Source organism: Lepisosteus oculatus, chromosome 12 (assembly GCF_040954835.1).
Source record: "Lepisosteus oculatus isolate fLepOcu1 chromosome 12, fLepOcu1.hap2, whole genome shotgun sequence".
NCBI lineage: Eukaryota > Metazoa > Chordata > Actinopteri > Semionotiformes > Lepisosteidae > Lepisosteus > Lepisosteus oculatus.
This window is the reverse complement of record NC_090707.1, coordinates 27,820,779-27,964,957: the sequence shown is the minus strand read 5'-3', so window position 1 is coordinate 27,964,957 and position 144,179 is coordinate 27,820,779. Positions and strand designations below refer to the sequence as shown.

General features: G+C 39.1%; 1 non-coding gene across 1 annotated transcript; it reads left to right on the top strand.

Moving 5' to 3' along the window:
- Positions 1 to 77,970: 77,970 nt before the first annotated feature.
- LOC102697131 (uncharacterized) lies at positions 77,971 to 127,108 on the top strand. The gene is made up of 3 exons (XR_011191301.1): positions 77,971 to 78,157; positions 120,458 to 120,529; positions 127,098 to 127,108. It is a non-coding gene; the product is annotated as an uncharacterized protein (transcript).
- Positions 127,109 to 144,179: the final 17,071 nt, after the last annotated feature.

The following is a 144,179-nucleotide window of genomic DNA, read 5'->3' as shown; positions in this document are numbered from 1 at the left end:
TCTTGGAATTTAATCAAAGAAGAGCCAGGAGAGGTGTTCTCATTCACTCAGTAAAGTCTTTATTCATATTGCCGTTGTAGTGTGCTCTCTGAAGGCACCAGTTCTTTTGGGCATTCTGTTTGGACATTTACTGGGACAATTATTAATTGTAACAGTAAATCACAAAATTGATTCTTTTGATGGCTTTAGAATCCAACCATGCGATATAACCCAAACAACGCACACACAGGTATTAATACACGAAGATACATTTATTAATACATAGAATTTGCATGTAAAACTAACAGATCTTATCGAGAGGGTTATCAGAATATAAAAGATATATATTCAGTCAGTTAAAAAGAGTTACATATATCAAAAGGACGTACGTTCAGTAAATCATTCATTTAGACCGTTTCGTAAATGCACTTGGTTATAACTTCTACATTGGATACTCAAAACAAGTACATAACTCTTAGGAATTAAATTGATATCAACTGGTTGGGATAACAATTGAATTATCGAGATGTAATGCAGTGAAGTTATACTCATCCAATCTCTGGGGATTCAGATCTCCTGCGGGCTCTCTGGCTCCGTGCCAGGCTGTGCTGTGCGGCTTGCGACGGTGCGCTGCTGATGCGCACTGACTGGCTAGTTAGTGTTGGCTTTAACTAGCACAGTTTGTGTACAGGAGAAAAGATGACTGTGGGTCCCAGCAGGTCAGGAAGAAGACCGGTTTGTTCCTGATGAAGCGCTTGCTCTTAATAGTGATTCAGCTGTCCACAGTTCCGACCTGTTCACGAGGCTTGCTGCTGATGCTAACCTCTGGTTACTCTTTGGCAACCTCCGCTCTCGACTCTTAGAACAGAGGAAAGTTCTGGCACTCGGACACACTGGCCGTTCCGTGGTTGTCCGGGCTGAGTCTCTGGATGGTCAGGAGGCGTGCTGCGAGAATGTCCTGCCCTTGGGAGCCTTTTGCTCCTGGGCTGTCCTGCCCTGGAATTCTCCTTTAGAATTCTCCCTTTAGAATTGTCCAAAATAGTCTACCAGGCCCTCTGTGTTGCCTGTTTTTACCTGGAGGAACTTCAGCTCATTGATTGGCTGAAAGTTCCATGTGCATCAGAGTCCCACGTGGGTTACTCTGCCCTACCAGTCCCTGATTGGTTGATCAAGGTGAGATATGAGTCAATTACTCCTGACACTTAGGAATGCAGTCCAGATGTCCATTTGGCACTCCCTAGACAGATAGGCGCCAATGGATGACCACTGATCATGATAGCCAGGCTTAGCTAAGTGCATCCCCATTTGGGAGCTGTCCCTTATCAAAAGAAAACATCTTTTAATCAGCCTGCATAAATAGCTTCTCTGTGGCTGCATCACAGAGATGAACAGAGAGATGGGGCCTCATTTAGGAAAGCACAGCAACACTTACAGATGTAGCCATTCAAAATGAGCGGTAAAAACCTGTGGTACAGTAACCTACCCACAGGGCACCAGAGGGCACCGCGGTAAGTGATTGGCTTGCCAAAATGACCGACAGGGGCACTCTAATCATTTAATGTCTTTACTGTGCACATTTTAATCTGCTTAGTTTTGAATATTTATATGGAATTTTACCACCAAAGGGAAATCTTAGTAGCTGAGCATAAAAAGAAGAGGAGCATAACGCATCTGAAGGTCATAAACGATGTTAATTTAGGAACATAAACATTACTGTATGTATGTAAACTGTACTGTGTATGGCTGGTCTTGGTAGTTTAAAGAAAAAATACACACCAGTCTTCCATTTCTCCCTAAACATTTTAAGCATGAAAGTTTTATGAAACGGTACCCAAATATGCGATTGCTGTATAGAATGAATTTTAATTTAAAAAAATTATTTAACACGAAAATTAAGCTGTTTACATCTTCCGCCTGAGAACAGTCACCCGTTGCTACCCAATGCAGAAACACAGCCACTAACTAGCAAAGAGAGGACATTAGCTAGCCAATATGATAAAGAAATAAATGATTATTTTGTTTATTTCTTTTGCACATTTATTTGAACATTTCCATCGATTGTACAAGCACTTGGAAACTGTCCAATCTCTAGTTCATCAGGCATTTACCGGTCTGGCGCCGGTCTGTGTCTTCTAGGATATAATGCCAACGAACTCTTGTTTTTATGTCCACTATAACTATGCTGGGCAAACGTTCCGAGGTCAAATTCTTCCAGCACGGGGGTACCTTTAAAGCGGAGACGACGGCACCGAAAGTTTTTGGCGGGCCTTCTCTTTAAAGCCCTGGCCAAATATGAAGACAGTACATACAGTTATAATTCAAACGGAATTAAAAACTACACATCCCAGTTACCATGGTGGTGCTTGTGATCATTGCGTTTAACCAATGAAACAGGGCGAAAAATCAGTTACATGACTTTGGGGCAGAGTTTCGAAAGCTTAACCTATCAGCAACAAAGCGAAATTTACACGATAGGCTACCTCAAACTGTCAGTTACATGACTGTGTATGTCGCTTAAGCCACTCCTATTTGGCATTTTAATTATGGAGGCGAGAAGACGCCCCCCCCCCCCTCTTGGGTGTCTGATTTGCCGCCATCTTTAACTGTTCGGTGTCTGAATCGGAGTAGCTACGCGTACGAAATAAAGTTAATCCCAACTACAAAACATATATTTTTGTGGTAAGAGGGCGCAAAACATCAGTATTTACTGCTATTAATTACTGTACGATTTATAGTTGAAATCTGAGCCTAGATATAAAGTTAGATATAAAGTTAAAATCTCGACAAAGCAATGTAGGAAATACAGAGAAAATAAATCCTTTCTGATATCTAAAATCAGTTTCGATCAAGGTCTCTAAAACGAACAAGAAAAAGAGGATTTTCGGAGGGCAATTACGCTGTGTTTATATAGAATTACTGATTTATGAGCAATCTAATTTCTTGTTCGTTTAAACAGTGAAATGTCAGCTTCAAAAGATCGCACCAGAAACAGCACTCTCTCTGCCTGTCATAGACGTTCAGGAAAGGCTGAATGAAGTCTTGTCAAGTACAATAATTCAGTGATCAGTAATAACAGTTGTAGGACAGTATATAAGGAGGATAAGGATTTTGAAGTTGACTCGAAATCTGATAGGTAACCAGTGCAAGGATTTGAAAACAGGTGTAATGCATCCCTGATAGGATTCTTGCTGTCATATTCTGAACATATTGAAGATTGCTCAGAGTGGATTTAATTTCCCCAGTGAACAGGATGTGCATTTATTAATTCTAGAAAAAAAAGCCTTTCTTGATTTCTCTACTTCTTAGTTTCTCTAGTTCCCTTTAAAATAAACTACTATTCCACAATGCAGAGTATTACATGGCCAGTATTTACACATGATATTTGTGATTAAAAGAAATTAACTCTTGATGTGCAAGAGAGGTGGAAAGGCTGTTTCCTTAAGCCAGCACTATAAAATATTTTATTCTCAGTGAGATGCTGCCATTTCATAGTGGGTTTCTAACACTGTGTATAGTTCCATCCACACAGTGCCTTTACTTCCATCCATTTCTAATCTCTTTACCCAAAACAGAGGATTTGGAGCCTATCCCAGTAAGCAACGGACACAAGGCAGAATACACCCTGGACATAGCGCCAGTCCATCACAGGACAGACAGACACAAACACACACACCAGGGCCAGTTTTCCCATAAACCAATTAACTTACCAGTATGTTTTGGAGTGCGAGAGGGAGTCATATCACACATATGGAGAAAGCCCATGTAACCCAAGGAGAGAACATGTAAACCCCACACACACAGGATGGCAGGAACTGAACCTAGGACCCCAGTGCTGCAAGATAGCAATGCTAACCACTTTGCCACCATTATAAATGGATGGATATCTTAGTTAACTTTCTAGTTCACAGGTTTGCATGCATAATTTGATTTTGAAAGCCACTGAGACATCAGGTACTACTGTTGTATTTATGAAAAAGAAACTAAACAAAAAACATACTAACAATTGTGCCATCTTACTCCTTAGTTAATACATTTTATTATTCATAAACAGTTAACATTGTTAGCAAAATATTTTGAATTATATTTAACCCTATGTTTTCTTTAGTTTTGTATTTAACTTATTATATGATAGTCAGACTTAATGTATATTTGAACAATGAAAATATATTTTTACAAGATGCTGGGGAAAGTGCAACAGCTTATTACAGTGCTAAATTTAATATTATTGATTGCTAATAGTTTATGCTAACACCTAACTTTCTTAATTAGATGTATTTAAAACAGTGAACTAAGTGTAACATACTATTCAGAAATTCAATCAAAAATAGTTTTGTGGTGTTTGTATGGATGAAACGTTTCTAAAATGTATAACGTAACAAAATTAAAGACGATTAAAATCTGTAATCTTTCCATTTGTAATGTCATTAGACAGAACAACACGCTTCTGGTTTGACTAAGGATGGTATCAAAAAGTAGTCTAAGTGGTGAGAAAGCTGTGCTTTATGATAATTAAGGGACTTAAAAGTAAAAAGAGATGCTTCATATTGCTTGATTAATTTTCAAAACTAAGTTATAAATGCAGACGCGATTGCTGCCATAAGCGCTCCAAGCAGCAGAATGTTCGTTCTGTACTGCTGAGCTTTGTGCCTCCTCCCTCTCTGTAAAATCCTGGGTTCGGTAAAATGTTTCAGGCATTGATGTGAAGGACAACAGAGCTTTCACTGGCCGATTATCATTATTATCATTCTAATCATTATTATTAATAATGATATTAATTTAAGGGTCTAAATATCTAAACATATGTATCTGTATAGCAGGTAGTATCACTGTATTCAACTTTCTTTGTAAACACGGAAAAACAGATTCACAACGCAAAGCTGTATCGCTGTGTAAAAAAACCCAGTTTGTAATGAGCTGCTGAGCTAGGAATAGGAATGTTCCTGCTGGCAGAGGGGGTGGAAATTGCCTGCGGTCATTTAATTAGTATTGCAATTCGCACTGATTTCCTTGCGAAGATATGGATTTCAGAATATTCGTGCCTGGTAAAAAATGGCATTAAGCACTTACAATTAATATGGTTAATAATAGTAAACTGTGAAGCGGCGAGGCTTATTAATAAGAAAGAATTAATTGTTCTGAGCCTTCCCAAATGAGGCCACATCTCTCTGTTCATCTCTGTGGTGCAGCCACAGAGAAACTATTCATGCAGGCTGATTTAAGGTTTCCTTTGATAAGGTTTCCTAGGACAGCTCCCAAAGGGGGATGCACTTAGCTAAGCCTGGCTATCATGATCAATGGTCATCCATTGGCGCCTATCTGTCTAGGGAGTGCCAGATGGACATCTGGACTGCATTCCTAAGTGTCAGGAGTAAGTGACTCATATCTCACCTTGATCAACCAATCAGGGACTGGTAGGGCCGAGTAACCCACGTGGGACTCTGATGCCAATGGAACTTTCAGCCAATCAATGAGCTGAAGTTCCTCCAGGTAAAAACAGGCAACACAGAGAGCCTGAGAGATTCAGTAGGATTCAGTGGAGAATTCTGTGGACTTTTCTAAAGGGAATTCAAAGGAGAATTCCAGGGCAGGACGGCCCAGGAGCAGAAGGCTCCCAAGGGCAGGACATTCTCACAGCGCGCCTCCTGACCATCCTGAGACTCAGCCCGGACAACCACGGAATGGCCAGTGTGTCCGAGGGCCAGAACTTTCCTTTGTTCTAAGAGTCGAGAGCGGAGGTTGCCAGAGAGTAACCAGAGGATCCACCCGAGGTTAGCATCAGCAGCAAGCCTCGTGAACAGGTCGGAACTGTGGACAGCTGAATCACTATTCAGAACTAGCTCTTCACCAGGAACCAACCGGTCCTCTTCCTGACCTGCTGGGACCCACAGTCATCTTTTCTCCTGTGCACAAACTGTGCTAGTTAAAGCCAACACGAACTTTCCGGTCAGTGAGCATCAGCAGCGCACCGTTTCTTTGTGCCCGCAGGAGATCTTAATCCCCAAAGATTGGATGAGAATTCAACTTCAATGCATTACTGCTCGAGAATTCAATTGTTATCCCAACCAGTTGATATCAATTTAATTCCTAAGAGTTATGTACTTGTTTTGAGTATCTAATGTAGAAGTTATAATCAAGTTCATTTATGAAACGGTCTAAATGAATGATATACTGAACGTATGTCTTCTTGATATATGTAACACTTTGTAACTGATTGAATATATACCTTTTGTATTCTGATAACCCTCTCGATAAGATCTGTTAGGTTTATATGCATATTCTATGTATTAATAAATGTATCCTCGTGTATTAGTACCTGTGTGTGAGCGTTGTTTGAGTTATGTCGCATGGTTGGATTCTAAAGCCATCAAAAGAATAAGTTTGTGATTTACTGCTACAATTAATAATTGTCTCAGTAAATGCCCAAACCCTACAGAACTGGTGCCTTCAGAGAGCACACTACATTACATTTTGGCGTCCCTGGGCCGGCTATGGCAACGCTACAACTGTAACATGCTGTAACAAGATCGGCTAAACTGCGAAGAAAATGCTTTCAGAGAAAATGTTTCAGCTGTGAAGAACATAGATCTCCAATGCAATTTCAACCAAACCTGTTCCCACACACCCTGCCCCCACTACCATTAGAATATACACAAAGCACTGAAATCTTTCGAGCTAATGATCAGGTGACCCGAGAGAGCAAGAGAAACACCAAGGGGTGCGGAACCAGGGAACTATTTACATGGAAAACGGGCGATCTCCCCAGACTGTCCGCCCGTTTCACTGTTACCTGGATACCTCTTTATTTAGAACTCACTAACACTGATTTTTAGTTTAGAAGGATTCAAGTAGGGTTTTAGATGAAAGGCAGCGACCTTAATCAAGCCCAAATCATAACTGAACCCATTCAGAGCCTACATTACATTTTAGCATTTCATTCTGAGCAGAAGACCCTCACACCTGAAGAAGGGTTGCTTTTTTCTCTCTTCTCTTTTAAGCGTGTGTACAATGTGTAATACAATTAAAATGTGTAATTGCAATGCTGTAATACATTTTGAATAGTATGGGGGGGGGTGTCTTTCGCTGGAAATCTCGCCTGCTTCTACTTTACGAGTACAACCCCCTCTCTGCCGGAGTGCTGGCTGTGATGAATTAAACCGGTTTCACAGGTATTTTCAAAGTAGGAAGTAAAGTGTTAACTGGTAGCTGGTTCAAAACGCGATTCAAATCAATATAAATGTTTATTTTGTAACGCATAGGTGACTATTCATTGTTATTAAAAAGACTTAAATTCAATCATGTTGTGATATTTAGAAATATACATTTGTTTGGTGCGAGTGAGGTTTTATTTAATCTCTGACCAAGGGAAACGTTTCATTTTTTCAAAGAAATGTTTGTTAAAAAATAAAGTCATAGTTCCATGGGATTCAATCACAGACCATGTGATATGGGAGTCAGGAAACTAACACACAGCGCCACCGGATTTGATAACGCTATAAAAACGCTATAAAATAATGTGACTAGGCACAGAACAAGTTTACAGCACAGTACAATAATAAATGCTGACCATGACTTTAGAAGCATAAATTGCTTTTCACTCAATTTAAACACAAGCTGTCTTTAGCCCTCTAAGCTGGTTCATACAGAAATGTAGAGATCCAGGCTCAGAACACACAGCTTCATTAGCGAATACATATGCAGGACAACTAGAGAAGACGTTTTACAGAGGATGGATTTTTAGAAACATCCCATCAGTGACATCACTGAAGTCAACTCCTAGGTACTGTAACTGTCGTGTGGATAGTTTCACAAGAATCAGACAAAGGTTTAAGCATCGCTTGTTCTAGATAAAACTTCAAAAAAAAAAAACAACAACCCATAATGTACTTCTTTGCGGTTCTGTTTGCCCAAATCATATATTCACAACATGAAATCTAGAAAATAATATTACGTAACCAAAATCCGCAATATGGAAACAGAACCTGTGTAATTGTTGATAAATGATGTACTCGTACAATTTTTACAAGACGAACTACAACATTTAAAAAATGACTTGTATGTACTTGATATCTCTAATCAATCCACGGCGACATTGTTAAAAGCAGAGTCCCAGCACAATACGAAACTAAAACACATACCGTTTATTATTAGTTGCTCAAAAGTAATTTGACCATATGAAATGCATAACATAAACCTAGAAACATATACGTGAGCAGTATTTACGCACTGTAGTATCAGTGTTAAGACATATCTCTCAAATACTGTAAATCAAGTTAAAAATATCTCAAGACCGATTCTGGTCATAATGAAACCATGTTTCGTGTATGTTTTCTTTAAAGTACCGAGACCAGCCGTATACTTTATGTTTATGTTCCAAAATTAATATCGTTTATGGCCTTCACACGCGTTGCAGTATGCTCCTATTCTTTTTATGCTCAGCTACTAAGATTTCCCTTCAGTGGTAAAATTAGATATGAATATTCAATACTTAAACGGGCACAGTTAAGACATTAAATATACATATACACACTGTATACAGTACAGTTTTCATACGGTAATATGTTTATGTTCCTAAATCAATCTCTTTTATGAGCATGTAAAAGGCATGGTGAATCGATTCTCAAAAATTAATACTATTAGTAATATCTTCGTTAAAGACTTTGATGGCCACAGCTCAAACATGAGAGGTTGAGCTTTATTAGCTCCACCTTGCGGAAATTCCGTATACTATTAATTTGCTTGTCGTATTATAGGAGAATTTACGGTAACTCGCGGTATTTACCGGTAGCTTGCGGTAGACTCCATACAGCGTACCGGAAAATAATGCGATATCACCCGCGCATTTTGAATGGTTGCATCTGTAATTATGTCTTATTAACAAGCATTGCCGCTTCACAGAATGGGAAAAAGCAATCACTGATCTGTGCGGAGAAGTAAAGGCTGATTCAAAAGCAAGCAAGGAGAGCCCCTTGTTTTATATATTTTTTTTAAGCTGATGCAACACTTCAAGGACAGGCAAAGCAGTAATTTTCCATTCCTTATAGGTTTTTGCTTTAAGCAAAGAAGAGCAGTTATTCAAATAGTTTCTCATACTCCCTTTTTCAAGCAGCAGTGATAAACATTATTAAAACGTCCCATGCCCTTGACGAGTTGGGTGCTATCACACTTTGTTCTAAGTATCACACTGCTTCTGCAGTACAGCTCTGTCCGTAAACAACATTTGTAGGGTAAAACACTTTTTCTCGGTAACTTTCCAATACACACAGCTACCCACCTGAAGTCTTTACAGTATATGTATTGCAAGGCGCTCTGTTTTATTAACAGACATCTGACTCAAACAAGTGTTGTAGACGTAGGTAATGTCATCCCCATTAAACAATATGGTTATCGCACAAATCCTGCTAATCCTGCTCTGGCGGAATTTCTCTGTAAACTGAAGAGTTATTGAGGAGACACGTTGTGTATCGCCTCTTTCTACACTTGTAAAAAAGAACACTCCAATGTTAATATGACACAGAAGATATTATTAATAATGTAGTGCTTTCGGGCTCATGTAGGTATGCACCCTACAGTGCTGGGGGATCGAACCTGGGCCTCCAGCGTCACTCAACATGGAACCAGCCAGTTGAGCTAAAGGGAGATCTCCCCTTAGCCCAGTGGCTCAGGTCCCTGCTATTCAAAGGGAAGGGCAGTGATGTCACTGCGGTGGCAAGCCAGCTCGCATAAGCTGTAATGTCTGACCGTATGTGTTACAGTAACCTTTTAAATCTCAAGCTGTTAATTCTATTTCACACGTGCTTGTCAAGATGACGGTTTCAAAATGTAAAAAAAAACATCAAACCTTTGATTGGATGAGAACGTCATGATTGTTTCACAAGGTTCTGAAACGTGACAATTTGTCACAGTTACCATCAGGCGAAAAAAAGGTTTATTTTTAATTTGTTTGTGGCTGAATAGTTAACATTTCTCAATCACTTTGTCAGTCTGTCCGTGGAGGGAAGGGGCACTCGTACACTGGGCAAACGTTCAAGGTCAAATTCTTCCACAAGGGGGGTACCTTTAAAAGGGAGACGACAGCACCGAAAAATGTTATTTGCACCACATAAAACACATTTTTCCAAGAAAGTTTAGCCTTTGTCACTAATGAAACCATTAAATAAAGACATAAATATAGATATTAATATAATAAAAAAGATATAAATATAATCCCTACATTACAAACTCCAAGCATTTCATTTTGTCTATTGCTACAATATCAACAGCAATGTTATTAGGGACGTGTCAAAACGGTTGATCGAGTTAACAGTCTGGGAGTAGCAAGTTTTGACTTTTCCTAACAGTCTAGGGCGAAAGGAACCTGTCTTTCATTAGAAGGTTCACCTATTCTACTCTTACATCAGAATATGGGTGGAAGGAAATGTGTCCACAGTCTTTTTTTTTCACTGACAGACAAAGTTGTGTTGTGTTAACAAAAACTATGCTTAACAGCTGCTTATAAGAGCAAGGTGACTTTCTGCTATCTAAACCATTTTTTACAGCTTTCAAAGTCACACAATGTTTGAGTTAGGTAGGAACACGTCATTGTATCTTTTTATTTCATTTTTAAAAACAAATAAGGTAACCAGCAATGAAATGTCCTGTTTTTAATTAACACACATTTTTCCATACTGTAGTTTGAGTCTTTGTGTAATCTGTAAGTTCTTTTTACTTCTAATTAAACATTTGAAACACTTAAATTTTGCAAACGCAACACGCATTCCATGTTTTTTTACAGGTGTTAAGCAGATTTGTAGGTTGCTGACAAAATAGTGCACCCTCCACCACTGCCCAGTGATATAACTTTAACATTAACAAGATATAGTACCTGGTGCAGTTTTTTTTTTAACTTTTTTTTAATTAATCAAATCCCGGGTGTGAGTTCATAAAGCCAGCATTGCGTACTATCCCTACGTCTACGAAACACCAGTTCATCTACCGTAAAGCTTTCAGTGCTTTCTGCATATTCTAATTGCAGTGCGGGCAGGGTGTGTGGGGAAAGGTTAAGGCTGCAATTGAATTGGGGATCTGTATTCTTCACACCTGAAACATTGTTTTACCTAACAGCGTTTTCTTCCCTGTTTAGCTGATCTTTTGCTGCATATGCATGCTTAGACAGCTCCCTATGTGAAATCTCATATTTGACTGAGAAAGCTTAAGAGAACTTTACATTTTTATTTTCAACAGTTTGTAAATATGACGTTTACAATGGAATTTTTATTAATTTCTCACTTAAGTGTATGGAGGAGTGTCAGCTGTCAATGAGAGCACCCCCCCCCCCCCCTTAGGCTGGGCAAATTATTTTCTTTAATTTTTTAAAGGAAATCAAAAATAAGATACAATGATGTGTTCCTGCATAACTAAGACATTACATTTCAGCCGTGGAGCCTCTGTGTGTGTGTGTGTGTGTGTGTGTCCTGTGATGGACTGGCATTATGTCCAGGGTGCATTCTGCCTTGCATTCGTTGCTTGCTGGGATAGGATCCAAATCCTCTGTACTGGATAAATAGATTAGAAAATGGATGGAAGTAAAGGCACTATGTGGATGGAACTATACATAGTGTTAGAAACCTACTATGAGATGGCAGCATCTCACTGAGGCTAAATTATTTTATAGTGCTGGCACCTCTCTTTCACATCAGTATCCATACCTACAGATGCAGCCATTCAAAATGCACGGTACAAACCCATGACGCGGGCAACTACGCGAGCACGACCCCGCCGTACCGCAGAATAGGATTGGCTGGCCAAAATGACCGACAGGGGCACTCGTGGTGCATTGGTCGGTAGTGAAAAGACTTAATCATTTAATCTCTTTACTGTGCACATTTAAATCCACTTGTATTGAATATTTATATGGTAGTTTACCACTAAAGGGGATTTTTAGTAGCTGAGCATAAAAAGAAGAGGAGCATAACGCATCTGAAGGTCATAAACTATATTAATTTAGGAACATAAACATATTATGTAAACTGTATATTGCTGGTATTGGTATTTTAAAGAAAAATACACACTAGTATTCCATTTCTCCCTAAACACTTTAAGCATCAAAGTCTTACATGTGGTTATTTCGGAAATGTTTTTACTGTTATTGTTATGTGACTGTGTCAGTGGCGTGATGGTTAAAGTGACTGACTTATAAGCGAGAGATTGGGTGTTCAAATCCAGCTATCGCCATGAGTTTTCTTTTAACAAACGTTTCTTTAAATTAGCAATATTATGGACACTCTATTGACTTTATATTTCTAAATATCACAACATGTTCGAATCTAAGTAATTTATTAAGAACAACGAATAGTTTCGAGCTGCTACGGATATAATTATTATCAATATGTGAAAAAAGTTAATCCTGTTTTTTTATGGTCTGTAGCTCAAATCCTGCTTGACTAAAAATGAGACACAAGAAGAGTATCATTGGACAATGTTGTGAGGCTAAAGAAATCAATAACAATATTAATTCAAAGATCTAAATATATTTAACGCATACGCCTTACATTAGAGGGTGTGTGTCCTCTCCTGCATGGTGACGTCACCGTCTTTCCCTCTGATAGCTACAGTAGAAGGAACCTGTACCGTGTGGATCCCTTTAGATCTCCCTTCAGATTTAAAAGGTTATTAATAATATCTTCAGTGTCGCATTAACTTTTAATGTTCTTCCAAGTGTAAAAAGAGGCGATACGCAATGTGTCTCCTTCATACATTTTCAGTTTACAGACTGTACAAGATCATTTTTTATGAATAATGTCTTCCATATCGCATTAAAATTGGAACGCTTTTCACAGGTGTAAATCCACCTATTCTCTAATTGCTTTATCCAGGACAGGTAATAGTTTCACAACTCACCTACCCCCTGCCTGACTTTCTTTATAACCCTTCTGTGCCTGAATTGCAGTGGGTAAGATATTATTCCATGAAAGATCTGATGACGAGAAAGCAAAATCACCCATTTTTCGTGCACAAAAAGTGGTTATTAACTATCGACACCTGTTTTTATCACTTTTAAAGTCATGCAGTTTCTAAGTTAAGCAGGAACACATCATTACATCTCATTTTTTATTTTTTTTAATTAAAAGATTTGATTGCCCAGCCAAACTGGGGCGTTTATAATATTGTGGCATTATTATATAGGACGGACACAGTGACTCAGGCACTTGTTGAATGAAAAACAGTGCTTTATTTTTCAGTACAGCTGAGTACAGAGAGACACACACACACTTTTTCATATATAAGATATATTATATATTTTTCATATATAAGATATAATGATGTGTTCCTGCTTTGACATTGCACGACTTTAAAAGTTATAAAAACTGGTTTCGATAGTTACTAACCACTTTTTATGCGTGAAACACAGGTGATTTTTCTTTCTCCTGATCAGCTTAGTAAACTGTGTACGCTATGAGATTTTTACTTCTTAATTAAATGTTTAAAATACACGTTTTGAATAGAAAAAATCATATGCTGTTGTCTTCCTAGTACGTAGAACAGATCAGCAGGTCTTTTTTCCCCAAACAGAGGCTCCCCACAATTCACACTCAACCACATCACAGATCTGCCACACACATACGCCTCAGGACAGTGACGTCACTGCCTTTCATTTGAATCCTTTCATATGGAAACATTTTGACACTGCGGTTAACAATCCTAAGAAGATCACAAAACAAGCTTGTTAGCCTGGTTTTTGCCTCAAAAAATCATGCCCGAGAAAGTGAAATACTGTAGCATTAACTAGCAAAGGTGTTTCGCAGACTTAGGCATAGTACGTAATTCAGGCTTTATGAACTCTAATAATTAATAACCCTAATTAATTGAATCCCAGGTGTGATCATCTGCCCTAAAGATTTCAGTGCTTTGTGTATATTCTAATCGCAGTGGGGGCAGGGTGTGTGGGGACAGGTTTGGTTGAAATTGCACTGGAGATCTGTGTTCTTCACACCTGAAACATTTTCTCTGAAAGCGTTTTCTTCCTAGTTTAGCTGATCTTTTGCTGCCTACGCATGCTTACACAGCTCCCTAGGTAAATTATCATACTTGACTGAGAAAGCTTTAGAGAAGTTAACATTTTTATTATCAACAAATTGTAAATACAACGTTTACATTGGCGTTATTAATATTTCACTTGAGTGTATGAAGGAGTGACAGCTGTCAATGAGAGCAGACCCCCCCCCCCCCCCCCTTAGACTTGAAAAAACGATTTTTTTTAATTTTTAAAAAAGAAATAAAAAAATTAGATATAATGATATAAACATTTACTGCTACTTTGGTGGGTAGCCGCATCAGCCTGCAATGTTTCAGCTGTGAATCCTTCTTCAGCTGTGAGGATCTTCAGCTCAAAGTGAAACACTTGGAGTTTGTAATGTAGGGCGCACTGAATGAGTTAAACTTTAATGCAGGAAAAATGTATTTCCAAGAAGCTACAGATGCAGCCATTCAAAATGGGTGAGGTATTTCGTGGCATACCGCGACACGCCCACCGGGGTATTACGCAGTTCACGTGTGTCACGTGACTAACTATCCGGCTTCGCCTTGTAAAACCCCCAGGGGGAACTTAAACTCTCATGTACAGCATTTGAGCCTTTAATTTTGAACTGTGTATTATAGCATGTTAATCATCAGTCATTAAAATGCTGGTATATTTTATGAAAGCAAGATTGCTCAGTTGGACAAAAGTACACAACCTACCTTTATCAGAAATATTTATGCATCAAAGCCTTTACTGAAGATATTACTAATAGTATTAATAATGGATGACTTTGGACAAGCTGTATACTCAAAGTATAATTTCTTTAGCACATTTGTACAAGCACTTGGAATCTGTCCAAGCCATACTTTGTCAGGCATTTTGTTTTACTTCAACTGGCATAAAAACTTCCTTGCTTTTAACAGGGCGTTTCATAATTTCTAACTACGAAAATGATTTAAAATGTGACACCTATCATTCAACTAGAGCTTAAAATATCACAAGGATCCTCAAGAGCACAGCAAAGAGTGTATTAAAAGACACTTGTATTTATCAACGCTTTCTTTTCTGTATACCAGATTTTATGGAACCACATCAGAGGGGTGTTCCAGGAATCGGCACTTTAAAGAAAAAAATACACACCAGTATTCCATTTCTCCCTTAACATTGTAAGCTTCGAAGTCTTTAACTAACGTGATACCGGAGTCAACAAGCATACTTTTAGAATTTGATTAAAAGGGAATATAATATGGAATCGCGTATCTCAAGAAATTAATAACGATATAATTATATTCATGTTGCAAAAGAACTGCAACGGACATAAAAACTCCCTTGCTTTTAACAGAGTGTTCCATAATTTCTAACTATGAAAATGCCAGGTGAAAGGATTTGTAAACATATTTTGTTAAAGCAAGTCAGTTTTTTCCGGAACACATAAAATACATTTTTCCAAGAAAGTTTAGCCTTTGTCACTAATGAAACCACTAAATAAAGACATAAATATAGAAATCTATAGCTGCCAGCGGACCTCACCATGCCAGGCCATCACTGCATCACACAGCTGCCAGCACACCTCACCGTGCCAGGCCACCACAGCGTCACACCACACAGCTGCCAGCGCACCTCACCGTGCGAGGCCACCACTGCGTCACAACACACAGCTGCCAGTGCACCTCTACATACCCGACCACCAATGCATCACACAGCTGCCAGGGCACCTCACCGTGTCAGGCCACCACTGCGTCACACATATTTCAGCGCCATATATTTCATGGATATTATGGAATATAATGGATGGATATCTTAGTTATCTTTCTAGTTCACAGGTTTGCATGCATAATTTAATTTTGAAAGCCACTGAGACATCATGTACTACTGTTGTATTTATGAAAAAGAAACAAAACAAAAAACATACTAACAACTGTGCCATCCTACTCCTTAGTTAATACATTTTATTATTCATAAACAGTTAACATTGTTAGCAAAATATTTTGAATTATATTTAACCCTATTTTTTCTTTAGTTTTGTATTAACTTATTATATGATAGTCAGACTTAATGTATATTTCAACAATGAAAATATATTTTTACAAGATTTTACATTAAGCACTTAAAATTAATATGGTTAATAATAGTAAACTGTAACATGCTGTAACAAGATCGGTTAAACTGTGAAGAAGATGCTTTCAGAGAAAATGTTTCAGGTGTGAAGAACATAGATCTCCAATGCAATTTCAACCAAACCTGTTCCCACACACCCTGCCCCCACTACCATTAGAATATACACAAACATTTTAACGTTTCATTCTGAGCAGAAGACCCTCACACCTGAAGAGTGCTGGCTGTGACGAATTAAACCGGTTTTACAGGTTTCAATCACAGACCATGTGACATGGGACTCAGTAAACTAACACACAGCGCCACTGGATTTGATAATACCTAACCAAAATCCGCAATATGGAAACAGAACCTGTGTAATTATTGATAGATGATGTACTCGTAACATTTTTTCAAGACGAACTACAACATTTAAAAAATGACTTGTATGTACTTGATATCTCTAATCAATCCACGGGTCCCAGCACAAAACGAAACTAAAACGCATACCGTTTCGCGCTTCTTATTAGTTGCTCAAAAGTAATTTGACCGTATGAAATGCATGATATAAACCTAGAAACATATACGTGAGCAGTACTTAAGCACTGTAGTATCGGTGTTAAGACATACCTCTCAAATACTGTAAATCAAGTAAAAAATATCTCAAGACCGATTCTGGTCGTAACGAAACCATGTTTCGTGTATGTTTTCTTTTTCATCTTGAAATAACTCATTTCTAAATACCTTTTTCACTGTTAACATCTTGCAGCAACTTTGCGACAAAATATACACTCTGACAGTTCATCCTGCTACCAACATTAAATAAAACAAATCTGAAGATTTCTATATTTATGTCTTTATTTAGTGGTTTCATTAGTGACAAAGGCTAAACTTTCTTGGAAAAATGTATTTCATGTGTTGCGGAAAAAACTGACTTGCTTTAACAAAATATGTTTACAAATCCTTTCACCTGGCATTTTCATAGTTAGAAATTATGGAACGCTCTGTTAAAAGCAAGGGAGTTTTTATGTCCGTTGCAGTTCTTTTGCAACATGAATATAATTATATCGTTATTAATTTCTTGAGATACGCGATTCCATATTATATTCCCTTTTAATCAAATTCTAAAAGTATGCTTGTTGACTCCGGTATCACGTTACTTAAAGACTTCGAAGCTTGCAATGTTTAGGGAGAAATGGAATACTGGTGTGTATTTTTTTCTTTAAAGTACCGAGACCAGCCATATACTGTATGTTTATGTTAAGATTTCCCTTCAGTGGTAAAATTAGATATGAATATTCGATACTTAAACGGGCACAGTTAAGACATTAAATATACATATACATATTGTATACAGTACAGTTTGCATACGGTAATATGTTTATGTTACACGATTAAAAAATAAATAAATACAACTGAAAGGTCCAGCACCAGCTGGATTCAAACACCCAACCTGCCAGTTAGTAGTCACGCACCTAGACCAGTAGGCCACAAGACAGCTCGCATGAACAGGCAGGCGAAACAGCCCTACACAGCCCTGCCGCAGTACACGGATATAATCATACCGTTATTAATTTCTTGAGATACGCGATTCCATATTATATTCCCTTTTAATCAAATTCTAAAAGTATGCTTGTTGACTCCGGTATCACGTTATTTAAAGACTTCGAAGCTTACAATGTTTAGGGAGAAATGGAATACTGGTGTGTATTTTTTAAAGTACCAAGACCAGCTATATACTGTATGTTTACGTTCCAAAATTAATATCGTTTATGGCCTTCACACGCGTTACAGTATGCTCCTATTCTTTTTATGCTCAGCTACTATGATTTCCCTTCAGCGGTAAAATTCAATATCTACAACGGGCACAGTAAAGACGTTTACAGTAAGTCTTTCTACGACAGACCAACGGACCATGAGTGCCCCTGTCGGTCAACCAATCACGCACCGCGGTACCCCGTGTCATCTTACCTGCGGTACGTGTCTGTACCGCTCACTTTGAATGGCTGCATCTGTATACTAATTCTTATGGAAGCCAGTTTCCGCTTGGGAGTAAAAAAATAACGCGCTATGGTATTATCAGTGCAGTGCAGTTAAAAATATATCTCTGATGCTGTTCCTAAATGAATATCGTTTATGACCATCAGACACTTTAAGCTCCTTTTCTTTTTTCTAGTGGATTGAACAGGGAGAGGCATTTCATGATGTACTTTTCACTGATGAAACAACAGTGGCTCTGGAACAGTTTTCAACCAAGTCGTTTTATAAAAAGGGGAGATATGTGAACAAGCAAAGCCTTAAACAAACGTATGCCATACGGCATACGCGTTACTGAAGCTTAAAGTTTAGCCTTTGTCACTAATGTAACCACTAAATAAAGACATAAATACAGAAAACCCTATGTTACAAACTGTATATGGCTGGTATTGGTAATTTAAAGATATTTAAATTTGGCATATTTAAATATCAATATTTAAAAATATTGGTATTTAAATAACCCAGTGAACAGGATGTGCATTCATTAATTCTATTGAAAAAAGCCTTTCTTGATTTCTCTAGTTCCTAGTTTCTCTATGTTCCCTTTAAAATAAACTTTTATTCCACAATACCGTGTATTTCATGGCCGGTAGAGAAACAAAAAAGTGGAAAAGCTACGGTCTGTCTAGCAGAATCTGGTGTCCAGTGTTCTTTAAACTCTTCTTTAAAATTAAATTTTTATATTATTTTTAATAGTTGTATCAGGCAGATTACACTTTCCCCCCGCTCTCAGTAACAGACTGATCTATTTTTTAAATCACTGCGTTTGTTTACCGATTTCATCTTCACACCTCTTCCCACTGATCTCTTAGGATACTCTTCTCACCTGCCCTGCCCTTTGTTCTCCTGTGATTTGCTGTTTATTCCTGCTACCATCCACTCCTGCCCTCACACCTAAAGAAGACTCTTTTACATTTCTTTACGCGGTTCATAGTGCAATTAACCTTTACTTGTTTCTTTGCAGCCAATGCTCACTGACAGCTCTACTACTCGAATATTATTTTGCTTATTATTCACAATTGTATTCTATAAAAATGAAAGTGAACAACATAATTGACATACTCAATGAATAAAAACAATATAGAAATCAATAAAATAATAGATAATTACTGATCAGATTATACAAGATCAGTCATTTGAGAACTGATCAACTTTGTATTACAAGCTAAGATACTAAACACATATATAGTGATGTGTTTGTAGTATGTAATGATCATTCTCTGCATTTGTATAGAACTTTTTATTACAGAGGTATGACGTTTACATTGACTTTACTGTAAGCAAAACAACAAAAAAAGGATTTTTGTAGGGGGGGATATTCTGTCAACAATTGATTATAAGACGATCTGTCAAAATGCAATGAAATAAATTATGCTGGACAGAGAGGTGTACATTATTATGCAGAAGACAAAGATAATGATTTACGTTGCATTTGTCAGATTCTGAATCAATAAAGACATTTAATTAAACACGCGTTTGTGATTTAAATCAAAATGGAAGTAATGGGGACTCTCTCTTATTATCAACACTCATTCAGTTGTGGTTCTTTTGGTTTCATGGAGGGCTTCTCAGATAGTTGGGCATTCAGGTACATTGCCAGGTGAAAGGATTAGTAAATATATTTTGTTAAAGCAAGTCAGTTTTTTGCGACACATAAAAGACATATTGTGGCATTATTATATAGGACAGACACAGTGACTCAGACACTCGTTTAATGAAAAAGGGCATTTTATTTTTCGGTACAGCTGGTACAGCACCCAAACAAATGCAAACGCATTTTTAATTAAATGTTTTTATTCATTCATATTCTGACTCACATAACTCATTCCCAAATGCCCTGGCTGTATATCACCATAGGAAGCATAACAGCATAGCCTCCAATTACCTAGACTGTAAGCACAGGAATAAAGCTTTGTTTGATTTCTGAAACCCATTCTTTATGTCCTGTTTTCATTCAGGTAAGGATAAACTATATACACAATACTGCTGACAGCAGGAAAATTCCTATACTTTACTCAGAGTGTCTTGAAAACAGCACCCATGGTGTTCAAACCGATTTTTTTCTAATTGTGAATCTGTTTTTCTAAGAAAACATGTGTCCATGGGGGAAGGTGGAGTGTCTTTCATGGAAGACTCACCCTATTCTACTTTGAAAATATCTGTGAAACCAGTTTGTTTACAAACAATGTAGATACAGAGACTCAAACTCAGAGGCATCAGTTATCAGTGTATTCCTTAACTTTCTCCCTATTATCTTTTTCCTACCTACATCTCTAGTCTTGCATCCTGCGATAACTCAGCAAACACTTAAATTCTCAAAAAAATTTGAGATGCTACTTTTAATTAGGTGCTATATAAAATAAAGTTTTGTATTATTGTTATAGAGAAACATGATCAGATTTTCCCTGGTTCAGAAAAAAAGATCTAAAGTATACTAGTTTGTCACTTCTCACACCCTCTTTGCTAAATAGCTGCGTATACTAATCTGATCAAGTTAATAACCTATTTTCTGTACTTTCTCTATCCTGCTAAATTTATATTTATTCTGAAAATGAATGAGTCATTTCTAAATACCTGTTTTCACTGTTAACATCTTTCAGGAACTCTGTGACAAAATATATACTTACAGTAGCTCAGCCTGACAGTTCATCCTGCCAACATTGAATAAAGAATCCTTTGGAATTCTATATTTATGTTTTTATTTAGTTGTTTCATTAATGACAAAGGCTTTCTTGAAAACAAATATATTTTATGTGTTGCAAAATACTGACTTACTTTTATAATAACATCACTTCATTAACCCTCTACAATTTCTTGCATCAGGAATTATCTTTTCGCATACCCCAGCTTGCTCTCCATAAGACACACAGACAAGGAGAGAGCCTGGGGTCAGAGCACAGGGTCTACCATTGTACAGCACCCCCAGAGCAGTTGGAGTTAAGGGCCTTGCTCAGGGGCCCAAACAAATGCAGTCAAATTTCTCTGCCAGCTGCAGGATTTGAACCAGCAACCTTCTAGCCACAGGTGCAGATCCTTAGCCACAGAGCCACTGCTCCACCCCGAATATGTTTCTACTCGAATACCCAACTATCTTAGAAGCATTCCATGAAACCATGTTTGCTATTAATTCATATAAGGTTCTCTTTTGTGAAAATGTGCTCATTTTCTGACTCTATCCCATAAAACCTTCATGCTCTCCCTGCCAGAAATGCGCCTGGTTATTCAAGCCCCTCACTCTCTGCCAAATCTATTTCATGTTTGCATATTCTTTTGTAACACACATTTCTGTGATTTTTTTTTGTACATCTAAGATTTTGCAAGTGTTCCTGCGTCCCTCTTCTGCACTATGTCTAGTCATGGCTTTTTTTTCTATTTGCTTATTTCAAAGTAACACCTTCTCCATTTCTAAAACTTTTTGCTTATGTGTATATTTGTATTTTTACATTTCTTAACTCCTCTAGCACTTTAACATCCTAAATTTTCATTTGCCTTAATTTGTAGACTGAATTTTAGTTTTAGCCTTAAAAAGCATAAGTTTTCTCTATCTTTTGTTTCTTGTCCTACAACTGTTATTACTGATAACCAAATTAATTCACTTGACATGACCTCTTCATTCACTCTTTTCTGAATGTCTATGACAAGCAGAGAGAGTGCTGTCTCTGGAGCGATCTTTTGCAGCTGAATTGTCACTGTTAAAACAAATAAGAAATTAGATTGCTCATAAATCTGATCACTTATTCTACATAAATACAATGTAATTGCTCTCCGAAAATGCTTTTTGTCCTGTTTGTTTAGAGTTATATCACTGGGCAGTGGTGGACTGTGTGCTATATTGTCAGCTACCTGTGAATCTACTTAACACCTGTAGAAAACTATTTTATTTCTGTATGGAATCACTAATTGCAATATTAGTGTTTCAAATGTTTAATTAAGAAGAAAAAAGAACTTACAGCTTACACAAAGACTCAAACTACAGTATGGAAAAATGTGTGTTAAGAAAAAACAGGACATTTGATTGCTGGTTACTTTATATTTATTTTAAGAAATGAAATAAATAACAAAATACAATGACGTGTTCCTGCCTAACCCAAACATTGTGTGACTTTAAAAGCTGTAAAAAATGGTTTAGATAGCAGAAAGTCTCCTTGCTCCTACAAGTGGCTGTTAAGCATAGTTTTTGTTAACACAACACAACCTTGTCTGTCAGTGAAAAAAATGAATGCGGGCACTTTTCCTTCCACCCTGTATTCTCATGTTTTAGTAGAATAGCCGAACCTTCCAATGAAAGACAGGTTCTTTTCGCCCAAGACTGTTAGGAAATAGTCAAAACTCGACCCACCCAGACTGTTAACTCAATCAACCGTTTTGACGTTCCTTTTAACTACATTGCTGTTAATATTGTAGCAACAGACAAAATGAAATGCTTGGAGTTTGTAATTTAGGGATTTCTATATTTATGTCTTTATTTAGTGGTTTCACTAGTGACAAAGGCTAAACTTTCTTGGAAAAATGTATTTTATGAGGTGCAAATAATTTTTTTTGGTGCTGTTGTCTCTGCTTTAAAGGTACCCCCCCTCGTGGAAGAATTTGACCTTGAACGTTTTCCCAGCATACAAGTGCCCGTTCCCCCCACAGACAGACTTACAAAGCAATTGAGAACTGTTAACTATCCAACCACAAATAAATAAAAAAAATAAAGTTGTCTCTCACTTGATGGTAACTGTGACAAATTGTGACGTTTCACATCCTTGCGAAACAACCTTGATGTTCTCATCCAATCAAATGTTTGATGTTTTTTAATTTTATTTTGGCAAGCAGGTGTGAAGGAGAGTTAACAGCTTGAGATTTAAAAGGTTATTGTAACGCAACGGCCGACATTACAGGTTGTGCAAGCTGGTTTGCCAGCGTGGTGACGTCACTGCCCTTCCCTGTAAATAGTAGGGACCTGAGCCGCTGGGCTGAGAGGAGATCTCCCTTTAGATTAACTGGCTGGTTCCCTGTAGAGTGACGCTGGAGGCTCAGGTTGGATCCCCCGGCACTATAGAGAGCATACCCACGTTAGCCTGAAAGCACTACATTATTAATAATATCTTCCATTTCGCATTAACATTGGAATGTTCTTTTTTACAAGTGTAAAAAGAGGCGATACACAATGTGGCTCCTCTATAACTCTTCAGTTTACAGAGAAATTCTGCCCGAGCAGGATTAGCAGGATTTGCGCGATAAGCACATCGTTAAATGGGGATGACATTACCCACATCTATATCACTGTACAACACTTGTTTGAGTCAGAGTGTCTGTAAATAAAACAGAGCATGTTGTAATACATATACTGTTACGACTTCAGGTGGGTAGCTGTGTCAGCAGGAAAAGGAATAAGTAATAGGGTAATAGCTCACACCTGAAGAAGGCTTCACAGCTGAAACTGTCACGAATCTCCATCACGCAGGCAAGCGGTCCCGCATTCCCACGAGCTCTCCCCGTACCAAACGTGCACGTGTCAATCAGTCCTCTACTTAAACCCTCATCTGTCCCCCGGTCAGTGCTCACAATTGAGATTCTCTCCCTGAGCTTACCTACTATCTACGCCTTCACCTTACTACTGATTCTCCCCTGGACCTAGACCCTGCTTTTTCCGACTGCCACTGGATTTTGTACCTTCGCCTCTAGAACGCTCTCTTGGATCCTGACCCCTGCCTGTCTCTTCGATTACGCCTCCACCTTCCAAATCCACTCTGACGCCTCTTCTACGCCTTTCCGGACTCCGAACCCAGCCTGCTTCTTCGATTACGCCTTCGCCTACCGATACTGTGTCTACGCCTCTACTACACCTTCCCGGACTCGGACCCCTGCCTGTTTACTCCGACTATGCCTACGTCTAGCACCAACCCTACCTAGGGCACCACATTGGATCCCTATCCTCGGCAGTCAGCCCCTGCGTGACAGAAACGTTGTGTTTTTTTTCTTCTCTTTTCAGCATGGAATAAACCTATTACTTGTTCCCTTACTGTAACTACTGCATGATTTCTTTATCTGTTTCAGCTAAATGAGGTGAATTAAATCAGTCAGAATCTCGCAGTGCCAATTGTAAAAATAACCCTTCTTCCTTCATTTGTTTAACTTAAAGAATTTCGCGAAGAAATCCTTAATCGCAATATTGTCACTTTATTTATCTAGATACACAAATTCACACTAGAGCCAACAAAAAGCTACTGTATAATAGTGGATTATTTTTTATGTATTCACTTTATAAGAAATAAACTGAAAGTAATTCTCTGATTGCGTTTTGAACCATTGGGTGCAGTGCTTTTGTCCATTACCACTACAAGGACAATCTGTCATGGACATCCAAAGGGACTAACCGTGGAGAGGCAGGATAGTGGAAAAAGACCCATATAGCAGAGGAACGTGAAAAAGGCCCGGGCTCATTCGTGCAAAGAGTTCAGGAGTGCCGTATAGAAACCTATGCCCTCAGGCAGCGGACGTGGGGCGACCTGGTGCTAGGCGAGACTCAGAACATCAGAACGTCAATGCTGAGCGAGGTCAGAGTGCAAGACCCGGAGAGGGACCGGAAGGACAGCAGGCAGGAAACTAAGGACAGGACAGAGAAGGAGCACAATCAAAGTATTTTAAAAAGAAACGGATGTCAAAATGTTTCCGAAATGTCTACCTGTGATATTTAAGCTGCTTAGTTTCACATTTACATATTCATATAACTATCAAGTGATATTAAATCACTACAGCATTTATCTTTTTACAATAACAGCAAGTGGTGTTCTTACTACATATTCTTAGAAAAGGATAAAAAATTATAACTTTTTATGAAGTACACATTATAAACTTAATAATGTCAGAACAAGCACATTAAAACCAGAACCTGCTAAATTACCAAGTTGATGCGTAAAATATTTATGAATTATTAAATTATTTATGATGAAGGTGGAATGTTGTGTACTTTTGTCCAACTGAGCAATTTGCTTTTATAAAATATACTGACTTTTTAATGTTTAATGATTAACATGCTGTAATGCACAGCTTAAATTCTTAAAAGTCTAAAACATAAACAACTTAAATTCTTAATTGGAAAAAGATTGTCCCACTGCAGTGACCAGGATTCAAAACCGGATTTTTAGCAACAGCTCAAATGCTGTAAATGAGACGTTAAGCTTTATAAGCTCTACCTGGTGGTTTTACAAGGTGCTTCCAGATACTATTATCATAAATAATAATACTATTATCATAATTTAATCAGCATATATTGATCTGTGCTATTATGTGATTGTACGATTTTGCATAAAGCAAGGATTTACAGGAACGCATTGTGTTATAGCAGAAATGCCTGTATACTGTGCAGTACCTTTGAGACTATTTGTTTTATCATGAGTTTTCACTGATAGTACATAGCAGCTTCATCAGGTATATTAAAATCCAATATCCGAACTCATACATCAGAAAGACTACCGAAACCAAACTTATCCTGCAGCTAGGATCATTCATTCCCCCTTCTCTTAACGACAGACTACTCTTCTTTTAAATTTTCTCCATTCATTGGTAGTTTCATTTCACACCTTTCTACACCTATTCTGACTTCACACCTCTTGATTGGCTTCTCTTCCTGTCCCCTGCTCCTGCATCTCACTCCTCCTCCCTCCCAGCCTTTGTTCTCCTGCTACATTACCTTTGCCTACTGCCTTGTCTATCACACCTGAAGAAGGCTCCACAGCCAAAATGTTGTGTTTTCTTTCGTCCTTTTTTTTCAGCATGGAATAAACCTATTACTTGTTCCTTAAAATTTAGATCCGGATAGCCGTTCCTCCCAATCACACCCCTCCAAATATCTCTGTCATTCCCGACAAGAGCATTGAAGTCCTCCAGTAAAACTACAGAGTCAGAAGGCGGTACCCTTTCAAGCACCTCACCCACTCTCTCCAAGAAGGCTGAATTCTCTAAATAGAGAATTATTTGGTGCATATGCAGAAACAACAGCCAGAGTTTTCCTCTCTGAGACTCACAGCCACATTGAGGCAACACTCCATTGGAGAAAAGTCCAACCAGGGGCTTGTGTGAGTATAAACACCCTCTCAATCAGAGGAACTCCAGAATAGGAGAGAGACTACCCCCGATCGATAAGTTTGGTTCTAGAGCCCCTGCTATGTGTAGAGGTGAGACCAACTATATCCAGTTGGTACTTTTCCACCCCTTGCACCAGCTCAGGCTACTTCCCCACCAGAGAGGTAACATTACTGTAACGCCTCTGAAACCAGAGGGCGCTCCTTCTCTGTCCTGTCCCTAGTTTCCACTCTGCTGTCCTTCCTGTCCCTCTCTTTCCCTTGGGCTATATATTTCCGGGTCTTGCACTCTGTCCTCGCTCAGCATTGACGTTCGGATGTCCTGAGACCCGCCTAGCACCAGGGCGCCCCACGTCCGCTGCCTGAGGGCATAGGTTTCTATACGGCATTCCTGAACTCTTTGCACTAATGAGCCCGGGCCTTTTTCCCGTCTCGCCGCTACACATATGGGTCTTTTTCCGCTCTCCGGCTCCCCACGGTTAGTCCCTTTGGACGTCCGTGACAGAATGCTGAGCCGCCTACTGACCCTGCGAGTGGCGCTTTTTTTTGTCTTGCCGCAGTTTTTTTTCTCTTTTTCTCTGGGCTGTTTTTTTTTTCAGTTCCTCTATTCTAATCACTGGATATCACTCCGATCTTCCGTGCCTGTGAGCGGGTCCTGCACCTGGCTTTCCTCGGGTAGATCACTCCGATATCAGTGATTGAATGTTGAGCTGGCTTGCCTATTCTTATTACTGGATATCACTCCGAGCTTCTGTGTCTGGAGCGGGTTCTCTTGCCTGGCTCTTCCTGGTCTGGCTCTCTCTGATATCAGTGATAGAATGGTAAGCTTTCTGCCGATCCTCCATGCCTTTCGCTGGATATCACTCTGGGCATCTGTGTCTGTGAACGGGTTTCGGTCTGGCTTTCCTCAGGTTGTCCACTACGATATCAGCGTTAGTATGTGAACGTGCCCATTTGCCGTTCCTCCATTCTTTTCGCTGGATATCACTCCGGGCATCTGTGTCTGTGAGCGGACTTTGGTCTGGCTTTCCTCAGGTTGTCCACTCCGATATCAGCGTTAGAATGTGAACGTGCCCATTGCCCATTCTGCGGTATTTTTCCCTGGGGTTTTTGTGTTTTTTAAAACTTTTGTTTTGATTTTTTTTTCTTCCTGGGTTCCCCTCCTTTTTGGTCCCCCCTGCTCTCTGTGTCTTGGAACTTTTGTTCCTACCTGTTTTTGGTTCCTATGTTTTTTGTGGTTTGTCCTCCTGGCCTTTACCAGGTTTTTGTCTGTTGTGTTTGTGCTTGTGTACTTTTTTTGTTTTTAGTCTCCGGAGCTCTACTCCACCCCCCCTTCCTCCACCCAATAAAGGTTTATACCCCGGAGGAAAGGGTAGCTCTCAGCCGTGGATTCCTGGAGGTTTCCTTTCAGTTAAATGAGGTTTTTCCTCCACCCAGTGCTGTGCAGCTTATTTATTTGTATGGGCGTCGGGAGCCGCCCATGAAGGGGGGGTACTGTCATGCCCTCTGCAGCCAGAGGGTGCTCCTTCTCTGTCCTGTCCCTAGTTTCCGCTCTGCTGTCCTTCCTGTCCCTCTCTTTCCCTTGGGCTATATATTTCCGGGTCTTGCACTCTGTCCTCGCTCAGCATTGACGTTCGGATGTCCTGAGACCCGCCTAGCACCAGGGCGCCCCACGTCTGCTCCCTGAGGGCATAGGTTTCTATACGGCATTCCTGAACTCTTTGCACTATTGAGCCCGTCTCGCCGCTATGCATATGGGTCTTTTACTGCTCTCCGGCTCCCCACGGTTAGTCCCTTTGGACATCCGTGACAATTACACTTTCCCAACGCCAATCTCCGTTGCCAGGGTCTAGTCTGTCCAGGTCCCTTCCACTTATGGCTGCCACTAAACTGCCATCGCACCTGAAGGGACAAGTGAGACAATGGTATTATGTCTGTATTTTAGCAAACAATCTAGTCTTGTGTGGTCTAACGTTGGCTTTATGCCCAGAACATAAAGCGGAACTTGTTTCTGTCAATACGCCTTGAGAAATGATCTAAGATATAAGATGCTTATTCTGCATATTTATTCTAAACTTTTCGCTCAGACATGTATACAGGAAAATTATGCTTATTAGTACTGTAAGAAAACCGTCTCAGGGACGCCAAATATGTAATCATTCATAGCCATTCAGGGACGCCAAATATGTAACATTGCCATAGCCAAAATGTAATGTAGTGGCTCTCTGAAGGCACCAGTTTTGTAGGGTTTGGGCATTTACTGGAACAGTTATTAATTGTAGCAGTAAATCACAAAGTTGATTCTTTTGATGGCTTTAGAATCCAACCATGCGACATAACTCAAACAACGCACACACACGGGTACTAATACACGAGGATACATTTATTAATACATAGAATATGCATATAAACCTAACATATCTTATCGAAAGGGTTATCAGAATACAAAAGATATATATTCAGTCAGTTACAAAGTGTTACACATATCAAGAGGACATACGTTCAGCATATCATTCATTTAGACCGTTTCATAAATGAACTTGGTTATAACTCCTACATTAGATACTCGAAACAAGTACATAACTCTTAGGAATTAAATTGATATCAACTGGTTGGGATAACAATTGAATTCTCGAGCTGTAATGCATTGAAGTTGAATACTCATCCAATTTCTGGGGATTCAGATCTCCTGCGGACTCAAAGAAACAGTTGCAGGCTGTTCCTGTCCAATCCGCGCTCTCTGGCTGCGTGCCAGGCTGTGCTGTGCGGCTTGCGACGGTGCACTGCAGATGCTCACTGACCGGCTAGTTAGTGTTGGCTTTAACTAGCAAAGTTTGTGCACAGGAGAAAAGATGACTGTGGGTCCCAGCAAGTCAGGAAGAGGACCGGTTCGTTCCTGATGAAGAGCTAGTTCTGAATAGTGATTCAGCTGTCCACAGTTCCAACCTGTTCACGAGGCCTGCTGCTGGTTACTCTCTGGCAACCTCCACTCTAGACTCTTAGAACAAAGGAAAGTTCTGGCACTCGGACACACTGGCCGTTCCGTGGTTGTCCGGGCTGAGTCTCAGGATGGTTAGGAGGCGCGCTGCGAGAATGTCCTGCCCTTGGGAGCCTTCTGCTCCTGGGCCGTCCTGCCCTGGAATTCTCCTTTGAATTCCCTTTAGAATTGTCCACAGAATTCTCCTGAATCTTACCTTCGGAATCTTACAGAATCTCTGTGTTGCCTGTTTTTACCTGGAGGAACTTCCGCTCGTTCATTGGCTGAAAGTTCCATGGGCATCAGAGTCCCACGTGGGTTACTCGGCCCTACCAGTCCCTGATTGGTTGATCAAGGTGATATATGAGTCACTTACTCCTGACACTTGGGAATGCAGTCCAGATGTCCATCTGGCACTCCCTAGACAGATAGGCGCCAATGGATGACCATTGATCATGATAGCCAGGCTTAGCTAAGTGCATCCCCCTTTGGGAGCTGTCCTTATCAAAGGAACCTTAAATCAGCCTGCATGAATAGTTTCTCTGTGGCTGCACCACAGAGATGAACAGAGAAATGAGGCCTAATTTGGGAAAGCTCAGAAACACTTAATTCTGCCTTATTAATAAGCCTCGCCGCCACAGTACATTTGAGCAGTTTGTCATGTATCACTAGGTAAGATCAGTTTTATGGGCAGTGCCCTAAACAGTTTGCTTCACAAATCTTTGCATGAACTTTATGCATATCCATATGTAGCGGCAAGGCTTATTAAAAATACAGGAAATAAAGTGTGCTGCTCCCTTGCCAGTCCCTCTCTCCTTCATCTCAGTGGTGCTGGATACAGAGAGGCCATTCCATTTGGTTCACAATTATGATAGATAGATAATACTTTATTAATCCCATAGGGAAATTGATGTGTTAGAGCAGTCCAGCCCAAGACAAGCAAAACAGACATCAGAATAGTTATAAAACAAAAGACAAACAAAATAAATAAAAATAAATACATAGGTATGTGCAAAATGTGCTGATCATAGTCACTGTAAAAACAACAATAAAATATGTGCAAAATGTGCATTGGTTTATACAGACTGATTGTCCAAAAAGTACAATGGAGTAAACATGCTGTCCATAGAGGAGCAAATGAAGGGCTAACAGTCCTAGCCTAGGGCAGCGTTATACACCCTGACAGCCGCCGGGAGGAAAGACCTGTGGAAACGTTCCCTTGAACATCGTAGCTGGAGCAGTCTATTGCTAAATGTGCTCCGCTGCCCAGTAACAGTCCCATGTTAAGCCTCAATTAAGGTGTTTTTCTAGCTGATAGAGTTTCCTGATAAGGAAGAGCTCCCAAGGCTGAGATTCACCAGCCACCCTAATAAATGGTAATCTCTGGCACCTTACTGTCTGAGAGAGTCCTTGGGAGAGTCTCATCCGAGGTTGTTTACATCCCTAATGTCAGAGAGCATTGTTACTCATCCTTCACCTCGATCAGCCAATCAGGAACTGGTAGGGCAGGGTAACCCCACGTGGGTCTCAAATGCTCGCGAAACATTCAACCAATGAACGACCGTCGTTCCTCCAGACAAAACAGACAGCACAGGGCCCAGAAGGGGCTCCTCCAGGACATTCTCAGACTCAGCTCGGACAATCACGTAATGGCCAGTGTGTCCGAGTGCCAGGACTTTACTTTGTTCTAAGAGTCAAGAATGGAAGTTGCCGCGCGTAACAAAAGGATCCGCCCGAGGTTAGCCCAGCAGCAAGCCTCGTGACCCCACCGCGAACGCTCACCTGATCAATGAGTAAACTATGACAATGAGTGGACAGATGAATCTCAGGATTCAGGACTAGCACTACATCAGGAATGAACCGGTCTTCTTCCCGTCGACAGAGTGTGACTTGCCTGGACCCGCAGTCACTTTCCATGTGCACTATCTCTGCTAGTTAAAATAGGACGGACTAGCCGGTCTTTAGAGAGCCCACTGCTAGCGCGCTGCAGCAGAAATCTCTCCCTCCTTATCCCCCACCTCCAGCTGAACCAGCACTGCCTGGCACCAGAGGACGCCGATCGGACTTTACAACAGCCTTCTGCTGTCCCCTTGTGTCAGCGGGAGATCTGAATCCATACAGATTGGATGAGAATTCAACATTCTGCATTATAGCTCAAGAATTCAATTGTTACCTCAACCCCAGTTGATATCAGTTTAATTCCTATGAGTGATGTACTTTCCTTTGAGTATCTAGTGTAGAAGTTGTAATCTAAGTTCATTTACGAAACAGTCTAAATGAATGGTATACTGAATGTATGTCCCTCTTGGTTTGCAACTCTTCATGATTGAATATATACATTTTGTATTCTTATAACCCTCACTCTTTTGATCTGTTATGTTTATATGCACATTTTATGTATTAATAAATGTATTGTCGTGTATTAGTATCCATGTGTGCATTGCTGAGTTATCCTGCAAGGTTTTCTAATAGCCATCAAAGAGGCATTTTGTGACTTACTGCTACAATTAATAATTGATTGAATATATACATTTTGTATTCTTCTAACCCTCATTCTTAAGATCTGTTATGTTTATATGCACATTTTATGTATTAATAAATGTATTGTCGTGTATTAGTATCCGTGTGTGCATTGCTGAGTTATCCTGCAAGGTCGGTTTTCTAATGGCCATCAAAGAAGCATTTTGTGACTTACTGCTACAATTAATTATTTTCCCAGTAAATGCACAAAACCCCTACACATATATAGACATACTTCTGTATTACTAACTATTAAGTGGAGTATCACTTTAGCTTGTTTTTTTCACTTTATAAAAGACCATCTTAAGTTACTAATTTTCGAGTCTAGTCGAAGCTGTTCTCCTATATGCATATGAATTAAGAGACTTCTACTACAGAGACACTTGGACTTTGTCATTTGTATGACACAACACACCCAAACTTCATCCTTTGTTTTGCAGGTGGTGAGCCCACAAGACAGCCCCACATTGCCTTTTAGGGCTGAGCATGCCCGGGTTATGGGGGCTGCCTGGCCACCAGGAGCTCGCTGGCAAATGCTACCCCTAGGCCTGGTTCCAGGGGCAGGTTCCAGTAACCTGGGTACATTCAATTTTAGCTTGTACTGTCATGAGGGACCGTTCTTTGTCTGACCTCTCAACTCAGCCCTGTTCGCCAAGGGAGACCCTACACAAGACTCCAGACAACACAGCTCTGTGCATCCCTGAGGTACACAAGCCCCACCACCCTGTTTCAAACTCACGCTGAGCGATACATTTTTTCTTTAGTTTTTTTTAATTCTAAACTTAAAACTTAAATTCCCCTTAGGTCTGTTGTCCCGACAAACTACTCTGTTGGACAAATTTGGCTTGCCCCCATTTCACATTAGCATTACGTATCATGACCGATGGCAGCATGGTGCTTCTGCTTGTAAACGAGAAGTAGCAGAATGGAGGTATGATTGGATTTGTTGAAAGGAGGTCAGGGGAGGGCTTTCTAACCATGAAACATGCCCCACCACCTTTGCTCTTAATCGAATCCGTTGTTCTGTCCTGATGGTGAATAGAAAATCCTCCCAGGAGGACAGCAGAGTCTGGAATAGATGGGTCAAGCCAGGTTACAGTAAGCACCAGCAGTTCTTGATGTCCCATTGGAAAGAAAGCCTTGCTTTCAGTTCATTTCAGTTACCTCTTTCTTTTATACTTTTGTCTATGTCCTTTTGCTTCTCTTTCCAGTTATAGTGCACTATAGGAAAATGGTTCTCATTTGGATAATACCCAGTGGGCAAAAGATGTAGAATATACGTCTATTAAACACATACCTTAGATGTATAAAAGTGGTCCGTGATTAGAAATTCTAATATACGTATATCATTATATGTCAATTATACATCTATGATCATATGTTCATTATACATAAATGGTTGGAGTTCTATTATATGGATAACTTTAGAGGACTGTTGTACATATATGGTTGGAGTTCTATTATACGGATAACTTTAGAGGACTATTATGCAGATGCAGCCATTCAAAATGCGCGGGCGGTACCGCATTATTTTGCGGTGCTCTTTACGCAGTCTACCCCGAGTTACCGGTAAATACCGCTAGTTACCATAAATTCTCCTATAATACCGCAAGCAAAATAATAGGATCCGGAATTTCCGCAAGGTGGAGCTAATAAAGCTCAACCTCTCATGTTTGAGCTGTCACCATCAAAGTCTTTAACGAAGATATTACTAATAGTATAAATAATGAATGACCTTGGACAAGCTGTAAACTCAAAGTATTGCCCTGGTCCACATTCTTTTTTTCATTGACCGTCTTTGTAAAAGTAACACCACAGCATTTCGCAATCACTCATTTGTTTCCAATCATGCAAAGTACAGTAATTTTTGAGAATCGATTCACCATGCCTTTTACATGCTCATAAAAGAGATTGATTTAGGAACATAAACATATTACCGTATGCAAACTGTACTGTATACAGTATGCATATGTATATTTAATGTCTTAACTGTGCCTGTTTAAGTATTGAATATTTATATGGAATTTTACCACTGAAGGGAAATCTTAGTACCTGACCATATAAAGAATAGGAGCATACTGTAACGCGTGTGAAGGCCATAAACTATATTAATTTTGGAACTTAAACATACAGTATATGGCTGGTCTTGGTACTTTAAAGAAAACATACACACCAGTATTCCATTTCTCCCTAAACATTTTAAGCATCGAAGTCTTTAACTAATGTGATCAACAAGCATACTTTTAGAATTTAATTAAAAGGGAATATAATATGGAATCGCATATCTAAAGAAATTAATAACAATATAATTATATTCATGGGAACAAGTAATAGGTTTATTCCATGCTGAAAAAAAGAAGAAAGAGAACACAACGTTTCGGCCGTGGAGCCTTCTTCAGGTGTGGCTCCACGGCCGAAACGTTGTGTTCTCTTTCTTCTTTTTTTCAGAATGGAATAAACCTATTACTTGTTCCTTTGCAGCCTAGGCATGCTGACGCAGCTGCCCACCTGAACTAATTATATTCATGTTGCAAAAAAACTGCAACGGACATAAAAACTCCCTTGCTTTTAACAGAGCGTTCCATAATTTCTAACTACCAAAATTACTTAAACTGTGACACTTATCATTCAACAAGAGCTCGAAATATCACAAGAATCCTCTAGAGCACAGCAAAGACTGTATTAAAAGAATCACGTATCTAAAGAAATTAATAAGATATAATTATATTTGTGTACTGCGACAGGGCTGTGTAGGGCTGTTTCACCTCTCTCTTCATGTGACTCTATTCAAAAGCCATTTGCAAAGAGGGGATGAGAAGAGTGACAAACTGGTATACTTCAGATCTTTTTTTCTTAACCGGGGAAAATCTGATCATGTTTCTCAGTAATAAATAACAGCAATAAAAAACATTGCCACACCCGGACTGTTAAACCAATGCATTAGCATGTCAAAGCCCATTGAGGAGCCGGGCGCAATAATTGTTTTGTCCCTTGATTTACTGATCTGCATTAATTACAGAAATCGAGTTCCTGCTCTTTGCAGACGACCTGGTCCTGCTGTCGCCCACAGAACAGAGGCTGCAGCAGAACCTGGCACTGCTGGAGCAGCACTGTCAGACCTGAGTGCTGACAGTTAATCTGGACAAGACCAGAGTTATGGTTTTCCAGAAAAAAAGACAGACCTCCCTTAGTCTTCCTGAAATTGTTGGATTATGAGTGAATAAAAGCAACTTATTAAAAACATGTTTGTGTTTGTTTGGGAGCTATATTATGTATTTTTCATATGTAAGATATAATGATGTGTTCCCGCTTACACATCACACGACTTTAAAAGCTAGAAAAACAGGTTTCGATTCACATTATCTGGCGAGCCTTGTTTTGTCAAAGGACAGCACAAAAAAACAGACAATACACAGGGGGGGAGGGAGGGCAAGCGAGAGAGAGTTTTTTAAACTCTGTCAAAAAAAACCAAATCACCCGGGGCAGAGACTCTGGGGGGATAATTGTGTGGTAAACCAAAACTTTTTTCTCTTTAACCTCTCTCTCATACAAATAAAAGAAAACACACAAAGATCTCAGTCAATCCAAACAAGTTCAGCGCTGATCCAGTTTAAAAAAACTGCAACGGACATAAAAACTCCCTTGCTTTTAACAGAGCGTTTCATAATTTCCAACTATGAAATTTATTTAAACTGCGACACTTATCATTCAACCAGAGCTCAAAATATCACAAGGATCCTCTAGAGCACAGCAAAGACTGTATTAAAAGTATACTCATGACAAACGAGTATACTTTAGATCTTTTTTTCTGAACCAGGGAAAATCTGATCATGTTTCTCTATAACAATAATAAAAAACATTATTTTACATATCACCTTTATGTGATATCACCTTAAGGACAGCACATACAAGGGTTAATTGCACAATGGACCGCACAAAGAAATTTAATATAGTCTTCTTTAGGTGTGAGGGCAGGAGTGGATTGCAGAAGGCATACTCAGCAAATTAGGAAAACAAAGAACAGGACAGGTGAGACGTTTATCCAGAGAGCTAGTGATCAGAAAAAGGAACAGCTGTTACGCCCAGGTTTTACGCTCTCTCTCTGCTGAATGAATAAAAGCATTTTATTAAAAACGCGTTTGCGTTTGTCTGGGTATTTACTTTGTAATCTGTGGTTTACATCTACTGTATGGCTTTGAGATGCCACTTTTAAAGGTGATATGTAAACTAAAGTTTTTTATTATTGTTATAGAGAAACATGATCAGATTTTCCCTGGTTCAGAAAAAAGACAATTAAAATCTGTAATCTTTCCATTGTATGTCATCGGAAAATACAAGAAGTTTCTGCTTTGTGTAAGGATGGTATCAAAAAGTGGTGAGAAAGCTGTGCTCCTCAAAGCGCTTTACAGGATAAAAACAATAACAGCAATAGTGTTAAGCTATTTTATAGAAATACAAAATGAGATATAACGATGTGTTCCGGCTAAGACATTAACGAGTACAACCCCCCTCTCTGCGGGAGTGCTGGCTGTGACAAATTAAACTGGTTTCATAGGTATTTTCAAAGCAGAAGGGGGCGAGATTTCCAGTGAAAGACACCTCCCCCCTCCAAAGCCAAGGAAGTACAGTACTTACTAGTTAAGAAAGCTAGGCTCCTCAATGAAATCGCTTTAACATGCTAATGCGTTGGTGTAACAGTCCGGGCGTGGCAAGCTTCTAATGTCAACTCGACTCGATTGGAAGACAATGAACATATTCTAGCCCTAAATGAATTAATAGCAAACATGGTTTACATAAAAGACATTTTTCCAAGAAAGTTTATAATAATATGATCTATAGTTGAAATCTGAGCCTAAATAAAAAGAAAAGGCATTTTCAGAGAGCAATCACGCTGTGTTTATGAAGAAAAAGTGATTAGGTTTATGAGCAATCTAATTACTTATTCGTTTAAAACGCTATATAAAATAAAGTTTATTATTAATTTGCTGGACAGAGCGGTGAACATTATTATTGATAAGAGAAAGATAACGATCCTGATCAGTTTAGAAATCTGTGTACGCTGTAAGGTTTTTACTTCTTAAACTTTTAAAATACACGTTTCGAATAGAAAGAATCATCTTCCTGGTACAGTATGTATAGCATACATACCAGCACGTCTATAGCTGTCCTATGTGCTATACATACAGTATGTATAGCAAACCAGCATGTCTTTTTTCTCCAATCAGAGGGGATAGACGCTCGGATAAAAGCAAAGGAGATTGTCTGTTATAGTGGACATAAAAACAAGAGTTCACTGGCATTATATCCTAGAAAGCACAGACCAGACCAGGAGAATGCCCGCAGCGTAAAAGAAAATGCCTGATGAATTAGGAATTGGACAGTTTCCAAGTGCTTGTACAATCAATGGAAATGTTCAAATAATTGTGCAAAAGAAATAAACAAAATAATAATTTATTTCTTTATCATATTGGCTAGCTAATGTCCTCTCTTTGCTAGTTAGTGGCTTTGTTTCTGCGCTGGGTAGCAACGAGTGACTGTTCTCAGATGGAAGATGTAAACAGCTTAATTTTCATGTTAAATAATTTTTTTTAATTAAAATTAATTCTATACAGCAATCGCATATTTGGGTACTGTTTCATAAACCTTTCATGCTTAAAATGTTTAGGGAGAAATGGAAGACTGATAATTGAATGGAATGGAATGAATGATAAGTGTCGCAGTTTAAATAATTTTCGTAATTAGAAATTATGAAACACTCTGTTAAAAGCAAGGGAGTTTTTATGTCCGTAGCAGTAAAAGAAAATGCCTGACAAAGTAGGGCTTGGACAGATTCCAAGTGCATTTTTGCAATTTACGTTGCATTGTCCATTGTGCTGCTGTAATACAGTTTAGACTTATTTTAAACTGTATTACAGCAGCACAATGGACAATGCAACGTAAATTGCAAAAATGCACTTTGCAAATGCAAATGCAGCTTTATTTATGGGTTGCAATTTAGAAAAAGTCAAAAACCGCACTCAAAATGCAATTTAGAGCTTTCTGGCAAGAGGAGACACCCAAATTAATAATGTAACATGCCACTGTTTGTGCATGAACAAAGTTATACTGCTATTTTCCTTAGATATGTGATTAAAAAAATACATTTTTTGAATCCCCGGCGGAACACATTCCATAAGAATCAGCGCTTTTATATATTGCCTTTAAAGGTGGCTTCTCAAAACGCTTTACAGGATAAAAACAACAATAACAGCAACAACAACAATATTGTATTTCATTGCACTTTGAAAACCAAGTAATACCTTAACTATATCTGCAAACGTTTTATGATATGTCGCTGTTGTGAATGTCTGTGGAGTGTATCTTATTTGCCTGTCTGTTCTGGCTCTCTTGCTCGCCCTCCCCCCCACTCTCCCTCAATTCAATTCAATTCAAGGTTCTTTATTAGCATGACAGATGGGTACAATCAGTGTTGGGTATTTACTTTGCTTTGAGATGCCACTTTTAAAGGTGATATATAAAATCAAAGCTTTAACTTGCTTTAACTCCGCAAGTCTGAGTTCTTGTGTCTGTCCTATCTGAACCCGAAAGTATTACAATATGTATCTTTATAGCAGGTGGTGTACAACTTTTTAGCATAGAATACACTTTTATAAAATGTATTTAAAAAATAAAAAAACAAATACAAATCTTTCCACGTTTGATCCCAAGATCCCAAGAAAAATAAATCTAAACGGGGTGAAAGTTATGCTGAAAGGTTATTAAGATACTTAGAAGACAAAGATATCAATTTATGTTGCATTTGTCTGATTGTGAATCAAAAAACACATATATTTAAACACGCATTTATGATTTAAATCAAAACGCGATTCAAATCAATATAAATGTTTATATTGTAACGCATAGGTGACTATTCATTGTTATTAAAATGACTTAAATTCGATCATGTTGTGATATTTAGAAATATAAATTTGTTTGGTGCTATATAATCTCTGACCAAGGTAAACGTGTAATTTTTTCAAAGAAATGTTTGTTAAAAAAAGAAGTCATGGCTCCAGTGGGATTCAATCTCAGACCATGTGATATGGAAGTCAGGAAACTAACCCACAGCACCACCGGCTAGGTCGCATGCAGAGTGCTGAAAAAGCACTACAGAAACATTATCAACAGACAATGTACAGCGTGTACTATTCTTGTGTTGCGGTACATGAATATAATTATATCGTTATTAATTTCTTTAGATACGCGATTCTATATTATATTCCCTTTTAATCAATTTCTAAAAGTATGCTTGTTGACTCTGGTATCTCGTTAGTTAAAGACTTCTTTTTATGACTTTTTTGCTGGTTCAAAACGCGATTCAAATCAATATAAATGTTTATTTTGTAACGCATAGGTGACTATTCATTGTTATTAAAAAGACTTAAATTCAATCATGTTGTGATATTTAGAAATATAAATTTGTTTGGTGCGAGTGAGGTTTTATTTAATCTCTGACCAAGGGAAACCTTTCATTTTTTCAAAGAAATGTTTATTAAAAAATAAAGTCATAGTTCCATGGGATTCAATCACAGACCATGTGACATGGGAGTCAGGAAACTAACACACAGCGCCACCGGATTTGATAACGCTATAAAAATGCTATAAAATAATGTGACTAGGCACAGAACAAGTTTACAGCACAGTACAATAATAAATGCTGACCATGACTTTAGAAGCATAAATTGCTTTACACTCAATTTAAACACAAGCTGTCTTTAGCCCTCTAAGCTGGTTCATACAGAAATGTAGAGATCCAGGCTCAGAACACACAGCTTCATTAGCGAATACATATGCAGGACAACTAGAGAAGACGTTTTACAGAGGATGGATTTTTAGAAACATCCCATCAGTGACATCACTGAAGTCAACTCCTAGGTACTGTAACTGTCGTGTGGATAGTTTCACAAGAATCAGACAAAGGTTTAAGCATCGCTTGTTCTAGATAAAACTGCAAAAAAAAAACAACAACCCATAATGTACTTCTTTGCGGTTCTGTTTGCCCAAATCATATATTCACAACATGAAATCTAGAAAATAATATTATGTAACCAAAATCCGCAATATGGAAACAGAACCTGTGTAATTGTTGATAAATGATGTACTCGTAAAATTTTTACAAGACGAACTACAACATCTAAAAAATGACTTGTATGTACTTGATATCTCTAATCAATCCACGGCGACATTGTTAAAAGCAGAGTCCCAGCACAAAACGAAACTAAAACGCATACCGTTTATTATTAGTTGCTCAAAAGTAATTTGACCGTATGAAATGCATAATATAAACCTAGAAACATATATGTGAGCAGTATTTACGCACTGTAGTATCAGTGTTAAGACATACCTCTCAAATACTGTAAATCAAGCTAAAAATATCTCAAGACCGATTCTGGTCATAATGAAACCATGTTTCGTGTATGTTTTCTTTAAAGTACCGAGACCAGCCGTATACTGTATGTTTATGTTCCAAAATTAATATCGTTCATGGCCTTCACACGCGTTGCAGTATGCTCCTATTCTTTTTATGCACAGCTACTAAGATTTCCCTTCAGTGGTAAAATTCCATATAAATATTCAATACTACAATGGGCACAGTAAAGACGTTTACTGTAAATTTTTCTACGACAGACCAACAGACCACGAGTGCTGACCATGCGGTACTGCACATCATCGTGTGTCATCGTGCGTCACAATGCGCGACGCCGTTGCCAATTACCTCCGGTACGTTTCTGTACCGCGCACTTTGAATGGCTGCATCTGTACATATATGGTTAAAGGTCTATTATACATCAAAGATAGGTTTTATAGGTGTAGAAACTAGTAAATCAAGCCTGATTTGGTTTAGAAATTTATTCTGAAAATATCTAGTTCAAATTATACATTACATACAATATTGTAATCAACATATGGCTAATTAGTAATAAAAAACACAACTAGTAAACTTCAGCTACAAATTTAAGTAACATGGCAATATATATATATAGTAATGACAAACACAAACTAATTCTGGTCACTCGGACTGTTTGATGTGCAGGAGAGCTATTAGTCCAGGAATGGCACATGTCGTTATTGGGTGTAACATTACGATCCTGTTTGCTCAGGTGGACCGATTCCTTGCAGTAGCTTATCCTTATACATAAAATCGTTATATAACTGGGGCTAGTTATAGCAGCCTGTTCTTTCTGATGGTTTTACAATAATTTTTTCTTAACGATTAGAACCTTATCGTATCGTCTTTTGTCACTCCAGGCAATATTTGTGAGAGTGCTGATGAATGTGAAACTAAACTTCATCGCAAATACCAGATTGCTCGTCATTATCTTCTTTCAAGAAGCACTTATTAATGGCATAGTTGCGAGATTTCATTTAGGTATCTGCAACTTAATTCTCCGTTTCAACAGAAATATCACCGCCCCCCTCAGAATTTCAAACGTCCCCCTAAAGATTTTTCCCCCGGCACCGACCCTGATGGGGGACGGGTGACCAGGAAATAGTATAAACTTTTCTTAAGAAAATAAAAGTAGAAAATCAAGACCCCCTCCGCAAAACCCCTGTATGCAAAGCTGAGTAAATAAATTACTGCGAAAATAATTTACTTCATACACAATGCAAATTGCGGCACACATGATATTGTAGTATTACAGGTTCTTCTCAGGACAAAAGACTGGTGGAGACGTGATAAACAAACCAAGCGATAGCTTTATTCTTTTATCAACCACACAACCAAACACATGATATACACACACGCGAGGAGACTGACGGAACATGTACAAATCTGTAGAGTGGTAATTACTTAACAACAAGCTATACATTTATAAGGCTACACAGGACACTAGAACTACTATGACATTATTTACACATGTAGGGTCAGCTGCTGGTCACCGTGCTGACCGTCAGACTCTCCCCGGCTACAACTCCCAGCCTGCACAGCGGTACTACGAGTGCCTAGGGGCACTTCTTCCTCACCACCGGGCGGGGGCGTTACACTGCCCCCACCTGAGGCATCTGGCGTCCCGCCGACGTCGAACACCCCTCTTAGGCTGTACTCGTACTTGGCTTAAGGCTGTGGAAAGGCCACTGTGGTGGCTGGCGGCCCGCGGACGCACTATTGTCAGCTGGCTCCGGCCCCAGCTGCTCCTCTGGGGCCTTCCCGCAAGTTTTCTCCTCCCAGACCTGGTAGGGGGCCAGGCGGTCTCGGTGCAGGACCACCACTCTCCCCCATGTTCGCAACCGGACCCGGTAGCAGACCTCGCCCACTACCCCGAGGACCTCAGCGGGCCCCTCCCACGACGGCACCAGCTTAGGGCTGAGGCCTTTGTGGCGGCGTGGGCTGTACACCCAAACCAAGTCCCCGGGCTGGAAGGCAGGCCCCTGGATGCGCAGGTCGTAGTGCCGCTTCTTCCGGACTCCCGCCTGAGTCAGGTGGGTCCGTGCAAAGCTGTGCACCCGCCGCATCCGCTGCCGCAGGTCCCACTTGTAGTCCGGTCCAGCCGGCGGTGCCGACTCGTCTCCGGCAAGTTCGCATTTCCTGGCCCAGCATGAACAAGGCTGGGGTGCACCCGTGGATTCCTGGACCACGGTCTGATACGCCGTGGGAGGAAGGGGGAGGAAGCGTTCCCAATCCCATTGGTGCCTGGACACCAGGGTGGCCAGCTGGATGGCGAGCGTCCGGTTAAACCGCTCCACCAACCCATCGCTCTGGGGATGCAGCGGGGTGGTCCATGTCTTAGTGATCCCCAGGTGCTGGTACACTCTGGCGAAGACCTGGGACTCGAAGTTACGCCCCTGGTCAGTGTGTTACTCCTCCCGCACCCCCAGCCTGGTAAATATCCCCTCCAGTAGTGCCACCATGGGGGCACTCTGGTCCGGGAGGGCGTAGGCCTCTGGCCACTTCATAAAATAGTCCATGGCCACCGGGACATAGCGGTTCCTGGCTTCCGTGCGCTGAAACGGCCCAAAACGTCCACCCCCAACCGCTCCATAGGAGCCACTACCTGGTGTTGTTGGAGGGGGGCCCGAGAGTGCTCAGTGGGACCCTTCTGCGCCACACACCGCACACGTTTCGCAATACCGCTCCTCGTCCCGGTGGCAAAGACCCCATTAAAAATGGCCTCAGAGAAGCAGCATGATTTTTTTACAGCCTAATTGCCCCACGCCCAGCTGGCCATGCACCGCTCGGAGCACAGGCCCGCGGAGCGACTGTGGCACCACCAGCTGCCACCGTGTCTCGCCACTGAAAGGGTGCCCACCACCCCCGGCGCAGCACCCCGTCCTTTACCTCCAAGGCCTCCCACAGGGCGCAGAGGGCCTTGACAGACTTTAGGTGCAGGGCGAGCTCCTCTCGCGTAGGTCGTGTTCCTGCAGCCTTCCAGCGGAGCACCTGCTCCACGTCAGGATTACCTGCCTGTCGCTGCTGCCATCACCACCAGCAGCTCGTGACAGGTCAAGCAGTAGTTCCGTTCAGCCCTATTCAAAGCCTGACTATAGTAGGCAACTACACGCTCCCCATCTGGCCCCTTCTGCGCCAACCCCGCGCCCACCACCGAATCACTCGCGTCGGTATCTAGGACATACGGTAACTGCGGATCGGGGTAGGCCAGCACGGGGGCTCCCACCAGAGCCTCACGTAACCGGCCGAAAGCTTTCTCACAGCACGAGTCCCAGTTGAAACAGCGGCCCTTGTCGGTGAGGCGGTGCAGCGGGGCAGCGATGCTGGCAAAGTTCCAGACGAACCTCGGTAGTACGAGGCCAACCCCAGAAAGCTGCGCAGCTCCACGACGGTGCTGGGAGTCGGCCAGCCCCTTCTGCGGAGACCTTACCTGGGTCTGTAGCCACCCCTCCCGGTCCAACAACATGTCCCAGGAAGGTCATCTCCCGCCGCAGGAGCTCACACTTGCAGGGATTAAGCTTCAGGCCAGCACCGCCTGGAGGTTAGTCAAGGCCTGGTCGAAACCCAGGGCATGAACCAGCAGATCGTCCAGATACAACACACACTGGTTCCGCGGGACTGATACCAGCACCCTCTCCATCAGCCTCTCGAACATCGCCAGGGCATTGCACAGGCCAAAAGGCATGACAGTAAACTGCCAGAGACCCTGGCCGATGAAAAAGGCCAGACGAGCATCGGGAGCGAGCGGTACCTGCCAGTAGCCGCAGCGGAGGTTCAGGGAGCTGAACCAGGTTGACCTGGTGATGTAGTCCAAGGCATCGTCTATCCTCGGCAGGGGGTAGGAATCTTTCCGGGTGACCTCGTTCAGCTTATGGTAGTTGATGCAGAATCTCCACGAGACGTCTTTTTTTCAGACCAGTACAGCTGGCGCCGACCACGGGCTCGCAGAGGGCTCAATCACCCCCGCTGCAGCCATCTCCCGGATCTTTTCCTCGGCGGCGGTCTGCTTGGCGTGTGCCAGGCGTCCCGGTGGGATATGGGTGGGCTGAGCAACTGAGAGGCGAGCGGATGGGAGGTGACTGCCACCTCCGCTGCCACTCCCTCTTTTTCCCCCGGCTCCGGCAAGCCCACGTCCCTCAACCTTCGCCGGGCCTGCCCTCCACCAGGTGAAGTCGCTCCCCCTGCCGGCCCAAGTCCAAACTGGCCCCCACTCGCTGCAGTAGGTCTAGCCCCAGGATGCAGTCCTCCTGGATGGGTGCGGGGTAGCAGGGGTGGCGCAACGTCACTGTACCTAGACGGAAGGCAAGCACCTGTTTCCCCCGGACTGCAACGAGCTGTCCTGTCACAGCGTAGCCGCAGGCCAGAGGCCTCCCATCCTTGGGGGGTGGTGCCCTCGGTGTCGTGGAGGACCCCCGGCGGAGTAGGGTTACAGATGAACTGGTGTCGAGCAGGGCCAGGCAGGGTTGGTCCTCTATTCGGCAGTGGATATACAGGCCCCGGCTACAGCCGACTCGCCCCACGGTGGCATAAGGGGCGCCGGTCTTCACTGTGCTCTCCAGAGCGGGGATTGAGGTGTTCATGGGTGGCCGTCCCTACGCTGAGCCACCCCGTTCTGTTTCCTGACGCCGATCAAGGAGTGTGAGTTTCTGGTGCCCAGCAGTACCGGGCTCGGTGTCCCAGGGTGCAGCCAGCTGTACGTGGAGCCACTGCTCCTTGAGAACCATCTCCCGCTGCGCCTCCCGGGGAAAAGCATCCCGCATCAGGTCCGGCGCCTCCTCCACACCGCAGCACAGCTGGAGAGCTGCTGCCAGCGCCGCGTATTCGCCTCGATCTTCCTCCAGGTCGTCCAGGAGCACCTGGCCGCCAGGTGGCCGGCCATCTCTGCCCGTCTCCAACCATTCGTCCGGGCCACAAGCTGGAACTGCGCCTTATAAGTTTCCCAAGGCGCTTCCCCGTCGTAGTGACCAGGTCGCACCCGCGCCGGCGGGTATGGGAATAGCTGGCCGGCTCCGGCAGGGAGGGTATCTTCTCTCTGGGACATCCGCTGGGCTGAGCTGGAGTAGCAGGCAGTCGCCCCAATTCTACCTCCACTAAGTAGCCCTGGTAAGGGCTCTGGGCACCTGTCGCACCCAGGAGTTGCTCAGGCTCTGTATGCAAACTGCCGGAGCTTGACAGAATCAGCTTATGTCTGCCACAATTTGTCCATCCATCCCACTCTGACACCAATGTAACACAATGGGGTTCAGGTGGGCGCCTTTGCCTGCTGCCTACACAGGTCGGCCCTGCACTGTCGGTGACGTGAACCCGGGCCTCCGGCATCACTCAACAGGGACCCAGCCTGGTGAGCTAAAGAGAGATCTCCCTCCAGCCTAGTGGCTGTGGTCCTGCTATTACAGGGAACGGCGGTGATATCACCACTCTGGTGGTACACTTTCCCCCACTTAACTCGCTGTCTTCGGCGAAGGGCTATCCCCTTCTGACACCAATGTATCGTTTACAGGTTCTCCTCAGGACAAAAGACTAGTGGAGACGCGATAAACAAACCAAGCGATAGCTTTATGCTTTTATCAACCACACAAAACCAAACACAGGCTGAGTGCCGCACACATGAGGAGACTGACGGAACACGTACACATCTTAAGGGTGGTAATTACTTAACAACAAGCTATACATTTATAAGGCTACACAGGACACTAGAAGTACTATGACATTATTTACACATGAAGGGTCAGCTACTGTGTTAGATGTGTTTTTGACTTTATATATATATATGCGTTTATTAATGTTGTCAGAATTCCTGTTGCAATTCAACGTTGATTATACATCTCGGCAATATACAGTACGTATTTCCGTTCTTTCGCTGTGATAAATACGTATATTGGACGAATCAATGTGCACTGGGTAATAGTAGGTTCTTTCTGAAATGAATTACGAAACAAAGAGCCCAAAGTACTGTCCCATGTTTGAATATGTATTGCCAGTAAATAATGCAGCAGCACTACATAAAATATTTTCAGCAGGTATATTATTAAGCAGTGGCTAAGATTCTCAATATGAGGTTTAATGCTTCTTTAAGCATATACCTCTAATCCTCACAGAAATTATTACAAAATAAACAACTACAGATGCAGCCATTCAAAATGCGCGGGCGATACCGCATTATTTTCCGGTACGCTGTACGCAGTCTACCGCAAGCTACCGGTAAATACCGCGAGTTACCGGTAAATACCGCTAGTTACCGTAAATTCTCCTATAATACGACAAGCAAAATAATAGTATCCGGAATTTCCGCAAGGTGGAGCTAATAAAGCTCAACCTCTCATGTTTGAGCTGTGGCCATCAGTCTTTAACGAAGATATTACTAATAGTATTAATAATGAATGACCTTGGACAAGCTGTAAGTGTAAACTCAAAGTATTTCCCTGGTCAACATTCTTTTTTTCATTGACCGTCTTTGTAAAAGTAAAACCACAGCATTTCGCAATCACGCATTTGTTTCCAATCATGCAAAGTCCAGTGATTCACCATGCCTTTCACATGCTCATAAAAGAGATTGATTTAGGAACATAAACATATTACCGTATGAAAACTGTACTGTATACAGTGTGTATATGTATATTTAATGTCTTAACTGTGCCCGTTTAAGTATTGAATATTCATATCTAATTTTACCACTGAAGGGAAATCTTAGTAGCTGAGCATAAAAAGAATAGGAGCATACTGCAACGCGTGTGAAGGCCATAAACAATATTAATTTTGGAACATAAACATACAGTATATAGCTGGTCTTGGTACTTTAAAGAAAAAAATACACACCAGTATTCCATTTCTCCCTAAACATTTTAAGCTTCGAAGTCTTTAACTAACGTGATACCGGAGTCAGAGAGCATACTTTTAGAATTTGATTAATAGGGAATATAATATGGAATCGCGTATCTAAAGAATTTAATAACGGTATGATTATATTTGTGTACTGCGACAGGGCTGTGTAGGGCTGTCTTGTAGCCTACTGGTCTACGTGCCTGACTAACAACTGGCAGGTTGTGTGTTCGAAGCCAGCTGGTGCTGGACTTTTCTTTTAACAAAGATTTCTTCGAAAAAATAGAATAGCGATATTATGGACAATCAATTGACTTTTATATTTCAAAATATCGCAACATGATCGATTCTAAGTCATTTTTGACAACGGTCCCTGCTTCTGCTTCCTGCTTCTATTGTGTGCAACAGAGTAAATTTTTAGAGAGAAATGAAGGCTGGACAGTATGCGTTACAATATAAACATTTATATTGATTTAAATCGTGTTCTGATTTAAATCGCAAAGGCGTGTTTAATTATGTGTTTTTTAATCATAATCAGGCTAATGCAACATAAATTGATACAGTATCTTTGTCTTCTAAGTATCTTAATAAACTTTCAGCATAGCTTTCTACCCGTCAAGATTTATATTTCTTGGGATTTTAGGATCAAACGTGGAAGGATTAGATTATAATCGTTTTTATTTGTCAAATATGTGATTGTATTTCTGAATGTTATGTGACACCTACAGTAGTTCACTGCTTTAAATACATCGAATTAAGAAAGTTATGTGTAGAACTTTAGATCTTTTTTCTGAACCAGGGAAAATCTGATCATGTTTTTCTATAACAATAATAAAAAACTTTATTTTACATATCGCCTTTAAAAGTGGCAAAATTAAATACCAGACAATCGCAAACGCGTTTTCAATAAAATTATTTTATTCATTCAGCAGTTTGTGAGAGGGACATCCAGCAGAGAGAGACACACACACCGGTTTTCATTGACAAAATTGTTTTGTTTTTTCAATTCCTTTTGTCTAACAGGAATGTTTTTGTTTGTGGACAGACTGTTAGACTACAGGAAAAGACCGCCTCCTCCTACGAAGCATTAATCGCGTATCTAAGGAAAATTGCAGTTTACCTTTGTTCATGCACATCATTATATAAATGCAATTTAGAGCTTAATAAGATACACTCCACAGGCAAAATTAAAGACAAAATTAAAGACGATTAAAATCTGTAATCTTTCCACTTGTACTGTGAGTCATCGGACAGTTTCTGCTTTGTGTAAGGATGGTGAGAAAGCTGTGCTCAATGTATTTAAAGGACTTAAAAGTAAAAGGAGATGCTTCATATTGCTTGACTAATTTTAAAAACCAAGTTATAAATGCAGACACTCCCTCGGTGCCGCGCCGGGTGTAAATATCAAAGTATACATTCCCAACAAGAATTGTACCCATCTGTCATGCAAATAAAACACCTTGAATTGAATTGAATTGAGGGAGAGAGGGGGGTAGTGGGACAGAGATACTGTAGACAGACTCAAGGCAAATAAGATACTTATGGGTACGCAGGCATTCAAGACAGCAACATACGAAACGTTTACACGTACTGTATAGTTAAGTTATTACGGGGGCTCAGGCAGGCGCCCTTGCCGCATCTGGTCGGCCCCATCCCGACTGGAGGCTCGAACCAGGGACTTCCGCGTCCCTCTGCAGCGACCTAGCCCCGTGAGCCCAGTAGCTGTAGTCCTGCTATCACAGGGAAGGGCGGTGACGTCACCCGCTCTGGTACGCCGGCTCTTACACACAGTGCTTGTCGGCCGTAAGCGTTACAATACAATATTGTTGTTGCTGCTGTTCTGGTTGTTTTTATCCCGTAAAGCGTTTTGAGAAGCCACCTTTAAAGGCGATATATACTGTAAAACTGCTGATTCTTATGGAATGTGTTCCGCAGGAGATTCAAATTTTTATTTATTTATTTTTTAATCGCGTATCTTAGGAAATCGCAGTATAACTTTGTTCATGAACAGTGGCATGTTACATTATCATTAGTTTTTTTAACAAGGCTCGCCAGGTGATGTGAATCGAAACCTGTCTTGCTAGCTTTTAAAGTCGTGCATGTGTAAACTGTACTAGAGGGCATGCAAGTTACTCTGCCCCTTTCAGCTGCAGGGAGTCCCTCTGCTGCAACACACAGCAGACAGAACGGGAGACTATTGCCTTTCATATCTGACACCAGTGAAGTAAAAGGGGTGTCTAAAGGGGTGATTTCAGACCACATTTTAGTTACTTTATTTTGTTTACTTTTAACATTTCTGTAATTTACAGTAGATGTCACAATAGAAGCCCGAAGCCTATTATACTCAGTCTAGCCTTGGATCCTCTGAGTCCCATGACTCAGTCTTGTCTGCTTTCCTAGAATAAAACCAGTTAAGTCTTGTGTACTATGCAATTTATATTTTCCGATTCCATGCATTCCCTTAATGTTTAGAGTTTACTATATTCTCCAGACTCAAACACATAAGTACTAATAGCTCTGTCCCTTTAGGAGACTCTTTGCAGTACTGTGTCCCACTACCCCCATGAATTCTTTAGGTTGGGTCTAATATTTTCCAGTAATATACAGAATGGCATACAAAATGCTGTAAGGCAGGTAACAGAAAAGAGAAAAATATAAATATTTCCATTTTACAGACGTTCACACATTTATAACATTTCGGCTCAATAAAAAGCTAACCCAATAATTAAATGTGATAAAGTATAGTTTGGGTGTTTATACATTCGTGTTAATGGTATTCTTGATTTATTTCAATAAGTGTTCATGTTTCATTTGCTAACTTAGAGCATATTGTGCAATGAAGATTAAAATAGCTGCATGACAAGTGACTTCCTTCTCTCAGTGGAAATTAAAAGGTATGCTGATAAATTATAAGACAGTAAGAAAGGTTCCAATCAGGAGGAGACAATTCTTTCCATATTTTTTTGTTTGATTGCTGGTAGCAAACTGATCTGAGGATCTACTCCAGCTCTTTCTTTTTTTATCATACAGTAAATTTTATTTTCTTGCTTTCTGAAACACAATATAACAAAATAACCTCACAAACTCAAAGAAAAAATCCTTGCTCCACTCCATCGGAATCAGCGCTTTTATACAGTATATCGCCTTTAAACACATATATTTAAACACGCCTTTACGATTTAAATCAAAACGCGATTCAAATCAATATAAATGTATATTTTGTAACGCATAGGTGACTATTCATTGTTATTAAAAAGACTTAAATTCGATCATGTCGTGATATTTAGAAATATAAATTTGTTTGGTGCGAGTGAGGTTTTATTTAATCTCTGACCAAGGGAAATGTTTCATTTTTTCAAAGAAATGTTTGTTAAAAAATAAAGTCATAGTTCCATGGGATTCAATCACAGACCATGTGACATGGGAGTCAGGAAACTAACACACAGCGCCACCGGATTTAATAATGCAATAAAAACGCTATAAAATAATGTGACTGGGCACAGAAAAAGTTTACAGCACAGTACAATAATAAATGCTGACCATGACTTTAGAAGCATAAATTACCTTACACACAATTTAAACACAAGCTGTCTTTCTGTATGAACCTCTAAGCTGGTTCATACAGAAAATGTAGAAATGCATTAGCCTGATTATGATTAAAAAACACATAATTAAACACGATTTAAATCAATATAAATGTTTATATTGTAACGCATACTGTCCAGCCTCCATTTCTCTATAAAAATTTACACTGTTGCACACACATACACAATAGAAGCAGGAACCGCTGTCAGAAAGGAAGAAGGTGACTATTCATTGTCACTCACCTGCGACTCATTAGTTAAACTGTGGGTAGTTTCCTTTTATGGGCCACCTGGTGTAATCTGTTGATCATCTTATCAGGGTCTAGGCATATATCGAGAGATTTAAAGATGTTATTTTAGAAATACAGGCTATTATGAATAATTATTTTTTAACTATTTTTAGATTTATTTGAATCTTCATCCTTTGTAAATAACATTACTTTGTGTAAAATATTTAGTATAAGTATTGTCTTGAGTTTTCCTGACAAGAATTTGCTGGAATGATTATGTAAATCACTCGATGTGGACATGTCACATGAGGTGTCTAGAATTTTCTAGAAATTATTCTAGATAAAACGGTGGGAAACGACTGAGTGAGAAGACAGAGAGAGATTCAGCACTCTTTAAGATCACCTCACTTACAGTTAAGATTTATATTTGGATTTACCATTCGTTGAGGGACTTTGGATATTGAACTTTGCCACTTTATTTCTTTGTTTTGGTGGACACATAAATTGAAAGGAAAATCCAAGGAAAAACATAATCTACAGAACAGTGATGGAAGTGCAACTTTGTGGATAAGGACTTTTAGATAAGTGAACTTTTGTTTTGTTTTTACATTGATTTTACAATAGTAATTAAAATCAAACAATGATGTTGTATATTCTGGTTATACAGTATGTGCTTTATTGTTGATCTCCTCATCTTCCCTGCTCAAGGCATATATAAGTCTACTACCCAATTCCACCATTGATATACCTGATCAAAACAGTATGACAAAATGCCTAGCTGAAACAACCATCATCACTAGTGTTTTTAAATTTCTGCCTCATGATCCTAAATTTCAGGAAACTTGTAGTGAGCTCCATTGAAGTATTATTTCACAGTCAATCTTGTTTCTGACTGCCCGAAGATGTTGACACTTTCAGAAACTCTCTGCTGGATCATTCCTCATTTACAAGATCCCATACTGTACATTCTTCATTTCTCAGATTCATTTTCTCATCCTTCATTTCTCTCATTTTCTAGACCTCTTTCATGCTTCACTCACATTTTTCAGATGTCCAAATCCTCTTCAAGTACAGAGAAAACTTTCCCTCTTTCAGGTCTCTAGGGATTGTCCTTGACCTTTACATTTTTGTGCCTCCTTCAGACAAGTCAGGCCTGGCCACATTAACAACATTTTCACCACTTCCTTCCACTTAAACAACACTATGTACATCATTCCTTGAGCTGAATTGTTTCTTAACATCTCAACCTTGTACCCTCTGTAACATTATGTAAATCACCATGTTATCCTGAATCCATGGTTTGAATTTATTGGAGAACTTAATCATTATTCTTGTTAGTTTTTTTGTATTTTAGCATATCAAAAGGAAATTTTGGATGACACTGAATAACACTAGGAGTTTGCTTCAAAATAAAACAGAAGCAATATACATTAAGCACTTGCTAAATGCAGTATTGCATTTGAATATAATTAACATGGTAAGTTTTTAAAAAGAAAAATAGTAAAAAATAGAATAAAATGTCACTGAATGTATAGCTTCCTTAGAAATACTGTTCAGTTTGATGGGATGAGGTAGAAGTTGTTTCACAGTGAGTGTATAATATTCAATGGGAAAGGAATACTTAACTCAAAGTTTACATTGTTTTCTCCAAATTAACAGATCTTCTTATATTAAATTCATAAACCGTTACCATATTTTTGTGTCTGTGTTGTTTGTGTCTTATCACTTAAAATTTTAATACATATAAAATACTGGTTTGGATTAGATTCAGCACATTATGACACAATTTCACAGAATGACTCCTTTACTGTTTTTGGTATTAAGCTTTACCATTAAAATCAAATAATTAATAACCTCATGTTTAGTTCTTCTCAGTCAAAAAGTAGCAGAAGGGGGAGTCAAAACATAAAATAACGTCCATTTTTCACTGGCACCAGGAGTTCTGGAACTTGTGTTTGTGTAAGATGAGATCATTACTATTGGATGTGTTACTTGTACAAACAACTCTCCAAAGATTTTTTTTTGCTTGAGTTCCTAGGCCTGTTACACCCCTCCTACTTCCAGTCCCTCCCTAGAGCTTCCTGAGACAGCAGCTGTGGCAGTTTTACATGGACAGGAGGGGCACACTAAGCTTTTGGTCAACAAGTACAAATAATTAACATGGGAATAAGCAAAAAAAAGTTAATAGGGAAAAGACATGGCACCACCCACACTAAAACACAAAAAACAGCCCTTAACAGGAGACAACACTCACCTAAATTAACAGATGAAGTAAGCATTAGAAATGTATGTAAATTTCTAACGTGGACCAAAAGGCTCATAAACACAAGAACAAAATAATTATTTAAGTCTGGAAAATTTGGTAAGTAATTTTTCATATTTCATTGACTTCAGAAGATGTTAAGGGTATGGGAAGCATTCATGCAAATGACCTACCCTGGAAGGATAGCTAGAAAAGAAAATATACATATATATACAATATATACAATATACATAGTGTGGTTACCCTTAATTTCCAAATTACTGGCAAGTGGATTGATTGAGAATACCATAATACTTTAATCATGTATTTCACTATAATTGAATTAATTTTTTAAAGATCGCTATTAGTTTTAAAATAGTAAGAAATGTTTTCTCAGTGCATGCATTTGAAAGACATTACTATTTGTTTTATTGACTTGTAAAACTTTATGGAGGAGAATTAAATAGTAATAGGTATACTGCTTGCACTGGATAGATATAATAAGACATTAGTTTCATCAATTTTGAAACTACACATCAACTACATGACAAAATACAGAACAGAAAACTGTTCATTTTTATGTGAATGGTAAATGTTATTTGTAGTCTGACAGTAATTATTATAGATGTGGAGCTTTTTAAATGCTAACGTTCCTTGGGTTTCAAACTTTGTACCGAAGTCTGTATCAGATTAACAAAAATAGACTACAGTGTTTTCGTTTTCCCTGAGTAACAAAAAAATTGAAGCTGATACACTATGCACTATCCTTGCAAGTAATGGGCGTGGGGCAGGATACACCCTGAATGTATCCTGGCTATCCTTTACAACAGCCAGTCTGTTGTAAAGCACAGAGAGACACACACACCAGGAATAATTCTCTCAGAAGCCAATTAACTTACCAGTATGTTTTTGGACTGTGGGAAGAAATTGGGACACCTGGAAGACACCTTAATGCTTACTGAGATAAGGGTTTTGCAGCTGGCTTGTCCTGAGCCATCCTGGGTGTTCTTGGCTTACCATACATCCCCGATTTTATGTTTTGCTGCCAGCTTTTGAGCTTGCAATTTTTCTCAGTGATAGTTGCATCACTCTTTCTACTGTCACAGCATGAAAATTGTCAAATAGCCTTAAGTGTCACATTGTAAAGAAATTGTTTATGGTCTTTTATAAAAAATGTGATTATAAATCTTTTTACTGTAGTGATAGAAGAATCGTAGAGGTCAGATACATAAATTGCTGATGAGGAATTTGAAACTGAGGGGGTGATAAGTGAATAATTGGAAGTTCCAAATAAACAAACAAAAGTAGCTAATTTTTTGCTTGTTAACTTTTGCTTCTGAACTGATTATGGTTTCCATGTTATATTATTGATTTAAATTAAGGGAGCATCTTGAAATAAATTTAACTACAATATATTTGAATTCTCTGAAATTAAAACCCACAAATGAAGATGAACAAACCGGATTTGGAATCCTGTATCTGAAAGAAGGCTAGCAATTGAATTACTATTATTTAAAACAGTATTTCATGCTGTTTGTCAATCATTAATATAATATTAAATATAATAATAATTATTATATTTAATAATCTAGAAAAGAGTTAAAGATATATATGAGTTAACAATGGTTTGTGAAAGGTTAGACACTCCTTTTATTTGAACTTCTGTGATCTTGGTGTGTGCAAGACTAAAGAAGAAAATGACACATGTGCTGCTTCCTTTTCCACTTGCAGAGATTTGAAACCAGAGTATAGCACAGTGTTCTCATTGCAAATATCTCTCCTTAGAGTCTCTCTGCAGCATTCACAGACCAGCTGTCCTTCTCAATCTGCACACACCCAGCTACACACTATGGCTGACAATACTAGCACACCAACCCTGTTAGACTCCACCATAACTTTCTCAGAGCCAACTTCTCCTTCTTCGAAGTTCTTTGGTGAGTACAGTTTATAATTGTATATGTATTGTATGTGTGTATTATATGTCTGTATCTACTCTCTATATTATCCTTTCTGGAGCTTTTAATATATTTGCAGACGTTTGTCTTTTTACCTGCGTTTTTCAATATTGAGGATTTCTTTTTATATTCAACAAAGTTAGTGCAGAGCTGATTTCCTGCAGGAAATACCCGAATAGCATATGGCAGAATTAGCTGTTAATGCTAAAAGAACAAAATGTGATAAGTTCACATAAATACTGTGCATTATAATAAATGAAATAATATTTTTAAACAGCTAATTAAAGAGTTACTACTACTTACAAAATATTGACTTTAAAATCTACAACTAATGTGAGGTATTTTTTTCATACAATGCTTTATTTATCCAGTTCACTATGGGAGAAATATGAAGACTTGCCTGTAGTATTATTTTTTTATTAGCATTTACAAATATCATGGATGTCTTTCACAAAAATGGTGCAAACTGAAACATGGAGAATATGATGTTAGATTTGAAATGTGAACATCATTAATTATACTGAATTGAACAACATGAAGTGTAGTGTAAACGTTTTTTGTTTTACTAAAAGATATTAAACTTCCTAACGTGTAGAAAATATTGCCTTTCTCAATCTGTTGAAGACGTTTTGAAACTTTTAAAGAAGTGTTTTGTATTTGTTTATAGAGACAAACAGTGTATCAGTTTCTACCAGCTGTTAAAACAAAGCAGGGCCAAAAACTGCATCCTGTTCTCTAAAATCTAGGCCAAACTAAAACAATTGTTCCTGTAACAACTTATCGTTTACTTAACACATAGTTCACTAACTAAAGTAAGCTGGATTGACAGGACAAAAAAAAAAGTTATTATTTTTAGAAATATTTTAATAGGCAAATAACTTTGTTTTGTTTTATACAAAGGCTGTACTAGAAAGGCAGCTGCACCTTTTTAAAATGATTTCTTAATGAGAAAAGGTATTGTCAAATAAATTGTCTTCATGGTTTCTGCAAATTACTTGCCTTCCAAATTCATGAAAAATGTATGACATATGCTTAAAAAAAAGATTACGAAACCCCCTGTGTTAGCCAAAATGTCAATTAATGAAGTGCTGCAGAAAAAGAGCAACAACCCCCCCTGACAGCTGTAAGTGTCTCCATTGTCCATTGTCAGTTCTGGCAGCTAAATGTAACCGTCATTGGGGTGTCAGCTGAGGGAATAAACAGTGGAAATCTGCAGATGTTTGCATTGAGTAACTGGAATTTACTTAAAAGGCTACAACTATTTGTGAAAGAAAGGTCACAAGCAGCTTTACTTGTTTCTCTCAAAGCATTATGAGACCCTTTTCCAAAACAAAATCCCAAAGACTAGATTTCTTGACATTTCAAGTCTAAAACACTAAGCACTAATGCTTGTTCATCCTTTCATTAATAATAACTGCACATCATTGCTTCACAAGCATGAATATTTTGCCATGGTATAATACTGAATTATAACAGAATTTAGATCTGTACAATGCCTGGCCGCAGTCACTGCATTTTGATCTTTTTTATTTGTGAAACACTTTTACATATTCAGTAAACGACAATATTATATATATATTTCACATTTTTTATATAGAATAAATGTGCTTTAAATGACACAATTAACATTTTGGAATGTCAGAAAGTATTCTGATTGAGAAAAGAAAAGTCTTTCATATAAATGTGCAGGCAGTTAATTTCATTTATTTAATAATTATTAGGAAAAAAATACATTTTTATGAACTGGGGTCTGGGTGTCTCATTAACGCAGTTTGTGTTGCGCCTGCTCTTTATGTCAATACAGCTGATTAATTGCTCAGAAGTTTATGTTTCCCTAAAGCTTTATTTGTCTTTAACTTTGCAAATTATTTATATACAGATACACCATTGAATCCTTTTATACCTCAAGTAGTATTGTTGCCCTCTACTACAGCTTTTGGTACATAGTGCGTTCATTTCCTCAGCACTGCTAAAGTAACCTACTGTACAACCTGTGCTTAAATGTAAGACACATCCTTGCTCTGCCGTGGGACTACAGTTTATCTAACATACACTGAATTTCTGAAGTTCTAGAACAGTTAAAGAGAAAACAATCTACAGTATGTCAGGGATGAAACCTAGATCACCACTGCTGTTTATTACTGAAAACTCTAGTAACATGTTACTATACGTAATTTTGAAATTAAACCAGAACGTCTGTGAATTTCACTGCCATACTCTTGTATGTATTCCTCAATGAGCAACACACAGATGGCTAAACATGAACCTCCTTGTCTCTCTTTGACACAGTGAAATCAAGTTCAAGTGAAAGTTTATTTGTCAATCCAGCCATATACAAATAAACAGAGGATCGAGATATCGTTCGCTGATGTGAATACAGACAAAACAATGACAAGGCAATGCTATAGACAATGTAGACATAGACATTTCTGTCAGGGTATAGGTTACATAAAGTGCAATGTGCATAGTGCAATTTACTTTACAGGATTGTGCAAAGAATTGAGCAAATAATACATCAGAAAGTATGCCTGACATTAGGCAAAAAAGAACAAGGTTTCCAGATTTGGAGTAGGTGCAGTAGGTACCAGGATGTTGAGGAGCCTGACAGCCTGTGACAAAAAGCTGTTAGGGAGTTTGGTGGAGCTGGCCTGTACACTGCGATACCATTTACCAGATGGTAGGAGGGCAAAGAGGTTGCAGGAAAGGTGGAAGGGATCGTCCACAATACTGGAGGCTTTGTGTGTGCAGCATTTGTGGTATATGTCCTGAATGGAAAGAAGGGAGGTTCCAATGATGTTTCCTGCTGTATTGACAATTCGTTGCAGGGACTTGCAGTCTGAGACCTTACAATTACCAAACCAAACAATGATACAGTTTGTCAAGATGCTCTTGATGGTATCTCCATAGAATGTGGATAGTATGGGGGGGGAAGGTTTGCCCTTCTCAGTCGCCACAGGAAGTGGAGACATTATTGTGCTTTTTTAGCTAGGGAGGTGTTGATGGTCCGAGTGAGGTCATATGTTATATGCACAACAAGAAACGTAGTACTTCTAGCTGTCTCCACACCGAAGCATTTGATGTGCAGTGGGGAGTGATCAGCGCGGGCCCTCCTGAAGTCAATTATCATCTGTTTTGTCTTATCAACATTGTTGTTTAAGCAATAGTCCACTAGTTTCTCCACCTCCTCTCCGTATGGTGCCTCATCGTTGTTATTAATGAGGCCCACCACTGCTGAGTCATCAGCAAACTTAATGATGTAATTTGCACTGTGCTTAGCAGTGCAGTCATGAGTCATCAGCGTGAACAGAAGTGGGCTGAGTACACAGCCCTGGGGGATTCTGGTTTTCAGTATCGTGGTACTAGAGACTTTGTTTCCAATCCGACTCTCTGAGGTCTCTCGGTCAGAAAGTCCAAGATCTAGCTACAGAGTGAGGTTTTAAGGTTCAGCAGTTTCTGGGGGATGATTGTGTTGAATACAGAAACCGAAGTTAATGAACAGCATTCTTACATAAGTGTCCCTCTTATCCAGAGGGGACAGGGAAAGGTGAAGGGCGAGAGATACAGCATCATCGGTAGGACATTTGGGACGATACATAAACTGGAAGGGGTACAGAGAGGTGGGGAGTCTGGACTTAATGTGACCCATGACTAGCCTTTCGAAGCACTACATGACAATTGTTGTGAATGCCACGGGGCAATAGTCATTGAGACAGGACACAGTAGACTTCTTCAGCACTGGTATAATCATGGTGGTCTTGAAACATACAGGGATGACCACCTGGCACAGGGAGATATTAAAAATGTCTGTAAGAACATCAGCTAACTGTGCTGCACATTCCTTGAGCACGCGACCATGTATATTGTCAGGTCCAGCAGGCTTACATGGGTTAACTTTTGCTAGTGTCTTCCTCACATCAGCTGCGAACAGGCAAAGCACCTGATCATTGGGAGGAGGCATGGTCTTTCTCACAGGCAGTGTATTTAGTGCTTCTAATCGTGCATAAAAGTCAATCAGCACTTCCAGAAGGGAGGAATCTCCGTCACTGGCACGTGGAGTAGTTAGAGGAAATGTTAGAAGAAAGTGATTTCATCCATTCATGGTAAGAGAGGGAACCTAGATAAAGACTGTAGGCCACCACTTCACTAATAGGAAAAGATATCCTGTGAAAGTGGTTATTGATTACTATTGAAAAATGAGCTGCAGGGAAAACAATAAAAATTGTGTTTTTGTTAAGGACAAGATCTATACAGATAAATAAATTAATTAATTTACACATTAAGTTCAACAGGCATAACAGAATTTGTCAATTCAGCAGTTTCCTGATGCTCCAGAAAATCGTTGTACTTTTAAGAGCACACTAATTAACAGCATCAACGTATGTGGACTACCACCAACCCTGTACTAAATGAAGTGGTTAGAAAATGGATGGATGGAATTAACATTTTCTGTGATCCAAAACAATATGATTTTTGACCCTGTGTTTTAAGTACAGGATGTTCACCTTCTCCCATTTTTAGTTAATTTAGCACAAACTCACCATTTACATATAAATATAAATAGTTTAAATCAAAATATACAGTACCATGTTCAAATATAGGCAAGTTAAAATGTAATAGGGCTTGAATAAACAAGCCAGCTTCATTGACCGTGTTCCCTGTAACACTTGTAAGTTGAAGCTTGGCAACTAAATGTTGATAATAAATGCTGGGTTGTTTATTAATTTAGAAAAAGTATTTGTGTGATTAATCCTTTTATGGTGGTATGTTTCAAAACAACTTTTATTTGAATGTGAATAGAGAACAAAATAAATGTCAGCGACAAAACAGGACAAGCATTAAAACCAAAATAAACAGAAATATTTAAATAAATGCAAGTTAATATCTAGTCCCACTCTATTTTTTAATTTAGTTTAAACTCTGTGGTCAATGTTTTGTGGACAAATGTGTTTCCTTCCACATTTTCTTTCTTTTAATACAGTGTAGAAAGACCAAACACTGAAAATAAATTAGGATATAGACACCCATCCTGTGGAGCAGAGTAAGAAGAATGTCTGTTTATCAGACGTTTACAGATTAAGCTGGAAGTAACCCTCAGCGGTCTTATCCTTTTGTATTAAACAAGGTAAAATTCCATTTCACCAATCTCTTCACATTCCTAAAGAACCTAATTTTTTAAACAACATTCAACTTTTTCAAATGAACTCTGTATTTTATTTGGCAATTGCCCTTTGCTGTTTTTTTATTCCTCCTTTTTTGTGCTTTTATACCAGTGTTCTAATACTACAGTATTTCAACTCATACATATTAAGTTGTGGTTGATAAGGCCTGATAAGTAATTTTGCTAAAATACACAGACTTTTTGTTAACAAATGAAATATTACCCTAAATGTCAGACATATTCTTGAACATATTTTTATGTGGTTAATATCTTGTATAAAAATACAAATAAAAAATAAAACAAAACTCTGTTAAATAATATACTGCTTTGCACGTTCTCTGAGGTCTAATCTGTTGTAGAAAATGCTGGAATAATGTATTAAACATGCTACGTACTTGAACCATTTTTTTAAAGATCTGATCATTTTCTTGATGGTTATTTGGAAAATTGTACTCATGGAAATATTTTCAAATATCATTTAGAATTCAGGTCAGATTTGTTATTTCAACAATATTCTTTTATTGGAAAACTAAGATAAAGTGATGGTTATTAATTTACGATGGTACTAAAATGTATCCATTATATGTAAATAAAACTTACTGTGAGAGAATAAATATACTGTAATAGCATGTTTTAATAAATAAGTCCTATATAGAAAAGAAAGAATGAACCATATTAATAAACTAATGATTTATAACTAAATGAAATTGGTCCTGCTATGACTGTGTGCATGTTTGTGTCTGCATTTGTCCTGTGATGGACTGGCATCCTGTACAGGGTATATCCTGTCTTGTGCCGTTTGATTGCTGGGATAAGTTCAAGTTCCCCTTTGACCCTGTATTGGATAAAGCAAATAGAAAATGGATGAATTGGATTCCAACATGATCAGTAGCTGTGTATTTTACCCTTTAAAAGAAGGAAATTAAAGCAGATATTTGATTTATGAAATATAAATAACATTTATATATCTATATAAATAAAATATTTATATAATTTAATATTAAATGCCTATCTTGATCCAGTACTGCAGTGGCAGCTCAAGGGCAATATCTGCAAGGCCAGGAGAGGTCTGTTTTTGCAGAGAATTAGCTAGATGCTTTTATAGCAGTATCTAAAAGCCCTACTTATTCAGCAGTCAATTTAGATCATTGCAGTGGTCTTAATATTGTTTTTAATATTATCCATTCCTATCAAGGCTTCAGCATTACAAAGATGTGAATAAAAGTATTTTCAAAAAACCTTGTTGCTTGTTCAAAAGTACAGAGCACGACATTATTATCATCGTTAATTGGATCAGTAAAGGCTGTTTCAGTCTGAGTTCAACATTCAACATGCTTACAGATGGAGCCATTCAAAATGGGTGAGGTATTTCGCGGCATACCCCGGTGGGCGTGTCGCGGTATCACGCAGTGTCACGTGGTTAATCGTGCGTCATTTGATGCTCTGCCGGAAACTATCCTGCGTCACCTTGTAAAACCGCCAGGGGGAGCTTAACCTCTCATGTACAGCATTTGAGCCTTTAATTTTGAACTGTGTATTACAGAATGTTAATCATCAGTCATTAAAATGTTGGTATATTTTATGAAAGCAAGATTACTCAGTTGGACAAAAGTACACAACCTACCTTTATCAGAAATATTTATGCATCAAAGCCTTTACTGAAGATATTACTAATAATATTAATAATGGATGACTTTGGACAAGCTGGATACCCAAAGTATAATTTCTTTAGCACATTTGTACAAGCACTTGGAATCTGTCCAAGCCATACTTTGTCAGGCATTTTGTTTTACTTCAACGGGCATAAAAACGTCCTTGCTTTTAACAGGGCGTTTCATAATTTCTAACTACAAAAATGATTTAAAATGCGACACTTATCATTCAACTAGAGCTCAAAATATCACAAAGATCCTCAAGAGCACAGCAAAGAGTGTATTAAAAGACATTTGTATTTATCAACGCTTTCTTTTCCGTATACCAGATTTTATGGAACCACTTCAGAAGGGTGTCAGCCAGTCAGATTCCAGGAATCGGTACTTAAAAGGAAAAATACATAGCGGTATTCCATTTCTCCCTAACGATTTTAAGCATCGAAGTATTTAACTAGCATGTGAAATAGCGTGTGAAAAAGTGGTAGTTTTAAGCTTTTCAGCCATATCACCCTGCAACTCACAACTGGTAACCCACTGAAGCTAAGCAGGTGTGAGCCTGGTCAGTACCTGGATGGGAGACCTCCTGGGAAAAACTAAGGTTGCTGCTGGAAGAGGTGTTAGTGGGGCCAGCAGGGGGCGCTCACCCTGCGGTCCATGTGGGTCCTAATGCCCCAGTATAGTGATGGGGACACTATACTGTAAACAGGCGCCGTCCTTCGGATGAGACGTAAAACCGAGGTCCTGACTCTCTGTGGTCATTAAAAATCCCAGGGTGCTTCTCGAAAAGAGTAGGGGTGTAACCCCGGTGTCCTGGCCAAATTGCCAAATTGGCCCTTACCAATCATGGCCTCCTAATAATCCCTCTCTACGAATTGGCTACATTGCTCTGCTCTCCTCCCCACTGAGAGCTGATGTGTGGTGAGCGTTCTGGCGCACTATGGCTGCCGTCGCATCATCCAGGTGGATGCTGCACATTGGTGGTGGTGGAGGGGAGTCCCCATTACCTGTAAAGCGCTTTGAGTGGTGTGTCCAGAAAAGCGCTATATAAGTGTAAGCAATTATTATTATTATTATTATTATTTTCTGCCAATATAATATGGAATCGCGTATTTAAAGAATTTAATAACGGTATGATTATATTCGTGTACTGCGACAGGGCTGTGTAGGGCTGTTTTGCCTCCCTGTTCATGCGAGTTGTCTTGTAGCCTACTGGTCTATGTGCCTGACTAACAACTAGCAGGTTGTGTGTTTGAATCCAGCTGGTGCTGGACTTTTCTTTTAACAAACATTTCTTCAAAAAAATAGAATAGCGATATTATGGACAATCAATTGACTTTTATATTTCAAAGTCATTTTTGATAACAATGAATAGTCACCTTCTTCCCTTCTGACAACTGTCCCTGCTTCTGCTTCCTGCTTCTATTGTGTGTGTGTGTGCAACAGAGTAAATTTTTGTAGAGAAATGGAGGCTGGACAGTATGCGTTACAATATAAACATTTATATTGATTTAAATCCTGTTCTGATTTATATCGCAAACGCGTGTTTAATTATATGTGTTTTTTTAATCATAATCAGGCTAATGCAACATAAATTGATACAGTATCTTTGTCTTCTAAGTATCTTAATAAACTTTCAGCATAGCTTTCTACCCGTCAAGATTTATATTTCTTGGGATTTTGGGATTAAACGTGGAAGGATTAGATTGTAATCGTTTTTATTTGTCAAATACGTGATTGTATTTCTGAATGTTATGTGACACCTACAGTAGTTCACTGCTTTAAATACATCGAATTAAGAAAGTTATGTGTAGCACTTTAGATCTTTTTTCTGAACCAGGGAAAATCTGCTATATTTATGCTATATTCACATGTATGGCTATAATTATGCTATATTCACATGTACGACTAGAGTGTGTTCATTGTCTTCCAATGAAAGGCGGGTGCCTTTTGCCGAAGTCAGGAGACATTAGAGGCTTGCCACACCCGGACTGTTAAACCAACGCATTAGCACGTCAAAGCCCATTGAAGACCCGGGCACAATAGTTTTTTTGTCCCTTGATTTACTGATCTGCAATAATTTAATCTTGTCAGTCAGGTCTTTTTTTCTCTATTTGAATTGTCGTTTACACCTCGCACGACTTTAAAAGCTAGCAAGACAGGTTTCGATTCACATTAGCTGGCGAGCCTTGTTAACAAAAAAACTAATAATAATGTAACATCCCACTGTTTGTTCATGAACAAAGTTATACTGAGATTTCCTTAGATACGCGATTAAAAAATAAATAAATAAAAATTTGAATCCCATGCGGAACACATTCCATAAGAATCAGCGGTTTTACAGTATATATCGCCTTTAAAGGTGGCTTCTCAAAACGCTTTACAGGATAAAAACAACCAGAACAGCAGCAACAACAATATTGTATTTCATTGCACTTTGAAGACCAAGTAATAACTTAACTATACAGTACGTGCAAACATTTCATATGTTGCTGTCGTGAATGCCTGTGTACCCATAAGAATCTTATTTGCCTTGAGTCTTGTCTATCTCTGTCCCCCTCCCCCCCTCTCTCCCTCAATTCAATTCAATTCAAGGTGTTTTATTTGCATGACAGATGGGTACAATTCTTGTTGGGAATGTATATTTTGATATTTATACCCGGTGCGGCACCAAGGGAGCGTCTGCATTTATAACTTAGTTTTTAAAATTAGTCAAGCAATATGAAGCATCTCCTTTTACTTTTAAGTCCCTTAAATACATTGAGCACAGCTTACTCACCACTTAAGATTGCTTTTCGATACCATCCTTACACAAAGCAGAAACTTTCCGATGACTCACAGTACAAGTGGAAAGATTACAGATCTTACGTGCAAAATACTGAGATTTCCTTAGATACACGATTAAAAAATAAACGTTTCATATGTTGCTGTTGTGAATGCCTGTGGAGTGTATCTTATTAAGCTTTAAATTGCATTTTGAGCGCGGTTTTTGACTTTTTTTAAATGCATTTTGGGCGCGGACAGCACATACAAGGTTTAATGAATTCCGCCAAGAAATTTAAAATAGTATTCTTTAGGTGTGAGGGTTGGAGTGGACCGCAGCAGGCATAATCAGCAAACCAGGAAAACAAAGAATACAGGACGAGTGAGATGTGTATCCAGAAAGCGAGTGATCAGAAAAAGGAAATGGTGTTACGCCCAGGTTTTCGACCCAATTGTTACCTTGGTCCCTTTTAACTGTTTTTACGGTCTACAGTATTGCTTTGAGATGCCACTTTTAAAGGTGATATGTAAAATAAAGTTTTTTATTATTGTTATAGAGAAACATGATCAGATTTTCCCTGGTTCAGAAAAAGACGATTAAAATCTGTAATCTTTGCACTTGTATGTTATCGGAAAATACAATTAGTTTCTGCTTTGTGTAAGGATGGTGTGGCGCTCCTCAAAGCGCTTTACAGGATAAAAACAATAACAACAATAGTGGCTGGTCAAACGATTTTTTTTATCGAAATACAAAATGAGATACTGTATAATGATCTGCATGAACAAAGGTATACTGCAATTTTCCTTAGATACGCGATTAATGCTTCGTAGGAGGAGGCGCTCTTTTCCTCTAGTGTAACAGTCTGTCCAGAAACAAAACATTCCTGTTAGACAAGAGGAATTGAAAAAAAACAATTTTGTCAATGAAAACCGGTGTGTGTGTCTCTCTCTGCTGGATGTCCCTCTCACTCTCTACTGAATGAATAAAATAATTTTATTGAAAACGCGTTTGCGATTGTCTGGTATTTACTTTGGTCCCTTTTAACTGTTTTTCGATCTACTGTATTGCTTTGAGATGCCACTTTTAAAGGCGATATGTAAAATAAAGTTTTTTATTATTGTTATAGAAAAACATGATCAGATTTTCCCTGGTTCAGAAAAAAGATCTAAAGTGCTACACATAACTTTCTTAATTCGATGTATTTAAAGCAGTGAACTACTGTAGGTGTCACATAACAATCACATACAATCACGTATTTGACCAATAAAAACGATTACAATCTAATCCTTCCACGTTTGATCCCAAAATCCCAAGAAATATAAATCTTGACGGGTAGAAAGCTATGCTGAAAGTTTATTAAGATACTTAGAAGACAAAGATACTGTATCATATTATGTTGCATTAGCCTGATTATGATTAAAAAAACACATATAATTAAACACGCGTATGCGATTTAAATCAGAACACGATTTAAATCAATATAAATGTTTATATTGTAACGCATACTGTCCAGCCTCCATTTCTCTACAAAAATTTACTCTGTTGCACACACACACACAATAGAAACAGGAAGCAGAAGCAGGGACAGTTGTCAGAAGGGAAGAAGGTGACTATTCATTGTTATCAAAAATGACTTAGAATCGATCATGTTGCGATATTTTGAAATATAAAAGTCAATTGATTGTCCATAATATCGCTATTCTTTTTTTTTTGAAGAAATGTTTGTTAAAAGAAAAGTCCAGCACCAGCTGGATTCGAACACACAACCTGCCAGTTGTTAGTGAGGCACGTAGACCAGTAGGCTACAAGACAGCCCTTCACAGCCCTGTCGCAGTACACGAATATAATCATACCGTTATTAAATTCTTTAGCTACGCGATTCCATATTATATTCCCTATTAATCAAATTCTAAAAGTATGCTCTCTGACTCCGGTATCACGTTAGTTAAAGACTTCGATGCTTAAAATGTTTAGGGAGAAATGGAATACTGGTGTGTATTTTTTTCTTTAAAGTCCCAAGACCAGCTATATACTGTTTGTTTATGTTCCAAAATTAATATCATTTATGGCCTTCACACGAGTTACAGTAAGCTCCTATTCTTTTTATGCTCAGCTACTAAGATTTCCCTTCAGTGGTAAAATTCAATATCTACAACAGGCACAGTAAAGACGTTTACAGTAAGTCTTTCTACGACAGACCAACGGACCACGAGTGCTCCTGTTGGTCAACCAATCACGTACCACGGTACCCAGCGTCATCTTGCGTCATGATACGCGACACCCCAGCCAATTACTTGTGGTACGTGTCTGTACCGCGCACTTTGAATGGCTGCATCTGTATAAAACCTCTGCCTTGTCTTATACAGGGATTTTAGCTCTATTGCTGACAACGGTTTTAAAATTCTGCTTGAAAACAATTAAAACGTATTCTTTTTAAAAGTTTAATTTTAATTTACTTTTCCATCCTTTGAATTGCATTTTCTACTGTAATTGAGAGATCTGTCCATTGTCTATTTTCCTCAACTTAGGAACAAAAGCAGTAGAAGAGACCCTATTAATGCACAGTAGTAAAATATGAGGATCATTTCATTTCTGAGAGTCAAATGGATACAAATCACCCTGTCTGAGATAAATTATTAATTACCCCCAATAAACATTGCTCTATTCCCAAAATAACAGAAAGGTGATTCTATGGTTCAGAAGTATACAAATCCAATTTTCAGGAAGAAACAAATTTGTGGACCTTACTTCTATGTTATAAAACGATCAAGGTCTGGATGACCTGTTACATACATGTGACCTACCACGTGAAATTAAATACTTTTACATATTTTTAAATCTGTGTATGTAATAAACAAAATGTCTTAAGCGGAAAAGTTTTTTGTATCTATGTCTTTCTGTTTGGCATTGTTACATCACAGATTTTATCATCTGCTCAATTATCATATTTGGACAGTTTCAGTTACATATTGACTTTTATTGATTACCATTGATTAACAGTTGCCAGTAATTTTCCATCATTTGTAACTTGACAGTACAATATGAATATTATGCTGTTTAATATGATTTGGTTTTCTCAGTGTTTGAATGGGACAGTCTATTTTCATGATTAACTCTCTTTATGATTCACAAGTCCTCATATTGTGGTTTTTAATTACAATATTTATCATTTTTTTGTACTTTTCCTAAAATAATGAGAATTATCATAGTTATCATAAAGATAAACCTATTATTATTATTATTATTATTATTATTATTATTATTATTATTTGTTGTCACCCAAAAGAGGCAGCAAAGAGGTGCATGTTTTCTGTCTGATCTGTGCAGGTATCCAAGAGACCATAGTCTTAAGCCTATGTCTATGTCTGTGAACCAGCAACCGGCACTATAAATAATGCTGCTAATACAGTAACATGGTCTTCAGCCCAGAGGCTTGTGAAAGAGCTGGAGTGGCTGGAGTCTGCAAACCCATAGTTTATTTGAAGATAAACAGCTTTTGATGTGTTAGTGTTACTGTTTTGGCATTGGCAGAGCCAATTTTCAGCATGCAGGAATGTAATGCAACAATGAGACGGGGAAACTGCAGCTTCTGTTGCTGTATTTGAAAAAATACAACCCATGCTGTGTTAAAATGGCTGTTGCAGTATAAGGCTGTAATTGTAGCTGGTTAAGCTGGAATCTTTGGCCTGGAGGCTGGTTCAACTTCAGCCTGTGCAGAGGCAGAAGCTGATATTAAGGTCTTGTATCGCTCATGCTCTGATAACTTCTTTATGTTAATCTCTCTCATTTTTTAGGTTGCCCTTCTATTTATGTGGGCTTGGGGCAGGGTGCACAGCTTGGTTGATGGAATCCAGTCTCTTGTTAGCTGGGTGTCTGGTCTGCCATCTTAGGTAGAGGGAAAGCTTTAACAAAATCTCCTCAGGGACAGTAATGACCCTTGAGGACATGGCTACTTTCAGTATTACAGGCGCTTCTCGGACATAAAAATTCTGCCTTTTTTATTACATTATTATTTAATATAGAACTTGCATGAGGCATATTGTTGATTTCTTCCTTAGTGTAAACCGGAGTAAAATATAAATCTAATACACCAGCCATTTTCCAGTCATGATTTAAAACAGAGTGTTTTAAACTCACTTGATATTGTGGGCCAGATCTGACCTATATGTGGGTCATACCTATCAGACCATAAATGCACCACAATAATCTAGTATTATTTATTTGCATGGTTTCATGTTTTGTGCTTTGTTTTGTATTTATTTTATAATGACATACTACAGATACAGCCATTCAAAATGTGCGGGCGATACCGCATTATTTTGCGGTGCGCTTTACGCGGTCTACCGTGTAGCGGCGAGGCTTAATAATAAGGCAGAATTAAGTGTTTCTGAGCTTCCCAAATGAGGCCCCATTTCTCTGTTCATCTCTGTGGTGCAGCCACAGAGAAACCATTCATGCAAGATGTTTTCTTTTGATAAGGACAGCTCCCAAAGGGGGATGCACTTAGCTAAGCCTGGCTATCATGATCAATGGTCATCCATTGGCGCCTATCTGTCTAGGGAGTGCCAGTTGGACATCTGGACTGCATTACTAAGTGTCAGGACTAAGTGACTCATATCTCACCTTGATCAACCAATCAGGGACTGGTAGGGCCGAGTAACCCACGTGGGACTCTGATGCCCATGGAACTTTCAGCCAATCAATGAGCTGAAGTTCCTCCAGGTAAAAACAGGCAACACAGAGAGCCTGTAAGATTCAGATTCAGATTCAGATTCAGATTCAGATTCAACAATTCTAAAGGGAATTCAAAGGAGAATTCCAGGGCAGGACGGCCCAGGAGCAGAAGGCTCCCAAGGGCAGGACATTCTCGCAGCGCGCCTCCTGACCATCATGAGACTCAGCCCGGACAACCACGGAACGGCCAGTGTGTCCGAGTGCCAGAACTTTCCTTTGTTCTAAGAGTCTAGAGTGGAGGTTGCCAGAGAGTAACCAGCAGCAGGCCTCGTGAATAGGTCGGAACTGTGGAAAGCTGAATCACTATTCAGAACTAGCTCTTCATCAGGAACGAACCGGTCCTCTTCCTGACTTGCTGGGACCCACAGTCATCTTTTCTCCTGTGCACAAACTTTGCTAGTTAATGCCGACAATGAGCATCAGCAGCGCACTGTCGCAAGCCGCACAGCACAGCCTGGCACCGAGCCAGAGAGCGCGGATTGGACAGCAACAGCCTGCAACTGTTTCTTTGTGCCCGCAGGAGATCTGAATCCCCAGAGATTGGATGAGTATTCAACTTCAATGCATTACAGCTCGAGAATTCAATTGTTATCCCAACCAGTTGATATCAATTTAATTCCTAAGAGTTATGTACTTGTTTTGAGTATCTAATGTAGAAGTTGTAACCAAGTTCACTTTACGAAACGGTCTTAATGAATGATATACTGAACGTATGTCCTCTTGATGTGTAACTCTTTGTAACTGATTGAATATATACCTTTTGTATTCTGATAACCCTCTCAAAAAGATCTGTTAGGTTTACATGCATATTCTATGTATTAATAAATGTATCCTCGTGTATTAGTACCTGTGTGTGCTCGTTGTTTGAGTTATGTCGCATGGTTGGATTCTAAAGCCATCAAAAGAATCAACTTTGTGATTTACTGCTACAATTAATAATTGTCTCAGTAAATGCCCAAACCCTACAGAACTGGTGCCTTCAGAGAGCCACTATGATTACATATTTGGCGTCCCTGAACCGGTTTTCTCTACAACCGCGAGTTACCGTAAATTCTCCTATAATACCGCAATTAAAATAATAGTATCCGGAATTTCCGCAAGGAGGAGCTAGTAAAGCTCAACCTCTCATGTTTGAGCTGTCGCCATCAAAGTCTCTAATGAAGATATTACTAATAGTATTAATAATGAATGACCTTGGACAAGCTGTAAACAAAGTATTGCCTTTGTCCACGTTCTTTTTTCATTGACCGTCTTTGTAAAAGTAACACCACAGCATTTCGCAATCACGCATTTGTTTCCAATCATGCAAAGTACAGTAATTTTTGAGAATCGATTCACCATGCCTTTCACATGCTCATAAAAGAGATTGATTTAGGAACATAAACATATTACAGTATGCAAACTGTACTGTATACAGTATCTATATGTATATTTAATGTCTTAACTGTGCCCATTTAAGTATTGAATATTTATATGGAATTTTACAACTGAAGGGAAATCTTAGTAGCTGAGCATAAAAAGAATAGGAGCATACTGCAACACGTGTGAAGGCCATAAACGATATTAATTTTGGAACTTAAACATACAGTACAGTATATGGCTGGTCTTGGTACTTTAAAGAAAACATACACACCAGTATTCCATTTCTCCCTAAACATTAAGCATCGAAGTCTTTAACTAACGTGATACCGGAGTCAACAAGCATACTTTTAGAATTTGATTAAAAGGGAATATAATATGGAATCGCGTATCTAAAGAAATTAATAATGATATAATTATATTCATGTACCGCAACACAAGAATAGTACACGCTGTACGTTGTCTGTCGATAATGTTTCTGTAGTGCTTTTTGAGCACTCTGCAAGCGACTTTGCCAGTAGCGCTGCAGGTTAGGTTCCTGACTCCCACGTCACACGGTCTGTGATCGAATCCCACTGGATTTTTTTAACAAACATTTCTTTGAAAAAATGAAACGTTTCCTTAGTCAGAGATTATTTAAAACCTCACTCGCACCAAACAAATTTATATTTCTAAATATCACAACATGATCGACTTAAAGTCATTTTAATAACAATGAATAGTCACCTAGGCGTTACAATATTAACATTTATATTGATTTAAATCGCGTTTAAATCGCCTTTATTTAAAACCCATAAATAAAGCTGATACTGTTTAGACTTTTAATTATTTAAAACTGTATTACAGCAGCACAATGCACAATGCAACGTAAATCGCTATCTTTGTCTTCTGTGTAATAATGTTCACCTCTCTGTCCAGCAAATTAACAATAGTAATAATAATGAACTTTATTGTATATGGCGCCTTTAAAGGTGGCTCCTCAAAGCGCTTTACAGGTTAAAAACAATAACAACAATACTGTTAGGCTGGGCAAACGATTTTTTTTTTAAGAAATACAAAATGAGATATAATGATGTGTTCTGGCTTAGACATTAACGAAGAGCATAACACATGGGCTGCGTAAAGGTCGGCTCTGGCTTTCCCATCTACTGTATACACTGCAAGTACAACCCCCTCACTGCAGGAGTGCTGGCTGTGACGATTTAAACCGGTTTCACAGGTATTTTCAAAGTAGAAGGAGGCGAGATTTCCAGTGAAAGACACCCCCCCCCCTCAAAAACCCAGTAAGTACAGTACTTACTAGTTAAAGGCTTGGCTCCTCAATGAAATTGCTTTAACATGCTAATGCGTTGGTGCAACAGTCCGGGAGTGGCAAGCTTCTAATTTCAACCTGACTATGGCGAAAGGAACCCTTCTTTCATTAGAAGACAATGAACATATTTTAGCCCTGAATGAATTAATAGCAAACATGGTTTACATAAAATACATTTTTCCAAGAAAGTTTAGCCTTTGTCACTAATGAAACCACTAAATAAAGACATAAATATAAAAATCTAAAGATTTTTAAAATACATGACTTTGCTCAAATTTATTTGAAAATAAAAAAAAACTATTACAAACGCCAGGGCAGAGAGAGAACAGGGGAGGGATGTTGGTTTTGCATAAGGGGCGGGGCTATGGAAATGAGGTCTGTTTGGGAATGTGGAGTTACATGTTCTGGCTGTTTGTGAATTATCATTGTTGAGTATGGAGTGTTGAGGTATTGATTTTGTGTTATGCTTTATGTTGAAAATTTAGGTGGATTTTGTTTATGATAAAGAGGATAAACTGGGATGGGAGGAGGGTTTGGTTTTGCATAAGGGGCGGGGTTATGATAATTGGAGGAATTTGCGAGAGTATAATGGTTTGATATATTTGATTTTGCATTGTGGTCGTTATCTTTGTTTTTGGTTGATATTATGTTTATATGGTTGTTTTTGTTGGTTGGTTGTTATTATGGTTATTAATAATATCCTAGAAGACACAGACCAGCACCAGATCGGTAAAATGCCTGATGAACTAGGGATTGGACAGTTTCCAAGTGCTTGTACAATCGATGGAAATGTTCAAAAAAATGTGCAAAACAAATAAACAAAATAATAATTTATTTCTTTATCATATTGGCTAGCTAATGTCCTCTCTTTGCTAGTGTAGTGTGCTCTCTGAAGGCACCAGTTCTGTAGGGTTTGGGCATTTACTGGGACAATTATTAATTGTAGCAGTAAGTCACAAAATTGATTATTTTGATGGCTTTAGAATCCAACCATGCGATATAACTCAAACAATGCACACACACAGGTATTAGTACACGAGGATACATTTATTACTACATAGAATATGCATGTAAAACTAACAGATCTTATCGAAAGGGTTATTAGAATACAAAAGGTATATATTCAGTCAGTTACAAAGAGTTCCATATATCAAGAGGACATACGTTCAGTATATCATTCATTAAGACCATTTCGTAAATGCACTTGGTTATAAGTTTTACATTAGATACTCAAAACAAGTACATAACTCTTAGGAATTAAATTGATATCAACTGGTTGGGATAACAATTGAATTCTCGAGCTGTAATGCATTGAAGTTGAATATCATCCAATCTCTGGGGATTCAGATCTCCTGCAGGCACAAAGAAACAGTTGCAGGCTGTTGCTGTCCAATCCGCGCTCTCTGGCTGCGTGCCAGGCTGTGCTGTGCGGCTTGCGACGGTGCGCTGCAGATGATCACTGACCGGCTAGTTAGTGTTGGCTTTAACTAGCAAAGTTTGAGCACAGGAGAAAAGATGACTGTGGGTCCCAGCAAGTCAGGAAGAGGACCGGTTCGTTCCTGATGAAGAGCTAGTTCTGAATAGTGATTCAGCTGTCCACAGTTCCGACCTGTTCACGAGGCTTGCTGCTGATGCTAACCTCGGGTGGATCCTCTGGTTACTCTCTGGCAACCTCCACTCTCGACTCATAGAACAAAGGAAAGTTCTGGCAGTCGGACACACTGGCCGTTCCGTGGTTGTCCGGGCTGAGTCTCAGGATGGTCAGGAGGCACACTGCGAGAATGTCCTGCCCTTGGGAGCCTTCTGCTCCTGGGCCGTCCTGCCCTGGAATTCTCCTTTGAATTCCCTTCAGAATAGTCCACAGAATTCTCCACTGAATCTTACTACAGGCTCTCTGTGTTGCCTGTTTTTACCTGGAGGAACTTCAGCTCGTTGATTGGCTGAAAGTTCCATGGGCATGTAGCGGCGAGGCTTAATAATAAGGCAGAATTAAGTGTTTCTGAGCTTCCCAAATGAGGCCCCATTTCTCTGTTCATCTCTGTGGTGCAGCCACAGAGAAACCATTCATGCAAGATGTTTTCTTTTGATAAGGACAGCTCCCAAAGGGGGATGCACTTAGCTAAGCCTGGCTATCATGATCAATGGTCATCCATTGGTGCCTATCTGTCTAGGGAGTGCGAGTTGGACATCTGGATTGCATTCCTAAGTGTCAGGACTAAGTGACTCATATCTCACCTTGATCAACCAATCAGGGACTGGTAGGGCCGAGTAACCCACGTGGGACACTGATGCCCATGGAACTTTCAGTCAATCAATGAGCTGAAGTTCCTCCAGGTAAAAACAGGCAACACTGTTCAGATTCAGATTCAACAAGATTCAGATTCAGATTCAACAATTCTAAAGGGAATTCAAAGGAGCAGAAGGCTCCCAAGGGCAGGACAACAGCCCGGACAACCACGGAACGGCCAGTGTGTCCGAGTGCCAGAACTTTCCTTTGTTCTAAGAGTCTAGAGTGGAGGTTGCCAGAGAGTAACCAGCAGCAGGCCTCGTGAACCGGTCGGAACTGTGGACAGCTGAATTACTATTCAGAACTAGCTCTTCATCAGGAACGAACCGGTCCTCTTCCTGACTTGCTGGGACCCACAGTCATCTTTTCTCCTGTGCACAAACTTTGCTAGTTAAAGCCAACAGTGAGCATCAGCAGCGCACCGTCGCAAGCCGCACAGCACAGCCTGGCACGGAGCCAGAGAGCGCGGATTGGACAGCAACAGCCTGCAACTGTTTCTTTGTGCCCGCAGGAGATCTGAATCCCCAAAAATTGGATGAGTATTCAACTTCAATGCATTACAGCTTGAGAATTCAATTGTTATCCCAACCAGCTGATATCAATTTAATTCCTAAGAGTTATGTACTTGTTTGAGTATCTAATGTAGAAGTTGTAACCAAGTTCACTTTACGAAACGGTCTTAATGAATGATATACTGAACGTATGTCCTCTTGATATGTGTAACACTTTGTAACTGACCGAATATACCTTTTGTATTCTGATAACCCTCTCGATAAGATCTGTTAGGTTTATATGCATATTCTATGTATTAATAAATGTATCCTCGTGTATTAGTACCTGTGTGTGTGCGTTGTTTGAGTTATATCGCATGGTTGGATTCTAAAGCCACCAAAAGAATCAACTTTGTGATTTACTGCTACAATTAATAATTGTCTCAGTAAATGCCCAAACTTTACAGAACTGGTGCCTTCAGAGAGCCACTATGATTACATATTTGGCGTCCCTGAACCGGTTTTCCCTAAATTATTTGGCGTCCCTGAGTCGGCTTAATCTACAGGCATCAGAGACCCACGTGGGTTACTCAGCCCTACCAGTCCCTGATTGGTTGATCAAGGTGAGATATGAGTCACTTACTCCTGACAATTAGGAATGCAGTCCATATGTCCGTCTGGCACTCCCTAGGCAGATAGGCGCCAATTGATGACCATTGATCATGATAGCCAGGCTTAGCTAAGTGCATCCCCCCTTGGGAGCTGTCCCTTATCAAAGGAAACCTTAAATCAGCCTGCATGAATAGTGTGGTTGCACCACAGAGATGAACAGACATGGGACCATTTGGGAAAGCTCAGAACACTTAATTCTTTCTTATTAATAAGCCTCGCCGCTACACTAGTTAGTGGCTCTGTTTCTGCGTTGGGTAGCAACGGGTGACTGTTCTCAGGCGGAAGATGTAAACAGCTTAATTTTCGTGTTAAATAATTTTTTAAAATTAAAATTCATTCTATACAGCAATCGCATATTTGGGTACTGTTTCATAAAACTTTCATGCTTAAAATGTTTAGGGAGAAATGGAAGACTGGTGTGTATTTTTTCTTTAAACTATCAAGACCAGCCATACACAGTACAGTTTATGTACATACAGTAATGTTTATGCTCCTAAATTAATATCGTTTATGACCTTCAGATGCGTTATGCTCCTCTTCTTTTTATGCTCAGCTACTAAAATTTCCCTTTAGTGGTAAAATTCCATATAAATATTCAAAACTAAGCGGATTTAAATGTGCACAGTAAAGTCATTAAATGATTAAATCTTTTCACTACCAACCAATGCACCACGAGTGCCCCTGTCGGTCATTTTGGTCAGCCAATCACTTACCGCGGTGCCCTGCGGTGGCTTGTGGGTAGGTTACTGTACCGCGGGTTTTTACCTCGCATTTTGAATGGCTGCATCTGTATGTATTGTGGTGTCTCCGGGGGAATAGATAAATGTAATAAGTACGAAAGTACTCACACCACAAACTCTTCTTTTATTTTCGTGAGGTTTCCTCCTTTTCTTTCGTTCATCTGTCTTCCAAACCAGTCCATAATTTGTTTTCTCTGTCCTTGTTCAGTCCGTGTTCCAAAAATTAGTATAATCCAACAAATCCGCGCCGAGTCCAAATCACAAGCCGTATACCATTATCCATTATTTATTCCGAAAACCCGTTGTCCTTAAATCTTTATTCACTCCAACCAAACTCCACTATCTTCTCCAAAACGCATTCACCTACTGGCTTCCGCGCAGGTTCACTGTTTCCGGGGCATATATATTTTGTTTCCTGATGCGACCCACCTGCGTCTCGTTGTCTTTCAGACTGAGCCCTTTCCATCTGCGGGTCATCTGGTTTCTCTTAGAGGCCATCTTGGTCAGGTCTAAGTCAAGTATAGTGAGCAGATCATTCCTAAAATACCTATCCTGGATGACCCTTCCTCTGGTCCTCTTACATACCCTCCCCCTGAGATCAGCCCCTTCCTCGGGCTGTCTGGAAAAAAAGCAATGCATTCGGGAGAGGGCATCGACATTACCTTGTTTTCTTCCAGGTCTATAAACCGTTTGGAACTGAAACCTCTGGAGACTAAGGCCCCATCGCATAATCCGATCATTTTTGTCCATGTTCCTTAACAACCAGGTTATTGGAGCATGGTCAATATACAAGATGAATCGTCTTCCCAATAAATAATATTTTAAATAATCCAGGGCCCATTTTATCGCAAGACATTCCTTTTCGATTGTGGAATAATGTTTCTCAGCGGGGCTTAATTTACGGCTAATATACAAAATGGGGTGCTCCAATCCTTCAATTTCCTGCGACAGTATGGCTCCAATCCCAGTGTCAGATGCATCAGTTTGTACCATGAATGTTTTGTTAAAATTAGGTACCTGTAAGACCGGCTGATATGACAAAGTCCTTTTTAGTTCTTGAAAGGCCCTCTCTTCCCTTTCTGTCCATTTTATTTTCTCAGGGCAACTCTTCTTTGTTAAGTCGTGCAATGGGGCGGCAATGGAGGCAAATCCTGAAATGAATTGACAATAGTATCTTGCTAATCCCAAAAATGTTCTTATTTGCTTCTTTGTAGAAGGTTTAGGCCAGTTTCTAATTAACTGTACCTTCTGTTCTTGTGGCATGATCATTCCCCTCCCAATCGTATAACCAAGATAATTGGCTTCCTGGGTACCTAGACAACATTTTCTTGGATTAGCAGTTAATCCTGCTTTCCGCAAAGCTCCGGTTACTGCTCCCAAGTGTAGTAGGTGTTGTTCCCAAGTCATGCTATGAATTACGATGTCATCTAGGTAGGCAGCCCCAAAACTCGATGAGGTCTGAGTATGCGGTCCATTAATCGCTGAAACGTAGCAGGAGCACCATGTACACCAAACGGAAGGACCTGATACTGGTATAGCCCCTCCGGGATGGCAAACGCGGTCTTGGTTTTAGCTTCTTCAGCTAGGGGTACTTGCCAATATCCCTTCGTAAGGTCTAGCGCACTGATATATCTGGCGTTACCTAATCACTCGATTAGCTCATCTTTACGACGCATAGGGTATGCGTCAAACAACGAGATCTCATTTAATCTTTTGAAGTGATTACAGAACCTAATAGTTCCGTCTGGCTTGGGTATCAGTACTATGGGACTAGCCCACTCGCTATGGGATTCTTCTATTATCCCCATTCTTAAAAATGATTCTACTTCTTCCTTAATTAGTTTCCTTTTTGCTTCAGGTACTCGATAGGGGGCCAACCTTACCCTTTTTCCTGGTTCCATGATAATCTTATGTTGAATGAGGTGCGTTCGACCAGGACTTTGGGAAAAAACATCCTTGTTTTGTGACAGGAACTCTTGTAATTCTTGCTTCTGCGCCGGAGCCAGGTCCCCCACGGTGACGGCACCCGTCTCTTCTTCCAAAGGATCAGGGGAGAAGTGGGTGAGCAAAACCTCTGCACCATGCCATCTCTTTAGTAAATTCACATGGTATATTTGATGCTGTCGTCGTTTGTCAGGTTGCTTAACTTTATAAGTGACCGGACCCATTTTTTCCCACCACCTTATAAGGACCCTGCCAGGAGGCCAGGAATTTACATTCAGGGGTTGGGACCAATAGCAATACTTTGTCCCCTGGCTGAAATTCTCGCACTATAGCTCCCCTATCATAAATCTGCTGTTGCTGCGCCTGGGCCTTCTCCAGATTTTCCCTCACAATGGGAACAACAATGTTTAATCTTTCCCTCATTTGTTCCACATGTTCAATGACAGTCTATAATGGTGAAGGTTGATGCTCCCAGGACTCTTTGACCAGGTCTAATAATCCCCGTGAGCGTATAATAACTCAAAAGGAGAGAACCCAGTCGAGGACTGCGGTACTTCTTGGATAGCAAACATTAGATAAGGGAGCAATTGATCCCAATTTTTGGCATTCTTTTGCATGGCCTTCCTCAGCATGCTTTTCAGGGTTTTATTAAAGCGCTCCACTGTTTGCGGGTGATAAACAGAGGTTCTGATTTGATGAATACCCAAAAGCTTACTTAGGTCCTGTATGACCTTTGACATAAAAGGAGTCCCTTGATCGGTTAAGATCTCCTTAGGGATTCCCTCTCTAGAGAAAATGTGCACTAGCTCTAGCTATGTTTTTGGCCGTAGCTGCCCTTAGAGGAATGGCTTCGGGGTACCTCGTGGCATAGTCCACTATCACCAGTATATACTGATGTCCCTTTGTAGTTTTAATCAGGGGTCCCACTAAGTCCATACCAATCCCCTCAAAAGGAGTATCTATTATTGGGAGGGGAATCAGAGGGTTTTTATAATAAGGTTGTTGGGCAGTTTTCTGACAGGCTGGGCATTCCCAACAATATCTTTCTTGTATTGTATCTTTCTTGCCTTGTATATTCCGGACCAGAAAAATCTAGAAAGTAGTCTTTCGGCTGTTTTCTTCACGCCCAGGTGTCCTCCCAAGAGGTGGCTATGGGCCAAGCTAAGGAGTTTCGACTGGTAGGCTCGGAGAATGAGGTTGCTCCACTTCTTCTTGTCCTCTCTTCAGGACCTGATAGAGGAGATTGTTTTTTACCATAAAATAAGGGTAATTCAGGGGACTACTATTATAACACAACTCCCCCTCTATTTTTCTCATATGTCCCCATGCATGTCTTAAATTCACATCTTCCAACTGGGCCGTTCCGAACCTACCTCGATGTTCAGGTGGCTCCCAGTATGGTAAATCCATATTTAAGAACTCATCTCCAAGTTCCGAGCCTTCTCCTGGTTGGTCCGCCTCTCCAGGGGAATCTGTGTTATCACCTGAATCTCCTGGACAGGGGAGTGGTTCTTGCCTAGCCAACTGGACAGCATTCAAAATTGAAGAAAGTGGGGACAGTCACATCCCAACACCACAGGGTAAGACAATTGTTCAACCACCCCTACAGTCGAACTATACATTCCCATTTCTGTAGTAATGGAAACTTTCACAGTTGGATACACCTTAGTTTCCCCATGAATGCATGTAATAGGTATCCCCACCGCTTGCCTGACCTTGGTTCCTTCAGGTAGGTCTGAAGAGGTCACTAGGATCACCATACTTCCAGAGTCTAACAGGGCCTTGACAGGCTTTTCCCCTATCTTGATTTTAGCGATTTGGGGCGCCTCACAGGACGGGACGCTCGCCGTGAGGTAGTTCGCTTGGCTTCGTCTCTGGTGTCCACTTGCATAGGTTCACCCCAGTTGGGACAATTACTGGCCAAATGTCCCTCTTCGTGGCGGTTAAAATACCTACGGGACTCTTTCCATGGTCGGGGCCTTTGAACCGATCTTTCCTGAAAAGATGTTGTAAATTGAGGAGGATCTCGATGGTCCCAGTACTTCAATGACATTCCCTGAACTCTCAGGTTTCCTCCTCTCCTCTTCCTTAATCAAGGCTTCTGTGGCATGCTGTCACTTCACTAAATCAACGGCCTGGTCTAAGGTCTGGGGATCCCCATCACTCACTTTTCTTTTCAAGTGAACAGGCAGACTCCTCACAAAGCAGTCCAATACTACTCTTTCTACCACTTGCCCCGAGTTTAGTTTTTCTGGCTGAAGCCATTTCTTTGCCAGATGTACCAGGTCAAACATCTGAGATCTGGTGGGCTTGTCCATTTGATACTTCCAGTTATGGAACCGGACTGGTCGTATCGCCATGGTTACCCCTAATCTCGCCAAAATCTCTTTTTTTAGAGTTTCATAGTTCACCGCATCCTCTTCTTTTAAATCGTAATAAGCCTTCTGGGCTTCCTCAATTAAATAAGGGGCTACTCTCCCTGCCCATTGCTCTCTGGGCCAGGCATTCCTGGCAGCTGTTCTCTCAAAGGTGGTTAAATACGCTCCGACATCTTTTGAAGCCCAAGTTTTTCCATCTTACAGGGTTCTCTCCTTGTTACCGAGTGCCGTCTAATTTCTTCTCCTAATCTTTGCAATTCCTCTCTCACCAAATTCTGCTGTTCTATAATTCGTTGATTCGTCTCCGTTTGAATCTTATTAGCCTCCTGCTGTGCCTGTATGGCTTCTTGTTGTCCCTTTTAAGCCTGGAACTGAGTTAGGGTGGCCTGGGACAATTGTTGTATCAATTGTTCCATTGTTCTTAGGAAGAGTTCTTACCCAGAGAAGGAAAGAAAAAAAATAAGTCAACTTTTTATTTCCACTAATCATAGTCACGATCAGCGGGTGCCCGCATCCTCCACCAATTGTGGTGTCTCCGGGGGAATAGATAAATGTAATAAGTACGAAAGTACTCACACCACAAACTCTTCTTTTATTTTCGTGAGGTTTCCTCCTTTTCTTTAGTTCGTCCGTCTTCCAAACCAGTTCGTAATCCATTTTCTCTGTCCTTGTTCAGTCCGTGTTCCAAAAGTTCGTATAATCCAATAAATCTGTACCGAGTCCAAATCATAAGCCGTATACCATTATCCTTCATTTATTCCAAAAATCTGTTGTCCTTAAATCTTTATTCACTCCAACCAAACTCCACTATCTTCTCCAAAACGCATATATATTTTGTTTCCTGATGCGACCCACCTGCATCTCATTGTCTTTCAGACTGAGCCCTTTCCATCTGCGGGTCATCTGGTTTCTCTTAGAGGCCATCTTGGTCAGGTCTAAGTCAAGTATAGCGAGCAGATCGTTCTTAAAATACCTGTCCTGGATGACCCTTTCTCTTGTCCTCTTACAGTATCTATTAAAATGAAATTAGGACGTTTTCACTAGATTACTGTTATGATGCGACATTGACCTGGAGAAAACCGAGTCAGTTCAACAGGCTAAGCAATCCACTTGCTAGATCTAGTGAAGGCATGCTGAAGCAAGAGATGAACAGGGCTAACTAGCAGAACAAGGAATGAGACGGGCAGGTAAAAAGTAGATGGACAGAAATTGGAATGCATGGTGTAGCTGGGAAAAGCTGAACAGGGAAGCTGTGCAGCTCAGCCATGAAAAAAAGAATGGGGAAGTTGCATAGCCAAGCAGATCAGGTTGGTTACAAGAACAACATATGCGGAGACAGCAATTAGGAGAGAAATGGAGATAAAGCTGACTATCAGGTTCTGTCTTGAGATCGAGAACGAGATGTCAGATGGATTCAGACAAGATACTGAGTTTTACATGCAAGCTGTTTAGTACACGCATTTTTTCATAGGCATGTTGGAAGCTCAATAACAGAGCATCAGTTTGTGGACAGGGAAAGGTTTAAGTAGCCTGGAGCTGATGAGATATTTATCCATTAGGTGAGGGGATATGGTATGGACAGCTACCCAGTTGGTGTTCTTATGGCACCGGGAGGCATTTGACTCCCCATGCAAGGCAAGTTGCCATTGTGAAAATCAGAGGCTGTGAGCTCTGGCTCACCCAGGCATAACAATTCCAATACAACAATATGGAACAAGTAATAGTTTTATTGAAGCCCTCTTCAGGTGTGAGCTGTACAACAATATAACTCACTCATTAACCTGCTGTCCCCATAGAATCCCCCTCCCTTCCTGGATGCTGACAATAACTGGATAATACAAGCCAGGACATTTACATTCAATATTTCAACCCCAGAATTGTTTCCATTATTGTCCTATATGTCTTTTATTCTTGCTGTTTCATTTATTATTGTTATTTTCTTATTGTTCTTTACTGTGCTCTGTCAGCCATTTATAGCTGTTCACCAATGAGCATTAGTGAGTACTTTCCACCAGGTCTTGCACAATGCTCACACCGTAATGACTAATGTAATGTGATGTACAAGTGAATAACAGGTTGTGAAGCAGACATTTCACTGCAGAAATGTTCAAACATGCAGTTAACAAGTAGTATTTGTCTGCAAAACCATCTCGAAATAGAAATCAATATCTTTACTGGACTAAAAGAGATGTATTCACAAGCATGTTTCTTTACAATGTAGTAAGGCCTGACACCGTCACTGGAAGCTTTCTTACCTTGTTCTGAATCATAGAACATGGTGCTGCACATACTGTTCTTGGACATTTGGTCTATTTTGTGATGTAAATTGGAGGTTTTAAAAGTTACTGTGTACATTTTACTTTTATTGTGGTTTGAAACACACTCATCAATCCAGATTCTTTCTAACCCTGAAATATAAAATAGAATTGTAATTCCCCTTTAAGTGATAAACAAAATTGTCAAAAAAAGGAAAAAAGGGCCATTGTATGATATAAAATAAATACTAAAAACGTGAAACACTATTTGCTACTTATTAGTGATACAAAAATAGTAATTAATCCACTCTACAGTATTGCTATCAACTATTTGACAATAGCTACCTGTTATGTACAAATCACTCATCATCATTATTAAGAAATATTCTTTTCAGAAAAACATTTTTAGCCTCCATTGTGATATTATTTAACTCTTGCTGACTTTCTTATACCTTTATTGTCTGCATATGCAAAAAGAAACAACAATACAATTGTATAAGAAAAGAAAGACAGAGACAACAGACAATGTGCAGAACAACAACAGGCAATGTGCAACACCACAACAGATAATGTGCAAAACAAAAACATGAAAAGGTAATGTGCAAAACAACATCGGTTGTGCAAGATTATACATCAACAGAACACAATAAAGGATAGAAAATTATGGGGAGCGAATTTCCTGACATGTGAGGTAGAAGTAGATTTTAATGTGTTTGAGTTTTGATAAAGAGAAGGCAGTGTAAGGGTTCAGAATGTGGGTGAGGTCATTGCAGTGAATAGCAGTGAATCTATTTAAAAAAAAAACCCAAACATATTAGTAACACAGGACACAATAATGGAGTAATACAATAAAGTCCCCAGCCCTATAAGTTGTTTTCAACAACTTTGAACAGCAAAAGCAAAACATATCACAACTATATTGGATAAGATACCAGACAAGGTCTTTTTTAAAATAGTGTATTTCAAATCCCAAATTGACCAATGTAATCATCTTATTGTCACAGTAAGGTGAGCCCTTTGGCAAGGAATGTTCCTGCCTTGTGTACAACTACGCCACCTAGCAATACAAATGGGGTGCTAGGGCTCTTCTACATTGCCACAGGTTTTGTTTATCTCCCAGAATCACCAATGCACACACAGACCAGTGACAAGCATTAATATTGTATAAGTGCCCTTTATATTTTCTAACTACATTCACATTCACTACCATCCAAAAACACAGCAGGAACTGGAGGAACAGCAGTCTTTCCTGTGAAGTACCGAAGAGAGGCCACTCGAACGTTTCTTCTTAGTACCTGTAGTCTTTGATGGTTCACTTGAAGGAGAAGGGTACCACACAGTCTTATTTCCCCAGTCTCCGTTCAGGTTACACTAGAAATCCTCTGCGGGTTGTATTACTTCTCAGATTGCATCAGCTAGCTGGGCTGGTTCCTTTGTTCCTTGCCTTCGGGTATTAAAAGTCTCTGTACAGAACCTCTGTTCCAATGCCAATGTACCCTGTAGTCATCAGTTCCTGAACCAATAGGTCCTCGCCTCCGTTGTCTTACACTTTGCAGCTTCCCTTGTGCTGCCTGTGTCGTTTCCAGGGTCCAGTGGGAATTGGAAGCGCACTCTGTTCCGTCTCAGGTGTTTTTATTCCTCCCTTTTGGCTTCCCCTCTCGGGGTCTTCCACTGTCCCTGTCAGAATCAGGTTTGCCCAGTATTTTTCCAGGAGGAAGCATGTGTGGTTTGAGGGGTGTGGGAGTGCCAAGCTAGCTGTTATGGGCCCTTATCACTTCTTTGTTCACTCTCCGGCTCTCCCTCTTCCTCCCTTGGTCTGACCAAAACTGGCTCAGTGACCCCTAACACCTCCAAGTATTCTATACCTAATTGCTTCCTGAACAACTTGGGTGAGACCGTTGTAACGGACAGTTCCTGCTAGACTGTATTCATTAGAACAACTAATGGGTTTATTCCATGCTGAGAAAAAGAAGAGAGAAAACACAACATTTCAGCCATGGAGCCTTCTTCAGGTGTGAGAGAGACAGGGCAGTAGGCAAAGGTAATGTAGTGGGAGAACAAACGCTGGGAGGGAGAATGGGTGAGAGGTGGGAGCAGGGGACAGAAAGAGAGGCCAATCAAGAGGTGTGAAGTCAGAATAGGTGTCAAGAGGTGTGAAACGAAACTTCCAATGAATGGAGAAAATGTAGTAGAATAGTAGTATGTCGTTAAGAGAAGGGGGAAGGTGTGATACGAGCTGCAGGATAAGTTTGGTTTCGGTAGTCTTTCTGATGTATGAGTTCGGAAAAACCATGAGAACACAGACGGAGAGATTAGAGTGGTCGTGGCCGTCAGAGGTGAAATGAAAAACAATGGGCTTGGAGAGATCTTTGATCTTCACAGCCCTGACGTATTCTCTGAATTGGTCTCCATGTCTCCTTCCTGTTTCTCCAATGTAGAGAGAAACTGGGCATTTACTGCAACAGATACAATAAATAAGGTTGCTGGAGGTACAAGATGCCATCTTGGTGATCTGGAATTGTCCTGAGGGGCCTTGAATGAGTGTGGTGTTGTGGTTGCTGAGGGCGGTCAAGGGAGCTGTGAACAAGAAGGTTGCGCAGATTAGGTGATTGCCGATATGAGATGATGGGGCGGTCAGAAAAGAGGACCCCAATCGAGGGATCATCCTGTAGGATGGGAAAGTTGTCATTAATATAGGGGATAGGAAGTGTGTTAGGGTGGTAGGGAAGGACCAAAGGAATGCGGTTGTTACGGCGGGAGTTCCTGATTGGGTTGATGGTCCGAGGGGTGTTTTTGGCTCGGGCAAGGGCCCAGTCAATAACACTGCTGGGGTATCCTCTGTTGATGAAAAAGGAGTACATTTTGAGGGCTTGGTTCTCGAAGTCGATGTCATCGCTCATAGTCGTCGTAGCCGAAGGAACTGTGAAAAAGGGAGAGAATTTTTAGTATGTTTGGGGTGAAATGAGCTATATAAGAGATAGCTGTGTGAATCTGTGGGTTTGTAATAAACCGAAATGGAGAGTTGGGGGTAGTTGATGGAGAAGTTGATGCCTAGAAATGGAAGAGTAATAATAATAATAATAATAATAATAATAATAATAATAATAATAATAATAATAATAATTGCTTACACTTATATAGCGCTTTTCTGGACACTCCACTCAAAGCGCTTTACAGGTAATGGGGACTCCCTTCCACCACCACCAATGTGCAGCATCCACCTGGAAGAGTAGTGGAAGATATGTTAACCGTATGTCTGAGGGACGGGTGGAAGTTGGTGAAATGGTGCAGGAAGCACTCAAGCTGATCGTTGGAGCATGTGGCGGCACCGACACAGTCATCAAAATATCGCTTATAGAGGTCAGGGACATAGCCAGTGCAGGAAGCGAAGAAGCGTTCTTTTACCCAGCCAACAAAGATATTGGCATAGCTGGGTCCCATTCTGGTGACCATGGCAACTCCACTCACCTGTTGGTAAAAAAGATTATTGAAGAAGAATGCGTTCAGTGTGAGAACCAATTCTGCAAAGCGTACCAGGGTGTGGGTGGGTGGATCAAGCACTGTGCATTTGTCCAGCGTGTGCTTGAGAGCTCTAAGGCTGTCATTATGGTGAATGACAGTGTAAAGAGATGTGATGTCCATGGTAAAAAGATAGCATTCAGTGCCCTGAAATTGGAAATCGTTAAAAAGTTGAAGCGTGTGGTTGGTGTCTTTGATGTATGAGGGAAGACCTCATACATACATGTCATATTGAGTGACATGCCACTCAATCTCCACGCTTGAGTGAGAGGCAACATTGACACTATCCTGGAAATCAACATAACCCAATCAATCCCAGCCTGTTACTGCCTCAATAGCCCACGCCCTGTGACATTATCTAAGAAAACAAAAAGTGCTATATTTTATATGGGCTGTGCGATGGCTCTGTGGCTAAGGATCTGCACCTGTGGCTGGAAAGTTGCCAGTTCATAATCTGCAGTCAGCAGAGGAATCCTACTCCATTGGGCCCCTGAGCAAGGCCCATAACCCCAACTGCTCCAGGGGTGCAGTATAAAAGGCTGACCCTGTGCTCTGATCCCAAGCTTCTCTCCCTGTCTGTGTGTCTCATGGTATGCAAAAAGACCATGTATACAATATAACAAATCTTGTATAAGATTTGTTAAACAAGAAATTGTATATGGCCGATAAAGTGATTTTATCTTATCTTAAAGTGCACAAACTGCTAATTTACAATTTTTACAGAAAACTATAATTGCAAAACCCAAAATATATCCAAAGTACTGCATCCAAACAAAAATCCAACTGGAAATCAAAACATAAAGACATGAGAAACATTTATACTAAATTAAAATTGCACCTGTTTAGCTTTTTATTTCTCTGAAGAGTGAAACTAGCAGTCATTGAAATCTGACCACATTTACAGATGTAGGGAAGCATTATAGGTGTCCAGGGTGAATGTCATGATTTATTTGTTTTCCTTTGTTAGTCTGCCTGTCAATCAATCAAAGATCAGATAGACTATTTTTACTCTTGGAGTCCAGAAAGGCTTTTTAACAGCCTAACCATCATAAACCAGTCTCTCTCGCAATACCTGTAACTCATCAGTAGCTCTCTCAGTCTCCGATTTTAATTTAAGTTAGTATATCATACTGAATTCAAACTGTGGGCATTTAGCTTTTTGCTTCAATGTAGTAATATCAGTATCTACTATAGTAGATATACAATATGGGTTTCTACATGGTAAACTTGAAAAAAAAATACTTTTAAACAAAGAAAATGAAATGTCTTTTTTTCTTTTTTTAATAATTCTTTCTAGTATGTGTACTGAGAAAGACATCTAAAGAATCTGATGTTTAAGACTTGATTCCCAAGTGTTTACCTTGAATTCAATACCTGAACCAAGCCTGGAATGTCTATAATTTCCAAAATAATTCAAGATATTTAGGGCACAGACATTCCTGGTGGCAATAACCTCTAGGTGCTAGGGGTTGGATCCTGGATTTTTTATCCCCTTTTCAGCTTTTTTTTTTCTAGTGGATGAAATAGTGGGAGCCTTTGTTGCAAACTATTTAGCAGTGTCACCTTTCAGGACTGGAGCCCAATTACAAACGTGGGGTGCTATCTATGTGCATTTTGCATGTTCTCCCCTTTTAGTGTAGTTTTTGACTGGGTGCTCTAGTTTTCTCCCACAGTCCAAAGATATACTAGTAGGTTTATTAGCTTCTGGGAAAACTGGTCTTGGTGTGCATGTACACTATCTCTTTGTGTCTGTGTATGACCTGTGAAAGACTGTCATCCAGTTCAGGGTGTATCCTGCCTTGCGCCTGTTGCTTGCCAGGATAGGCTTTGGCTCACCCACAATCCTGAATTGGGTGAAGCGGTAAGAAAATGGGTGGATGACTAAACAATTTTAGGCACTACTTTCTTTGAATTTATTCATCCCGGACCTGGAATTAAGCTGCACTCTCCTTGTAGCACAGTGTAGTATCCTCTCACGAGGCACCAGTAAGGTGGGGGTTGTGTATTTACTGGGACAATTCTTAATTGTGGCAGTAAGTCACAAAATGATTCTTTTCATGGTCTTAGAATCCAGCCTTGCGGGATAATTCAAATAACGCACACACACGGGTACTAATACACGAGAATACATTTATTAATACATAAAATGTGTATATAAACATAACAGATCTTATTGAGAGGGTTAGCAGAATACAAAAGGTATCTATTCAATCATGAAAAGTTACAAACCAAGAGGACATACATTCAGTATATCATTCATTTAGACTGTTTCGTAAATGAACTTGGTTACAACTTCTACACTAGATACTCAAAACAAGTACATAACTCTTAGGAATTAAATTGATATCAACTGGTTGGGATAACAATTGAATTCTCGAGCTGTAATGCAGAATGTTGAATACTCATCCAATCTCTGGTGATTCAGATCTCCTGCGGACAAAGAAGCAAAGGCAGGCTTGTTGTTGTCCAATCCATGCTCTCTGGCTCAGTGCCAGGCCGTGCTGTGCGGCTTGTGACGTGGTGAAAGAGATTCCTGCGTCTATGCGCCACTGAAGACCGGCTAGTTAGTTTTGGCTGAAACTAGCAAGAGTTTGTGCACAGGAGAAAAGGTGACTGCAGGTCCCAGCAGGTTAGGAAGAAGACTGGTTCGTTCCTGATGAAGCGCTAGTCCTGAATACTGATTCAGCTGTCCACAGTTCTGACCTGTTCACGAGGCTTTCTGCTGATGCTAACCTCTGGTGGATCCTTTGGTTACGCACGGGCAACCACCACTCTCAACTCTTAGAGCAAAGGAAAGTTCTGTACTCGGTCACACTGGCCGTTACGTGGTGGTCTGGGCTGAGTCTGAAGTGGAGCCCTGAGGCTGAATGTCCAGGAGGCGCGTTGCGAGAATGTCCCGCTCCGGGGAACTGTGTTCCCTTGGGAACTATTCTGCCCTTTCGAACCGTCCTGCCCTGGAATTGTTCTGTGTGTTGCCTGTTTTTACCTAGAGGAACTGTAGGTTGTTCATTGGTTGAAAGTTTCATGGGCATCAGAGACCCACGTGGGGTTAACCTGCCCTACCAGTCCCTGATTGGTTGATCAAAGTGAGATATGAGTCACTTACTCCTGACACTTAGGAATGCAGTCCAGATGTCCATCTGGCGCTCCCTAGACAGATAGGCGCCAATGGATGACCATTGATCATGATAGCCAGGCTTAGCTTAGTGCATCCCCATTTGGGAGCTGTCCCTTATCAAAAGAAAACACCTTAAATCAGCCTGCATGAAAAGCTTTTCTGTGGCTGCACCACAGAGATGAAGAGAGAGATGGGGCCTCATTTGGGAAAGCACAGCAACGCTTAATTCTGTCTTATTAACAAGCATTGCCGCTACAACAGTATATGTAAGCCTTTGTGATCCAGTTTCTTCTGGTTTCATATCTATTGTAGTTCATTCTAAATCACTTGGTTTATGTAGTGCAAGAAGTTTTTAGGTTGCAAGTAGAAAAATCCTGGCCAGATATTTTTGCAGATAAGAACAGAGATCCTTTGTTTTCAAAGAAAAAGCCAGCTAACTAGCCTGCCAAAATGGCCCAGAGAGCATCTTTAGTAGAATATAGGAAGCAAGAGAGTCCTTGAGAACTGTATCACTTGCCTTAATGGCAGCTTTATGATTTTTTATGTTTCTGCAGTTAACTATGAAACAAAGTAAAAAAAAAGAAATGCTTAGATTTGTACTGTATATTTGCAAAATATATTACAGGGCAACTTCAATAAATACGCAGCACTTAAAAGATTTTATGATTCTAGGAAAGCTCTAGACTGAACTACATTCCCCAGGAAACTGTAGCCCTCAATCACCAGACTAATTAAGAGAAAACAATATAAAATTACTTAAAAAAAACAGGATGTGGGGGGGATCCATGTTCCTCAACATCAGCTAGCTAGAAACAGAGCACACATCAACTGCAGTGCATGACAGCAGCCAGAGTAAGAGGAGAGAGAGTGACTCTCTGATTAAAACACCTAGAGTGTTTTAATACAATGTACAGTATAACAGTAAAGCAAGTATGCTTTTTAATGTTTGTAATCGCTATTCTTGCAAGTACATTTTGTATTCAGTTTGCTTCTATCTGTTAGCTGGTGGGAAAACGTTCGATATTAAAACATTCTTCCACAAGAAGAGTACCTTTAAAGCAGAGTAACACTAAACTTTTCTTGGATCTGTATGTCACTCAAACTATTTCTCGTTTACATTTTTTTTAGTTATAGAGATGGTTAGACGCCTCCGCCCCACGTGTCTGACCTGTTCCATTTTTTAACAATTCTGTGTCGGAATCGCAGTGGGTGAGAGAGAGTAGGGAGAGTAAAAAAAAGTGAACCCTGTTTTTTTGATAGTCAGATTAAACGTATGTTTGAACACAGTCTTGCAAATTAATGTTTTTACAAAGATAAATTGGAAGTGCAATTTTGATACTAATTATTGATTACTAATAGTTTAGGCACCTGATGCCTGACTCTATTTAGATGTATTTAAAATATTGAACTGTGTGACTTAACAGTCAAAAATACACAATTGGTGCCGCCTCTTCTCTGACTGAACTCAGTGGGCAGTGCACTGTTTTCTCAATCACCTGTTAATTCGTTTCACACCATGAGAAGACAGGAGAATGTGAATGTGAAATGTTTTACTGAAAAGTTAAAAAAAACTTACAGCTTACACAAAGATTCTAAGCTGGTCTCAACTAACAAAAATCACCCGTTTTTCGTGCATTTCGTGTTTTTAACTAAACCCGTTTTTTTTGGGGGGGGGGGGTTAAAACTATGCAATATCTATTTGAAGCACACACGTTATTGTTTCCTATTTTTGATTTTCTTAAAATTAAAAGAATCGGCCACCCATCGTGCCACACAATAATGTTACTTTTTTTTTGAGACTTTAGAAGTTTTCAACTGATGCATAAAAAATATAGCATAATGCCTTCTCGCGTTATGAAGTCACTTGCACCTGGGATCCGCTTTTTTCAAACTAAGGTTTCTAAAAATTCAACCAGGTACTAGATAATGTTTAAATAAAAGCTGTGAAATTGTTCACAAATCGCGATCTTTACACCTGTAGGTTGCAGGCTCTGTGTCATTTGTTCACAAAGTTATTGACATCTGAAACATTGTGTCTCATAAATAAGTATTTTAATAAGCAAAGCTTATGAAAACCGAATAAAAAACTTTATCTGAAAAAGATACAAGAAGCTTGAAATTATTATTATTAAATTAATACTGTTTATAATGACCAGACACATAATTATTGTTTCAGTGGCATTTTAATACCGCTTTGTTATTCTCGATTCTAATTACAATATATGATTTCGTTTTAAGGCTTGAGGCGTCTGTTAAATTGCCCCACTGAATAAAGTATTTTAAATTAATCCAGTTGAACAGTTGACAGTATTTGCATTTGCTTATTCACATTTTTATTTAATTATTAATATAACTTTACATTGACTATGTTATAATATATATACAAAAAAAACAAAAACATGCTAATTTAGTGTACACGAATAAGTAAAATTAAAAATAAAACATGTTTACAAAGAAAGTGGATTACAGTAATACTACCAGCTATATAAATACATATATTTAGATTTATTATTGTTATTATTTTCTTTAGATAAGCGATTCCATATTATATTCCCTATTTAGTGGATTCTAAAAAGTATGAGGTTTTTTACTGTGATAAAAAGCGCTAGTATTCGTAGAAAAGTTTAAGTCATTATAGGTTTTTATGAAGTATATAAACTTAATATAGCCAGAAGGAGCACGTCAAAACGTTTTCAAAATAACCACAGTATGTAACCGAATGAAAGACTTTGATGCTTAAAATGTTTAGGGAGAAATGGAATACTGGTCAGTATTTTTTATTTAAACTACCAATACCAGCCATATATAGTTTACATAATATGTTTATGTTCCTAAATTAATATTGTTTATTACCTTCAGACATGTTATCCTCCTCTTTTTATTATGGTCAGGTATTAAAATGTTCCTTAGGTTGTTAAATTCCATATTAATATTTAATATTAAGCAGATTAAAACATGCACAGTAAAGAGATTAAATGAAGCAATCGTTTCACTAACAACCAATGCACCACAAGTGCCGCCTTTCGGTCATTTTGGCCAGCGAATCACATACTGTGGTTAACTGTAGATAATTTTGCATGGTTGTACCGTGTATTTTAAATGGCTGCATCTGTACTGAGCAAAGCATTGCTATAAAATTAACATAGAACAGCCCTTAAATATTTTTCTGTTATCTATCACACTTCCTGTGCTTACAAGATTGACAAAATCACACACCACGGAGACACTCAATTGCAATTAATCATGAGACAAATGAGAACTGCAGTTGCATGTTGGAAACAGAATGCTACCGTATTATTGCAGCTTTAATTTCCTTTGTTTAAAGACAAACAAGTGAACACATCGTTATTGCTAAATCGTTATAAAAGACACCAACTAATGTCCAGTAAATTTAACAGTTTTATTTTTAACAGAACAGGAATTTATACTTCCTATAAATTACTTGAGCAAAAAAAAACATTTATTGTTCCTCTGAGCTTCTTAACATTTCTATTTTTGTAAAGGTAATACATTTCTTTAGCACGGTGTGCCTTTTGCTTATTTTGGAGGACTTTCATTTTCTCTTGAAATAACATTTTCTCTTTCTATTCCTGTGTCAGTAGGAGCTTACGTTTCAAATTAAGTTCTTTTTTAGTCAGTTCCAACATTTTCCTTTCAAAGTGGGGAAGAGCTCGCTGGTATGTTGCTCTGCTAAGTAGTGTTGGCTGATATTCTCCCTGGTTACCGCCTGGTTGTCGGTATCTTCTGCACCACTCTCCTCCACATCAGCACTCTCCACTCCACTACACTGGCTTACATGAGTGGCCAGGACAGAGGGACCTTCGCTGTCAGAGTCAGTCTCGTCTTGTGACTGCAGAAAATGTCCTGTCTGTTGGGATCTTAAATGTGTTCTATGTTTGAGACAGGACAATCAATAGTTTTGCAATATGTATTGTATGTGCATGTTTTGAAGTGGTGAGAAAATGTGACTGTTGTGATGTATCAGTCCACCTGCTTTTTCATAGCAGCACATCAGTCTGTGTGTGATGTGAAGGATGGATCTGCGGTGTGTGAAGGGAAGCTGACGTCATAGTGGAGGAGAGGGAGGCAGAGTTTCCCATAGAAGCTTGTTAGGCTCCACCACTGGCTTCCCCACTCCACTGTGCCCCCTAATACAAAATAAAAGAGTAGTAAGAATGTGCACATGCAGAAATACAAAAATAACATTATATGACATACTTACTTGAGCTCCTTTGGAATGAGCTCCATCTTCACTCCCCAGGTCTCTTACAGCACCTGTTTAAAGTACCTAACAGTATTGTTTTAGCATTTTCAAGATAAGATCACTTTATTAGCCATATACAATTTCTTGCATTAGGAATTTGTCTTTTTGCATACCCCACATTGCTCTACATGAGACACACAGGCACACATGCAGGGAGAGAGAAGCTTGGGTTCAGAGCGCAGGGTCTTCCATCTCTCTACAGCACCCCTGGAGCAGCTGGGGTTAAGGGCCTTACTCAGGGGCCCAACAGAGTAGTATTTCTCTGCCAACCATAGGATTTGAACCAGCAACTAGCCACAGGCACAGATTCTTAGACACAGTGCCACCACTCCACCCCAGTGTTTTCAGTCACATACCGGCTAGAGTGAGCCTGCACAGATAGAGAAATCTGTTTAGTTTCAGTTTTCTAAATTGGTGTCCACATTGAACACAGGGTGGAGTGATCTTGACAACTGAGACATTAAAATTAAAACTTCTTGCTTCTCCAAAGAAGCCACCCTAGTATTTAAAGAAATGCATAGTCTGACCTTGTGTATTTATTCCAGTGCTGTCACTGTTAATAGCACCTTCCACTTCCGCAAGAAGATTTGGTACTGTAGCGGCAATGCTTGTTAATAAGACAGAATTAAGCGTTGCTGTGCTTTCCTAAATGAGGCCCCATCTCTCTCTTCAACTCTGTGGTGCAGCCACAAAGAAGCTATTCATGCAGGCTGATTTAAGGTGTTTTTTTTTTTTATAAGGAGCAGATCCCAAATGGGGATGCACTTAGCTAAGCCTGGCTGTCATGATCAATGGTCCTCCCTTTAAATTATTAAAAGAATAATTTTAGTTTCGGTGGTCTTTCTGATGTATGAGTTCGGAAAACCGTCTTTGAGAACACAGACGGAGAGATTAGTGTGGTCGTGGCCGTCAGAGGTGAAATGAGAAACAATGGGCTTGAAGAGATCTTTAATCTTCACAGCCCTGACGTGTTCTCTGAAGCGGTCTCCGAGTCTCCTTCCTGTTTCTCCAATGTAGATGGCTGGGCATTTACTGCAAGAGATACAGTAAATAAGGTTGCTGGAGGTACAAGATGCTGTCTGGGTGATCCGGAATTGTCCTGAGTGGCCTTGAATGAGTGTGGTGGTGGCTGTGTACTTGCAGGTGATACAGCGAGCTCTGTTGCAAGGGAAAGTGCCTGGTGTGGATGGTTGTTGAGGGCGGTCAAGGGAGCTGTGAACAAGGAGGTTACGCAGATTAGGTGGTCGGCGATATGAGATGATAGGGCGATCAGAAAAGAGGGCCCCAATGGAGGGATCATCCTGTAGGATGGAAAAATTCTGGTTAATGGTCCTGGGGATAGGAAGTGTGTTAGGGTGGTAAGGAAGCACCAAGGGAATGCGGTTGTTACGGCGGGAGTTCCTGATCGGGTTGATGGTCCGGGGGGTGTTTTTGGCTCGGGCAAGGGCCCTGTCAATCACACTGCTGGGATATCTTCTGTTGATAAAAAATGAGTACATTTCGAGGGCTTGGTTCTCGAAGTCGATGTCGTCGCTGCATAGTCTTCGTAACCTAAGGAACTGTGAAAAAGGAAGAGAGTTTTTAGTGTGGTTGGGGTGAAATGAGCTGTACAGGAGGTAGCTGTGTGAATCCGTGGGTTTGTAATAAACTGAAGTGGAAAGTCGGGGGTAGTTGATAGACAAGTGGATGTCTAGAAACGGAAGAGTGGTGGAAGATATGTGAACTGTATATTTGAGGGACGGGTGGAAGTTGGTGAAATGGTGCAGGAAGAACTCGAGCTGATCGTTGGAGCATGTGGCGGCACCGACGCAATCATCAATATATCGTTTGTAGAGGTCAGGGACATAGCCAGTGTAGGAGGCGAAGAAGCGTTCTTCTACCCAGCCGACAAAAATGTTGGCATAGCTGGGTCCCATTCTGGTGCCCATGGCAACTCCACTGACCTGTTGGTAAAAAAGATTATTGAAAGAGAATGCGTTCAGTGTGAGGACCAATTCTGCAAGGCGTACCAGGGTGTGGGTGGGTGGATCAAGCACTGTGCGTTTGTCCAGCGTGTGCTTGAGTGCTGTAAGGCCGTCATTATGGGGAATGACGGTGTACAGAGATGTGATGTCCATGGTAAAAATGTGGCATTCGGTACCCTGAAATTGGAAATCATTGAAAAGTTGGAGCGTGTGGTTGGTGTCTTTGATGTATGAGGGAAGATCTTCAACCAGCGGTCTCATGAGGCTGTCGAGAAAGGCTGAGATGTAAGTAGTTGGACAGTTACATGCTGATACGATGGGGCGTCCAGGGGTGTCCGGTTTGTGGATTTTGGGGAGGAGGTAAAATTGAGATACCTGTGGATGTTCCATGATGAGCCGGTTCGCCTCCTGGGGGAGCTCGTTACTGCTGATAAGAAGGGAAATGGTGGATACCACTTCCTTTTGGTAGTCAGTGGTAGGGTCCTGTTGGAGAGGGAGGTAGGCAGAAGTGTCAGTTAGTTGTCTAGAGGCTTCAAAGATATATAGATCCTTACGCCACACCACAACAGCACCTCCTTTGTCCGCTGGTTTGATGACGATATCATCCCTGTTGCGGAGAGACTGGAGCGCCTGATTTTCTCCTTGGGTGAGGTTAGACCTATGTTTACTGGGTATAGAGAGTGCCTTGGGAGCTTGATTAGTGCATTGGTTAATGAAATAATCAACTGGTGGAAAACGGCCAGAGGAGGGAGTCCAACAGCTCTGTTTGGGATTAATGTTGTTAATGACATCAATAACCGGGTTGTTATCAGCTGCCTGTGAAGAGGAATTGTCGGCAAAATGTGCTCTGAGACGGATCCTGCGGTAAAAGCGGTTAAGGTCGACATTGGTCTGGGGGATGTCCAGCTTCCTGGGAACTGGTACAAAACTGAGCCCTTTGCTGAGGAGGGATCGCTCGTCCTGTGAAAGGGAAAGGTCAGAAGGTATGGTGACAACAAGGTTAGGGTTGGTGAGGGTGTCCGGGGTGTTGATGGTTTTCTTCTGTAGAAGATGACTGAGTTTTTTGTCCTTCTCTGTAGTGAGAAACTGGTAGAGTTTAGAGTTGAGAGATCTAATGAGGTTAGTTATGAAGGGAAGATGGTGTGGAGCTGTCAGCCGTAGAAATTCCTTAGCCTCTTTGATGACAACATCAACATCAACATCAACATCAGAGAGGCTAAGGAATTTCTACGGCTGACAGCTGCGTAACCTCCTTGTTCACAGCTCCCTTGACCGCCCTCAACAACCATCCACACCAGGCACTTTCCCTTGCAACAGAGCTCGCTGTATCACCTGCAAGTACACAGCCACCACCACACTCATTCAAGGCCCCTCAGGACAATTCCGGATCCAGATTAAAGATCTCTCCAAGCCCATTGTTTCTCATTTCACCTCTGACGGCCACGACCACACTAATCTCTCCGTCTGTGTTCTCAAAGACGGTTTTCCGAACTCATACATCAGAAAGACCACCGAAACTAAAATTATTCTGCAGTTAGGATCACACATTCTCCCTTCCCTTAACGACAGATTACTGTTCTTTTAAATTTTCTCCATTCATTGGAAGTTTCATTTCACACCTCTCTGCACCCATTCTGACTTCACACCTCTTGATTGGCCTCTCTTTCTGTCCCCTGCTCCCGCCTCTCACTCCTCCTCCCTCCCAACCTTTGTTCTCCCGCTACTTTACCTTTGCCTACTGCCCTGTCTCTCTCACACCTGAAGAAGGCTCCACGGCCGAAACATTGTGTTCTCTTTCTTCTTTTTTTCAGCATGGAATAAACCTATTACTTGTTCCTTTGCAGCCTACGCATGCTGATGCAGCTACCCACCTGAACTACTACCTTGTATATTGATAACCCTCACAGTATCCAGGCAAACTGGTATATGTTTGGTACACAATTTATGTTTAAATAAATGTATCTCTTGTGTTGAATCCGTGTGTGTGCGTTGTTAGTTGTTCTGACGATTGATTTTCTAAAAGCCATAACGAACCACCTTGTGATTACTGCTACAATTAATAATTGTCTCAGTAAAATCACAAAACCCCTACAGTACTATTGACCTTATTTCTGCATACAGCTGGGGCAGAGGTGGTACTGGCCTGTCTGACAACCAAAGGGCATGTTGCTGTGTCATGGCATTTCAGGCCTCGATTCTCAGCCTCTTCCAGAGGCTTTTTAAGTTGGTCATGGTGGACAGCCGTCTATCTGGGAAGCTGGCATTAAAGTTGCTAGTTACTGGCTTTTACTCATTGCTTTACCTCAGTATTGTTGTGGGGTCCTTTTTAGTATCCTCCACTGTCTCTACAAAATTATTGATAAGCTCAATGAAATAAAGTTTTTGAGCCAATGTGTAGTTCTGAACTCGAAGAGCCATGGTTGCAGTTCTTTCTTATGAAGCAAAATGAAGCATTTCTAGGCTTTACATTAGTGATATGTTATAGTCAGCTGTGATCTTACACTTAATATTGTTTGCAAAGCTTTTGCACTATATTTGAAGTGTGAATTAATTATAAAACAAAAGTTGAATAGTTGTAGCAAATATTTTCTGATCAATGCAATATTTTAAAACCATTATTAAAGTGTTTCTAAATTACAGATGTAATAAATGAACTAGTTTCAATACTCAATGATCTTGGTACCAGTCCTGACCTTCTGCCCTCCACAGTCTGCTGAGCCAGCAGCCAAAGGCAATGAGTGGACAGTTGGAACAATTTACAGTGCTCCACAACAGGTATTCTCGTTGCTTTCTTTTATAAAGTTATTACACCACATTGACAGAGTCAGTCAAAATCTGCAAAGATGCTAAGCTACTACGATATAGTTTTATGTGTATATAAGAGTACAGTCTACCCAAATTATATCCAGGCAATATGGCAATTTATATACAGTAATCTATTCATAGCATTTAGTGAACTGGAGTTTGGTACAGGTGTCAGAAGACTAATTAAGATACTGCTTCAACTGTGATCCAAGGGAAGAGGAGGGCATCCCTTGGTCCCCACACACCAAGTTTCAATAACTCTGTGTTTTTTTGCCAATGGATCTTTTTTTCGTTGTGATTGCGTCCCTACATATGACCTACATTGCTATCCTAAACGAAGAGGAGCAACGGGATATCTGCACAGCTTTTTACACTAAAACTGGATTCCCAGTAACCGTGGGTATACTTTGATTAATTGTCAGATGGTATGTGACCATAACCTGAGATTTCTCAAGATGGGCTGGCAGTACACATGATGCTCGAATTTTTGACAGCAGTTATCTGAAATCAAATTTTGAGGAATGATTGTATTGTGAGTAACCGTGGTTATCCTTTCCGAAGGTATCTTTTGACTTCTGTGCACAATCCTACAACATTACAAGAGCTGCGCTATAACAGGAGTCATAAAAAGAACCCACATTGAATCAGCTTTTGAAATTTTAAAACAACGCTTTGCTTGTCTATCATTTGGTTTGTGTAAAAGACCATCAAAAGCCAGCACCATCATCGTCACATGTGCAGTCCTACACAACCTTGCGATTGACTGGGATGGGCCACCTCTTCCGTCTCCAAGGCATTCAGCACACTCTGGCAGTTTCAACACAGTTATTATTGGACCACAGCCACAGGGAAGAGAAGGTACAGTGTTCCGAAGAACTATCATAAATAATCACCTTTAAGATGCCGAGTTTTTTTCTTTAACTTATGCTTGCATTTTCCTTCAGATATTATACTATGTACCACCCATTTCCTCATTATCCCTGCTTTCCTCTGCTAGCCACAAATATGGAGACGCATCACAATCACAATAAAATATTTAACAAATCTATTTAGTTGACTCCCAGATTTTCTAGAACACATTAAAGGCTCACACTCATTTATATAACTGTTTGCTTAAGTTCTGTTTTCTTCACTCCCTGGGATATCTTTAAATTCACAGCTACTAATAATGATTGATATTAAACATAATTATTAGTAAATTACACTATTGTTAAAACACACATATTAATAAATGTCATTATCAACACTATATTAATAAATATATTAATATTAATAAATGTGGTATGAGTGTTACGCAATTTTAGTTGAATATGTCAATAAATTTCCAAGCGATGGATGCATAAATTCAGTATGTAGAGACGGTATTATTTCCACTATATTCGGGAGCCTTCTAATGAGATCCATTACCACTTTTGTCACCTCTAGAGGGCAGCAGCTATTACTTTGTGATGCAATTGAGAAAAGGTTTAGTACGTTACTGTGGACTAAGCACAGCGGCAAAGTTCTTTGCAATTGGTCTTAAGATGGAGCACAATTTGGAGCACATGAGTTGAATTAAAATGTTAGTATGCTACTTTCAGTTCATTGCAATTCACCCTTAGAAACACCTCCATTGTCACTTACCTCAGCCTGTAACAATAACATAAATATATTAGTAGTTCAGGTGGGTAGCTGCGTCAGCATGCGTAGGCTGCAAAGGAACAAGTAATAGGTTTATTCCATGCTGAAAAAAAGAAGAAAGAGAACACAACGTTTCGGCGGTGGAGCCTTCTTCAGGTGTTTGAGAACTCACACCTGAAGAAGGCTCCACGGCCGAAACGTTGCGTTCTCTTTCTTCTTTTTTTCAGCATGGGATAAACCTATTACTTGTTCCTTTACATAAATATATTGTTACAAATGTGGGGTTACAAAAATTGTGAAAATCGCGATTTGATTGAGCGGTTTAGTCAATATGTGAAATAAATATTCATAACCCCCAACTTGTAAATTATTTCTCTAGATTATACCCCAGTGGCTGGTATAAATAGAGGCACATAAATTATTTATGCTCTGGCACACCTTGGATGAGAACAGTAATTGTCCAGACACTTGGTTAAACCAATATTTATTAATAATGACAAGCCACAAGATACACTACACATGACAACACATACAACACACAAGTTACTCTATGTACAGTATTTACAAACAAGCCGTTTCAGAGGTCTAACATTCTGGTCACCCAGAAAACCCCAGACTGCTACTACGTATTAAACTCTTAATGCCTACAGAGGGCACATAAGAGATATACTAAGATACTAAATAAATGTGATACAACCTGCAGTTAATTTTTTCTCTCTGCACCTGTGAAGCCACAAAATAAATGGGAGCCATTCTTCCTATTCTAAAAGCACCATAAGCAGGAGTGACATTTCTAACCAAGGTATCTTTTACCCAGAAAGCCCAAGATCCCCCAAAACACGGAACAGCAAGCTCTCTAGTTAGGTTTTGTTTGGATGATCATGAAGTAGAGGCTCTTGCCTGTTGCAAACATCATGTCCCAACTCCTCCAGACTCTTGGCTCTCCTCTTTCTTCTTGTTGTTAATGTGGTCTTATATTATGTGTTTCTGTAGTGCTCATTGGCAATCATTAACTCACAATTGAACTAGGTATACCAAGGTAAACGTTACAATTGTTTTTGCTGAAGGGACTCACCAGACCTCAGTAAAGATCCTCTCTGCTTTCGAGCTAGGAGTGTCTACTCTTTCAAGTGTTACAAACTACCTAAAATCCAAGAGACAGTTCTCAGTCACCTAATGCTGTAATAATATAAGACCCATATTATATAATAATAAAATATAAAATATTTGGCTTTTTAATGCATGGATCTTAATGGTTATCTATATGGCCAGATGTGTCTAGTTAATAATTGTTCTTAAACTTAAAAAATATTTTCACGTGGAGTGCCAATGGCTTGGTAAAACTATATACAGTATATACAGGATCTTTGTTTAGCCAAAAATCCTTTCCCTGGTGAAAGCTTGTTTTGTGAAACACTGACAACTGTTAAATAAAATATGGGTTTGAATATAGAGGGTGTGTCCAGCCGACTCCACTGTTTGCAATGTCAGAGCAGGGGTTTTAACTTGGGCAATATTATGCAAGTAGAAGAAACATAGCCTTGTGACATTCCTAGCATATTCTTCAAATGAAACACTTCAGTGATGTAATTTATTTATATTGTTTTTTTCTGTTACTATGTCCTGAGCAAGCTATAAGTTAATATTGTCTTAAAAATAAAAATGATGTATCCTAATTAGAGTCCTACATAAACACTTTTAATTTCTACACTAAGCTTTGTACCATTATAAAGCCTCTTCTCTGCTCCTTTTTTTAACCACTCCTTTGTAGTGTTGTAATGGCAAAACAAATTATATATTCACATATGTATTTCCACTGAAGTATATAAGAGACCATGGAAGTCAGGAGCGAGTCATTTTCAAATTCATTAGAGTATACAGTATGTTTAAACCTGCTTTGAAACAATAAAAATATTTTTTTCATACTGCTTTGAATTTTTGATCAAAGGGTGTAAAGCTGCAGGCTGTGAAGAATAACTTTATTGCCATTATATTTAAGAAAATAAATTTAAAATAATATTTTCATATATATTAAATAAAATTCAGGTACTATCTGGAATATGCATCTTGAAACGGTACCAAGGTTGGCTTTTTTCAAAATATTTTAAAAAGTAAATGGGTGTCAGTAAAATTGACTAATTATAAAATAAAATAATTAAAATAAATGTTAAAGATAAAACCGAGTGGTAGGTGTGATTTGAGGTCCCTTATTTCTTAAGTCTCTTGCACAGCTCTAGCAAAAGAGTAATAAATCAGAAGTTGGGCCAGACAAATATGTGTTAATGTAACAAAAAACATTAAATATAACACTATATACCAAAACAAGGTGTCTCTATAACCTGTAGACCCCCAAACCCCAGAATGATAACCTAGTAACCTAATTTTCTACACAATACCTTGACAGACCAACAAGAGAGATAATGCCTATCTCCCAAATAAAAGATTACAACTGTAGCGGCGAGGCTTATTAATAAGAAAGAATTAAGTGTTCTGAGCCTTCCCAAATGAGGCCCCATTTCTCTGTTCATCTCTGTGGTGCAGCCACAGAGAAACTATTCATGCAGGCTGATTTAAGATTCCTTTGATAAGGACAGCTCCCAAAGGGGGATGCACTTAGCTAAGCCTGGCTATCATGATCAATGGTCATCCATTGGCGCTTATCTGTCTTGGGAGCGCCAGATGGACATCTGGACTGCATTCCTAAGTGTCAGGAGTAAGTGACTCATATCTCACCTTGATCAACCAATCAGGGACTGGTAGGGCCGAGTAACCCACGTGGGACTCTGATGCCCATGGAACTTTCAGCCAATCAACGAGCTGAAGTTCCTCCAGGTAAAAACAGGCAACACAGAGAGCCTGAGAGATTCAGTAAGATTCAGAAGGGAGATTCAGTAAGATTCTGGAGAGGATTCTGTGGACTGTTCTGAAGGGAATTCAAAGGAGAATTCCAGGGCAGGACGGCCCAGGAGCAGAAGGCTCCCAAGGGCAGGACATTCTCGCAGCGCGCCTCCTGACCATCCTGAGACTCAGCCCGGACAACCACGGAACGGCCAGTGTGTCCAAGTGCCAGAACTTTCCTTTGTTCTAAGAGTCTAGAGCGGAGGTTGCCAGAGAATAACCAGAGGATCCACCCGAGGTTAGCACCAGCAGCAGGCCTCGTGAACAGGTCGGAACTGTGGACAGCTGAATCACTATTCAGAACTAGCTCTTCACCAGGAACGAACCGGTCCTCTTCCTGACTTGCTGGGACCCACAGTCATCTTTTCTCCTGTGCGCAAACTTTGCTAGTTAAAGCCAACACTAACTAGCCGGCCAGTGAGCATCAGCAGCGCACCATCGCAAACCGCACAGCACAGCCTGGCACGCAGCCAGAGAGCGCGGATGGGACAGCAACAGCCTGCAACTGTTTCTTTGTGCCCGCAGGAGATCTGAATCCCCAGAGATTGGATAAGTATTCAACTTCAATGCATTACAGCTCGAGAATTCAATTGTTATCCGAACCAGTTGATATCAATTTAATTCCTAAGAGTTATGTACTTGTTTTGAGTATCTAGTGTAGAAGTTATAACCAGTATCATTTATGAAACGGTCTAAATGAATGATATACTGAACGTATGTCCTCTTGATATGTGTAACACTTTGTAACTGAATGAATATATATCTTTTGTATTCTGATAACCCTCTCGATAAGATCTGTTAGTTTTACATGCATATTCTATGTATTAATAAATGTATCCTCGTGTATTAGCACCTGTGTGTGTGCGTTGTTTGACTTTTGTCACATGGTTGGATTCTAAAGCCATCAAAAGAATCAACTTTGTGATTCACTGCTACAATTAATAATTGTCTCAGTAAATGCCCAAACCCTACAGAACTGGTGCCTTCAGGGAGCCACTACTTTACATATTTGGCGTCCCTGAGCCAGTTTTCTTACACAACTCATCTAAAGATTAATCACCAAATTAGGAGATAATGTATATAGCCTGAGGATTCTGCAATAAAGGAAATAAGAATTTCCTAAAAAATAATAGAATAATAGGATAGCAAGCTCTCCAAAACAAGGTTGAAATTACTAAGCCAGGATCTGGTCTCCAAGACTAATCAGGAAAAGGTCCTCTTCTAGTACAAATGTAGAGCAAGAGACGGGTGGTAGTGTTTCGTTGGTCTGTGTGTCTCTCTTCTCCCTTCCATTACTTCCCTGTCTTGTTGTCATCTTCTTCTACAGATGAAGGCTCTGTTGATATAACAAGAACTTAAATAACTAGAATAAACCAGAAAATTCCCTTTGATCCTCTGTTTACCTGTTTGAAATCTCAGCTGCATCTAGTTAAACAGCTGATTCTACCCATTGTTTCAGACTATGAACTGCAAATGATTTTTTGTGATTTATGAATATTCTAGATGTGAATGGTAAATTATAAATTTAACTTATTTAACAATATGAATAATATCTATTTTCTGATTCTGTCTCAATTGCTTAGCTAAAGGTTTTAAAGCCTTTGGTGTTTTTGCTGTCTAGTGAATTAATCGTGAACTTAGTTTAATAGTTTAAACTGTTTTGTTGCTTCCTAAATAATAAATAAAAACATTGAAAAGTATATAAATAGAAAACTAACATTCCATTCTAACTTTAAAATGAAAGACAAGAATGAATAAGAGCAGAGCGACATTACTAAATTAAGAACTGGGATTTTAAGTGAAAATTGAGGAGTTTTCTAAAAAAAAGGTCTATACATCACTTTTCTCTGCAATATATCTACTTATCAACAATCTTTACAAGAACTCTATTGTTTGTTAATTAACCATAGACATGTTTGACATAACCATTTGTCATAATGCCAATGAAAAGCAAATTTTGGATAAATATTTCCCCCTTCCCCTTAAAAGACAGTCAGGAGTCATCTCAGAAGGTAAAATAAGTTTTTATTTCATGCACATTGGAGCAAAACAAACAGAGATGCTTGGTGTATTTTTCTCAAAGTAATTAAAATAGAACAGTCCTTAAATAGTTTCCTGTTATCTATCACGCTTCCCTGTGCTTACAAGATTGGCAGTGTTCCAAAATCACACACACTTTCCTACCTCCCTATTTGCTAAAGATAACTTCTTTTAATACAATTGGTTACTTAGGTTCGTAGCATGCATTCCTGTATAACAGTATAGAATTACATAGTAGCCCTTGTGTCCAGCATTCTCCCAATCCAGTTCAAACCAGTTCTGAATGTCCACCTTATAAAATATTGCACCTTCTGCAGGAAAAGTGTGTACAAAGTTCACAGAGACCCTCTCAACACAAATTATATAGAAAGTGCATCTATCTATTGTAAAGAAGCAAATGTGAAGAAATGCATCTCCCTTGACAAGCTGGGACTGAATAGATGTGAAGCATTTTCCTTTACTACACTTACTAACTCCTGAGGGCTTGCTTATAAATTAACAACTGATTTCCTCTCTATGCGTTTTTGCCATTGAAATTCATTGACAGCACCTCATGTGACCTGCCAACTTGTCATCACATTTTGTACACTGTTACATTTTTAACTGTTTTTAACTGGTCTTAGTGACCAGCTTTAACACCTTCCAATCCATCAACCTGTTTCCTAAATTATCCATCATTATTATTTTGGGCTAGCGCTGCTGCTTGCCTGTCATAAAAAACAAGTATCAGTAGACCTTATATAACTTAACTTTGCCCTTCTTTGTGATCACAGAATCAGGTTTTTCACATATCAGCACCGTTAATGCCACCCATGTAATGGAGTTGGTAAAAAATTAGACCTACTAATTACCCTGAACCCGAATTCTTATGTCTCTATTCTATTTGCTAGTAACCTCATTAGTGAGTTCCTGACATATTATGTTCTCCCAGCAGGAGTAAAGTATCTTGCTATCACACCTGGTTAAACCTGGTTAGGTCCTGCAAGCGTCCAAGTAATTGTTTTCAATTATTTACTTTGCATTTTTTGTTTTTTATTTGCTGAACACTAATGTACACGGTAATGTAAAATACAGTTTATTATAAATTCATTAATATAATGATCTTATGTATGGTGCTCTTCACTTTTTAAGAGCATATTTGGTTATTATTATTATTTATTATTCAATACAGGGTTTTAAAGCTTTTTTTCATTAATTGTTATTTCATTTCTATGACCCTATATAAATGGGAGACATTTCCTTTTGCTCTCTACCTCATAAATTGCTTACTACTGCTACGTTTTCTTTCTTTCAATGCCCTCCATTATAAGCACACAGATGTTAACTATTAAAGGAGAATATTCCCTGGTGAGTGAATAGATGTGTTCCCCTATCCCTCTTTCCTCAGTCTCGGACAAAGGCAAATATAGAAAGATTGCTACAATATTATAAATGGTAATATTCTAAATGTATTCAGACAATGGCTAAGAAAGGATTGCACACTGTATGTCTTTGGGTATGATACAGGTAAAGTACTGCAGAACTGAACCCTTACATAACCTGGAAAGTGGATGTATACAGTACATCCATTTTTCATCTAATTTAGGGCTGCAGGGATGCCAGAGCCCTTTCCAACAAGCAATGGGTACATGGAAGGATACAGCCTCGATGGATGCCAGTCTGTCACAGGACTCATAAAGACCTAGAAACAGACACACAGGTTCACATCAGGTCCAATTTTACCTTAAAGTACCACATCTGTCTGTGGTTGTCAGAAAAATCTGTACAGTATTAAATGTTTATTAACACATTAGTGCTTTCCTACACTATGGTATCATATTGTAGTTAGAGTTGGTAGCTGCGTCAGCATGCACAGGCTGCAAAGGTACAAATAAAAGTTTATTCCATGCTGATAAAATAAGAAAAAAAATACATGTTTCGGCTGTGAGAGAGTGAGGAAAATCAGCATGAATGTTGCGCTGAATACCGAAACCTGCCAAAACGTCTTTTTCATAGCCCCTTTGACCTCCCTCAGCAATCATCCACACTAGGCACAGAACTCGCTGCATCACCTGTAAATATATATCCAATACCACACACACTCAGGGCCCATCTGGACAATTCTGGATCATTCAGATGACATCTTGTACCTCGAGCAACCTTTATTACTGCATCGCTTGTAGAAAATGCCCAGTCATCTACATTGGGGAAACAGGAAGGAGACTGGGAGACCGCTTCAGGGAACATGTCAGGGCTGTGAGGATCAAAAATCTCTCAAAGCCCATAGTTTCCCATTTCGTTTCTAACAGCCATGATCATACTGATGCCTCTGTCTGCATTCTCAAAGAGAGGTTTTAGAACTGCTTTTGCAGAAAGACATTCAAAACCAAAATTATCCTGAAACTAGGATCACACCTTCCCCCTTCTTTCAACAGTAGACCTGTTTCCTTCTAATCCTCTCTATTCATTTGTAGGTTTTGACTTCATTTCTCGAATTCACACCACCTGAGTGCCCACTCTGTTTCCCTTCCACTTCTGTCTCCTCTCCACTCCTGGCTTTTGTTCTCCCATGCTTTATCAGCTGCTGACTTTTCTTTCACACCTGAAGAAGGCTCTACAGCCAAAATGTTGTTTCTTTTTTTTCTCTTTTCAGCATGGAATATACCTTCATTTATTCCTTATCATATTGTATGCATTATTGTAAGGACAATACAAGTGGTTGTAAAGTTCTCCAAAACCTAATACAAATGCAGCCATTCAAAATGCGCGGGCGATACCGCATTATTTTCCGGTACGCTGTACGCAGTCTACCGCAAGTTACCGGTAAATAGCACGAGTTACCGGTAAATACCGCTAGTTACCATAAAATCTCCTATAATACCGCAAGCAAAATAATAGTATCCGGAATTTCCGCAAGGTGGAGCTAATAAAGCTCAACCTCTCATGTTTGAGCTGTCGCCATCAAAGTCTTTAACGAAGATATTACTAACAGTATTAATAATGAATGACCTTGGGCAAGCTGTAAGTGTAAACTCAAAGTATTGCCCTGGTCCACATTCTTTTTTTCATTGACTGTCTTTGTAAAAGTAACACCACAGCATTTCGCAATCACGCATTTGTTTCCAATCATGCAAAGTACAGTAATTTTGGAGAATCGATTCACCATGCCTTTCACATGCTCATAAAAGAGATTGATTTAGGAACATAAACATATTACAGTATGCAAACTGTACTGTATACAGTATGTATATGTATATTTAATGTCTTAACTGTGCCCGTTTAAGTATTGAATATGTAAATGGAATTTTACCACTGAAGGAAAATCTTAGTGCCTGAGCATAAAAAGAATAGGAGCATACTGCAACGTGAAGGCCATAAACGGTATTAATTTTGGAACTTAAACATAAAGTATATGGCTGGTCTCGGTACTTTAAAGAAAACATACACACCAGTATTCCATTTCTCCCTAAACATTTTAAGCATCGAAGTCTTTAACTAACGTGATACCGGAGTCAACAAGCATACTTGTAGAATTTGATTAAAAGGGAATATAATATGGAATCGCGTATCTAAAGAAATTAATAACGATATGATTTTATTCATGTAACGCAACACAAAAATAGTACACGCTGTACATTGTCTGTCGATAATGTTTCTGTAATGCTTTTTCAGCACATGCGACCGCGCCGGTGGTGCTGTGGGTTAGGTTCCTGACTCCCATGTCACACGGTCTGTGATCAGATCTCACTGGAACTATGACTTTTTTTAACAACAAGTATGCTCGTTGACTTTCCTCTTTCTGCCATATTCCAGTCATAACTCCATTCCTGTTTGGCTGTCTTCGGAGAGCTCTGAGCTCTTTCACCTTGGCTTTCTCCACCAGCTGCAGAGGATCTGCACTTGAAGTGTTTTTTAAACTGCTTGCTTTCATGTAAATTCATGTAAATCGAGGTTCATCCTTGCAAAAGTTTGTGAGCCCTGAGTTTCACTGTAACAACATAAACATGCTATTTGTCCTCACAGCTTGTATGTTGTGAAATTAAATTCTGGTAAATTGTATTAAATTCTGGTAAATTGTATTCAATTATTCAAATCTATTACAATTCTGATTCAAATGGTGACTCCATTTTATAATTTAGTTATAACTACTGTTACAAATAGGAGAGGGGGTTACAAAAGTGGAGAATATCAGGAATTGTCCAAGTGGATTTGTCAATAATAAAATAAATAATTATAACTCCCAGTTTGAAAGTGATTTCTCCAGCATATACCTGATATGCTACAGTAAGTAAACTGTTTGTTTTCTGACACAGCTTTGGTGAAAACGCAGACACACTTGGTTAAACAAATGTTTATTAACATTGACAATGACACCTATCACTCTAAACACAACATAAACATACAACTCACAAGCTCCTGTACTCAAAGTACAGACAGGGTGTTTCAGAGGCCTAACATCCTTACTACTGTAGCATCACGGGGGGAGTAATAGGTCTAGTAATATAAAAAATCCCCAAATTTACGTGAAGCCCTCTCTCACACAGAAGTAAAATAAACAAGGACACATTACTTTTAATTCTTCTTGTCTTCCTGTGATTGTTGCCTTATCGACCTAGTAGTAGGAAGAAGCTCCACTTATTTCACTCCTATTTCCAGATCCAAAGATGCCGTTTGGTTGTTAATCTTGTAGCGTCTAGATTGTTCAGTCCTTTCTCCAATAAGAGTCCATAATCCACATATAAACCATATATCCCTTATGCGTTCCAAAGTTTCCTCGTTGTATATTTTCACTACGGTACCCTTTAAGGCTAAAGATCAGGTTCGTTCTTCCAGCTACTACACTTGTAGCTCCCAGTTTCCTTTCTGTATATTTTCACTACGGTACTCTTTATGTCTAAAGGTCAGGTTTGTTCTTCCAGATACTATACTTGCAGCTCCCACTCCCACTGTGCTTCCGCCATTCCAGTGTCCACCCTGATGACTCCTTCCAAGGATTACTTATCCAGTCTCTGACATCCACCTACTTTTCATTATGTAATTGAGGAATGAGACATTTCCTTTGGCGGACTATCTGATGTAGCTTGGCAGCCATCTTACCATGGTCTAGGCTTATATAAAAAAACAAATGTTTTTTGAAAGATCAGTGTCCTGGCCACGGATGATTTTACACCACCCAGAAAACCTCAGACTGCTACCAAGTATTTGTTCCTAAATAATGTCTATAGAGGCCAAAATTAAGCATTGAGCTGCCTTCTAAATTAAACTAAATGATATACAACCTGCAATTAAATCTCCTTCTCTGCAAACCCAGATGCCACAAAATAAATGATTGCCTATCATCTTGTTCTAAAAATACATAATTGAGTAGGAAAGACCATCTTCAATGTTGGTGAACAGCAATGTTTAACACCTGCCACAGATTATTCATTGGATTGAAGTCCTAGCTTTGACTGGTCCACTCAAGAACATTGATCTTTTTCTTTTTAAACCACCCTGCATGGCTTTGGCTAGAAGTTTTGGTTCATTGTCCTACTCGAAGATGAAACTTCTCCCAAGTCGTATGTTTCTTGTAGACTGCAGCAGGTTGTCCTCCAAGATGTCACTGTACTTTGCTGCATCCATTTTTCCTTCTGTCTTCACAAGTCTTCCAGGCCCTGATGGCACAACCATGGTTCACAGTAGGGATGGTGTTCTCAAAATGATGTTCACTGTTATGCTTTCGTCAAAAATAGCACTTAATGTTTAGGCCAAAAAGGTCAAATATTGACCATAAGATCTTCTTCCACTTGGTCTCAGAGTCTCCCATGTGCCTTTGGGAAAAGTGTAGAGGAGATTTGGTGTGAATTCTCATTGTTCGTGAAGAAGCACATTTCTGAGTCAGCAAGGCAATTATCCTATGTACAGTTTCTCCCATCTCAGCCATGAAACACTGTAATTCCTTTAGAGCTGTCACAGGCCTCTTGGTGGCCTCCCTGGCTAACACATTGCTTGCCTGGAAACTCGGTTTTTGAGGACACCCTGTTCTTCACAGTTTCACAGTTGTGCCATTTTTTCTACATTTCTTTATAATGGACTTAATTGTGTTTTGGGGAATATGTAATGCTTTGGAAAGTTTCGTATAACCTTGCCTTGATAGGTGCATTTTACTAACCCTATCCCAGATTGAATTTGAATGTTTCTTTGTCTTCATGGTGTAATTTTTCTAGGGAGCTATACGAAGCAACTGTGGGACCTTCCAGAGATTAATATGTTTATCTTGAACTCATGTGAAACCTAATTTAACCTAATTGCACTCAAGTGGATTTTTTTAAAAAGTGATGTAACTTTTAATTTTTAAGACATTTGTTTGTAAAAGAGCCTATTTAGGTGTGTCAAAGTACAGGGGGTGAATATGTTTGACTCCAATCACTTATTTTCTGTTTTATGTATATATGTAGGAGTCTCTGTAGAATTGTGTTTTCACTATGACATTATAGAGTGTTTCGTGTTGAACAATGTAAGAAAATCCCAAATATATTGTAACATTAAAATAATAATAATTCAGGTGGGTAGCTTTGTCAGCATGTGTAGTCTGTAAAGGAACAAGTTATAGGTTTATTCCATGCTGAAAAGAGAAGAGAGAAAACACAACGTTTCAGCTGTGAATACTTGTTCCTTTGCAAATAATAATAATTACTTACACTTATATAGTGCTCTTCTGGACACTCCACTCAAAGCACTTTACAGGTGAATGGTGACTTTCCTCCACCACCACCAATGTGCATCATCCACCTGGATGATGCAACGGTACCCATAATGCACCAGAACATTCACCACACACCTGCTCTCATTGGGGAGAAGAACAAAATGATGAAGCCAATTCATAGAGGTGGATTATTAGGAGGCTGTGATTGGTAAAGGCCAATGGGAAATTTGGCCAGAATCCTAGTTTACACCCTACACTTTTCACCCGGGATTTTTTATGACCCAAGAGAGTCAGGACCTCAGTTTTACATCTCATCCGAAGGACGGCACCTTTTTTACAGTATTGTGTTCCCATCACTGTACTGAGGAATTAGGAGCCACAAGGACTGCAGGCCACCTGCTGGCCCATCCAGGTACTGACCAGGCTCACACCTACTTAGCTTCAGTGGGTTGCCAGATGTGATTTGCAGGGTGACATGGCTGCTTGCTATATGAAAACCTAAAAATCCAAGGGGGTGAATACTTTTGATAGCACTGGTCTGTCACTGTGTAAAAGATTAATTTGAAATTCTTATTAATTGTAATAATTTTGGAAATTATTACCAGAATCTTAAAAGCTTCCAAAGCTAGAGTCACTTTGAATCTCTGGCTCATGTTTTGCATGATACAACAAGGTACCCTGCAGGAAATCTTGATGCATAAAATACATTGTCAGAACAGCACAAATAAACATGTTGTGTAACTTCATTGTAATGCAGGAATGCAATCTATTGCAGTATATTGTGATTGTCTATAATGAGTCTTACCTTCAGTCAACTAAAACAGAATTAGTTTTAGTTACATTTTAGTCATGCAGTTTACTTGTATAATAAAATATATGAATGTTTTAGTTTTGTTCATTTTTAAGATGGATAAACAAATGGGTAACGAGAGGATAAATTAAGCAGTACTGAATAAAGATACAGAAATTCCAGCTAAGGAGAGAACTTTTTGGATGCAATCTGGAGAGGAAAAAATAAAGAGAGGTCAGTTGGGGTATAATAATAATCGAATTCCCAATCTGATTAACTAAGTGTTATTTTTGAAAACTTTTACATGTTTGTTTTTACTACAGTACATATTGCTGTCGATCCTGTTGCAGCAAACAAAGAAACACTCATAGTTTGAAATGTATGGTGCACTTTGGTATAGTACAACTACATTTATTTTACACAACCTGGCTTTAAAACCATATGGCATCATGCTATATTTACTGTACAGTGTATATATAATATACCACAAGTTAATTGTGTGCTATCGGTTCAGGATATCTGTGGATATGACTTCATGTGATTCGCGCTTGTGGCACATCTTTTAAACAATAAAAACAGTGCAATACGCTGGGATAGGGGAGTGCCCCTCATGAGTAAATAGCTTTTTCACAACTACACCCAGGAGTTTCAAACTGAGAGTTTTACACAACATAACTAAATTCAGAATTGTAGCTGACAATTTATCCAACACACTAATACAGGATGTTCTGAAAGTCATCTTATTAGAGTTTAGGAGCAGTGCATGCCTTCATTATGATATGAAAATAACGAGTCAGTGTGACACAGACCATGTCCAGTGGCGTGAATATTCACCATGGTGAAAAATTAGTGTTATAAAGTGCAACAAACAATGAGGAAGCATAATGAACATATTCAAGCATCACCCCCATCCACCATCTCACATATCACAACTATCTATTCCACATAAAATACATAGTGGGATGTAATACCCCTACCCTTTGCCAAATAAGTCCGAGCTGCGTTGCATAAAATGGCTTCAATTTTATAATAAAGGATAATTCCAAGCTGAAAGGAAAAGATCTAAAAAGCAAAGAGACAGGACACAACAAAAAGACAACTTTTCAGCTTACAGCTTACATTCATGGTCATTCATTATTAATATTATTTATAATATATTCCATATTGCATTTAAACGTACAGGTCAAAATGTTTCCAAAGTAATCACAAGTGAATGAATCAAAGAAATTGATGCAGATGTTTACAAAGAAAGTGGAATATGGTAATGGTACCAGCTACAAATAATATATTATATTTAGATCCTTAAATTAATAAAGTTATTCATTTCTTTAGTTACGTGATTCCATATTATATTCCCTATTAAGCAGAATCTAAAATGTACACGTTTAATGCAATCATGACAGCAAGTATTGATAAAAAAGGTTAAAATATTATATTAAGTATATAATCTTATTATAGTCAGAACGACCACGTCAAATCTTTTCCAAAATAACCACAGTAACCGACCGATTCAGAGACTTTGATGCATAAAATGTTGATAAAGAAAGTGGAATACTTTTGTGTACTTTTTATTTAAGCTACCACTACCGGCCATATAAAGTTTGCATAATATGTTTATATTCCTAAATTAATATAATTTATGAGTACACTTTCTTTGTAAACATCTGTATTAATTTGACTCTTTCACCCGCGATTACTTGGAAACTTTTTGCCTGACCTTTTCAGCTCTAGGTCAAGTTGTCAAGCGGCGTGTTGGTGTGATGGCTTTGGTGTGTGACTCACATGCTGGAGGTCAGGGGTTTGAACCCAGCTCTTGGCATGAGTTTTCTTTTATCAAATAAACATTTCTTTGAAAAACTAAAATTGTGAATATTATCTACACTATATTGAATTTGTTGGTATTTCTAAATATCACAACATGTTCAAAGTAATTTATTAATAACAATAATTTCAAACAGCTTGTATTTTAAGATTGTATTTTGTTCTGGGTGATTTGTCACTGTTTTCACAAACGTATTTATTAAATTATTTTTTGCAATTTATTAAAGGTCTATTTTTGAGACAGGGTGTTCCAGACATCTGTTTAATTTCTGAAACTCCCTCTGTATTCCATGTTTTAACCATTTCTATGAATACTTGCACTCATTATCACAGTAAATTTGAGAATCTGCTAAATAGGGAATATAAGATGCAATCGCTTATATAAAGAAATTAATAAATATCCAATGAATAATTATATTAATTAATTCTTAAATTAATATAAGCTATAGCTGGTAGTATTACTGTAATCCAATTTCCTTGTAAACACATTTAATTTTTAATTTGACTAATTCTCACATGATTACTTTAGAAACATTTTTAGCTTTTCGTCTGAGCTGTGTTTCTGAGCAGACCGTTGGTACAGCAGGTTTGCCGATAGTTGAGGCGATCTGAGTTCAATGCCTGATTCAGGCACAAGTTTTTCTTCTAATAGTAAATATTATGTACAGTATATTACCATTTTTTGTGTTTTTTATGTATTATAATATATTAAATGTTAAGTGATATTAATAATGAAATAAAAAACGTGAATACTGTCAACTGTCAAGAGCGTTTTCGCAGAAAAGGTTAAAACATTTTCACACTTTTCACAAAGTATATAAACTTAATATGGTCAAAAGGAGCACATAAAAACTTTTCTAAAATAACCACATGTAAGACTTTGATGTTTAAAATGTTTAGGAAGACTGATGTGTATTTCTTCTTTAAAATAACAATACCAGCCATAAACAGTTTACATAATATATTTATGTTCCTAAATTAATATTGTTTATGATCATCAGACGCATTACCATTTGATAGTTATATTAATAGAGAGAAAAATTCACATTGTATACTGTTTAGATTTTTAATCATTTAAATGATTTACAGTTTGAGGTGTATTTATATAGCTGGTAGTAGTACTGTATTAAAAAAAATTAACCCAAAGTGAGGCCTTGTGGGTGTTGTGGTTTAAATGCTATTGGCTCGTGAACAGCATCCCCTTATCCCAGTGCATACTGCCACATTAAATAAAACCACGAGAAAAAGAGATTCACTGTGCAAAGCTGTGTCAGTTTTCTGTGTAAAAAATCGGTATGAACATCAAGGGCTCTGTTTTTAAAAAGCTGCTGAGTAAGGAATAGGAATTTTCCTGCTGTCAGCAGTATTGTGAATTTAGTTGACCCTTACCTGAATTAAAACAGGACATAAAGAAAGGTTTCAGAAATAAAACAAAGGTTTATTCCCGTGCTTTCAGTCTGGAAAATTGGAGTGAAGGCTGTGACAAAATGAAACAATATTTACAATTTGTTGAAAATAAAAATCCAAAGTTTGTTAAAGCTTTCTAAGTCAAGAGGTGACTCAATTTCAGGATTGAAGAATACAGGATCAGGTGTTTCACAAACATAGGGATAGTACGTAATTCTGGCTTGCTGGTCAGGTGACTGAGGGTGGAACATTATTTCCCACTGATAAGAAACCTCCATCTTGTCTCCATCTATCACTCTCTCACAATTCATCATGCTTGAATGAGTCAAATTAAAAATAAGATGCAGCCATTCAAAACAAGCAGGGTATGCTGCGGAATAACACGGTGGGCATGGTTGACAGAGGAGTCTGTCATGGTGTACAGATAGCACAGAAAATACAACATTCATACACCTTCCATTGAGCAGTTGCTAGATAAGTTCCTGAGGGTGCACACTCAGGGCCTGACTAGTAAATGCTATTACTTAATTTCATATATGTTCACGTACATAAACATACCTAATTTCAAATACATTCAAATACTTAAACACAGGTATGAGTGAGCATTGTGGTGTGAATGGAGAGCGCTCTCAAAATGGATGTTACTCAGTTTGTTTGGTGTCAGTACTTCTGGGGTGAGTCAGCCTATAGTGGCCTCAAAAGGCCAAACCTAACCCAAGTTCTCAAGGGTTATTTATGGAAAGGGGGAAAAAACACTTTGAAGTAGAGAAATGGTTTGTTCCAGAGGGGGAGGGGCTTACAAGCTATTTAAGATGGCACATCAGCCTAAGAGTTTGTTGTTGGTTGTTGGTTGTTGGTTGTTGGATAGAGAGATAGAGGACTTACCTTTATTTGAATAATTAGTTTTGTTTTCTGGTGTGGGGAACTGGGAGCACTATAAATAGACTGCACTTGTTGGCTTGGGTGCTTTTGCGGCGGAGCCAGTATGAGAAAAAACTGACCTACTTTGGCCTTGCTCAGACCATTTTGTGACAGCATGCCACAGTACCACATCATACAGTATGCAAATTAGATTATGTTAATAGTATCTGGAATCACCTTCTAAAACCGGCAGGTGGAGCTAATAAAGCTTAAGCACTCCTGTACAGCATTTGAGCTGCCACCAGAAAACATCTGGTTTAGAATCCCGATCACTGCATGAAGGACAATCTTTATTCAATTAAGAATTTAAGTTGTATACTTTTTAGACTTTTAAATTTAAACTGTGTATTACAGAATGTTAATCATTATACATTAAAAAGTTGGTATATTTTATGAAAGCAAGATTGCTCAGTTGGACAAAAGTACACAACCTACCACCTTTACCGAAGATATTACTAACAGTATTAGTAATGAATGACCTGGACAAGCTGTAAAGTCAAAGTATTACCCTGGTCCACATTCTTTGTAACCGTCTTTGTAAACGAAAAGACAATTTTTTCATTCACAAAAAGTAACACCACAGCATTTCATTGATCCAATCACGCATTCGTTTCCAATCACACAAAGTACAGATGCAGCCATTCAAAACAAGCGGGCGATACCAGTGCGCTTGTCGGGGTATAACTCAAGTTACCATATAATACTGTATTAATACAGTATATTCTCACATAATACCGCATGGTAAACACAAGTAAAATAATAGTATCCAGAATTTCCGCAAGGTGGAGCTAACAAAGCTCAACCTCTCATGTTTGAGCTGTCACCATCAAAGTCTTTATCGAAGATAATACTAATAGTATTAATAATGAATGATCTTGGACAAGCTGTAAATGAAAATATTTTATTTTTTCATTGACCGTCTTTGTAAAAGTAACACCACAGCATTTTGTTGATCCAATCACGCATTTGTTTCCAATCATGCAAAGTACAGTAATTTTTGAGAATCTCCGATTCACCATGCCTTTCACATGCTCATAAAATATATTGATTTAGGAACATAAACGTATTACTGTATGCAAACTGTAATTTTACCACTGAAGGGAAATTTTAGTAGCATAAAAAGAATAGGAGCATAAGGTCAAAAACGATATTAATTTTGGAACATAAACATACAGTATTATGTAAACTGTATATGGCTGGTCTCGGTACTTTAAAGAAAAAATACACACCAGTATTCCATTTCTCCCTAAACATTTTAAGCATCACAGTTTTATAAAACAGTCCCCAAATATGCGATTGCTGTATAGAATGAATTTTAATTTTAAAAATTTAACACGAAAATTAAGTTGTTTACGTTCCTCCGCCTGAGAATATAGTCCCTCGTTGCTATGCAACGCAGAAACACAGCCACAGGTAACTAGCAAAGAGAGGACATTAGCTAGCCAATATGATAAAGGAATAAATGACTTCTTTAACACATTTATTTGAACATTTCCATCGATTGTACAAGCACTGAAAAACAGTCCAATTCCTAATTCGTCAGGCATTTTCTTTTACTATAACAGACATAAAAACTCCCTTACTTTTAACAGAGCGTTTAATAATTTCTAAGAATGAAAATTATTTAAGCTATGCGACACTTATCATTCAACAAGACCTGAAATATCACAAGGATCCTCAAGGGATTGGACAGTTTTTCCATAATGTTTGCTATTTTAGTTTTTCAAAGAAATGTTTATTTGTTGAAAGAAAACTCATGGTGATAGCTGTATTTGAACACCCAACCTCAGGGTTATTAGTTATAAGTAAGCCATCACACCACAGATGCAGTGACAGAACAAGCAGTTCAACAGGTGTACATATATCAATAGAAAGTCTTATACTACTGTTTGTGCTACAGTACATGAATATAATTATATCGTAATTAATTTCTTTAGATTCGCGATTCCATATTATATTCCCTATTAATCAAATTCTAAAAGTATGCTTTTGTTAACTCCGATAACGAGCATATTTGCAGAAAAGCTTAAAACTATCACTTTTATCACAAAGTATATAAACATAAAGTAATATGATCAGAAGGAGCATGTAAAAAAATTCCCTTTAGTTGTAAAATTCCATATAAATATTCAATACTAAGCAAATTAAAATGTGCACAGTAAAGAGATTAAATGATTAAATCTTTTCACTACTGACCAATGCACTATGAGTGCTCCTGTCGGTCATTTTTGCCAGCCAGGTACGCCGCGGTGGCTTGTGGGTAGCTGCGTGCGATACAGGTGTGTACCGCAATGTTTGAATGGCTGCATCTGTAGCTTGAAAGATGGGCTGAAATTTTAAATGCCTTTTGAGTTACATATTTATTTAAAAAGGATATGATGAGAAACTCCTTAGGTTTTGTACACCTACTGTAAAACACTTCAAGATGCTATTTTTAAAGGTGCTATATAAAACATAGGAATATATAAAATGACCATTATTTACAGGTTTACTTTCTAAAAAAATTAGAATAGATGGAGGGCTTTCCAGAGGTATTCAAGGGATGGGACAGAACAGGCGTATTGCAGGCGGTAGAGGACAACAGTTTATTTAAACATTTAAACAAGATAACATTGCAATTAAATTAAATAATTATTGTGTTTAAGTGAGATAATATTTTGATTTACAAGATATGTCTGCAGAATACATTACAGAGCTCTCTTCATAATTACATACTCTATTGGCTACAGCAACAGTTTGTGTGTCATCCTGAAATTAATTTTTTGATTGTGAAGTTTGCTTTCCCATGTTTCATTACCTTCATGTGTGTGCAAACCAACAGAAATACTGTGAGTTTCTTCTCCCTTCACATGACACATTATTTGACTTTTGTTTTCTAAATATAAATACAAATATATCCAATATAATCATAGACTGAAAGTTTTTTTGTGTTTTTATGGTTAAATATAGAAGAACTGTAGACAACCATAGATTTAAGCCTTACAGTTTATAAAGTAATTATAAATGTATTTTGTTCAATGTTTAAAGATTAGGCAACAACCTATCTACTGTTTATGTTTCAGCAGTTTCACTTCAAAAATAAAATACATTTGTAAAGCCATGTCTTTTCTGCTTTTCACTAAAATGATTAAAATTACACGTTTAACCCTACAATCTTCAATTGATGTAAAAAAAACATTACATGTGGTCCTTTCTTTTGTATCTATTGCCTTTAAAACTTTTTTAAGTCTGTTTTCAAATTGTAATTATCATTGTGTCTGTTGTTTGGTCAATTTCTAATAACAAAACAAAGCAATGTATATAAAAAGATAACAGGTTTAGTAACTTAGCTTTAATTCACATCTCTCACCTAAGGGAATGACAGTATTGATTGAAGATCGGCACTCTCTCAGCTATCCTTACTTATATTACAAAAGTAAGAGGCAGGGAATACTGCTGCACTGGTGATGTTGGAGAAGAAGAAGAAAAGATGCTAGAAAACATGCATGAAAGCCTTGTTTAGATAGGGAGATTTTATATGGAAGAGCAAGATTAGAATCTGACCACCATCCAAATTTCCATTCCATAACATCAAAACTGAATTAATACAATTTATTGTGCTGAAAAATATATATATATTTAATCTATGTCTATAAAGGAATTGTTTTTCATATGAATTCCTATGGGTGCATACCCATTCCTGAAAACAGAGTAAATATTTTAGCTGTGAACTACTGCTATTTTACCGTATGCTCTATTGCTAGTAAACTTAAACTTAAACTAGTAGACATTGTGGCTCTTGAAATAAATGTACAGTAAGCGTTTCTTTTTATTTAGTCTTTGGTCTCTGTTTGAGAAAGCGATATAATTAAAATAAACTTAATGGTATCCTTTTGATACCTTTGTATCAAAGGAAATGTGACTTCTTGTACTGTCTGTGCTGAATGTCTTTGTTTGTGTTCTTGTATTTGCAGATGAGAAATTCTCACCTGAAGGTGAAAAGGTGGGTCCAAAAGATGGTGGAGCAGACACTGCTGTCATTGCAGGTAAATTAACTTCCAGGACATGAACAAGAACCTGTTTTTGATTTCTCAAAAAAGAAAAAAGAGGACAGATGCAGTCATATGAAATCTTCTTAGGCTATAGATACGTTTAGCTAATGAAAGGAATGCACAAATTAACATAGAAAGTATGTAAACATGCAAAGCATATCACAGTATTCAGATGCCCATATAAAGAATATAATTTATTTTTTGTATATATAAAGTTTGTGAACCCTTTGGAATTATCTGGATTTCTGCATGAATGGCTCCTAATATGTGATCTGATCTTCATCTAAGTCATAATAATAAAGGCAGTCTTATATAACAAACAACACACACAACATTTTACATTGTTGAACAACAATTTTACTTTGCTGAACAAATGGGTTGAATGGTCAAGGTCATTGATGGAAAAAGTATGTGAACCTCTAGGATTAGGACATCTTGAAAAAAAGGGTAATTGGAGACAGGTATTCCAATCAATGAGTCAGGTGTTCCAATCAATTCAGGTGTGGGTTTGACCTGCATTGATGTAAAATAACACAATTTCTGAGTTCTGTTGAAGTGCAATATAGCCCAATCAGAAGAGATTTTAGAGGACCTCAGAAGAAGAGTTGTTTAAGCTCATAAGAGTGGAAAGGGTTACAAAAGGATTTCTAAAGAGTTGTGCTTCCACCAGTCCATGATCAGGCAGATAGGTACATACAGTACAAATGGAAGAAATTCAGAACCATTGCTACCCTCCCTAAGAGTACGCTGGCCAAACGTTCCGAGGTCAAATTCTTCCAGCACGGTTGTACCTTTAAAGCGGAGACGACAGCACCGAAATTTTTTGGCGTGCCTTCTCTTTAAAGCCCTGGCCAAATATGAAGACAGTACGTACAGTTATAATTCAAACGGAATTAAAAACTACACATCCCAGTTACCATGGTGGTGCTTGTGATCATTGTATTTAACCAACGAAACAGGGCGAAAAATCTGTCACATGGCTTTGGGGCAGAGTTCCAAATTCTTATCAGCAACAAAGCGAAATTTACACGATAGGCTACCTCAAACTGTCAGTTACACGACTGTGTATGTCGCTTAAGCCACTCCTATTTGGCATTTTAGTTATGGAGGCGAGAAGACGCCCCCCCCCCCCCCACTCTCCGGGTGTCTGATTTGCCGCCATGTTTAACCGTCCGTGTCCGAATCGCAGTAGCTACGCGTACGAAATAAAGTTCATCCCAGCTACAAAACATATATATTTTTGTGGTAAGAGGGCGCAAAACATCAGTATTTACTGCTATTAATTACTGTACGATTTATAGTTGAAATCTGAGCCTAGATATAAAGTTAAAATCTCGACAAAGCAATGTAGGAAATACAGAGAAAATAAATCCTTTCTGACATCTAAAATCAGTTTTGATCAAGGTCTCTAAAACGAACCAGAAAAAGAGGATTTTCAGAGGGCAATTACGCTGTGTTTATATAGGATAAGTGATCTATGAGCAATCTAATTTCTTGTTCGTTTAAAACAGTGAAATGTCAGCTGCAAAAGATCGCACCAGAAACAGCACTCTCTCTGCCTGTCATAGACGTTCAGGAAAGGCTGAATGAAGTCATGTCAAGAACAATAATTCGGTGATCAATAATAACAGTTGTAGGACAAGAAACAAAAGATAATGAAAACTTTTTTAGGCTAAAACTCAAGTTCATTCTACAAATTAAGGCAAATGAAAATTCAGGATGTTAAAGTGCTAGAGGTGTAAAAAATACAAAAATGCACATGAGTAAAAAGTTTTAGAAATGGAGCAGGTGTTGCTTTGAAATAAGCAAACAGAAAAAAAGCCATGACTATAGTGCAGAAAAGGGATGCAGGAACACTTGCTTAGATATACAAAAAAAATCACAAAAAGGTGTATGTTACAAAAGAACATGCAAACATGTTCATCATGTACATCAATTTCCCTTCACGATCAATAAAGTCTTATCTATAAACATGAAACAGAGTGAGGAATCAGAAAATTAGCATGCATAAAAAACAGCAATTCAGTCAATAAGCCCTAAATGAATTAATAGCAACCATGGTTTCATGGAGGGCTTCTCAGATAGTTGGGCATTCAGGTAGATTGCCAGGTGAAAGGATTTGTAAACATACTTTGTTAAAGCAAGTCAGTTTTTTCCGCAACACATAAAAGACATTTTTCCAAGAAAGTTTAGCCTTTGTCACTAATGAAACCACTAAATAAAGACATAAATATAGAAATCTTAAGATTTTTTTATTCAATGTTGGTAGCAGGATGAACTGTGCTAAGTGTATATTTTGTCGCAGAGTTGCTGCAAGATGTTAACAGTGAAAAAAGGTATTTAGAAATGAGTTATTTCAAGAAGAAAATTTTCAGAATAATTGCAAATCTAGCAGGATAGAGAAAGCACAGAAAACAGGCAGTTAGATTGATCAGATTAGTATGAAAAGTCATTTAGCAAAGGTAATGAGAAGAGTGACAAACTAGTATAATTTAGATCTTTTTATCTGAACCAGGGAAAACTGATCATGTTTCTCTATAACAATAATAAAAAACTTTATTTTATATATCACCTTTAAAAGTGGCATCTCAAAGCAATACAGTAGATATAAAAACAGATAAAAGGACCACAGATTACAAAGTAAATACATATAAGAAAGACAAGCAGTTAGAGACACTAAGTCTTCTGACAAGAAAGGTTCTGAGGTTAGATTTAAATGCACTCAGGGTAAGTGACTGATATCACTGGGAATACAAATTGAGAGCTCTGGGGTGCAGCTAGAGAAGACCCTGTCACCCACAGAATGTAGATGTTCTTGAGGACAGCTAGAAGACCAGAGTCAGACGGACAAAGGTGGTGAGTAGACAGATAATAAGCCATATACTGTAGGTACTGAATGAGGATGAGGATTTTGAAGTTGACTCGAAACCTGATAGGTAACCAATGCAAGGACTTGAAAACAGGTGTAATGCATCCCTGATAGGATTCTCGCTGTCATATTCTGAACATATTGAAGATTGCTCAGTGTGGATTTAATTTCCCCAGTGAACAGGATGTGCATTTATTAATTCTAGAAAAAAAAGCCTTTCTTGATTTCTCTAGTTCTTAGTTTCTCTAGTTCCCTTTAAAATAAACTATTATTCCACAATGCACAGTATTACATGGACAGTATTTACACATGATATTTGTGATTTAAAGAAATGAACACAAGCAGCTTTTGGAGATTTAAGTGTTGGCTGAGTTATTCCAGGATAAAAAACTAGAGATGTTGGTAAGAAGATAATTTTGGGATAGCTGAGGAATACACTGATAACAAGAACACTTCCTAATGGGGTTAGGCATACTTTTGATGAAGATGATGAAGTAAACAGACTGTATGTTTACATAGATACTGAAATGAGGATTGTATTTTAGATTTTGTGTAGTTGCTAGCATTGAACTGTGTGTTGGATGCACATGAATTGAAGGAATGGGCAAACATAGCTGATGCGGATCCACAGAGCCAGCATATTAAAATGTTTATAATTAGAGGCAATTTGTTTAAATAACTAGGTATGGATACTGATGTGCAAGAGAGGTGGAAAGGCTGTTTCCTTAAGCCAGCACTACAAAATATTTTATTCTCAGTGAGATGCTGCCATTTCATAGTGGGTTTCTAACACTGTGTATAGTTCCATCCACACAGTGCCTTTACTTCCATCCATTTCTAATCTCTTTATCCAGTACAGAGGATTTGGAGCCTATCCCAGTAAGCAATGGACACAAGGCAGAATACACCCTGGACATAGCGCCAGTCCATCACAGGACAGACAGACACAAACACACACACACACCAGGGCCAGTTTTCCCATAAACCAATTAACTTACCAGTATGTTTTGGAGTGCGAGAGGGAGTCATATCACACATATGGAGAAAAACCATGTAACCCAGAGAGAACATGCAAACCCCACACACACAGGATGGCAGGAATCGAACCTAGGACCCCAGTGCTGCAAGATAGCAATGCTAACCACTTTGCCACCATTATAAATGGATGGATATCTTAGTTATCTTTCTAGTTCACAGGTTTGCATGCAAAATTTAATTTTGAAAGCCACTGAGACATCAGGTACTACTGTTGTATTTATGAAAAAGAAACAAAACAAAAAGCATACTAACAACTGTGCCATCCTACTCTTTAGTTAATACAATTTATTATTAATAAACAGTTAACATTGTTAGCAAAATATTTTGAATTATATTTAACCCTATTTTTTCTGTAGTTTTGTATTTAACTTATTATATTAAAGTCAGATTTAATGTATATTTGAAAATATATTTTTACAAGATGCAGGGGAAAGTGCAATACATTATTACAGTGCTAAATTTAATATTGATTGCTAATAGTTTATGCTAACACCTAACTTTCTTAATTAGATGTATTTAAAACAGTGAACTAAGTGTAACATACCATTCAGAAATACAATCGAAAATAGTTTTGTGGTGTTTGTATGGATGAAACGTTTCTAAAATGTATAACGTAACAAAATTAAAGACGATTAAAATCTGTAATCTTTCCACTTGTAATGTCATTAGACAGAACAAGAAGTTTCTGCTTTGTCTAAGGATGGTATCAAAAAGTAGTCTAAGTGGTGAGAAAGCTGTGCTTAATGATAATTAAGTGACTTAAAAGTAAAAAGAGATGGTTCATATTGCTTGATTAATTTTAAAAACTAAGTTATAAATGCAGACGCGATCGCTGCCATAAGCGCTCCAGGCAGAAGAACGTTCGTTCTGTACTGCTGAGCTCCGCACCTCCTCCCTCTCTCGGTGCCGCGCCCCTCTCTGACGGAGCGCAGTGGGCGGTATGCTATTTTCAGAGCCTCTGATTGGGAAAAAAAGACCTGCTGATCAGTTTCACACACCAGGAAGAGAAAGGAATGGGATTTTTTCTCTTCGAAACGTGTGTTGTCTTTATGAAATTTGTGTATTTTAAACGTTTAATTAAGAAGTAAAAAACTTACAGCGTACACAAAGATTATGAGCTGATCACGAGGAAGAAAAATCACCCATTTTTCGCGCAGAAAAAGTGGTTTTTAACTCTCGAAACCTGTTTTTGTATGTTTTAAAGTCGTGCAATGTCTAAGTTAAGCAGGAACACATCATTGTATCTCATTATTTATTTATTTTTTAAAAAATTTAAAAATCGTTTGCCCAGCCTACTAAGAGTGGCCATCCTACAAAGATCAGTGCAAGGGCACGCTATACAATCCTCAAACAGGTGACAAAGAACTTTAGGGTGACAGCTAAGAATTTGCAGGCATCTCTTGCACTTGATAATGTCTGTGTTCATGAGTCTACCATAAGAAAAACACTGAATAAGAGTGGTGTTCATGAGAGGTTACCATGGAGGAAACCATTTCTTTTAAAAAAAAACATTGCTGCCAATCTCAAGTTTGTTAAAGACCTCCTGTTTCACAGCACTACTAGAACAATGTTCTGTGGACAGATGAGACAAAAGTTGAACTTTTTGGTAAATGTACACAGCGTTATGTTTTGAGAAAACAAAACACTGCATACCAACATCAAAACCTCATCCCAGCTGTGAAGCATGGTGGAGGGAGTATAATTGTGTGGGGCTGCTTTGCTGCCTCAGGGCCTGGACAGCTTGCAATCATTGAGGGACCAATGAATTCCAAGTTGTATCAGGAGATTCTACAGCAGAATGTCAGGGCATCTGTCTGTGATCTAAAACTCAAAAAGAACTTGGGTCATGCAACATGACAATGATCCAAAACACAGGAGTAAATAAATAACAGGGTAGCTCAAACAGAAGAAATTCTTTATTTTAGAATGGCCAAGTCAGAATCCTGACCTCTATCCCATTGAAATGCTATGGTGTGATCTGAAGTAGGCCGTTCAAGCAAGACATCCCAAAAATATACATGAACTGAAACAGTTTTGTATAGAGTAATGGGACAAAATACCTCCTAACTTCTGCGCAGGTCTGATCAGCATCTACAGAAAGTGCTTGGCTGAGGTTATTGTCAATAAAGGAGGTTCCACTAGTTACTAAATATAAAGGTTCACATACTTTTTCCATCAATAATCAATAATAATAATAAGATATGGAAATGTTAAATGTTGTGTGTGATTTTTGTTAAACAAGACTGTCTTTATTTATTATTTTGACTTAGATGAAAATCAGATCACATTTTATGAGCCATTCATGCAGAAATCCATATAATTCCTAAGGGTTCACAAACTTTTTCTCTCACAATTGTATGTTTTGTGATTTTAGAAAAGCACTCAAATTAAATTGTGTTGTTCTTCTTAAGCATTAATGTTGTTCAAAGAGGTTTCTTCGAGCTTGCCTTTAGTGTTCAGTAGTTTTGATAGTTTAGACAGATTCCATTGTCTTGACAAAGTAATAGACTTGTAGTGACATTATTTTAATTAATTCTAAATTATCAGGTTAAAGGATGCCAGATAATACCTGATCTATACAAATTTCTAAATATTTTGTTTAGGTGGTGAGATTCTCTTTTATTCATGAACTCTTTAATTGTTCCTCCCTTGCAGGTGTCACTGTTGCTTTACTTTTGGTTCTTCTTTGTCTGCTTGGGGTTTTGATCCATTACATGTACCGGCACAAAGGTACCTACCGCACAAATGAGGCGAAGGGCACAGAGTTTGCAGAGACAGCTGATGTTGCATTGAAGAGTGATCCCTCACTGCAGGACACTGTGGATGAAACCAAGAAAGAGTACTTCATCTAAGTCAACGTCTTCTTAAAGAATTCTGTTCTCTTGCTTGGAATTATGGGGCCATCTTAATCCCTTGCACAGCAAGAATGAAAAATAGAAAGAAAAAATATTTACTAATATACTAAGAGTAACTAGCCAGTCAGTCAATATAACTGACATTGGTTTGCACTTTTATTCTAACAATATATACTGATGGAAAAAAGAGACAACACCTCCTACTCCACACCCTGGCCCTCCCATCTGCTTGGAACAGGTTGAAGATTGACTCAGATGGGAAGAGGACCTGATGCCACTGCTGAGGAGTCCATCGCAGGCTCTGTCTGGCCCAAGCCAGTCGGGTGTGATGTCTAGAAGGTGTGAGCAGAGGGCCTCACTGTCCTGTCACTGATGTGGGCATTGTCACTAATGTGTCTGCTGGGAGTGTCAGCAGCAGTATGGGTGGCAGATCTAAAATGATCTCTCAGATGGACCAGTCTGATGTGTCGGTCCTGCTCTGGTGTGGTCACTCGAGGGCATCTGGATCTTGGACAGTCATCTGTCCTGCTGGTCTGCTGAAACCTTCTCTGCAGTCAGGACACAGTGGAGTGGCTTACTCCATAGTGTCTGGCAACGCTGGCACATGGCATGCCTGCCTGCAGCAAGCTAATGGCCTTCTCCCTTGCTTCTGGTGACATTAAGGCCTTTTTAAAGGTGACCTGTTCCGGCATTGTTTCACCTCGACCTCGTTGGGTAAAAGTGCACCTAACAAGCTTTCGAGTAATTGGAAAGTTGCAATGCCTTACTACACAAGCTGTATTGCTGGTCAGAGGACGTAAAACAAATTGACAACTTTTTGTGAAAATAAATAAGCTGTAACTATAGTGTTCTCATTCCAGAAAATGCTGTGTTTCTTTTTTTCCATAAGTATATATGTTTTAATAAATTAAAAAATTTAATAAACAACTAAAGCCTGCTGTCAAAATCAGCAGTTACTTTATTTTATAATCATTTGAATATCTGAAGCTTATCTAAAGACATGATTTGATATACTTTGAAAGGAACTTTTTAAGCAATGTTTTTTTTCCCATTTTGTTTTCAATCATGATAGAAAAATATAGGAGTTATCACATACTGTACTATAACTTCTGTCTGTCCTTTAATAAGTGCTTTTCTTCAAAGTGCTTTTGAAGAAATCTCATAGAGTTACTGGAACACGAGGCAAATTTACTAGAATGAAAGTTAACATTTTCCATAACACTTTCAAATAAGGTGATTTAAAATAAACACACAATATTTGTTGTGTATTTTCATTTAATAGCAAAATAAGCATAAATGTGTAGAAATAATTCATTTATCACTTATGTGTTATTTCTATTGGTTTTGTAATTTCAGTATTTTCTTTACAGTGTATAAATTGATAAAATATGAAAATAAAATTTATATTAAAATATTTTTCAATCAAACCATCTCTGTTTTTATATCTAAAATTGCATATATTATCTGAATCATATCTTAATATGGTTATGATTGTAAGAGGGTGGTAGTTTCAGAACGAGTCTCATGCTTGAATTATATTCCCCAGATGGCAGTGGGAAGTACCTACAATTTTCAATTTGGTCAGGTGACTTTTAAAAACCAGGAAATCTAAACTAAAAACTAGCTGTTGTCTGCATCTCTGTGAAGTTTCCCTCCTCTACAAATAGCACAAACAATGAAACCCACTGCATTTCTTAGTGCTCCATTTGCTCACTTTAGAGTGGCATTTGTGCTTCTTTTGCTTATCAAGATGTAGTGCCTTTTTTTTCCGGGATGTGATGTTGCAGTTCCGTTATTCCTTAAATCCAAACTCAATACAAATTTCGCTGTCCACCCAATACTTCCGCCTTTTCGTATCTACCTACTAGCTTCTGCGCCATCGAGTCCTTCCGGGTCACTTATACAGATGCAGCCATTCAAAACAAGTGGGGTATGCTGCAGTATAACACAGTGGACGTGTCACAGTACAGCGCATCATACCGAATGCAAATTAGATTATGTTAATAGTATCCAGAATCACCTTGTAAAACCACCAGGTGGAGCTAATAAAGGTTAACCTCTCCTGTACAGCATTTGAGCTGTCGCCAGAAAATGTCGGTTTCAATTCCCGATCACTGCTGAGGGACAATCTTTATTCATTTAAGAATTTAAGTTGTATACTCTTTAGACTTTTAAATTTAAACAGTGTATTACAGCATGTTAATCATTAAACATTAAAAAGGCGGTATATTTTCTAAATGCAAGATTGTTCTGTTGGACAAAAGTACACATCCTACCACCTTTATCATAAATATTTTAATTATGCAGGAATATTTTATGCATCAAAGTCTTTACCGAAGATATTACTAATAGTATTAATAATGAATGACCTTGGACAAGCTGTAAGCTCAAAGTATTACCCTGGTCCACATTCTTAGTAACCGTCTTTGTAAACGAAAAGAGTTTATTTTTTCATTGACAAAAAGTAACACCACAGCATTTAGTTGATCTGATCACGCATTCGTTTCCAATCATACAAAGTAATTCTTGAGAATCTCCGATTCACCATGCCTTTCACATGCTCATAAACGATATTAATTTAGGAACATAAACATATTACTGTATGTAAACTGTACTGTACATTGCTGGTCTGGTAGTTTAAAGAAAAAATACACACCAGTATTCCATTTCTCCCTAAACATTTTAAGCATCAAAGTCTTACATGTTGTTATTTGGGAAACGTTTTTATGTGCTCCTTCTGACCATATTAGGATTATATACTTTGTGAAAAGTGATAGTCTTTTAACCTTTTCTGTGAATTCGCTTGTTATCTAACAAATGCATACTTTTAGAATTTGATTAACAGGGAATATAATATGGAATTGCGTATCTAAACAAATTAATAACAAGTAGTTCAGGTGGGTAGCTGCGTCAGCATGCGTAGGCTGCAAAGGAACAAGTAATAGGTTTATTCCATGCTGAAAAAAAGAAGAAAGAGAACACAACGTTTCGGCCATGGAGCCTTCTTCAGGTTTGAGAGAGACAGGGCAGTAGGCAAAGGTAAAGTAGTGGGAGAACAAAGGTTGGGAGGGAGGAGGAGTGAGAGGCGGGAGCGGGGGACAGAAAGAGAGGCCAATTAAGAGGTGTGAAGTCAGAATGGGTGCAGAGAGATGTGAAATGAAACTTCCAATGAATGGAGAAAATTTAAAAGAACAGTAGTCTTTCGTTAAGGGAAGGGAGAATGTGTGATCCTAGCTGCAGAATAATTTTAGTTTAGGTCTTTCTGATGTATGAGTTCGGAAAACCGTCTTTGAGAACACAGACGGAGAGATTAGAGTGGTCGTGGCAGTCAGAGGTGAAATGAGAAACAATGGGCTTGGAGAGATCTTTAATCTTCACAGCCCTGACATGTTCTCTGAAGCGGTCTCCGAGTCTCTTTCCTGTTTCTCCAATGTAGATGGCTGGGCATTTACTGCAAGAGATACAGTAAATAAAGTTGCTGGAGGTACAAGATGCTGTCTGGGTGATCCGGAATTGTCCTGAGGGGCCTTGAATGAGTGTGGTGGTGGCTGTGTACTTGCAGGTGATACAGCGAGCTCTGTTGCAAGGGAAAGTGCCTGGTGTGGATGGTTGTTGAGGGCGGTCAAGGGAGCTGTGAACAAGGAGGTTGCGCAGATTAGGTGATTGCCAATATGAGATGATGGGGCGGTCAGAAAAGAGGACCCCAATCGAGGGATCATCCTGTAGGATGGAAAAGTTGTCATTAATATAGGGGATAGGAAGTGTGTTAGGGTGGTAGGGAAGGACCAAAGGAATGCAGTTGTTACGGCGGGAGATCCTGATTGGGTTGATGGTCCGAGGGGTGTTTTTGGCTCGGGCAAGGGCCCTGTCAATAACACTGCTGGGATATCCTCTGTTGATGAAAAATGAGTACATTTCGAGGGCTTGGTTCTCGAAGTCGATGTCGTCGCTGCATAATTGTCGGAACCTAAGGAACTGTGAAAAAGGAAGAGAGTTTTTAGTGTGATTGGTTTGAAATGAGCTGTACAGGAGGTAGCTGTGTGAATCCGTGGGTTTGTAATAAGTGGACAGTCGGGGGTAGTTGATAGACAAGTGGATGTCTAGAAACGGAAGAGTGGTGGAAGATATGTTAACCGTATATTTGAGGGACGGGTGGAAGTTGGTGAAATGGTGCAGGAAGAATTCAAGCCGATCGTTGGAGCATGTGGCGGCACCGACGCAGTCATCAATATATCGTTTGTAGAGGTCAGAGACATAGCCAGTGTAGGAAGCGATGAAGCGTTCTTCTACCCAGTTGACAAAAATGTTGGTATAGCTGGGTCCCATTCTGGTGCCCATGGCAACTCCACTGACCTGTTGGTAAAAAAGATTATTGAAAGAGAATGCGTTCAGTGTGAGGACCAATTCTGCAAGGCGTACCAGGGTGTGGGTGGGTGGATCAAGCACTGTGCGTTTGTCCAGTGTGTGCTTGAGGGCTGTAAGGCCGTCATTATGGGGAATGACGGTGTACAGAGATGTGATGTCCATGGTAAAAATGTAGCATTCGGTACCCTGAAATTGGAAATCATTAAAAAGTTGGAGCGCGTGGTTGGTGTCTTGATGTATGAGGGAAGATCTTCAACCAGCGGTCTCATGAGGCTGTCGAGAAAGGCTGAGATGTAAGTAGTTGGACAGTTACATGCTGATACGATGGGGCGTCCAGGGGTGTCCGGTTTGTGGATTTTGGGGAGGAGGTAAAATTGAGATACCTGTGGATGTTCCATGATGAGCCGGTTTGCCTCCTGGGGGAGCTCATTACTGCTGATAAGAAGAGAAATGGTGGATACCACTTCCTTTTGGTAGTCAGTTATTAAAATGACTTAAATTAGATCATGTGATATTTAGAAAAATACATTTTTTGGTGCCAGTGAAGTTTTATTTAATCTCTGAGCCATACTGATTCTTATGGAAGCCAGTTTCCACCAGGGAGTAAAAAAAAAACACACTATGGTATTCTCTCCGATGCAGTGCAGTTAAAAACATATCTCTGATGCTGTTCCTAAATGAATATCGTTTATGACCATCAGACGCTTTATGCTCCTTTCTTTTTTCCAGTGGATTGAACAGGGAGAGGCATTTCATGATGTACTTTTCACTGATGAAACAACAGTGCCTCTGGAACAGTTTTCAACCATGTCGTTTTATAAAAATACAAACATGTATGCCATACGGCGTATGTGTTACTGAAGCTAAAAGTTTAGCCTTTGCCACTAATGTAACCACTAAATAAAGACATATAGAAATCCCTTTTCTGTGAATTCGCTTGTTATCTAACAAATGCATACTTTTAGAATTTGATTAACAGGGAATATAATATGGAATTGCGTATCTAAACAAATTAATAACAATAATATTATATTCATGTACTGTCTGGGGGAATAAACTGAAGAGGTTAGTTAACGCGACACTTTGTTGTTTTTATGCCATTTTTTTGACCACGCACGGATATTCCTTTGTCCATATCTTCACAAGGGAATCAGTGCGAATTTTAATACTAATTAAATGACAGCAGGCATTTTCCACCCCTTCTACATTCAGAGTAGAACAGACTAACCTTATAATGAAAGACGGTCCACCACCTCCCCCCCCACGGACAGGAAAATTGCCCACAGGCACTTAAATTTAATATGGTCAGTAACAGTAAACAGTAACATGGTCAGAAGGAGCACATACAAACGTTTCCGAAATAACCACATGTAAGACTCTGATGCTTAAAATGTTTAGGGAGAAAGTGGAATACTGGTGTGTATTTGTTCTTTAAACTACCAATACCAGCCATATACAGTCTGTAACGTAGGGATTTCTATATGTCTTTATTTAGTGGTTACATTAGTGACAAAGGCTAAACTTTTAGCTTCAGTAACGCGTACACTGTATGCCATACATGTTTGTTTGGGGTTTTGCTTGTTCACATATCTCTCCTTTTCATAAAACGACATGGTTGAAAACTGTTCCAGAGCCACTGTTGTTTCATCAGTGAAAATTACATCATGAAATGCCTCTCCCTGTTCAATCCACTGGAAAAAAAAAAGGAGCATAAAGCATCTGATGGTCATAAACGATATTAATTTAGGAACAGCATCAGAGATGTGTTTTTAATTGCACTGCATCGGAGAGAATACCATAGTGTATTTTTTTTACTCCCTGGCGGAAACTGGCTTCCATAAGAATCAGTATAGCTCAGAGATTAAATAAAACTTCTCTCGCACCAAACAAATGTATATTTCTAAATATCACAACATGATCAAATTTAAGTCATTTTAATAACAATGAATAGTCACCTATGTGTTACAATATAAACATTTATATTGATTTAAATCGCGTTTAAATCGCCTTTATTTAAAACCCATAAATAAAGCTGATACTGTTTAGACTTTTAATTATTTAAAACTGTATTACAGCAGCATAATGCACAGTGCAACGTAATTCGCTATCTTTGTCTTCTGTGTAATAATGTTCACCTCTCTGTCCAGCAAATAAACAATAGTAATAATAATTAACTTTATTGTATATGGCGCCTTTAAAGGTGGCTCCTCAAAGCGCTTTACAGGTTAAAAATAATAACAACAATACTGTTAGGCTGTAGGAAGACAATGAACATATTCTAGCCTTAAATGAATTAATAGCAAACATGGTTTACATAAAATACATTTTTCCAAGAAAGTTTAGCCTTTGTCACTAATGAAACTACTAAATAAAGACATAAATATAGAAATCTTAAGATTTTTTAAATACATGACTTTGCTAAAATTTATTTAAAAATAAAAACGATTACAAACACCAGCAGAGAGAGAGAACAGGGGAGGGATATTGGTTTTGCGTAAAGGGCTATGTAAATAAGGTTTATTTGGAAATGTGGAGTTACATGTTCTGGCTGTTTGTGAATTATCGTTGTTGGGTATGGAGTGTTCAGGTATTGATTTTGTGTAATGCTTTATGTTGAAAAGTGAGGTGGATTTTGTTTATAATAAAGAGGATAAACTGGGATGGGAGGAGGGTTTGGTTTTGCATAAGGGGCGGGAGTATGATAATTGGAGCATTTGAGAGAGTTTAATGGTTTTTGTTATTTGATTTTCTATATTTGATTTTGTATTGTGGTTGTTATCTATGTTTATATGGTTGTTTTTGTTGGTTGGTCATTATTATCGTTATTAATAATACGATCTATAGTTGAAATCTGAGCCTTAATAAAAAGAAAAGCATTTTCAGAGAGTAATCACGCTTTGTTTATGTAGAATAAGTGATTAGGTTTATGAGCAATCAAATTACTTATTAATTTAAAACGCTATATAAAATAAAGTTTATTATTAATTTGTTGGACACAGTGGTGAACATTATTATGCATAAGACAAAGATAACGATCCTGATCAGTTTAGAAATCTGTATACGCTGTAAGGTTTTTACTTCTTAAACTTTTAAAATACACATTTCGAATAGAAAGAAATCCTCTTCCTGGTACAGTATGTATAGCAAACCAGCACACCTTTTTTCTCCAATCAGAGGGGTGTCAGATGGTGTCAGACAATCACCATTCTGAAGCCCTACCATAATCTCTGGTATGGGGAGACCCCAGAATTCTGTCCCATAGTTTAGATAGATGATAGATACTTTTATTGATCCCGTGAGGGAAATAAAGTAAATCATTTTCATTTTAGGATATTATTAAACGCTCGGTTAAAAGCAAAGGAGATTGTCTGTTATAGTGGACATAAAAACAAGAGTTTGCTGGCATTATATCCTAAAAGACACAGACCGGCGCCAGACCGGGAGAATGCCCGCAGCGTAAAAGAAAATGCCTGATGAACTAGGGATTGGACAGTTTCCAAGTGCTTGTACAATCGCTAGAAATGTTCAAATAAATGAGCAAAAGAAATTAACAAAATGATCATTTATTTCTTTATCATATTGGCTAGCTAATGTCCTCTCTTTGCTAGTTAGTGGCTGTGTTTCTGCATTGGGTAGCAACGGGTGACTGTTCTCAGGCGGAAGATGTAAACTGCTTAATTTTCGTGTTAAATAATTTTTTAAAATTAAAATTCATTCTATACAGCAATCGCATATTTGGGTACCGTTTCATAAAACTTTCATGCTTAAAATGTTTAGGGAGAAATGGAAGACTGGTGTGTATTTTTTCTTTAAACTACCAAGACCAGCCATACACAGTACAGTTTACGTACATACAGTAATGTTTATGTTCCTAAATTAATATCGTTTATGACCTTCAGATGCGTTATGCTCCTCTTCTTTTTATGCTCAGCTACTAAAAGTTCCCTTTAGTGGTAAAATTCCATATAAATATTCAAAACTAAGCAGATTAAAATGTGCACAGTAAAGAGATTAAATGATTAAATCTTTTCACTACCAACCAATGCACCACAAGTCCCCCTGTCGGTCATTTTGGCCAGCCAATCACTTACCGCCGTGCCCTGCGGTGGCTTGTGGGTAGTTTACCGTACCGCAGGTTTGTACCGTGCATTTTGAATGGCTGCATCTGTATATTTTGCTTCCTAATGAAGCTCACCTCTTTCCTATATTGTTGGTTAGGGCCCTTCCTTTGATAGGTCAGCTGACTTTTCCTCGTGGTCATCTTGCTCAGGTCCATTTCTTGTATTTTAAGAATATCATCACCTATCATTGATGATCCTCCAACAGGTGATTTTACAATTCATTTTTTGTTCAGCGCTGCAGGCTCGGCGGGGGTCAAATGATCGGCTTCAGCGGTACTCTCCAACACAGGTGAGTAATTATGATAATGTTTTGAATAACCCTTTACGGTCTGAGTAAGTCTTAAAGTTAACCGATGGCTGTAGCGTTAGTTCGCTTTCTCCTTATAATCACAGGTTATCTGTTCGCAAATGCTGGTGAAGGCCCAAGTTGGTACAAGTTTAAAAACCACGCTTGGGATTTTCAATACCTCCTCAAAATCTTGTAGAAACTCATGCTGTTGTCCACAAGAAACCTGGGGAGAAAGGGCGTACTTCCAAAACGTCTTTGAGAAAGGGTTGGTATTGTTTAAGAGTTGTCTGTGATGTATTATAAAACATACTTTTATCATTCAAAATTAAAGGTGCATATAATTAATTTTAAAAAATTCCGACAGTTTTCTATTTTTGGTCATTTGTGGTATTCAGTATTGCGGTCTTTCGCTAATGCCATTTTTCCCAACCGTACAGATGCAAAACCGTCCAAAAATAAAGTAGGTGCGCAAGAAAGGCGGCCAGAGACTTTAAAGACAGCAAACGAAGCACGGAACACAAGACGCAGCAAAGCCACGACAAATGGTTAATATAATTTAAGCGTTGTCAAGATGTAACGTGAACCACTTCTTTAAGCAGTTACAGCAGTTACAGTTGTGAACTTAGCGTCATATCTCTTAAACAGTTACTTTTTTATTGGAATGTTAATTCATTAAAAGATCCTAGTTAACACAGTTTTCTGTTTTTGAGATATTCAATATTGCTGACTAATCTTTAATAAGTCTTTTTGTATTCTCACAGACGCTGTATCATCAAGCGGAGAAATAAAATGTGGAAGAAACAGTAGGGCCGACAGTAGTTCCAGTGGAGAGTGTGACAGCATGGAAGGTTGCAGTTAAAACACTGTCCAGATCAAAACATGTCAAACCTTTGGAAATAACTAATAATGCAATTAGAGACTTGTAGATCGGTAATACTAATTAAACTAGCAAAAGCATGTTTGTTGATATGCAAAAGTTTCAGAGAGAGACATCAGATTTCCCAAGGTCAACCCGAGCCACACAATGAGAATGCTGAAGTAGGAAATAATGTAATGCTTGGGGTTGTGGCTGTAGAACCCGAGAACGATAACTTTGAAAACAGAGAGCCTGTTGTGATGAACGATGAGAATCAGGTTGGTGGTGGTGGCGATGCGAAAAGAGACCCCTTAGTTTTCCTGGGACGTGTGCGCAGTTATGATAGACTGTATAATAATTTTAGAGCAGCAGAGCATTATGAAGAATTTCGTTTTGTTAATCTTGACTGAATAGACCTGTATGTACAGGCTATAGATGCTGTGCATGGTGCAGTCCATAGAATATTGGATGAACTTTTGCCAGGCTTAGGGCTGAATTATTTTATGCAGTTGTGTTTGTCTTTTGGAGGGTTTAACAAGCCGTTGTTCTTGCTGAGAAGACGCCCCTGAGAATTAAATGCTGCCGGTTTTTTAAACCACATCTCAGATCTTTTACAAAACCACACAGAAGTTCTCACAGACGGCAGCCTCAGATTAGTAGTTACAATAGGAATATGCAGGGTGGTGCCCGCAGAAGATTTAAATCCGTTCTGTACAGTAGGGTAATTGAACAGAAAAAAAGCGCAGCTTATCGACTTGCGTTACCTGGACAGTAATTTATGTTCTGCCGGTTGTGTGTATGGTTTGATGAATGCTGATTGTAGTGATAAGGAAATGTTGCAGGGCGCTAAATGAATGCACAAAGAGTTGTTTTTTTTCAGAGAATCAGAAAATTAGCTTGTCAGATGTTGCAGCTAAAATAACATTTAAAGGTAGTCATTTAAATTTTGTACCACGATCAGGGCTAGTGGAAATATTTTACATTGTGTCCCACGCCACCAGAATCTAAAATACTTTTTTGTTCTACTGCATGAAGATAATTTCTACGGGGTTTTAAATATCAAAGCTTTTGTGGGCTCAGCGTATTTTTGCAGTCACTGCCATGCCGCGTATAGTCACAAAAGAGCTCATGCGTGTGTTAAATCTTGTAAAACATGTTAAGATCCCCAGTGTTGTGAAATTGATGCAGAAATTCAGAATTGCCCTGTCTGTAAGGTCTTTTGTCGTAGCTCTCAGTGTTTGACGAGACACTTACAGAATGTGGTGACGGGTGTCGGTAAGTGTGAGAGCAGATCCTTTTGTGAGACATGTGGGGTTTATAACCTTGCAAATCACAAATGTAAAGAGAAACTGTGTTCATGGTGTAACAATGTAATCGACACCCCTGACACGCATTTGTGCTACATACAGCCTTTGGACAACCCCAAAATTTCAAACAAGTACATTTTTTTCAACTTTGAATGCATGCAAAAAACAGGGACATACATTCCAAATTATGGAATAATGGAATTTTATGGTGAAACTTGTTTAAAGGATTTTGGGTATAAAAATGTATTGACGGCTGTTTCAAAAAATATACTTTCATATTGGACAATGGCAGGGGTTATGACAATTAAGACTTTTTTTATGAAAAAGTGTGAAAATAAGCTAGACACTTTGTGGTTGCAATATTAACGTCAAAAAGTCAATATGCTTGAATTATCCTTTTATACTGTTGCTAAGCAAAAAACATATGATCAAAGGCAAATAGTCTCTATATTATATACTTAAGAAAAAGGCAAATGCTAAAATTCTTCCTTAATGGCCATGTTCCGACGTATGTTTTTACAAGATGAGACGATAGCATTACTACCCCAATTACCACCATCAGCAAAAACAATTTTCTACGCCCAGAATTCAGTGGCTTATGTACATCAAACACACAGAGCACATTAAAATCCAATACGCATTAACCACACCTGGCGAGTTTAAGGTCGCACCATATTTTCTGGATGGGTATGACATAATTGACAGAGTGCAAACCGCATTTGAGATCAACAGTTGCTTTTTTCATGGTTGTAGTATTTGCTACTGTGAAAACGATTTTAATCCGCTGACAAATACTACTTCTGGCTAGTTGTACAGAAAGAAATGGTAAAAAGTATATTTTTTTTCTAAAAATATTTTCTCAAAATAAGAGGTTTTAACGTGCGTGTTTTGTGGGAGCACGAGTTCAGAGACATGCTTGTTGAAAATGGAGACTTGAGGAAATTTCTCACAGCTGCTCAGTTACCAGAGCCCCTACAACCTACAATGATTCGCTTTTAGGGGGGAGAACGAACACAATTTGTTTGCATTACACAGTGCAGCCCGGTGAAAAAAATCATTACTATGAATTCACCAGTGTGTATCCATTTGTGAACAAAACATAAAAAATACCCAGTGGGTCACCCCAGAATAATTTCAAACAACTTTGAAGATGTGAAACGATATGTTGGTTTAGTGAAGGTGAAAGTTTACCCACCCAGACAGTTGTACTTTCCTGTTCATCCAACCAAAATTGACAAAAAAAAGTTTTTCACGTTGTGTCATACGTGTGATGAAACAAAACAGACCAGCACTTGTGAGCACTGTGATTAATATCGCTTTTTAACTGGCGTGGGGTGCACTCTGGAATTACAGACGGCCTTAGATCTGGGGTATAGGGTGGGTGACACTACAAGATTAGGCATTTTGAGAAGTTCTCACAAGATCGTTTTTCTGACTACATCTAACTGCATCTGAAAGGAAAACAAGACGCTTCGGGGTTTCCAGAGTGGTGTACCAATGCAAACGGCAAAGGTATATCAGTGAATGTAATGAAAAAGAGGATGTCCGCTTTGACCCTGGCAACATTAAAAAGAATCCGGCCAAAAGACAACTATCAAAAATTGGCTTGAACAGTTTATGGGGAAAGTATGGGCAAAGACCCAATTTACCATAGACCAACATTGTGAGAAAACCCGATTCGATGTTCAGGTACTTATTTGCACCTTATTATGAGGTTTAACCTGCGTGTTTATTGATGAAAACAGCCTGTGTCACCTGGAAACACACTAAAGACCACTATACAGGCCAATCCAACACCAACATTTTTATACCCATGCCCGATTGGAGTTATACATGTTATTAAATGCTTTGCAGGATCACTGTCTGTACCACAACACAGACTTGGTCATATTTGTGAGCTGTGAGGGGGAGTGGAATCCATAACTGGGTGCCTACTTGGGGGAATTGACCAATAAAATCAATGCTGGCCAACACATCACCAAGTTTGTATCAACAGGACCCAAGTTGTATGGATACAAGCTAGCTGGAGGGAAAGCCTGTTTAAAGGTGAAAGGTATTACGCTCTATGTGAGCAATTGCGAAAAAATTAACTTTGAGAGTCTGTCGTGACTTTGGCATTAAGCCTTATGATGAGTGCCGGTAATTTAAACACATTTCTATTCAACAGCTGATGATCGTGCATATTTAAAAGGACTGGCGCATCGAGACCCAGACATTAAAGAAAACTCAGAAAGTGGTGTATGACAAGCGGGTGCTGCAGGAAAATTTGACATCGCTGCCATACGGATATTAATACTTTGGATGTCAGGTTAAAGCACCCCTTTTCATGTATTTGGTCCAGACCTTTTTGTGGTAAAAGTTATTTTATAAAACAGCTCTTGGAAAGCAGTGATGTCATTATGCCTTGTAAACCTGAAAACGTCGTCTGGTGTTACGGCTGCTGGCAACCTCTTAATTGCTTGTGAAATTTCCATACATTCATTTTATAGAAAGTCTACTGGCATTGATTTCTGATGATCAGTTACTGATAGAGTAAATTTGATTATAATTGATGATTTGTTGGAGTCTTGTTTGAAAATAATGAGATAGAAAAAGCTTTTACCAAATACAAACACCACAGAAACCCCAGCATTATGTATATTGTCCAAAATGTGTTTTGTCAGGGATGGAAAAGCAGAACATCACATTAAATACAAAGTACATGGTGTTGTTTAAAAACCCTAGAGATAAACTACAGATTTCAACTCTGTCCCGTCAGATGTACCTCAGTAAGACCAAATTTTTTTGGGAAGCATTCGAGGATCCTACTAAAAAACCTTTCGGGTAATTGCTGGTGGATTTCAATGCAGACACCTCAGATGACTATCGCTTGAGAACAGGTCCTCCCCCCCAGATGTACCCGTGGCTCATGTATTCAAAAAATTTTAAAGTCATGATTTTGCAACCATAGACAGTCGAAAAAACACATTCGGTCCAACGACATCTCTTCACACGTTTGGAGAAACCTGACTCTCTTACATTTTCTGATAAAAGCTGGCCCCAGTCAGCAGAAAGCTATTCTCTGTGGGGCCTCCGATGACCTTGTTCAGAAAATCACTGAAATTGCCTTGAACACTTTGGAAGGGAACATACCACTATCTGCTAAACAGTTTGGGACCCTTAAGAGAAAGTGTAAGCTTATAAAGACTTTGAGTAGAAAGTGTGTTTCTCTTAAAAGAAAGAGACTTTTAGTGAACCAGTCCTGCAGCTTTATCGGGACACTGCTGAGTATTGCCGTGCCGTTGATTACAGGGCTTCTACAAAACTGATAATGGAGCACACTGAAAAAACAGCTTGATCAGCTCCAAGAGCAGAGCGGCAATGAGAGGTATGTGAGAAAAATAAAAGCCCGCAGTCTGGATGATGAAATGAGAGACATTCTTCAAAACTCACATCTGACCGAATATGAAAAAGTGAAATTGTATAGTCAGCTGTTACAGCGGTATTTGACCTGAGTACAACAGGAGGCTTCTGAAAAGGGGACTTTAACTGTTGTACTACCCGAAAATGCACGCACCGATCTGTCACCCTCATTGCCACAGCCACAGTCATCGACTGACGCTGACTTTGGGTATATTTTAAACAGTGTGTCTCAGAGGTTCTGGAGAAATGCTGAGATATTGTTAAAGGCTATGGCTCGCAATCAGCTGTTAATAGTCTGGAATGAAAAGGGAGAATTTGTGTACAAGGGATCACCCGTTGAGGGCTCCCACATGATTGATCTGGTCAGAGCTCTCACGCAGCAGCAGCCGGTGGCGGCCAGTAAGAAGTCAAATAGTTGGGAAGTGTTCATGTGGGCTATGGCTGAAATCAACGTATCTGGCAACTTACTCGTCAATGCTGGTAACAGAGAGCTACTGGAAAAACTCAAGTCTGCCCCCTTGGGGCGCAGAGCGTCTGTCAAAACTTAAAAACCCCATGTTTGGTCAACCCCATGTAACTTATGGGGCAGTAACAGGACACTTTTCAAAACGTGTTTTTCAGCCCGAAATAAATACGTTTTTTCAGACTGCAGAATCACCATGTAACTGAAAGGCTCAGAAGAGCCCACACACTCAGCTCTTAACCCCAGTGTGCAGAAAGTGTTTTTCAGCAGAAATAAACATGTTTCTGCAAGTTTGGTCAAACCCATGTAACTTATGGGGCAGTAACAGGACACTTTTAAAAACGTGTTTTTCAGCCCGAAATAAACGTGTTTTTTCAGACTGCAGAATCCCCATGTAACTGAAAGGCTCAGAAGAGCCCACACACTCAGCTCTTAACCCCAGTGTGCAAAAAGTGTCAAAACGTGTTTTTCGGCAGAAATAAACATGTTTCTGCAAGTTTGGTCAACCCCATGTAACTTATGGGGCAGTAACAGGACACTTTTCAAAACGTGTTTTTCAGCCCGAAATAAACGTGTTTTTTCAGACTGCAGAATCCCCATGTAACTGAAAGGCTCAGAAGAGCCCACACACTCAGCTCTTAACCCCAGTGTGCAGAAAGTGTTTTTCAGCAGAAATAAACATGTTTCTGCAAGTTTGGTCAACCCCATGTAACTTATGGGGCAGTAACAGGACACTTTTAAAAACGTGTTCTTCAGCCCGAAATAAACGCGTTTTTTCAGACTGCAGAATCCCCATGTAACTGAAAGGCTCAGAAGAGCCCACACACTCAGCTCTTAACCCCAGTGTGCAGAAAGTGTCAAAACGTGTTTTTCAGCAGAAATAAACATGTTTCTGCAAGTTTGGTCAACCCCATGTAACTTATGGGGCAGTAACAGGACACTTTTCAAAACGTGTTTTTCAGCCCGAAATAAACGCGTTTTTTCAGACTGCAGAATCCACATGTTACTGAAAGGCTCAGAAGAGCCCACACACTCAGCTCTTAACCCCAGTGTGCAGAAATTGTTTTTCAACAGAAATAAACATGTTTCTGCAAGTTTGGTCATCCCCATGTAACTTATGGGGCAGTAACAGGACACTTTTCAAAACGTGTTTTTCAGCCCTAAATAAACGCGTTTTTTCAGACTGCAGAATCCACATGTTACTGAAAGGCTCAGAAGAGCCCACACACTCAGCTCTTAACCCCAGTGTGCAGAAAGTGTTTTTCAGCAGAAATAAACATGTTTCTGCAAGTTTGGTCAACCCCATGTAACTTATGGGGCAGTAACAGGACACTTTTCAAAACGTGTTTTTCAGCAAGAAATGAACGTGTTTTTTCAGTCTGCAGAATCCCCATGTAACTGAAAGGCTCAGAAGAGCCCACACACTCAGCTCTTAACCCCAGTGTGCAGAAAGTGTTTTTCAGCAGAAATAAACATGTTTCTGCAAGTTTGGTCAACCCCATGTAACTTATGGGGCAGTTACAAGACACTTTTAAAAACGTGTTTTTCAGCCCGAAATAAACACGTTTTTTCAGACTGCAGAATCCCCATGTAAATGAAAGGCTCAGAAGAGCCCACACACTCAGCCCTTAACCCCAGTGTGTTGAAAGGGTCAAAACGTGTTTTTCAGCAGAAATAAACATGTTTCTGCAAGTTTGGTCAACCCCATGTAAGTTATGGGGCAGTAACATCACACTCTTCAAAACATGTTTTTCAGCCCGAAATAAACGCGTTTTTTCAGGCAACTGAATCTACTTGTAACAGCAAGGCTCAGAAGAGCCCACACACTCAGCCCTTAACCCCAGTGTGCAGAAAGGGTCAAAACGTGTTTTTAAGCAGAAATGAACATGTTTCTGCAAGTTTGGTCAACCCCATGTAAGTTATGGGGCAGTAACATCACACTTTTCAAAACGTGTTTTTCAGCTCGAAATAAACACGTTTTTTCAGACAACTGAATCTACTTGTAACAGCAAGGCTCAGAAGTGCCCACACACTCAGCCCTTAATCCCAGTGTGCAGAAAGGGTCAAAACGTGTTTTTC